Below are 144179 nucleotides of genomic sequence, written 5' to 3' on the forward strand. Positions count from 1 at the left end.
ATTTAGAATGCATCAGCTCGACTGGTTTTTAACCAACCTAAATTCACTCACACTACTCCGCTCCTCTGCTCCCTTCACTGGTTACCAGTGGCTGCCCCCATCCGCTTCAAAATATTAGTACTTGAGTACCATGCTGTGAACGGATCAGGTCCAGTCTACATACAGGACATGGTTAAACATTACACCCCAGCAGGTTCACTCTGCTCTGCTTCGGCCAATCCGGCTTGTTGTCGCCTCACTGCGAGCTAAACACTCATCAAAATCACGACTGTTTGCTGCTCTGGCTCCTAAATGGTGGAATGAGCTCCCCATCGACATCCGGACAACAGAAAGTTTACACATCTTCCGCCGCAAACTAAAAACACATCTCTTCTGACCATGCCTTGAATAAAAAAAATAACAATTTAGTAGCACTTAAATGGCACTTACTTATTGCACTTTGTAGTTTTGCTTTATTTTTGAAGAAATTGTACTTTCATTTATTTTTAATGAGTTTTTCAATTATTTATTTTTTAGTTATTTAAGAGAACCGGATTTGGAGCGGGCCTGCGCTGTACAACTTCAGCCCTCAGTTGCAACACAAACTCTAGGGCTGCACTGTCAGACAACAAGTCTTAACTCAAAGAAAAGAAAGGGTTCATGTGTGGATAAAGCAAAGATCTGCTGTTAGCATAACATTTCTTTTGTCATTAGGAATGCAACCAAAGCAAAGCTGTGGGTTTATAGACGTGTATGTGTGCTTGTGTCACTTGATTCCTGACAGGCACATTAATCACTGACAGATCAATGTGGAAAGGTTTGCATTCAGCGCCTGCTGGGAACATTCCTCAGTCAAAGTGTTGGAGTGACAGGCTGTGAATCAGGGTTTGTTTGTCAGATCAGTGGCAGCTTTAGCGGCTGTTGACGGCGGCTCATGTCATAAACATGTGAAAGTTGGGGGGGGAGTTGACTGTTAATGTTGCTGCTGCAATGGCACCCAGGCTGGTAAGCCCTGCTCTATGGGCTAAGATGAATAACATAAATACGCACGCATGGAGAGAGGCGGTGGACTAGTGGCAGAAACTTGGACTATGGGCAGAAAAGGTCTCTGGTTCGACTCCACAGAGAAACAACAAAAAGCCGAACTTTGATTGATCTGTCCAAAAATTTCTCCCTACCCTGTCTAGTGCCCCTGAGCAAGGCACCTTACTCCCCGAACACCAGATGGGTTAAAAGCAGAGGTTGAATTTCCCCTTGCATGAGTGTGCCTGTGCATGTGTGTGGGATAAATAATTGTATCTTAATCTTAATCATCTAGCTGAATGCTGCAGCCTTTCAACTACATCGCTCTGCGAAGAAGGGCCTCGAAGGGGCAATGGGATTTATACCATATGATGTCAAATGATTGGCTAATCTAAATAAACTGCAGATTGTGTCTCTAATCTTGATGGTTGCAAATGTTAATGCATTATTTTAATTGTCTGTAAAATTATAAATTAATTTTTCAATCCATATCAGTTTAAGGTTGTGTCTATAGTGCTAAAAGATGGTGCGATGACTTGTAAAAGAGATCTTTGAACCATGAAGTCATTTTCTGACTTAATAGTCACTTCTTCATTTAGTACTGTAGATTGTGTCTATTATTTGTTGTGATATCTTGGAAAATGTGTTTTGTTGACCTTTGAACTTTGATAAATCCACTTGAAAATCACCTGGAGGTAATATTCTCACCAAGTTGGTAGAGAATATGTCCCTGCATTGTTAAGTTATTGTGTTCACATACACACACAGGTGAAATATTAATATCAACAGAATTTCATGATATTTCATATGAAGGGGACTGCACTGGATACAAGATGATCATCTTTTTTGGACCCTGCATTTCAGTGATTTGGTTGAAGTTTGTCATGGTGTGGTGAGAAGGTTGACCCAAATGCATGAGTGAGGCAGATCCCAGCAGAATTTGTTTTAAATTATTGAAAACATTTAAACAAAATGAGGGGCAGACACTGCACAAACAGGCAAACATGCAAAAATCAAACAGTTCAGGGAAAACCAAAACAGGATCAGGCAGAGACAATGAAGCCACTGACGACTTGTCAACAACTGAACCGAGGAGTTGACTGAAATACAAACTTAACCAAATACAAACAGCTGACACAGGAAAAGCAGGTGAAACACATCAAGGGGGGGAAAACAATCAAAACTGGAGGGAAACACACAAAGGTAGGAAGTAAAGGTAACTTAAACACATGAGGAAGAACAGCACTGCAAAATAAAAAAAAAACAATGAGTTATATTGAACATGATTGACACAGTATCAAAATTCACAAAAATATTAAAAACAGCATTCTACAGTTAACATGATAAATGTTTCATATAAGACAGCTGCTGTCAAACAGTAAACCTGTATTTGTGTTAAATTTCTTAACACAAACCTGGTTAACTGATCTGTATTTTTTATCCACCATGTCTGATAACCAAAACAAAAAGTGATGTGAATTAGATAAACTATATCTATTAAAACACAGCAAAGCATCTTTGGAATGAACGTTATTAGTAATTAAATCACAATGCTATTTCTTCCTCGTTCAGCAGTCTGACAACCGAAACAGACAGAAATTCAAATGAGAACAACTTTATTGTGAATTCTCTTCAGACATGCTCTTGATGACCATAGAAGCCACGAGGCATGGAGGGATTAAAAGACTGATGGTTGTTAGAGAACTTAAAGCTAGGAAGTCTTTATGCAAATGAATGACAAACATGACTGAGTTTGTGCACCACATAAAGGTACCGAAACAGAATTTAAATGGTATCTCTCCACACTGTTCTGCATTTTGATTAATTTTGTCCCGGATAGAGATTTTGGCACACATCCCACATTGTTCAGTGGGGTCAGTTGAGATATTCTCCACTAAATGAAGCACATACAAATCTTCCCCAGGACCTAGACTAATTAGCAATGTGATGTTGAGTAGCCATCATAAATAAGAGTACTCGCATAAAGCACGTTAGGGAATGCTGTACTACTAGTATTTATGTTTGTAGTAACTGTGCTAGTTCAAGTACAACTTTGGCATTTATTTAATCCCATAAACAATCTAATGACCTTGGCACTACAGTTCTAGCTGGACAAAAATATTTTTTTCCTCCTCTGTAATAAATGTTATGGTGTGAAAATAAAGTTTTGCAGCTAAGCATATGTAGTTCAACCAAGTCTCGACCTGTACTTTAGTATTGCAAAATAAAAGTAAACAATGAGGTTTTTCAACAACTTTTATTAAAACCACACAAACAAATTACATTGTCAATGCTAAAAAGAAAAGAGAATTTATTCGCAATGCTTCCACATACAAGGACTCAGTTCTTTCAGTTTATTGTAGTTAATTTTCTGACTACAACAAGCGGTCCTGCCAGGGCACTCTTCCTACAGGAGAGTTGAAGAATGCTCAGAGCTTCTCTTCTGACATTGTACACACCTCTGTTTCCAGTCGTGTTACTTCCGTAGCGTGAGGGAAAGCGGGTATATTGAAAGAGTTCCCACAACGCCACCTGGGGAGTTTCACCTCCAGGAAATATTAATATATGTTAAGTACAACAGCACAGGTTCTTGAAATCAAAGGGGCAAGAAACGTGTTTAAACTAATAGAAACATAATTTTAATATAAATCAGATACATATAACCAAAAAACACAATGAACACACAAAACACGAGTCAACTATTGAATTAAAATAGTTGACGACGGGACAGGACTGGGACTTACCACTGCGACGAGAACCAAAGAAAAGGGGAAGGGATTAATAAACAAACTACCCGTGACACTGCAAACCAAACAAAACGGGTCGTGAAGAACCCACAGCACCAGGCCAGAATAAAAAGATTAAAACAGGTCAAGATTAAAAACAAGTTAAAAAATCAACAAAATAAACCACACATAAATGGGGTTAAATGTTACTTTAAAAATTCGGGCGTCCCCCGACGTGATTTCTAAAAATGATCAAGTCCTTAAGCTGAACCAGGCAGTCTTTATGTCACTCAGTGCCTTTCTCAGTCGCTCCAGACACTGGAAAGTTTTAATGTAGTGCAGTCTATATAATAAGGCCAAACCAGAGTTTCGAGCAAGACCAGAACAGCAGGTTCGTCCGAGGCACGGTGGCCAACAACGGCTGACGAGGAGCAGGGCCTCTATGAAGGTAGATAAACAAATTTAGTAATAATTAAATATTAATTTATAGTAACGGTTTATTGTTTGTCAGGAGACGTCATTACAGAATAACTCTTTTATTAAATCTTACAGATAATAACTTGAATGTAGCTCAAATAGAACTTCAAGTTATAAATTAAATTGTTCATTGTTAAATAAATAACTTGGTATGGCTCCTTAATGTTATAAAACTGTAATTAGACCTTGATACCGCTAGCATCACCTGGCTTGAGATCCGATATCTGTGAACGCAACATGATTTACATTGTTTTCATCGCCATCAAATAAATGATTCACATGTGGAAGAATCCAAATTCATGTTTCTTTCTCATCCAGGGGTTTCCTTTAATTTTTTATTTCCTCTGTGATGTTATAGATAGAAGAAAGTATAGCATTGTTTCCCTCAGTCAAACCCTATTCTTTCACCATCAGTTCATCCACAACCTGCCAAGAAGATGTCACATCAATGTACATCCCAGAGCCCTCCTCCCTCCTCCTTCCATTTACCCACCTGCCCCAGTGTCCTCCAGGGACCTCACCTATCAGCATTAGATTCTATCCAAACCCATAGATGTCCCTAGATGGTGATGTCAATGCATAGTGGTTCTACCCAATGCAGTCAGGCACTGTGATATCTGTCTCCAGCCACTCCCAACTCCTCCTCCCCGTCCTCCTCCCCCACGCTGCCACTCTTCACACTTTCATCCCTCCCAGGGGGGCATCAATAATGCAATGTGGAGATCCTTGAGCAGCATATGCACACAGCCAAAGCAAGAAAACGCATAAACAAGGTCCAAATACAGTCTTGAAAATACATGCACACATATAGAAGGTTCTGTTCGCTTGGTGTCCCCTGTGTGATTCATAGAAGGGCACTATAAGGGGCTCCCCTCCAGTGGAGGCTATTATCATGCAGGCAGGCACATCTGCAGACATCAATAAGTAAGGCAGGGGGCCGAGGGGTTCCCAGGGTCAACCCTGTAGGGTGCCCTAGTGTCAGCAGGATCCCCTTTAGACTGTCACAGCCTTTCACAAGGGGCTTCAACAACAAACAGCGCCTCCTCCTTGTTGTTCCGCCGCCCTTGTCAGTCAGACTGTTGGCAGTTGTGGAAAAGAGCAAGGGGCCTCTGTAGGACATGTGTATTAACAAGAGCGAGGCCAAAGAGCAGCAAGACATATGCACATAAGCTAAGTCCAAGAACATAGTGAGGACCAATCTGTTTCCTGCCATATGACCAAACCTCACCTTAGAGAAAAGCTGAATGCCACATGTTTCATTGATCTTCAAGGTGGGAAACAGATTGAGAGAAGTATAACTTGTTCCTAAATTGTAAAAATAGGATGCAACTATCAGCAGTCCATAATGTTAAAGCTTGACTTTGAAACCAGCATTGGCCTGGCAGCAATGATGTGCTGAGAATGGAAGGATTGAACATCCACAACTCTGATTTAAACATACCATATTTGAATATTTTATAAGAGCATTTGAGGTTTTCATTGGTGAGATTATCAATAAGAAGGCCACAATAGAACTCCCCCACTGATTCTGTTTTCAGGCTTAATAAAGTTTCCGCAGGTCCATTCTTTGAATTGGCTTCAATTGGATCATTTTATGATGTGAGTATTGATTGTGAAGTGGTGAATTATGGGTAAATGACATACACGCTGCTCTTTATTGGGAGAGAATCAAGCTGGTCCCTATCTTCTTTTGTCACTTTTTGCGCATGTGCACACACAAACAAGAGCAAATCCCTCCAAGTATTTGAGGGAATATTGTCCTGAAGTGTAAGCCATTACTCCCATTTGTACAATTCATCACGTCCTGTCCTCCTTTATAAGAGGAGGATTTTCTTCCCACCCTTTGAGTGTGGCAGTTTGGACCAGCTATAAACACTTGCGCCTTGAGATGTGTTTGGGGACAAACATCAAACTAGTTTGTTCCAAGCAGCTCCTCCGTGTTCTGTCTTTGGTTCTCACCCCTTGTGTGCACTCCACTGAATTGTCCTTGAGCAAATCCCTGAATCCCTTTCCAGCTTCAGAGCTGATGACCTCTAACCTCCCTGTAGAGGAATCAAACCCCATCACAATTATATATGCACATACCTGCTAAAGATCTAACTCATATCATATTATTCATTTTCATATATAAATAATATTCAATGGTTATTAAGAAGCAAAATACCAACTGCACGTCCATTAAGAAGTTTGGAGTCAAAGGGAGTCCATTGAAAAGCAGGAAGCAACTTCCCTGAATGACTAAGTGAGAGCTGTACTTCAGTTAAACTGCTGTAGTCTGCACATCATTTGTACTGTAAGTGAACCATGCGTTCACGCCTTCTTCCGCTCCTGTGTGAAGCAGAGAGTAAAAAACGAGTGTTGCGGAAAGACGAGAAGAAAGAGAATGAGACGGCATGCAGGAAAATGAATGGGGGGGTTAGAAAGAAAGAGACTGTCAAAGTCAAACAAATTCAGAGGGATCAATGTGCAGACTTCGCCTGGCATATCCAAGGGAGCACCAGACTCAAAGCTCTTCAAGCCTGCAGTTCAAAGTGGTGACACGTCCATTAGAATTTATAATTCTGATCGCATCGACAGGCCTACGGCTACAGCGCAGGCAGAGGACGGGCTGAAAGGAATCTAGGCCAGTGCTCAGAGAGAGAGGGAAGGAGAGAGATTACTGTATACTGTTCCTTCTTTATTCCTTTATTATTTAAAAGTCTACATGCCTTATCAGTGAATCCTAAAAAGTTCATGCATACCCTGGAAATATTATTTTATTATTCCTTAACAGTTCATCAATAATTAATTCATTCACATCTTTTCCGATACAGCATAAGCCGGTCTATGACCAAATGGAGGCTTTCTTGCTGTAGAGTTATATTTAGACTTGTTTCCATTATATTCAACTGTTTTAATTTCAAAGCATCTTAAAACAAAACATGAACAGAGTTTTTCGTCTGGTGGAAACTTTGCTCTAATACTAATGATAACGAACAGTAGTATATTTATGAACCAAGTTATTCTCAGTGTTACAGTAGATGGTTAAACTTGCATCTCAATGTGGCAAATGAGCAATTCAGATGTATATCACAGATAAAGACAGGCAAGCCATGTAAAATCAAGGTTTATTGTGTAAATAATTCAAAGCATTGCTTGGGAACAAAATATAAGTAATGGTGCGTTCTCTCCAAACGCGATGCCAATTTGTCACGCCTCCAGATTACATACAAAATCAATGCAAAGACTTTGCAAAGATTTTCTTTTGGCTTTTCTGTGACCAACACTCAATCACTGAGCCCTAAATATAATCACCTGACATGAAAAGCTTAGATCATCTACAAACAACACACAACTTCAGCATCTCCATCACCAAGTTTCCAGCCTATAATTGAATTTGTTGCTTTGTGCCGACCTCCTCTACAAAAGCATCACCTCTCCGAAATGTATAAAGCTTGTAAGAACATTTGTGAAAAACCCAACAGACTGTAAAGGCGAATTTTCGGATTCTGTTGTCTCCTCCAGCAACTTGTTAGCAACTGCCTTAAAACATAAAAGAGAAGAGTAACAATTTGAACTCCTTTCCAGGTCTTAGGACCTGTCACAGGAAAATACAAAATTACCAGGTCTGAGACACGATAAGACCCACTGCCGCAAAATATCCTGCTCCCTCTGCAACAGCTGACCAGGCTGAAAATAGGGGAGTGAGAGGAAAGTGCAGGTCTATATGTTGAAGAGCGGTGAACAAATCTTTTCCCCAGCAGCCATTATGACTTGTCAGAGAAGGAAAAGGACAGGTGAGACACGTTTTCTATGGCTCAAGAGTCCCAGTGACACAATTCCTACCACCGAAAAAAAAATTCCATTTTGTGACTTTTGTTCTTTTTATTATCAAACTGTGTAGTAGTGGTGTATTCAGGTCCATAACAGTCAATTGGCTGTCCTGTGTGTTGTGTTGAATTCTAATGAAATTATTTTTAATACAGGGACACTGTCTGGTAGGGGATCCAGAGAAAAGGAACTGAAATTAAACCATTCTCACAACCAACAGCAAACTGTTTTTTTGCTTATTTAAATAGAAACCAAATTTCGATCGGTTGAACAGATTCAGCCAGGAATCTAGAGGATACCTGTCCTGATTTAGGGAAAAAAAATATCCAGAAGCAAATATTTCAATCTGCGGCTGAATGTGCCCCATCAGGCCTCTTATATCGGACATGGAAACCCCAAAACACCAACAAAACAAAACTTGTTTGTGTCTTAATATCAGGGTTCAGACTTCAAGACTGACTGACTGAATTAATAAACGTCATCCACACCCTCATGTCAGCGTTCAGATACATTAATAAGCTTTTAATGGTGGAGGAGAGACGGCGTGTCTGCTGGTGTGTGGATGGGTTGGTGGGGTTACTGAGGCGGGGGAGGGGGGTGGGGGGTGACCAGGAAATCTGTGGGATATAAAGCCTAATCTGCTTAGGCACTTCCCTGTCAGCCGAGCTGCAGACTGTGGCTGAGAGGAGTATTTGCTGGCTTAGTGCAGCTGTCAGGAGCTGCCTGCCACCAAATCAATACCGGTCTTTTTCTCCTCCACCTTCCTGCGTCTCTCTCATGCCTCCACCCCCTGCCGCCTCAGTCCCAGCCTCAGCTGTCAGCTTCTCCTGCCAGGGCGGAAATCAATGACTCCTGAAGCTGATTAGCTGGTTCAAGTACAGGTCGTTTCACACAGTTTTTTGCCAATGAACATACAGATAGTAACTGTTATGTAGCTGTTACCATGTAGATTACAAGAATGTGGTGGCAATTTGCTCGATAATAACACTTTACTCACCTTTACAATATAGAACTTTTTGTTTTCCACTGTTCACATCTTTGTGTATACAAATACAAATGTATTGATTGATAACATTGAAATACTTCAATACACCGAGTTCCACATTATTATGCAAATTGGATTTAAGGGTCAAAAACATTCATTTTTTAGTTTTTGAATTAAACTCATGGATTGTATTGTGTCTCAGGGCTATTTGGATGATTGAAATCAATCTCAGACACCTGTGATAATCAGTTTGCCAGGTGAGCCCAATCAAAGGAAAACTACTTAAGAAGGATGTTCCACATTATTAAGCAAGCTACATGTTTCAGGCAAAATAGGGAAGAAAAAGGATCTCTCCGCTGCTGAAAAGCAGCAAATAGTGCAATTCCTTGGTCAAGGTATCACAACATTGGATATTTCCAAAAGAATTGCGCGTGATCATCGGACGGTGAATAAATTTGTCACTGATTCACAGCACAAGAGGGTTCATTCAGACAAAGGCAAAATAAGGAAGATTTCTGCCAAACAAATGCGTAGGGTTAAGAGGGCAGCCACTAAAATGCCATTGAATAGCAGCAAACAGGTGTTTGAAGCCGCTGGTGCCTCTGGAGTCCGTTCCTCTAAACCAAGCTCACAAGCAAAAAAGGTTGCAGTGGGCTCAGGACTACATAAAGACTAAGTTCCAAACTGTTCTGTTTACGGATGAGTGCCGTGCCACCCTTGATGGTCCTGATGGATGGAGTAGAGGATGGTTGGTGAATGGCCACCATGTCCCAACAAGGCTGAGACATCAACAAGGAGGTGGCGGAGTCATGTTTTGGGCCAGAATCAATGGGGAGAGAGCTGGACGGCCCCTTCAGGGTCCCTGACGGTGTGAAAATGACCTCGGCAAAGTACGTAGAGTTTCTGACTGACCACTTTCTTCCGCGGTACAAAAAGAAGAACCATGCCTTCCAAAGCAAAATCATATTCATGCATGACAATGCACCATCTCATGCTGCAAAGAATACCTCTGGGGCATTGGCTGCTATGGGCATAAAAGGAGAGAAACTCATGGTGTGGCCCCCATCTTCCCCTGACCTTAACCCTATTGAGAACCTTTGGAGCATCATCAAGCAAAATATCTATGTGGGTGGAAGGCAGTTCACATCCAAGCAGGTGCTCTGGGAGGATATTATGGCATCTTGCAAGGACATTAAAGCAGAAACTATCAAAGAACTCACAAGTTCAATGGATGCAAGAATTGTGAAGGTGATATCAAAGAAGGGGTCCTATGTTGACATGTAACTTGACCTGTTAAGATGTTTTTGATTAAAACCTTTTTTTGATTTCAGTAAATATGACCTCTTAATGCTGCAAATTCAACAAATGACAATTTTTAGTTCTTGACAACCTATAAAATATCTTGAAACTCAGAAACTCAGAGACTCTGCATAATAATTTGGAACACTGCATTTTGAGTTTTTTATTTTTGAAAAAAATACTGTTATCATTGGGAGGTTTGTTCAATAAAATTTGAATTATACTCTAACAGTTGATGACTTGAAAAATATACTGACTGGCTGTGCATTACTATTTAGGAAAATCTGAGCAAAGTGTAATCTGCATAATAATGTGGAACGCAGTGTAATGAAAAATGCTGCTTCTGAGCTTTTTATTTTGAAGAGAAGCAACCACATTACACCAATCGTTGATGCTCCAGTCTATATACGTGACTAACCCCAATCAGTCTTAACACTGCCTCAGATCCTGGGGTACTAACCGGGTACTAAAGGTGACAGGGCCTTTGCTGTCCAGGCCCCACAACTTTGGAAGGTGTATCTTCTTTTAAATCTATCACATTTATGCTTATATAATATCCGGTGTAATCTTCCTAATACTGATGGGGGGGACCTTAAAGTCACAGAGAAACGTAAGATAACATTCTTTTAAATCTTCAGATTTTCAGTTGCATGTTGCATTTCCATGTGAAAAATTTAACCGAGGTCGGGGTTTAGAAATTACTGTGAAGCGATAAAATATAAAACACATACTGCTTGTTCAAAATAGAACATTTTGTTGAAAGATGACAATTTTGATAAGTTTTGCAGCTTCTGTATGTGAATTGAGACATGTCCCCACACACACCTGTGATGCTGAATCTCCGCACCAGCCACTGGTGAGTTAGACAATCACATTTGACAAAATATAATTATGTGACTCTCAGGGTGCAGCATCAGTCCCTGTTAAATAACCAGGTTTGCAGGGGGAAAAGAATAGAGGTAATTTTCTGTTGAATATTTAATTAGTAACATAAAATAAAACAGGATTCTACATTAGTAGACAAGACAGGAGATATTAGACGGCATCTGACTAAGCACACTCATCAGTTTATATAACATTGAGCTTTCATGCATTTTCGAAACTGATTTTTAGTAAATTAACTTTCTACAAACAAACTCACAAATTAGTCTGGGGGCTTCAGGGCACCTGAGGGTGAGACCCTGGATGTCAAGTCAGCCTTGTACTCTTATCTTACTTACTGCACCATCACTATAGTGTCAACAACTACTGAATTATATCAGCACAGTAACTTATATGCGGAAGCCTTTAACTCTATTATGTAAATAATTAACTGAATCTTATAATGGAGGTGGTGCAGCCTCTGTAAGTCCACTTAAGGCATATGGAGAGGGAAGGTTTTCGCTCATTATAAATTATCAATGAAGTGGCCATGGGACACACGATTTTCAGGCCAAAATAAATCCAACAGCCCCCCCAGGTGGCCACACTGGTGTATTTCAAGCTGTGCAATGGAATGTGACACATACACAGTGGAACATACGACATATGTATATTGAGTGTGTATTCATACAGGAGTGAGTACATTTATATGTGAAAATAATTTATGCACAGTGTGCAGATTTGATAGGTCTTCTTTTTTGTTTTACAAAGCCCAATATCAAAATCACAAGGGGTTTAACAACATGCACAGCAGCATTACCCTCTCCACTTCAATCAGACAGAAATGATCCCCTCAAAAACAAATGAAGATATAAATGGATATATTTTGTTTGTTTTTTAAATTTCAGCTGCAATACAGAGGTATTTAAGGACATTTACCATTAGCACCAGGAAGCCTAGAAACAAAAGGTTACAAAAATCCAGGCTAGAAGACACAAAGGTCCGAATTGGGTCCTTACATCTTGTTTTTCTTTTTTTACCAGAAAAAAGTTGATTGCTACCACTTTCCTCCCTGTACTTGATTACAGTGATCTCTTATATATGAATGCCCCAGCAAACTGTCTGCGTTCTCTTGACACTGTATATCATGGTGCCTTAAGGTTTGTCACTGGTTGTAAAGCCCTCACTCACCGCTGCATCTTATATGCTCGAGTTGAGTGGCCATCTCTGGCAGCACGCCGCCTATACATTGGCATTTTTTTATTTATAAAGCTATCTTGGGTCTGCTCCCCCACTACTTATGTAATTACATCTTTAAATCCCAGAGCAATTACTGCTTACGTTCAAATGAGTTTTATTTATTAATTATGCCCAAAGTTCACTCTGAATTTGGTAAGCACTGTTTTAAGTTCGCTGCACCTGCTGCTTGGAATGCACTGCAAAAAAACTCTAAAGTTAAAGGAGCTCATAAAATTTGAAACTTTGAAGACTCGTGTGACAGAAATTGGAGCGGCTTCATACCGCACTTGTTCTTGTTTTGGTGTGAATCCGGAGCTTAAGTCCTGTTGCCTTATCTTTTTTTTTTTTTAAATGTATTTTATCTGTGTTATGTGATTTCTGTGTGTCTTGTGACTGTTGACATTTTTTGTATGCTGCTGTCTTGGCCAGGCTTCCCTTGGAAAAGAGGTCATTGTATCTCAACGGGACCGACCTGGTTAAATAAAGGCAAATAAAATAAAATAAAATAAAATGATACAAAGGACAGCCTGGGACTGGGACCACAAACATAACAGCGAGATTCTTGGTATTGAAATTGCGACTTTTAAAGTTGATAGACCAGGTAAATACGTCAGAGCGCATGTTGCAGGCACAGACTGCTATGGTCTCAAAAACACAATCTGACATGTGTAACAAAGGAAAACAACAACCTATGACAAGAATCATGTCAAGGGTGATACCACTGCTACATGTAGGTCCATAGCCTAGTCTTTAAATGAAGATGTAAGAGGCATCTACACCCCCTAACTCTAGAAAATGAAGCCAATATATCTCAGATGGAAACAAATCTCTGCTGTCAATGATTACGTTTTACCTAATCTTACAGAACCAAATAGCTTTAACCGAAACAGTGTCATAGAATAACCTAAAATGGTAGAAACCATTGTTGAGAAAAATCAACATGGAGCAGGCATGGTTTATAACCTACACTGCAGCCAGCCACAAGGGGCTGATGGAGATACGTTGGCTTCACTTTTGGGGATCTGTCATTTCATCCATCATTATATTCAGTCTGTGGTTCACACACAAACTGGGTAGGGGTATCAGGAGTATCTGTGAACCAAAAAGGTTTCAAGGATCACAGGCTCTAATCAGGTAAATAATGAAAACAGAATGAAATCAATTCTTCAGATTCTTTGAGTGAGTTTGAGGTAAAACTCACGTTTTTTGTCAGTGTGGTCATTGGATAAAGGTTCAGTGTGTAGAATTTAGTGAAATCTAGTGGTTAAGTTGCATGTTGCAGTTGAACACGCCTTAACTCACCCTCACGGGCTTCAGATGTCATAGAAACTCAAAAGGCATCTTGTTGGCACAGTTTTGACTTCTGTAAAACAAAAAGGGCGACCTGCTCCCGATGTAATTATAAAGTATTTAAAATAAAGAACCCATTCTAGGGTGAAAACAAGTGAAAACATCACAAGGATTATTTAGTATTAATTTTCACTTAAATCTTACACACTGGACCTTTTACGTGAGGAAGGGAAACATGGCAAACAACATTTCATATAATCCAATGATGCTATAGAATTTATCTGAGGATTTTTGATTGTCTCACACTGAGAATTTCCCCGTAGATACCATATATTAAGTACCCTTGCAGACTCATGTTCATTTTGGCTTTCGTTTTGGCTTCTTTTGTCATCTCAGACTGGCTTTGTGTGAGTTTGATAATTTTGTAGATTCTTGACTTGCAAAAGCAAAACAAGACGCCAGGGGAATAAATAGTCTTTGGTTAATGTTTTTGTATTTCAAAGTGCTTTTCTAGTCTTGATGACCACTCAAAGCTCTTTACAGTACAGTTTTACATTCACACACACGTTCATACAGTGCATCTATAAGCAGCACTTTGTTGTTCTATGAGGGCTAATTCAGGGTTCAACATCTTGCCCAAGGACACTTCGGCATGCAGATGGAGAAGACTTGGGATCGAACTGCCGACCATCAGGTTGGAAGAAGACCGCTCTACCCACAGCCACAGCCGCCCTGACAGTAACAGTTGCTGATAATTCTGTGTGGGTTCAACGAGCAAACCTTTCACCTTTCATGAAATCTGAGGTTTTGTTCAACATTTTTTGGGAAATATACCTCATAGCTTGCATATCAGATATGATGCTGTCTTGTTGTCTTTCATATTGTTGTCTCTAAAGTTTAACTAAAAAGAAAAGGAAACCAAAGATTTTTGGGGATTTATTTGTAACACAGAAGCAAATACAAACAGTAAAAGACTCAATCTCAAGAAGATATGTATGTTTATTAGTCAGTGAGAAGTCGACACCTAACAAGAAGTCTGTTGACTAATATGTAGTATTGTTAGTGACCACCTAGGAAACATTTCAACAGAGCCTTTCCAAAAAAAGTACAAAACAAACTGAATGGCAGCGCGACATGAAGCGGTCACTACAGAAAGTCTGCCGCTACCTTATCAAAAGCTAACGTGTACACTTTTCCTTTAAGCTTTGCTTTTGTCAGGGATGTCTTGCTCTGTGCTCGCTTCACGGCTGCCAAACCTCTGGTTCAGCTCTGCTGTCAGCTCCGAGCAACATGATTTCTGTGAAAGAAAAGGCGAAAAAGTAAGCAATACAATTAGTCCATGGTGTGATCACGCTGTAGGATACCCTTCCCTACCTTGCCATTCTTAGCTTGGTTGCGGGCCCTCGATAAGAGTTCCAGCAGGGCCAGCAATAGCCCCACACCCAGTCCCAGGCCCAGGAGGAGGAAGACGCCTCTCAAATCATGGGGCTGCAGGGCCTCTGAGGCGTGGGCCCTGTCGGCCCCCAAGCAGCTGCTGGCCCACCACTTTTGCTGCAAGAACGTTAATGTGCCAGACTCGCTGAGCATGAGGATAGCCACAGTTAGGTTTTTGACAAGTGAGGAACCTGGGGGAGTAAAGAGAGATGATGTGGTAAAAAGTTAAGCAGTTGAACAAACTCCCTCCAGAACCATTTACCTGCTGCTCCAACAGCCTCCACTCTTTAGGTTTTTCACCCAATGCTAAACCAGCTGCAGGGATTTGCATTCAGCTAAAAGAGCATTAGTGCCGTCCAACACAGATGCTGGCGAATAAGGTCAGGCTCACAGTCTGGATTGTTGTTAGTTTTGTTAAATTAACTAGGTAACAAAACTTGATTTTCATTGGAGAGGGTATTTAACACTATTAACACAGCCAGTAATTTTCAGGCTTTATTGCACTGACTTTTGTCTCTCAGGCAACTTACAAGCTTCTCCTGTTCCTGGTCCTTGCATCTGGATGCAGTCTGTGAGGAAAACCTAAATAAATCCCAACTCTGGATTGTAGGTAAATTATCTTTAGCTTTTCTATGTTTTTAAAGAAACCAATAACATGTAGGCAAGATTTTCTTCAGGGCTATTCCTCTCTTTTGGTCTTTTTAGTCTTACTGTGATGAAGGTACAAAAGAGGGAAACTGTTACTCTCCTGGAAGGCTGGTGGTGGTTAAGAATAATACTTAAAAAAAAGAGCTTGAGAAAGAAGTTTAAAGCAGTTTTTAACAATCTATAGAAACTGCCTGAAGCAGCCATGCCCCCTGGTTCAAGTAAAGAGTTTTGATGGAGGTGGTGCAGAGACCATTCGGATTCTGACGAGTGCTTAATTTGAAGCATATAGAAACATCTGCCGAAAATTCAACATGTACAACTGATCTATTTGACCATGGAGCAAAAGGCCGGAAGCAACACATGAGGTGAATCAATTAAATTCACCTCACCCTCATCCATAGAATCTGCAATGGAAATGAAACCCAAAGCACATAACACTTTCAGTGAGGTGACACACATCTTACCAAATAAAAGAAAACATCCTTATACGGCCAAAGGACTCACCCAGTGGTGCTGCGATGGCATAGCCTCTCATACCGATGACCTCCTGTGATCGGACCAAGTTACAGTAACGAGCCACTGCCAAGTCCAAGGACACTGCTTCACCAATGAAAGCAAAGTTTCCCTCCTGGGCACGGCGGAGACCTTCCTCCATGTTGGACACGAAGCTCTTCTTACGCTCCATGTTATGGTAGATACGCTCGAGCAGAGGATTCTTGGAATTCTGGGAACGAAAACAATGAAAGATCAAACATAATAATCCTGTTGTGCTCCTCAATTATTCTGAGTGCACAAGATTTCAAAAGCACACGTTATTGGCTGGACTTACAATGGTGCAGCAGGTTCACCATTAGTCTGTTGAGTGTTGAAGATGTGTCATTGGCTCTCAAAATAATTTGTCTATTTTCAGAAACCTTTTGTCAATCAATCAATCAAATTTATTTTGTATAGCCCATATTGACAAATCACAGATTGTCTTGTAACTCACTTTTAGTACCATAATTACATCTATAAATATCACTCTGATCATTTCATTATAACAACCAGTCGGAGAGAGCTAGAATATGATTGTTACAATGGTTCCTGGTCTCTCTCTTTTCTCCCCTCTTTTCAAACCACTTCCTCTCTCCCCCCTTTTTCATTGCTCACCCCAACTAGTTGCCCACATCGAGTCTGGCTCTAGGGGTTTCTCCTTTTTTCTCTCCACGGTCGTCAGTGTTTGTTTATTGTGGGAACTGTTTGGTTTCTCTTTTATTCTTAAGGTCTCGACCTTTATATGTAAAGTCCCTTGAAATAATCGATGTTATGATTTGGCACTGTACAAATTTTATTGAATTGAATTGAATTTTTAAAAAGCAGAAAAATCAATCATCCCCTTAGATTCACAAACGTTGAATATGAAAAAGTCCCACCTCCCTCTGCATCTACCCCAAAAGAGGTTGTGTGCTGTATCTTCTGATATTCTGTATATACTAATTAAGGTAAGGTGGTTCCACAGCGGTTTTAAACTTTTTTTTGCACATTGACCAGACACAGTCCAGCCAAATACTAGGTTTAGACGTGGTCCATTTATCAAACTATCTCAGAGCAGCTGGAATGACTCTGATCATTTGGAAAGTTAAGAGTAACTGAATTTACCTTAAAGAAAAACATGGTGGATCCAGATTCAACTGTGCCATATTCGATCATATCCTGGTTGGCGAGGTCTTTAAAGGTGCAGATGGAGCCGTGTTTGCTGTTGGAGTGCAACGTGGAGCTGAAGTTGCCAAAATAGCAGGCCAGCAGCACTAGAGCAAATAGCCACCAGATGGCGCTGACAAAACGTCCAGAGAGGCCTTTAGGGTGAGGACCGGCACCTGAGAGGACACAGGAAGTGGTCTGTGAGAAGAGCCCACTCTGCTAAAGGAATAGTTTGAACTATCCCTTTAAAGCCAAAATATAATATTCATGCTCCGTTCTAAACAATCAAGACAGACATGGTTACATCATGATAACACCTCCCTGAATGATGTATAATGTCAACAGGATACGGTATTGTATTATTTCAAGATGGCTCTGACTCACTTCATGATATAGTACTCAGCTCAGCTCATACAGAATACAAAAAAAATACTGGATCAAAGGCAGTGAGACATTATGATTCATCTTTATCAAAGCAACACAGCACTGTATATTTTCAGCACTGGATCCAATTATGTTGCATCTTCTTTGATAATGTTGTCAAAAAGGTATTTTCTTTAAGATTGCAGCTCTGATATCAAAATGTATGCAGTTTTATTAATATATATATAGTATGTACATTAAGGTGAAATTACTTTCTGTTCTGTACCTCACACAAATAATGAGTTTTTAACAATCTCATCACCACCATTGTAACACTCTATTCAACAATATGTTAGCAGAGCAGTGTGTGTATTCTGACGGGTCAGACTGATGCAGCCAACAGTGGGTTTCTGAGGCTGTGGATGTGTTGAGCTGGCTGCTGGGTTACCTTGTAAGGTGAGAGCTCCTGTGATGTACCAGAAGCTGTGCAGCAAAGTGAAGTCGTGCTGCTCTGTGTCCGGCTCGGCCCATTCACTGGGACTGATCCTGCACAATGATAGAAGACATCATAACCAGCACCGTTAAAGCAGCAGTTTACTGAAATATAACTTTATGTGCGAAGAGGGTGGCAATTAAGGAGCTTTTACCAAAGCCAAGAAATCATATACATTTGTTATCTAGCCATGATAACAGACAAGACACAAGAAGACAACACATGACTCGACATGAAAGGACACATCAAGACAAGACAACACATGGCAAGAGAAGACAACACATGAGGACATGTCAAGATTTGACAACACGTGACATGAGAAGATAATAAATGAGGACAAGACAACAAATGACATGAGAAGACAAGACATGAGGAAACGTCATGAAACACAACTTTACATGACAAGACACGACAACACGCGACATCAGAAGATAAAAGATGAGAACACGTCAAGACACGACAACATGCAAAATGAGAAGACAAGACATGAGGACACGTCATGAAAACAACTTTACATGACAAGACATGACAACATGCTACATGAGAAGATAAGAGATGAGGACACATCAAGACACGACAACATGCTACATGAGAAGATAAGAAATGAGGACACGTCAAGACACGACAAACAGGAGGCCTTGAACAGGAGCCATGTGTCCTGGTTTCTACAGCATTTGGAGACATTATATCAGTCAACGGTTTCTGTGTTGACCTTCTGAAACGTACCTGCCAACCAGGAATATGCAGAGACCTGTTAGCAGGAAGGCAACGATGATGCCAATCCACATGTTGGTGGAGAAGGGCGCCAGCAGGCTGACGGTGCTCTCCTCAGAGGCCACGTCCTTACGCAGCATGAAGCCGATTCCTGTCTGCATGAAGGGGGTGGTCATATCCACATGTTGCTCTCTGACACCAGTGAGGGTCAGCGGGGCCACAGCCAGGTCAGCCTCCTGATGGTCCACGGAGGCACACACACATTCACATGTACAACAGTGTTCGTAACATGGTTACACAATACAGTCCCTGACAAAAGTCTTGTCGCTTGGGTACAAGTTGACCTTAAGTGCCCCTCAAATATATTTGTAATCAATTTTTTTTTACAAGAAATGGCTAATTTCAATCCCAACAACTTTTTAAATAATGTTTTGGTGCCAAACGAAACTGCTGAAAAGCATTCTAACGTTCACAGCTTGGTAAAGCCCACTGAGTCAGTTTTTGCAAAGACAAAAGTCTTGTCGCCTTGTCATATGATGCACCAAATCCTAGATTACAGCCTCACCTTTGATCAATAATTGATCAATCAATTAGTGGGTGTGTATAAAAAGAACCCCAGCACACCAGACCTTCACATCAACTGCAACTTGACCTCTGACAACATGCCTAAGATTCACCCTGACTCCAAAGCGTTGATTATCAAGAGGCTGAAGACCAGATCCACTGCTGAGGTGGCTGACACCTTCAATGTGTCTCAGCATCAAGTACAAAGAATAAGAACAAGATTTGAAGAGACTGGAGATGTTTTTGACAAGCCCAGGTCCGGCAGACCCCACAATACAACTGCTCGGGAGGACCGTTTGTTGGCTCGAAAATCCAAGGCCACCCCCTTTCCCACTGCAGCAGAGCTCCACCAGGCCTGGTCACCTCAAGTCCCTGTGTCAACCAGGACAGTTTGTAGAATTCTGTCTCGAAATGGCCTTCATGATCGAATCAGTGCCCAGAAACCAGTACTAAACAAAAGGCAATTAAAAAATCGTGTGGCCCACAGCCTGCTAAAAGGATGGACGCTGGAAGAAGGTGGATTACTCAGATGAATCTTCGGTTGAATTACATCACAGCAGCCGCAAATATTGCAGGAGACCTACTGGAGCCCGCATGGATCCGAGATTCACCAAGAAAACAGTTAAGTTTGGTGGCGGAAAAATCATGGTCTGGGCTTACATCCAGTATGGGGATGTGCAAGAGATTTTCAGGGTGGAAGGCAATATCAATAGCCTAAAATATCAAGAAGTATTAGCTACCTCTTACATTCCCAACCATTAAAGGGGTCAAATTTTGCAGCAGGCTGGTGCTCCATCGCATACTTCCATCTCTACATCACAGTTCCTCAAGGCAAAGAAGATCAAGGTGCTCCAGGACTGGCCGGCCCAGTCACCAGACATGAACATCATTGAGCATGTCTGGGGTAGAATGAAAGAGGAAGCATGGAAGACGAAACCAAAGAATCTTGATGAACTCTGGGAGGCGTGTAAGAAGGCTTTCTTGGCTATTCCTGATGACTTCATCAATAAATTGTCGAACCGCATGGATGCAGTCCTTCAAGCTCATGGAAGTCATACAAGATATTAAATATGGATCTCACAGCACCACTACTTAATTCACTGATGTTATGCAACATATTTTTGTATTTGAAGTACATTTTTTGTTCAATTTTCACATAGCTCTCTGTAGGCGACAAAACTTTTGTCTTGCCAAAATCTGACCTTTCTGTGTTCATTAAATGATCAATCTTTCTTCAGTGAAGCAAATTTATTTTAGTATATTAAACATAATTTGGGAGGGTTTTAGCTTTCATATGAGCCATTTCTAAAACCAATGGATAAATTAGAAGTCAGGTTGTTTCTACAAAATGGATAAGTGACAAGACTTTTGTCAGGGACTGTACTGTAGTGTTAAGCAGCAGATCCATTTCACTGTTGTTTTGATATAATTTATACATTATTTGTTATATAATAAAAACTAACCCACAAAGCAAGGAATTATTTGATTGTTAAACCTCAACTAATTATGTATTATCTTTATACAAAATACGTGAGACATGGCAATAGTGAGCAAAGATTTCATTATTTATAAAAGTATACAAAAATATTGGTTCATTGATAAATTTCATGTATTTACATATATGTTAATATAGTTATTTTACAAATAAATGTGTTATTGAATTTCCAACACTTCGGGTCGGAGCAGATCTTCGTTTTTACAGATCTCAGCTTTGTTGACATAAGGCGGGTTACATTTTGTAAAAAAAGGCTCAAACTGTACATATTATTACCTAAGTATATGACACAATTTGAACCCTAACATGCTGTACATGAACTGTGATATGACAGTTGCCTGGCCTCTGACTTACCCCTCTGACGATCTCACCGATCATGCCGTTCCAGTTGCCGCTGGCATCCATGGCTCCGTAGCGGTTATCCTTCACCAGGTGCACATTGTACTTGAGGCCCAGTGTCTTGGACAGTTCTGTGAGCAGGTCCATGCAGAAGCCCTCCAGCTCAGAGCCTCTGCTCATGGTGTAAGGGTCCTCCTGGACAAACAACGCAAACAGCCTCATTTTACTGGGTGTGATGGATCACTGACGGAAGACTGGTCATACAATGGCATCTCTGTGCAAAACTCAGATTAAAATAAGAAAATCTCAGGATGTGAACGATTATTTGAGGATTACTCTGCAGTCTTCAGAGGAACTCATGTGATGTGATACGATGTTGAGAAATTAAATTCTGCAACACAAAAGTCAGCAAGGACAAGAAACACAGGGAGGTAGACAACCACTTATAATCAAACCCAGTGTGTATTCACATGACCTGAATCACTTTATTAAGTTATCCAACTGAATGTAAATGGATTTGGTAAATGGATAGCGCTTTTCTAGTCTGATGACCACTCAAAGCGCTTTACAGTACAGTTTCACATTCACACACACATTCATACAGTGCATCTACTTGCAGCACTTTGTTATTCTATGGGGGGCCATTCAGGGTTCAGCATCTTGCCCAAGCACACTTCGGCCATAGATGGTTCAGACTGGGGATCGAACCGCCGGCCTTCAGGTTGGAGGACGACCACTCTACCCCTCAGCCACAGCCGCCCTGAATGTGGGCCCACCTAATGTTTTGATGATGATGTTACAGTATATGATGAAAGTAGGGTTTGAAAGTCAGACTGTAAATTTTAGCTGATGGGGATTCAAAAGTACATCCACTAGGGGGCAGATCAGGGCGCAATGTGATCATGGGGAGACCTGTACAACAAAGTGAGTTCAACATACCCAGGATATCTTTCCAAGATCCAGCTCATCTTAACCTAACAATCCCAATCAGGTTAAGCGGTCACATTAAGCTGGTTAACAACTCAGTAAGTCAATCCAGGTTTTCCTTATCAAGATCTGAGCGCATGCACATATGATAGGCCTGTTTTACTACATATCACCAATCATACACATGGAAAAGTCAACTGGCAGTAGAGCCTCATATTTCACAACGAGGAGAAAATGGTTTTATTACAATACAATAAACATATATGGACATATTTTCGAGCACCATGGCGATCTGTAGAACAAGTCATTCAGAGCCATGACTCAAATTTACTGACATATACATCAAACCAACCAAAACTAAGTATATATGAGACTTAAACTCTGAGGATTAATAGTGGAAAATCTGGATAAAAGTTGTAAAGTTTCTATTACTGATAAAAAAATGTAAAACAAAACAAAAGTAAGAGATTCTGGGTAGTAGATAAGAATGATTCTATTTACATCTGCACAGCCCCACTTTACTATTCTCATCCAGAGAGTACAAAAAAGAAACAATACCTTTATAGTGGTGATGGATAACTCTTTGGCATCTAAATGGAAACAAAAAAAAACAAGCAGCACAATAAATTGTGGCTTGTAATGAAGCAAGTCAACGTAATCAAGCATCAGCACAGAGATGAGAGGATTTAGTCTGAGCCACTTGTTTGGCTGATTAGTGGTTTGGTTCCATGCACACAGGCTTATAGGCAGAGCAGCTCCTGATTCTTAATGAGGCATATTGTTGCTTTGAGTCCCCTTCACGTGTTTTTCTCTGAGCCGCGGCAGTGAATAAGCCAGACAGCCACTGGAGGCCAATGGCAGGCTTTGTTGTCGGCTGTTTTTCAGGAGATCTGAGAAAATGCCTCTACACTGAGTGGACAGTTGCAAGGTACACCCGGGGTGTATCTGGGCCCCTGTGGGGGGGATCAAGGATGTTTTTCTTTGCTGTTGTTTTTTTACCGTCCACCCCCCCCAACCAGAGTCTCTGACTCTGCCCATGACACTCGGAGTTGTGTTCCTTGTGCGGTAACTGTGACCAATGGCATTCACAGCGTTCCTAACATGCCCTGCCAGGGTCCATCAGAGAAGGGAGGGGTGGGTGAGCGGAGGTGCCACGGGTGCTAGTTTTTCATTATTGCATATGATAACAAAAACAGGGTCCGGTTTGTTCACATAAAGCCAATGACACCCCGTCAGTCTCCCCTAGAGACGATGGCAGGACCTACGATCTGCGGAGATGCCTGTCAGTTCATCGCTTGCCTGCAGAGCCCCCCCCCCCATACAATTAATTGATTTATCACAGTGCTTTCTGGACCACAGCAAGGCAGTGGCCCCTCCACTGGTGAGAAATGGTGCTGCTGGCACAGCGGATGATGCCCCCTGTATGGTTTGATAGGACTCCAGCAGTGTAGAGGGGCAAGCGGGGGAAAGTGTCAAGTGTGAGGGATGATTTGGGAGCGTGACCCCGGTCTCGGTTGGCCAGAGCTCACAGAGCTGAGCATCAACTTTGCAGACAGAGGCTGGCTCTGCAGGAGGAGATGATTTCATTGGCAGAGTGAAACCTTAGTGGATGGAGCCACAAAGCACCCAGCTTTACAGAATGTTATGTTAAAAATGACAGAAACATAATTGAGTCAACACATTGAAAAAGATATGTGAAGAATAAATGTGCAGCTTCTGTCCACCCGGCCTCCTGAAATGCTCCGACAGAAAATACATAAGGAGCGCAACCAAATTACATTTTTCTCAGAATGTGCTGAGGATATATGCTGCTTATTCAAACATTTGTCAAGTATTTAGCAATTATGTTCATAATGAATGTATCACTAAAATGTTGAAAGAGAATAGGGTTAGGGTTAGGGTTATGTTGGTTCCCAAACCTGGGGAAAGGCCGTGCTCGGTTTTGATAGAGCAAAGGAAGTTCAGAGTGAATAAGACACAAACTGTTTGAATTTGAAAACTTCTTTCACATCTATCCAAAGATCCATCCTCCTTTCCATCTATCTTTATCCAACCTAAACCATTGTGACTCTGGATTTCAACTCTAATATAAAAGTCATGTGCCTTGAACCCTCGCATTGTCCACCGCTGCCATTCATGGAGTTTTTTTTTTGCATAGAAATGGAATTACATGGAGAGAGGGTTGTGACAGCTGCTGGGATGCAAAAGAAGTAAGATAAGTTTTTTTAAAGGTAAAAAAAAATCCACTCTGACAGTGAACAAGCCCAATGACTGAAACAACCTGCTTGGCACTACTATTAAATGCAACCCACAGGTATGTTGGCGTACCCGGCGTCATTGATATAGTAACAATGATAGAGCTGTGGTTACGTTTGTGGTAAAGTCACAGGTTTGGTTGGTTTAGGAAAAGAACTAGGTTTGGGTTCAAATTTAAAAAAAATGTAAGCATAGATGTCGTTTGTCTGTGGTAAAAATCATGAACTGGCAACTGAGGTTGTTGAACAACTTTGGATGGAAGAAACAATGGAAACTGGTTGTTCTCAGAAAAGGGACAGGTGATACATACATTCTTATCAATTATGATCATACGTAATCTAATTTATCATTTTCAGATCATGAAATTCATATTTTTATTATTTCGGATCTAGTTTCTCTCCATAAAGGTCCACTTTGCCTGGAGGGAACAAAGGCAACACAAAGCAAGGGTAGGTTTCCTTCATATTCCTTTTAGACCACTCCAAGGCAGCCAGTTCAAATAGGTTCACGGTCTTCTGAGCAATGCAGTGAACAATGAGGAAGAAAAGGTCATCATCAAGAGCATCATGCCCCAACCCCTCTGCAGATTTTCATCCCTCCCATCAAGTCGGGCAATGACTACTGAATGAGAACTGTGCTCTGCCTCAAAAACATTTATGTCCTGTGACCCTGCTCTAAACTAGCCAACACTACGCCCACTTACATATTCTACCATTACTGGCAATAACACCTCCATTTCAATTGTCATTGCCCTTAATCTTCACCAGACATTCTTATGCACAAATACTTTAAACATTGACACACCTTTTCTTTGTGTTAAAAACAGTTTATTCTAATCAATGTTGTAAATACTTTTATTTTGTTGATGTGTTCAGCTACGCGCTGCATCTATTTCAATTCTGTCCTGGGAGAGGGATCCCTGACATGTGGCTCTCTCTGAGTTACTACGTTCTTTTTCCCTGTTCGTTTTTTGGTAGGTTTTCGTTACTCTTGTTGAGGGTTAAGGACAGAGGATGTCACACTTAGTTAAGCCCTGTGAGACTAATTCTAACTTGTGAATATGGGCTATACAAAGACAGTTTGATGATTAATTGAACACTCCAACATGTTTTGCAGTGCAAGGTTGTGTGTTCGTCTCACCTGCAGTGACTGTCCCAGTACTGAGGGCTGCCACACAGAGAAGCAAAGCAGTATAGCCTTTCATTTTGCCACAACCTGAAAATTACACAAATTTTAATATTTCTTCAAACACAATTTACCCAAACCATAACATTTATAATGAGTAACGCTTGATATCAAATACATCTACCTAGAAATACCAATCGGATAATAGAAAAAGACTGTAGACATGTGTGTTACAAAACAAAAACTCCTTACCCCGTTATCTGCAGTGTTGAATAAAACCTTGACTTCAACGCAAGGGATGACAAGTGTTGGCAGGGTTGTGTTCTGCAGAATGTAGTGGGGGTTTATATGGGGGAGCAAAGGGAGGGAGGGAGGAGATATGAGCTCAGAGGGGGAATAGACGTGTGACTGCTGGACTGAGGTTTTGGCAGAATGAAAACTGAAAAAGGGAGGTAGATTGTGGGGCCGTGGTTCGCTGTAGAGAGGGGGGGATGGGGGGGGTTGCAACAACCTTACGGATGGACGGAGGTCCCAGAGAGTCAGAGGAAGGAGTTTAACTCCTGACCAACCTTGAGGGACTCTTCAACGTGAGCACAATGTCTGCTTTACTACAGTGCTGACAACACACAATAATGTGAAGTAGCCTTCACACATTTAGAGCTAAAGGTGCATGAATTAAGCCCCCACATTTAAAAATAACATTGATTCCATCAATATTTATATTTTAGTTTCCACAAAACCCCGTCCCGTTTCATAGCCTAAAAAACGACACAAACAAGTTTATCTGCAAAAAAACTTTCAAAAACACAATGATTTTATCTTGAAAGGAGGAACTGAATCACTCTCAGACAAAAACATTCTCTTCAAGTCTGAAGTGCTAGACAGAGCAAAGAAAAGCATCCTTGATCCCCCCCAAAGGGGCCCAGACACTCCCCGGGTGTACCTTGCAACTGTCCACTCAGTGTAGAGGCCTTTTCTCAGATCTACTGAAAAACAGCCGACAACAAGCCTGCAATTGTCCTCCAGTGGCTGTCTGGCTTATTCACTGCCACGGCTCAGAGAAAAACACGTGAAGGGGACTTAAAGCAGCAAAATGCCTCATTAAGAATCAGGAGCTGCTCTGCCTATAAGCCTGTGTGCATGGAACCAAACCACTAATCATTCATTTGAGAGGACAGGCTGTGCCAAATTGTGTAGATAAATACAGCTTTAAAAGGAACTCTGCGGTTTTCTTGGAATCCTAATGAAGCTGTCTTTTGTGTTTGTGTACTGGCTGAAGCAGAGTCTGTGGCGCTAAAATGAGCATGTCACACTTCATAAAAGTCTGACAGAGCTGAGGAAGAGGCCTGGCAGAGTCTGACAGCTCGCCAGAGGTGGCTGTCAGCTTTGGAAACCAGAATTGACAGTGGACAAACCTCTGAGTGAAAAATCTGTGTCCATGACTTGGGGTTTGGCTTTCAAGCCCAAAGCACTTTGAAGTTTAGGTAAATTTCAGCCAGTCGAAGTTGTCCACATTAGATTGTGTATTTCAATATTTGCCAGTATCCAAGAAGTTGTCAAAGTAAATGGATTATAACCCATTTTCTTTTGTGCCAGCAAAGGTAGAGAATAAATCCATTTCCTGCATACTGTCAGGGTCTAAATTAATTTTATTCCATCAACAGCGTCACATTTGTGGGTGAAAAAAAGTCTGGGTAATAGTTTTGTAGCCTTAAAAAATCTGAACTTGATGGCAAGCGAAAATAAAAAGTTGTTTTTCTCTCCTTTAATGACTGGTTGGGCTTGTAGTGTCTTGTGCAGCCTCAAGTCTTTGTTCTGGAACATTCTCCCTTCCTACAGGGGGTCTGGGGTCTCCGCCAGAGAGGTTGAGAGAGGTGAGGTCTGGTAAACACAGAACCAAGCGGAGTCCATAATTAGAGCAGCAAGCGGACCCTGCCAAAACCAAGGCCAAATGCTTTTACATGTCAGCTTGTATAGGCTCAGTTTAAATGCTCTGTTAATGACTTGTCTTTGTCCCTGAACAGAGGCAGCTGTTGATGGATAAAGTGTAAATAAAATAAATGAGCTGTGAAACTTTCAATAATATTCATTTGAGATTTATTTGGGTCTTAATTACACAATTGTTTGAATTAAATATTATCTCTAAGATTTTGCACAAAGAACTGTCATGGCAGTGCAAACAATACAGCAGGTTGAAAAATAAACATGCTTTTATACAGATCATTTCCATCTTGTTTTAGTGCTACAGACTGATGAGAACACAGGGTTTTGGACATGATACTCTTGTGACCACCATCATACCATCAAAACAAATGAGTTTGGAATATTACGTAATCTTTAAAAAAAATTGTAAAATAAAGCTCAGCCTTAGGTTAAACATTACAGTGCATATAAGACATGCAGTCAAATTAAAAAAGGGCTAAACTCTGTGTCTACCACTTCGTTAAAGTACAGGAGCTCAGTGCTGTGACATTTCACAGATCAGAAAAGTTAGCAAAATATTGGCAGCTGAGTCAAATAACAATGTAACTACTACACAAAGATACTAGAGACTACAAGACTTTCGTCCTGCATTGTAGGGATGATTCCTACAATTTTCAAAGAGACATGAGACAAGCCTCAGCTTTTAGCATCGAACTGTACATTATCTCTTAAATATGATACCATGCCATTATTTTCAAAATATTGCAAGTGGATGCATGGGCTGATAAACTGTTTGACATCAACTATTAATCTTCAGCTTGAAGTATATCATACCATTTGAGTAAATTAAAAAAAGTATTTAAAATGGTCTCCTCTGATTATGATCTGTTGGTGCTGGATGTATGTAATAAAAAAAAAAATCAAACATGAGAGTAGATCACAGTAAACATAAACAGACACAAAAACTTCTGGTAGTTTTTCACAAAATACATTCTGACAATTATCTAACATTTGGTGCAAACAGATGAGAGAGCTGCAGTAGTTGCTCTTAAATGAACCCCCCACTATCTTCAAGACAGTGATTCTTGTCTGCACAAGTAAAAAAAAAGACGCACAAAGTCAAGGCGAGGGATTGATGGGTCACTAATATAGGAGATTCCATTTTTCTGTGAGATGCTGAAATGATCTGCATTACCAGTTTTCTGCAAGACATGCTGCAATAAACGCAGCTTTCTCTAAAAAAAAAAGATATTAAAATGAGAAAAACTGGACTGTATTCCAAAAAAGTTTCGAACTCTGTGTCACACTCAGTTCCAAGTCAGCCAGTTCTTAGAGTTTGAGCATAAAAAAGACTTCACTGTTTTCAGGGTTTGGGGAGGACTCGGGCTGTCTTGGCGATCCTAGGGGGGTAAGTTGACTCAGCAGGTCCAGGCTGGTGCAGGGACTGCGGGCCACGCAACACGCCCCTTCGGGGTTTCCCCGTTCCTCAATGGGGCTAGCACTACTTCCACTGCCAATGTTACCAGCAAGACTAAAACTTGCACTTCTGCCCTGGACCAGGCCCTGGAGCCTCTGCCTTTCCATTGCCTTCTTGGCCCTGTTTGCAATGTACCGCACTCTGCTTTGGCTCCTCGAGGAGGTCCTTCGCACCAAGGTTTCATCCACAGTCTCCTCGTGTGACTCTCTAGGCCTGTTTTCTGAGACAAAGTCACTTGCAGTCAGTGGCTCCACATCCGTCAATTTCCGTAGTTGCTCTGTCAGGTTGTTGGATGGACGAGACTTCTGTGGGCTGCCCTTGCGCAGCTGTTCCCTAGTTGGCCTAACAATAAAGCTGCGGCTGATGCTGCGGTACTTGCTGTCAAAGTTACAGGAAATGTCATCAGAGGTCAGATCCCCAAGGCTTTTGGACATGGAAGTAGTATCTGTTGGGGTTGTGGTTGCAGAGGAAGACCTGTTGGCTGATGACTGCTTAAGCCCTTCCATGTAGAGCCGACTCCAGGTGTGCCTCCTTTGAGTCAGTCTGCTTGGTGAGTCCATACAAGCTTCCTGGGGGGGCTGCAGGGGTCGGGGATTAAGCTCATCTACGGAGCCGTGACTTTGCTGAAGATTTGGGATTGACTTGCTCTTGCTGACTGGCAGGGTATCATAGGAGAGTAATGCTGAATGACGGCAGTTGACCCAGGGAGGGCTGCAGGTGCTGCTGGTTGTGGGCAGGCTGATGAGTCTTTTCCTGGCCAGGTTAGGCAGGGACAGGTCAATGACTGTGTCGCTGGAAGAAATGCTAGAGGAGGAGGACATGCTGTCTCGGTGGCTGCTTGGTTCCAGCTTTCTCCAAAGGCGGTCATTCATGGTTGCATCAGTGCAGACCTCTGGTATGGCTGACTGGGGCTGTCCAGCTGCAGCGACATCCATCCGAACATGACTCTCGCTTTTTGTTCTTCTTACTGGTGGGTGTGATGGCAGACTATTAAAAAGGGCTCTCCTGGCCTGGGCTTTCTGAGGTGCTCGGACTGCAGGGGTTCCAGTGAACACTGATGCAGCAGGAGCCTGCACTCTGAGGTCAGACTTGAATTCTGCCATATCCTCTGTCTTCTCTGTCAGAGTTTCTTGGTTGAATGAATAAGTACTTCTGTTGGTCTGGTTGTCTTGACTGCACTGGGACAGGACAGTATTCTCAGCAGGCTTTGTCATGGAGAGGGACAGAGTTCTGGAAAGGGTAGGAAAAGTCACATTGTCTCTCATCTTGATGGGGCTGTCCATAAGCCCATTTGAAGCAACAGCCAATGGGGAGTCTGCATTTATTGCTGTGGATGCTGAGTGCAGTAGTCTAGATGAAGCACAATGTGATGCAAGCCTCTCTTTTGGAGAACGGATGGAATGTGGGTTCCTGGGGTCTTCAGAGCTCAGCAGAGGAAATGGAAGCGAGGGAGCTGGTCTCTGCACTGTAGAACAGACTGTGGAGAGAAAAACAAAAAATAACTCATTATCTTCGATCAATTGTGGCCTTTTGTCCGTAAAGTGAAACATTATGTGCCTGGACTTAGGAATTAACTAATCTGATGGTTTAGTATCAGCCCTAATACTGACCTTATTAAACTAATATCTGCAAAATGTGACCAATTCACTATTTTGTTTTGAGCAAAATTAAATGCTTAAAACCAATTTTGTGATGTAGCTATTTTTGATGCGCTTCACAATCTATGCATTTGGTGTGAACGTAGTGGAAGTCCTGTTACTGTGAAATCAGAGGTGTACACAGCGCCCCCTGGCACAGTTAACAAAGACCTAACTTGTAGGGGTTAATAACAGTCAACATTTTACAGGTTGCTATTTAATTAAAGAATAAACATTCACTTTGTTATACAAAAAGCAGGAGAAAATAAGTCAATGACAGGATAACCCCCCCCCCCCCAAAAAAAAGACAAACTGTGGATAAAATGTATATAATGGGAACACATATATACTTGGTCATATACAGTATATCACTGCATATTTTATTCGCAAGGAACATTTTATGGTATGATTAATTTGCATAATTGGTCAAAGGTAAAATATAAAGGTACACAATGAATCAAAGGTGTTGCAGGAGATTTTAGACTGAGACAGATCTGCTGCAAAAAAGTTTATAAATATACCTCATTCTTTTATTCAGCCATTAAACATCCGTGTGGTGCGTATGGGAAATGCAACTCTTCAGTTACCTTTGGCAAATGAGAATCAGTTCTTTAGAGATGGAGCTACTTCTCATTCCCAAACTTGACAAAGTAAACTTGAGACAAGGTCCAATTGTTTTCGTTTACCGAGGCTTTTACCTGCATCTCATGGCCAGTTGTGATCTGTACTGTCTGGGTGTGATATTTTGTGTGTAATTTGTTGTCAGGTCTTTATTATTGTGAATTTCTGAAAAGAATAGGTTAATTTATCACACACTTTAATTAGTGTATTATAATAACACATTCCTTTCTAGATCGACAACTACTCAGATTAAAGCTGAGACTTTTAAAATAGTGTCCATTATTACAATTCTAAACAAATGTTTTGAGCCTAATAAAAAAAAAGTAAAACTGTCAAAATACTTATTGACTGGATTGTAAGGCATACGTTGTAATCAATCAAATAAACTTCAAGACTGAATACATCAGGGGTCTCAAACTCGCGGCCCGCGGGCCAATTGCGGCCCGCGGGACGATATTTTGTGGCCCCCACCTTAATATGAAAGTTTAATGTTAGTGCGGCCCGCACAAACATTGTAGCAGCTCCGCTGTCAGCTGCTGTGTGGGACAATGTTATGATGTTCTGGTTTCCTACTGTGTGCCTGACCAGTGAACGCAGCATGCAAGTGAGTGACATGGGGGGCGGGGTCGTGTGTGTGTGTGTACGTGTGAGAGTGAGTGAGAGAGAGAGCCGGGAGAGAAAAGAGTGGCTTTGGATGTGCGGTGCAGGAGGGTGAAATTCATAGTTTTCTGCCCTCTTTCGCGCAGGTCATGATGTATCCAGTGCTTCATTTATAAATCACAAGGTGCCGGAACGCTAAGTACATATCACAGCGCAGGTACGACGAGCACAGGTCCCGGAACGCACATAAAACGCCGCTTAAAACAGCACACACATGCCACTTACAATGCAGTGGGACTTATTTAGGCTATACTGCAGTGACGGTATCAGTCTGCGCTGCGCTGCGCTGTGAGGTTTTGGGAGCTTCTTTACGCAGACAGATTATTCTAAACCGCAGCAGTTTATAACACGTCATTGAGCTAATATCTACATTTTACAGTCTGGGCTGTTTTACATTATTATTTACACCTGATATGTGTGGATGAATTTTAATGATTTAAATTCCCTCATCCTCTGGTGGTGACATTTACGCACCGAGCCACGGACTGTACATGACGATGTGCTAGTTATTTTGGTTCATCTTAGAAGTCTGCATTTGTTATTATTTTATGAAATTGTGATGCTGTTGTTAAGAAAGCTTTATATATAATTTATTAGATTATCTTGTTATTGCGTGGCCACAAATTAGTAATTCATCCACCGATGTCAACAGGGGCTCCGTAATTTTCTAGTGATTACATTATATTGTTATATTTTATTTTAATCATTTCTTAAAAAACTTTTTTTAATGTTCATATTTTTTTCGATACGAGAGGTACCGGATCTGCTCAAATAAGTCCCAGAACGCAGGCAAGCCAACACGCCGGCACAAAGTAAGCACAAAAATGTATAGAAAAATGTGAGGCTACAGGAGGAATTTGATCATAGATTTGCAGACTTCAAGACGCACAGAGCGACTTTTACAAAAATTTTGCGGATCCCTTCTCCTTTGATGTGCAAGATGCCCCTCCTGTGCTTCAAATGGAGATCATTGGCCTGCAGTGCAACTCTGACCTCAAAGCCAAGTTCAGGGAGGTGAGTGGAAAGGAAGACAAGCTTGGGCAATTTTTGTGAGAATTGAACCCCAGCTTCCTTGAGCTTTCCCGAATGTTCAAGCGGAGCACATATTTGTGTGAAAAGCTCTTCTCCACCTTGAACTTCAATAAGTCCAGGTACAGGTCCAGGCTTACTGATGATCATCTTCAAGCCATACTGAGGGTCTCAACTGCTTCCTCCCTCAAGCCAAATGTGGCTCAGCTATGTGAGAGGAAGCGCTGCCAGGTCTCTGGCAGCAAGAAGTAGGCAAGAGAAGCCATGTTTACAAGAACTGTTCGTGTTCTTCAATATTCTATTCATGTTCAGAAGAACCCATTGAAGTTAAATAACTGTTAGTAATGACATTAGAGAAGTTTGGATTTTTTTAGCAAATTTTTTTTTTTTGTGGAATACCTGATGCGGCCCAGCCTCACCCAGATACTGCCTCCAGCGGCCCCCAGGTAATTTGAGTTTGAGACCCCTGGAATACATTGAACACTGAAGAGTGATTCTGTGCAAACTTCAGTTGAATGAATGGCATTTTTCAGTGAGGGTCTCTGTCTTGACATGCACCTCTTTTTATTGATGTCAACAGAAAAAAAAAAACTAGCACAGGGCTCCAGACTAACTTTTTCCTTGGTTGCACTGGTGCGCCTGACTTTTTCATTCAGTTGCACCACCACATACACTCTGTCGTTGGCGTAGGTCGGGTTGACATTTAACCCGTTCTTTTTCATGAGGACTGCTCAAGCCATTCTTTTCGAAAGGCCTAGTTTTAAATGTTCCCGTTTTTAGTAGACTCTGAATCTTGAACTGGCTCTGTATCGGGTAAAGCCATTTCCACGGAAGATGGTAAATCATGATTAGGAGCAGAGGCAGGTGTAACAACTGGAATGACATCCGTCGACTAAAAGATAATCAATTGTTCTCTTGATTGTGAATATATACCCTCTTTTTTTTGAGTTTGTCCTCTCGTTTTGGGTTTTCTGTTTGCCTGCAAGGAATGTGCCCTTTAGTAAATGGCAATTTATGCTTGTACGTCTTTTGTAAAACGGATAGATAAGACCGCCCTATCCGTCGTGGAACGCCCTCTCCGCCTCGGAGAGCTTTTCGTACACGTCTGATTTTTCTAACTGTCCGTCTTTATGTCGGAGGGCCCACGGACAGCTCTTGGCTGTGATTGGTCCGCGAACGACATCATTTCCCTACGACGTCATTTCCCTACGACGTAATTTCCGGACCTCACACTTCCTGCCTTCTTCCCTGTGTCACATGAAACCCAAACACAACTAGGATTCTACGATTAATGTGACGTGTGTGTTAAGCCAGCGGAGTTGTCCGTCTGACGGTGGCTCGTTAGAGCACTGACGGCATGTGTGCACGGTCACATACGGTTATAACGAGCTTTCAAAACGGCACTAGCGGGCTAGCCACCATGCTAACTGCGGTGGTAACAGAGCAAAAACCCGCCATCACGACTTTAATTCCACTTCTATTATGACTCTGTTTCTATAATACCGTCAGGTTAGAAGCAAACACTGGATAGTAGTAGTTAGTGTCGGGAGTCCCTGCTGACTGTGTGTGGAAGCTGGGGGGGAGCTAGCTCCGTGTAGCTTCTAGCTACATGTAGCCTCAAGCAGATTCAAGCTGTGGAATCAGCAACAGAGTTCGGAAACAAGACCGGGGAACCGCTGCGCTAAGAAACGATTACATTAGCATTTTGACCCGCTGGGTGTCACTTTATTTAGTTCTGTTAGTTGCCATGGTTCAGTGTGTGGGTGGCAAGCCACAGAGATAAACAGACACACGTGGACTTCTTCTTCCCAAATGGGGTAGGCTTCTCTGAGCTCGTCTTCCGTTGCGCCACCTATGGGTTTGGCGGTGAATTTTTTTCGACGTACAGTGGTCGGAGAAGCAAAAATCAAAAAGACTCTTTGCCCCCTGTGGAGCCCTCTCCGAGAAACGGATACGTAGAAGCATACTGGAGCCTTAACACACATTGCGCATTAAGTGTGCGATGGCTGTCTGTGAGTGTGTACATAAAATGTCCCTCTATACGCTGAAAAATTAATCATTATTAATCAATCACTTTAATGATTGTCAAAGGCAAAGGTCCATAGACCCAGTTGTTTTTTATTAAAAATTATTTTGGGGAAAAGATACATTCCAGGCGCACTGGTGCAACCAATTAAAATATTTAGTCTAAAATAGTCGCACTCTGGAGCCCTGTTAGCATTGTGCTCCCATTACTACCCATTGATATCATTAACAGTTTTTGCATTGCAAAACTATGTGAAAATAAAGCAAAAAATGGATTACAAAACCTAACCAACCCCCAGAGGTGTGACGAAGCAGGCTGGTGGGGTAGGAAAGAGTGAATGGTGAAGTGAAGGTTGTATTTTAAGGCTACATGCATTCAGCAGTTTACCTGGCTCTGGTCATCCCCTCAATTCTGCACTAGGAACAGAGAGAGCGTGCAAAAGGGACAGAGGGGAAAAAGGAGTTTAGCAAAAGTGGAAAGAAGAGAGGGGGAAATGGAGGAAAGGAATCAGTTCACAGGACAGAGAAAGCATCTTAACAAGAGATATTAATGCAGATCAATCACTAAATAAACAAACAGCTTTTGTTTTACACTGGAAAGGAAGAAAGATGAGGTAAAGCTGTGGAGAGAAACCCATCACATGATTTGATAAAAAGTACAGCATCAGCCAGCGATGTGGGACTAACAATTGTAAGCACACATCTGCTGTATACGGAGGGCCATAAATCTGACTCCCTAAAAAGGAAAGGGCTTGTATAGAACAGCTGGTGTTGAGCAAGAACTGAACTCTCCTGAAATATATCATGTGACGGAGGACGAGGAGTTTTCAGCTGGACGCATTCCCGACATCAGTGCCTTGTGACTTCCAGAGCTAAAGCAGTTTTAGTAGGACAAACAATGTCCAAATGATGGTAGATTACTTCGTAGTAGAGTATTACTAATTTGTAATGGTGGATTAGACGTAGTATTAAAAACCTCTGTTACAGTAAAAAGATGATAAGGTCATCAGTAATAAACACAGTTTGATGCAGCAATAAATACTGAACTTTTTCTATTCAAAAAAAATCATTTTGCTTTTCTCCTCATTTCAAATAATTAAAGAAAAACACATTATTCAATTCATTTGTCACCCCGTACTCCTTGGTTAGTAATTAAATGCTATAAAAAATGGCTAGGACGTCATGACAGACGGGTGAGACTGACTTGCATGTATCAGCAGGAGCTTGATACTGGGGCTCCATTCTAAAATCACTACTGTGTAGACTCTGGCTCCGAATAACGTTCTCAACACAAGATGGCAGCACCTGTATCAGGGACATTTTGCCTTCATTTTTTGACAGTGGGAATATAGAGTAATTCGAATAAAGTTTCAGTTTTTGAAAATTGGATTTGCAAATAGTAAATTAGGTCAAATATGTTCAGATGAAACCCAATTATGGGTCTAACAAGCGAGGAAAAGATAGTGACAATGTTTTTTTTAGACTAGCGACCAGTCCAGGCTGTGTTCCGGCCTATAAGTGGTACATATATTTAACAGAGGATTTTTAAAAGATATTTCTCCCTTGCAATCACTGTGCATTGTTTACAGAGAACCATAGAGTAGCATGACTTGTTCATCTTAACAGACAACCGTCAACGTTCCATGTGGACCTCACACTTTTGTATAAACAAACACAAGCATAGGACTGGCCTGAATAAATGTGTTATTGTAAATCAAAACACCTTGTACAAAAATATCTGGAACACTGTTGCACCATTAGGAGTGGCAGCCAGCTGCAGCCTGGTGAACGGGACTAAAAGGGGGAGACGATGTGCTTGGAGCTTTCTGTATTTATGCTACTTTAGAGTACATGCATTAAAGTTAAAGTCACTAGATTGAACAGAACTACCTCCATTAATTTTAGGTTGTAACTTACCACTTTTCTCATCTGCCAAAAAGGTGAGTGGTATCAGGGAAAGTATTTTAAGGCAAAGAAAGGCAACAAAATGGGAGTTAATCAGCCAAAATGTAATTCAGTGAAAATAACCCAAAAATCTACTCTAAATTGGAAAAAATGTCTTCAAACTATCAGGAAAACATGGGATATCAAGGTGAGTCTTACCTACAGGTAAACAGCAGGGGTTTCTAACAGGTTTTTAACAACACAATATACCACATTTATGCTCTTGGTACGTATGGAACCTAACCAAAAGTCTACATTACACTGTAGAGTCTACAGTATGTAAGAGGTCCACTACAACCACTACACTGAAGCTACTGGGTTATTATCAAGACTGTCTCAGAGACATCTTACCAGCAAAGAACATGGGGGACTTATTGCGCAACTCTTCCATTTTCAGAGCAAAAAGGGCGTTCATCTCACGCTGCAGGGTGCCTACAGCCCTCTTGCGGCTGTCGAGGACCGAACATGGAGGAAGCATCGGAAGAGACTCAAAGCTGCTCACACTGTGCAAGCTGTCACAGCTGCTACTGTCACTGAGCAAAAGAGCTTCATTTGCAGGAAATGGGATGAGCATTGAGCGACAAACCGCACCATAGCTGGGGGGTGTTGCCTGCTGCCAACAGAGATTGGTCCTGCAGTCTGGTGTGAGGCTTTGAGCGGGTGTTACAGTGTTGGCAGGGTGTCTACGGGGAACACTGCAGGACCGGGTGTTCCTCTGTGATGAGTGAGGCTGAGGACGGATGTGCTGCGTACCCAGAGTCTGCCTGGCTTTGGACTTGGGAAAGGTGACAGGTTGGAGGAGAGCCTGGGGTAAGTATTGAAACTGGGGATCCATGCAGGACTTGAGTTCGGGGGAAGACTGCTGTAACTCTGGCTGGGCATCTAGAGGCTGGGGCTTGGCTACAGGCTCTGGCTTAACCTGTCTCTTGATTGACGAGGAGCCATTACTTCCCTCCTGTCTCTCCCCTGCAACCATTTTGGATTTGCATCTGGGCCTTTCCTCAACCTGACCCCTTCTTTCAGCCTCTGGACTCTCCTTTGAGCCAATCACACATGTGATGCAGTTGGATGACACTCCCACCCGGCCTGAGCTGTTAAGTGCAACACGCGCAAAAACCCCTGGTTTCATGTCCGGTGAGTGGTGAAAGCGCAGCCGACTGGCTCGCTTCGGAGGCTCACTCATGGGTCGTCGCTTAGCAAAAAGTGGGCTCTTACCTTTACCCTCCTCAGGGTGAAAAGCCCCATTGGTGTCAGGATGGTCCCTGGGCGCCTTGGTGGCTTGGTGGGATGCCAGTGAAACCCCAGTCGGGTGTTGTGGTGGCGTGGGCTGTTGAGAGGCGGCAGCCGAGGCCTTGTCCCGGTCCTCGGACTCTCGATCCTCACTAGCGCCCTCTGAGCTGTAGTCTTTGGTGTCGATGGTGATCTCTGGGTAGCCCTTCTTGATTTTGGGCTGGCCTTTGGTTGGTGCACTGGCAGTGCGGCGCAGGAGGTGGGCACCAAACGGGTGCTTACGGCTGTGCTGTGCAACAGCATGGCTGTCCAGGGAAGCTTGCTTTGGGTTTCTGTGAAACAGCCCTTTTATGCCGCTGACTGCTCTGGCCTGAAAAAAACACAATGAAATATTATTGTCATACAAACAAGAAAGCTTAAAGTAAATCACAGAGAGGTCGTGCGGGAAAACATTTGTTTTAATGCAAGTGGCACTAGTCCACGCTGCATTATTTCAAAAGCACATGGATAGTTGTACAGTGAGCATGCGTACAAAAGGAAATCAATATACTCTGTAATATAATTTGAATGATAACATATAGTTTTTAATATAATCATTCAGATGCAATCCATGCTGACTAGCTTTGAATTCTACTTAGATTCAAAGTGTTAGGCTGTTATACATTTTGAGCACCACACATCTGTATAAATATAATAACTAAATATTAGTAGACAAATACTTTATTGAAACTACCAGTCAAACACACAGTGCACCTCAAGCCATGTTTACCTCTACAACTAAATAGGGTGATGTGAAACTACTGTGTGCAGGGATTCAGTAGTGGGACCACAAAGACTCTGTGGATACATCTGAAAAATACAATACTGCAGTCATGTGTTAGCAGTTGGTACATAAACTGCCTTATTTTTCTATATAGTAATTAAACTATGCTAATAAACTGAACTAATTAAAAAACCTCAAGAAACTACCATAATTACAGACTAAACAAATTGTAGCTTTATATAGAAAATTCTCATTTGTAAGATTATTATATTTTGTATAATTAATCAAAAGAGGGAAGTCAAAATGATCAGAAGCAAAGCCTGCCCTCAAGCTATGTTTCTGTTTTCTTTACTTGAGATTAAACATAATATAAATTATAATTCTGCTCGACACTGGACAGCAGTCACAATGACGGGGAGTCAAATCCTACCTACATGAAAACATTTAAACAATGAAACTGATGACTGTTAAAATCACAGACAGACATGCCAAACTAAATGGAACAGTATAGGAACAAGACGCAGTTAATATGTTGTGTAACCTACAGTTGTTATCATTTGTCTTGTAAAAAAAGTTTGGACAACGTGTAAGAAGTAGATTCAAGTAGTCTGACCCCAGGTGAAAGGATTACTGAACATCTGACAACGGGAAGGCAACAAAAAAGACAAAAAGACGAGACAATATTGAAAAGAGCTTTTGGCTGAGTGAAAAACAGGAAATGTAGACTGAGCTGCAAATCATGCCAGAAGAGCCTTTGACTTTAATTTCTGCAAATAATAATATATAGTATACATATTATACAGTACTCCAAAATGATGTGGTTATTGTTATTATACCAATGTTCATCTAGTACTGAGAAAAGTCCAGAAATGCTTTACTTTCTCAAAATGTTAAAAGCTGGAAGCAGGGTGTCAACAGCCAGATTTTAGAGCAATCTCTCCAAACTTTGTGAAAATATTTGATTTGATTTTTATTTCATTACATGTTGGCCCAAGAGACTCAAGGACAACATCTAGTGCCAAACAGTTTAACATAAACTCACAGTCATCTTGGGGTTTCAGAGCCATTTCCAAGCAAATATCTATCATCAACCAATTGCATTTCCATCTACTGTATTTGTTGCCAGGCATTCTCTAAAGTTGCTTTCAGACATGTACCAAACTCAAGAGTTATAAAAAAAAATGTATACAATTACAAAAGAGAAGTGCCATCAAAGGCAGTGGAACCGTATACCCCTGCAGTGAACCACACTGAAAAACTCCTGAGTTAAGAGGAAAAAATGCTCTCTGCACAACACAGCACAGAGAAATCACTGCAGCCTGGCAGATTCCCTGACTTATATGTTTGGCCTCTCTATCCAGCCTTTTAACTGGGCAGCTTGATGACATTGGATCTACTTGAGGGTCAATGAAGATGCAGGCAGGTCAAGCCATCATAACTCATGTGAGACATGAGTTGGCCTCATATTAAAATTGGCTGATAAAAGGGGGTGTGAACGGGGGGTTGTCAGTAAGGTGGCTAGAGGGTGGAGTGCGGCTCATGCAAGATGCTGACTGGGTCTCACTACACCTGAGTTCTGAGCGGCAGCTTCAGGGCTCCTAAAAATGTCTTGCCTCTAAATGGTGCATTTGGAAAAAGAGGGGTCCACTGGAATCACAAACAGACACAGGAAGAGAGCGAAAATCAGAGATGGGGATGATGAAAGAAAGAAAATAATGGGTGGGGGGGATAAGAGAGAAATCACAACAGGAGGCTCATGGCAACAGCTGAGAAAGAGGAAGTTCAAAGCAAGGACAATGAACAACATAGATGTCATTTACATTTGTCTGGAGACACGGCTGAGTGAAGTGAGACTAGAGTGTTCACAGGAGATAGTGACACCTAAATTATTTATAACCTAAGAATAAAACTTTGAAAAAGAAATACAGGATATTATTCATGTAACCAGAAACTACCACAGCCCCACTTTTAATGTAGTGAAAGTAAATGGTTCAGCTGAAATTATGAATATTGTAGAATAAAGCTTTGGGCCTCCAGGTATTCTACCTGCATGAATATAATGACTGCAGAAGAATGCAGGCTGAAAATATCATATAATGTGAGGCAGTAAGGTCTCATAGTTGGTGGTACTTGAAGCTGTTGGATGGGATTTAGGTCATCCACAGCTGAGTGGGAAAAACGTTTTATGGAGCAGGCTTTGTGTATGGGGGCACTTTCATGTTCAACAGAAAATAGACAAAATATTGACACAAAGCTGACAAGAAACCATTGTCAAAATATCACTGTATGCTAGCTGTCTGAAGGAGTTCCTTTCCACTAGACGTAAAGAGCAAAGAAAACTGACCGAAACAATACACTTGAATAAGGGCAAAGGGGGGGCACATTTTTTGTGCAAACAAATCTGAAAAATATCATTATTTTCTATGTTATCACATCATGTATGACATCAGTGGTACTGGTTTTTTACAATGTGTGAAGCTTGACTATAACTTTTTTCTAAATAATGTTAATCTATTTTCAGCCGGCAATATGGTTTGACTTAAATTATATTGTTAATCTTAATAAATAAAATATTATATAATTTAAAAACTCTCTAAATATTATGAAAATACAAATCTGTTTAAACATATAGTAGCAATGTAAAAAAACTTAAAATATGACCAACATCGTTCTGAAGGTCAAACAATAGCACTGCAGCAACCAGTGAACAAGTCCAACACACACCATGCAACTGGTCTGCTGATCATTCTTGAACAATTCTGAATTATTACTAATAACATCATCCTTTTTCTAAGTGTGCCTTTGATTGAGGATCCCCCTTCAAAAATGTTGTGTTGTGAAGTTTAAATGTTATTGGCCGAAATATTATAAATTATATTATTATTATTATTATATTTAAACTCTTACAGAGGGAGTCTCACAAATTGGAGATGGAAACAGATATGTAAATGTAACATATTTTATTGTTTTCAGCTGGTTTTCATCGAAGTACTTACCTTACCAGTGATGTCATTCACAGCTATATGAACAAAGATTGACGCCTCCTCCATACCTTCCAAGTACACATGGCGATAACCTTCATACAGACACATCAGAGAAACAGGCACATTATCAGTCAGTTAAACACATGGCTTTCGATGAATGCGTGTTGTATCAATCACATATTTATGTGACACAAAGGTCAATCCACATGATCCTTTTTTTCTGTATATGTTCTACTTCTAGCCAATGATTTGAATCAAACTCCTTACTAGCATCATTGATCAGAAACATTTACTAGATTTTGAGACGCCATAACATAGTACAGTGAGGTACAGATCTTATCTAACAAAATCAATAACAGATACCCTCCACGCTTTATGGTATGGTGTCCCTCTAGAACCTATACTTGGCCCACTACCATTCTGTTTATATTTTCTGCTGAATGGTCAAATTTGGAGCTTCCAGCATTAAGGGGGCATAGGGCTGGGCAAAAAAAGGATAGAGATAATTATTGCGATATAACTTATATCGCAATAATCTACATGGTCACTTAAAGTTTTAAATACGACATGGTCGATATAACGTCAATAGAACTCTACCATCTATGTTTTAGCAGACAACACGAACAGCCAATGATAATGAGAATAGCGCTGCGCCGTACCAATCACGTGAATGGAATAGAGTTAGAGTTAGGTTTACACATATATTAATTAGGGCTGGGCAAGTTAACTCGTTTCTAACTCGAGTTAACTCAAGTGATGAGTTAACTCGATTAATTATTTTATCTCGCATTCACTCAGGTTTGATTATTTATTGTTTTATTGTGAAAGTCAGGCTTTTATTTTGTGAAAGTCTGTTGCTGACTGCTGCAGAACAGGAAAAAAGAAAATAATGCTGCAGAACAGGAAAAAGAAAATAATTGGCGGATAAACAATCGAGTTAACTCATCACTTGAGTTAACTCGATTAAAACGAGTTAACTTGCCCAGCCCTAATATTAATGTTTGGGCTCCTGCATTGAGGTTGACGACTCTGCGTCGGTGCAGGGACTGATCAAAATCGATTAATGTTTTCCGCTATGTTCATTGTTTTTGCGAGTTTCCACAGCTGAATAATTGTAACACTGCTGCTTCAGGACAAACGCTCATTAAAGGTCTGGTCGTCCTGTGTCTGTCGTCACTGTCGGAGTCTGTTTCTTTATCACTCCCTCTCTGACCTGCACTTATTTCACACTTTAACAATATACACCATCACAAGTTTTTTTATTAATATCGCGATATATATCGATATCAACTAATATGAACAAATTCATTGTGATAAAAATTTTTCCATATTGCCCAGCCCTCGTTCCACTTCTACGTAGATGACACTGAGCTGTCTGTTTCCAGTCATGCTAATAAGGTCTCCAACTACACCTGCTATTTAGTCTTGTCTTCTAGTTGTAAAAACATTTTGTAAGAAGAAATATATGCTATTAATGTATTTGATCAGTAAAGGATTTTGTGGCATCTCATCAGTGAGGCAGTTCTTGACAGTGATCCCAGTTTTTGGCTGTTCCCTTCACCAAGTCGTAGCTGGATACTCTAATGTAGTAGGAAATGCTACAAAAGAGTGCAGGGCAGATTTATAAAGTGTTTTACTTTTACTTTAATCTTTCTTTTTATGAATTAGAGACGTCCTGGGTTTTCTGGCCACAGTTTCCATTCCTTAGTATAGACTATTTGCAAAAATGTGTCCAATCAAATGCATGCATTAGTCCATATGAAACAGCTGCCTATGGTGCATTTAAGTTAATGTAATCTGTGCAATGATTATCAGTTGATTTGGCATGCAACATCCCTTGTATGGGTTAAATAATTGAAAGAGACAGGTTATTTTCAGTGGTTTTGTCAGGTGAATTTTCAAACCTTTGAGGTAGCCAGCTAGCCTCTAATCTTTAGGCTAAGCTAGCCTAACCACATTCATTCTCCCACAATGTACCTAATATAACTCTACCCATCTCATTCTCACAAAGAACCAGAATATATTCTGTTAATAAACTCTGCTACAGTGATTATTAACAAAATAGTATACCAAACAGCAATTGTCAGAATCAGTACAAAAGACCAGAGTAACACTGATCTTTTTAAATAAATATATTATTTTAAAATGTCATGATATGAGAGAGCAGCCACGTTCATGCCTGATTTTCACATCTTTACCATAACAGCTCATTTCTTTAATGAAATAGAATTTCCATGTAAACATGAGAAACAAAAACTAAATCTAAGCTTTTAGAGGTAAGCATAAATACATGATCTGCATAAGCAGTTCCATCTTAAATGAGGTGCAGCACCATGTCATACCTGGCATCATGCTGTTGAAGGCGATGGTGCGCTGGCCGATGAAGTCCTGGCCAATGGGGTCATGATCCCACACAAGGAAACGCACCAGGGCCAGCTCTGGCATGTTGATCGTAAACACCAGAGTCTCCTCCCACATCGGGTTGAACCCTGCATGAGACCGCCCCGAGAAAGCAAGGGTGCAGGAGGACGATGGAGGGGCGGAGGGGAATGGAAAGATAGAAGAAAAAAATGAGACAGGACATAGAAAGAGGGTGAGCAAATAAAAAAGAAGGGGGGAAAGTAATAGAGATGGAGAACAGAGAGAATGGATGGTTCAGGACAAAGTTAGAGAGCGAGCTCAGCACTCATCAATTATTCAGTGCGTGTTTGTGTGTGTGTGTGTGTGTGTGTGTGTGTTTGTGCTGACAGAGAGGTGCTGGCTGTGCATGTCTCCACTCTTGCTGAGCTAATCAATTATAGATCAGAAGAACGCATTCATACTGCTCAAACCGCACATACATTAACCCTTATCATATGACAAAGGTATACTACAACAAACCACAGATCCCCTCAAACAAACACCAGGACATCATGTGTGGCTCAGTTCACAAATCCCAGCAGTGAGAAGCACACAGAAGCTGGACAACCGAGCATCCACAGGAAACAGGGCAGTAGTTAATGACTTATCTTGAACTGTATCGGGGGGGGTTGATACAACTTATTCCTTCAATGTTTTGACAGACAACACAAACAGCCAATAATAATAAGAATAGCACTGCGCCGAACCAATCATGTGGCTGGAATAGAGTTACAGCCACTTCGGGTAAGGTTGACGCACACAGCACATGTGTTAATGTTTAGGCTCCTGCAGAAAGGTGGACGACTGCAGAGAATGAATAGAAACATGTTCCTCAACATAGATGAACCAGAAAATTCAACTGTTCATCTACTCACCATTATCATCCACCACTCTGGTCTGCTCCTTGCAGCAGTCAACTGGAAGGCCAATGATCTCCACCTCCACGAAGGGATCAATGATCTGACAGAAATACGCTTCACAGCATTAGGGTTGTACATTTCTGATGCTCCCTGAATACAACTTTTAATTTCTGGGTAAACTATCCCTTTAAGTATACTTAAAACGGGTAACCGCAATGTTTTGAGTTTTTCTGGCACTAATAAGGCCCCAGACCTGCTTTAAAGGTATTGATTTATTAGGTATCAGGAAAAATCCAAATAATACCTAACCCTATTTATCACAGGCAAGAATCCATCTTTCCAGTCTCACAGCTGTTTGCTTGTGGCCAAACCATGGAGGTTTGGACTAGTTATCATCCTATCAGTCAGGAACTTAAGGCAGAGACAGAAGCGATGGTTTTATTAACATCATTTTCAAGGATGTTAGCGTCGATGCTGCTGTAGCATCAGTTATATCAGAATTGGAGATTATTGCTCCATTGAAAGAAGAATAAAAAATGACACTGAACATTTTTCCCCTTACTGACTTTGACAGCCTTGGTATAAAGTGATAAACAGAAAGTTCATCCTATCGCCTGCCAGACGTTTTTTAAAAGTGTCTTTTGCCTAAGTTTCTAAAGAAACGTTCACAGATGGTTCCGTTTAACAAGCCATCTGGCTTGTCAATTTAGCTTTCCCTAGAGACAGTCCTCACCTCAGTTATCACCACACTCTTCTAACACTGTCTTGCTCACAACTGAGATTTAAAATAAGTCAGCGGTGGTGCACAAAGCTGTATGGGACATTGGTGGTGTTACTTTTTTAACCGCATGGATAAAACAAATGAAATTATTTAACAGCAAAAATCAATCCTATTGATTTAAGATTATTTAAAACAGGGAACATTTTACAGGCATATACTGAGTGAATTGTTTTAACAAACAAATAAAATTTTTGGGCATTTATATATTTTAGTGTATGTGTAATTCACTTAGAACAAAGGAGACTAGATGTGTACAAGTGTCCTACCTCTCCCCTGTCCCCTAACATAGAGTCTTTGGGTTTTGGCAGCTGTTGTCCGCTGATGATCTTCAACACCAGCTGTTTCTTCATCTGACCTGGCAGCGGGTCCTCCAGGTTGGGGTTAAAGGCACCTGCAGAGCGTAGAAAGAAGTACACAGGTTATTTGTAATGATTCACCAACTCAATTTAACAGGTCATTCTAAAATGTTGAAGTTTTATTTTAACATTTTGAATTAAAAAATCTTATCGAACAAGAAACAAGATTCACTTTAAATTTAAAATGTGGGATTTAAGAATGGCCTTTGAAACAAACTATAAAGCATAAAAAATATTTAAAAGCAATTCTTAATATAAACTACAGATTACATGTGCTGCAAATTACACAAGGCCCACAGCATGGTGTATGTATTCAGAATTACTCTTCTTATGATTCATTAGGACAACTCTGAGTGCTGTATGATCAAAATTACAAATGCACATGTCTCCTAATGCTCACATATGACCAAAATAAGCAGTGACAGTGCAAAAATGAAATTACTGAATGAAGAAACCCATGAGGTCTAGTTTTAATGTACTGACCTTCACACATGCAGACAGGCTTTAGGATGTAGCCACAGTTGCCGTTGCTATAGAACTTGGCTCTGTTGAGCTGCAGGACCCGGCCCTCTGACTGGTAGTTGAGTGCAACTGAAATCAAAGCAGTTCTCGTATTTATTGTTGGGTATTTAACTTCCATTTGCAGGCTAACAGTCATTTTCTGTTGATCAGCTGCAGTGTTGGTGACCCTTTTGCTCTTACCGAAGCAGCTGCCCAACAGAAAACGACTGTTAACCAAAGTCTTGACAAACAGCCTGAATATATAATGACAGCGGCAACAGCGTTTGAATCTTGAAAACACGGTGCGCATGGGGAGTCGGGTTAAGCTCATACCGAGCTGGCAGCCTGCGTTCCAGAAGGGCTGAGGGTTGAAGTTGGAGGAGTCCACACGATAAGAGGACGGGTAGATGCGGGAGAGCTGCCGCTGGTTGAAGTGGATGAAGGACGTAGCTTTCTGCTGCATCACCTGATGGGCTTTGGTCTCACTGAGCGACGACACCTGCCAGGTGCAGTTGGCTGCCAGGAACACAAAGGCATCTTAGGTTTCTGCATTGGGCTCATACATTTCCATTTAATTCAAACGTAGGATTCAATAAACAGGCATTTCAGATGAAGTTTGAAACCGCTGAATGTGTGAGTATCATCACAATGGACCCCATGAGCTCATTTATTTGAGTAAGTAAGTGAACAACTGTTCAGAGAGCTTCTCACCTTCTGCTTCAATGTCATAGAGACCAACCGACCTTGTGTATTTAACCAGATCAGACAGAGCTCTAGATAACTTCATTGTCTTCTTCTTTCTGTGAGAGAAACATAGAAATTATAACAGATTACAAAAGTGCACACACACACACGGCTAGTGGGCTAGTAGCGGTGAAGGCGGAGCTCATTATGGGATATGTAACGTTTCAGACATTTTCAGACAGCAGCGATATTGAAGCGGAGATTAATTGAAGAAAACATCAATTAAAATCACAATGACTGAGACGATTTGTTTAAGGAGGATGGGAAAGAAGAGGGAATCTCTACAAGTTTGCTGGCTTTATAGTTTTTTTTATGTTTCACAAAACTTAGGGAAAAAGTTAATTTAAAATGAAAGCAAATGTTTCACAAATTGTTTTTTGTAAATGTTGGCAATTCTGTCAGTTCTTCAGAAAACCATCCAGAGTCAGGTGTTTGTTTCCAAATGGTCCTGACTTATAAGAGTGTGTTTTTATTCCATGCCCTTGGTCTTAATGGGTTAACGGTTGATCTGCACTGCACTGTAAAAAGTTTGTCTGTGTGTGTATGTGTGTGTGCGTGTATAGCATACTTGCTGTGGTGCAGGGGGACACGGGAAACACTACTTGTGCTCTCTTGATCAGTATCTGTGTCTTCAAAGCTCGATGTCTTCTTCAGCTTGGTCGTTTTTTTCTGCAGAGACAAAAAGTGCTAAAATGAGGGACCAAAGAAAAATGTGGGTCCCATTTTCATGTGTATCAGGCTTTGATTACAAGTGAAAATTAAAGTTTAAAGCTGTCAATGTATAAAGGCGTATCCCATGTAGGAGCATACGCCTTAAGCAGCAGATTCCTAGTTTGGCTACATGCTGGCTGGACCATTCACTAGATATCATTTCAACGCTCTCTTACTCTGTTTCCTCTCTCTTTTTCACTGACTTACACCAAAGGCCACAAATATTTTTAAAAAGTCAATGTTTCCCTTCTGGAAAGATTCAAAAGGGAAACTAATAGGGTTGGGGTTAGGTGTATTGTATATCTCGGAAAACTAAAATTGAAGACCCAGATCTGATGGCAACCTGAGAAAAGCAATAAGAACACAGACAAAACTTAAGTCAAGTTAAAGCCTTTGATTCATCTTTTTAGTTTATACAGTTTTATATAATTTTTTGACAAAATACAAAAAGATGTGATTTTAGATGAATTTAACATTGTTTTCTGACCATATAACTGTGTCAGATAACAAGGAGACTCACTTATTTCCACCTCTACAGAGCAAGTCAATTAACTGGTTCTGAGAAACTGTCCAGGGGAAGTAACATGAATAAAATAAGTAGGACAATGGGGAAAGTCATAACTCTGTCTCAAACTGACAGCTGCTGAGTAATCTGGTCAAGTGCCACACAACAGAAGATCTGAAAAAGCTTCAGTGAGGGGATGCACTTTAAATACTCCACTTTTCAGTTATACTGAAATCTACTCAGTAGATGTCTCACTTGCCATGCTTAAATGTCTCAACTCTCTTGATATAAATACCAGGGTTTTGACATCGGAGTCATTTCTCTCCCTGCAAAACACTTTGACTCATCCTACACTCAGGGGCGCTGCCTCATTCCGCATCCAATAGTAACCGGTGCACAGGGACCTAGGATGCCTGATTCATGGGTTAAATCCACAGGTGTAGGTGAAGGTGGTGACATGAAGTCCTTGACAACAGAGAGCAGTCTGTCATCAGTTCTATTAGCTCCTCCAAACACCAATCGATATTCATGACAGTTCCCTCCAAAGCTTTGTGCTATTACCAGACACACGCAGATATTTGAAATAAAACACCTCATACATCCGATTCATGGGATCTTTAAAAGCAGCTTGGGAGGTTTTCTTGGTCACAAGTGATTTATTTAATTTCTTTGTAATATTGATGATTATATGAACTGAGATTATTACTGTTATTTAGTTTAACCTACCAATCTCTTTCCATTGTTCCATTTTAATATTACTTTCATGCAGGTTTTTAATTCAGTTTTATGGCTGAATGGCATGTTAACGCAACAACCCACTGCGTCATGTGATAACACATGATGAATAATCAAGATGTCTGCTCTTCTTTACCCAAATGAACGAGAAGCAGCTTATGATGGAACTATTTACTGTCTTCAGTTTCTTCACATCGTAGAAGATGTAGGATTGAGGAGATATACAGGGGGAGGATTATGCAGAAAACAGAGCAAAGCAGAGAGAGGAGAAGTAAAAAAGAGAAAAGCCAACCTTGCGTTTTGAAAAGCTCCCAATAAAGGAACGACTTGAATGCTTGTTGCTGCTGGGATTAGCCTCGTCTGCTGTGTCCGTCCCATCCTCACTTTTACCCTGACAGCAGAGGATAACCTTAGCATGATGTGTAAGGAAACATTTTTTAAAATAGTAACTGAAAATGGGAAAAAGGTATTTGTTTATCTTTAAGATTATGTCACATTTATCGCATGCATTCTGCTATACTAAGACTTGTTTGGGATGATTAAGTCTCCTGAATTCAAACTGGTTGCTCTGAGAAAGAAACCAGTCCAAGTGCTCTGGAACTCTTGTCTTTGACTCCCCACTTAATGTGAATTCAAAACTAGACAATAATCATCACAAACATGACAGCAACAAAAAAATTAACAAACACTGAAGCAACATTAGAAATGATTCTACTTGCATGTCAACGATTCTATTTGAGCATGAGTGTTTTTTCTAAAAGGTTGAGGACTTAAAATGATTAGAAAAATAACTAGGTGTAATAGTTATTGAAGGAAATACTCCACTGTCATTCTATTGATGCCCGTGCTCACATGTAGAATAACACCAGAATGTGGCACTGGACACTGCATTGACTGCTGGAGCTAAGCTAATATCTTTATCTGTGCAGTCTTCTTTGTATCTGTACTTATTTTTCAGCTGCTCACAAAACATAATATTAATTAAATTAACCTTGCAATCAAACAATAATAAATCTGTATTTCAACTCTATTTCCAAATTAAAGCTGTGAAAGTTGGATGGGGAGATACAGAACAAACAAGTCAGAACAAATCACTGGGCAGTGAAGCTTGATTTCATCTCTCTGAATACTGGAGAGGAGTTGGTTCCAAGTGTATGTGATAATACAATTCTAAAAGCTCTCTTTGTCAATTCATGCGCACATTTGAGATACCACTAAGTGTGCTGAGCTTAAATATCTGATCATGAGTGAAAACTAAAGTGGGTAAACAAGTCAAACTACTGCCAACTTCTTTTTCTCAGAAGAACAACAGGTCAGTGGGTCAGTAATACTGTAAAAGGATGTTTTCATGTTAAAACATGAAAACGTATCACATTATGTCCCCCCTATACCTACAGATCCATGGCTGAATGTATTCTCCAGTCCGCCCTGTACAGTAGATAAATGCATACTATACATGCTATATACTCTATAATTTCACACCATTTTGTGCTTTTTTACAGACAGAGCAGCTGTAGAACCTCAGCCATTCACAGCATCAGTTACAGTAAAGTCCTCAAACTACAATAAAGAACTTCATGCCATTTGCTACTGTTTACATTTCTTTCATCTGTTCCTACTGTAGAGTTTTTTTTGGAAAAGTCTCAGGTCTCACAAGGTTAAGAGATGAAAACATTGAGCAAGATCCTGAACTCAAGTTTACTGAGGTTCAAACAGGATACAGTACATTATGTTGAATAAACATCCCACTGCAATCAAGGAATGGCTGCTTCAGTCCTGTAGCCCATCCCACAATGTATATGTTACATGCCAGGCACTGAAGTGTCTCTTCCTCATTGAAACAAACTGCCTCATTAATTGTCTATAAATGCTGATATATAGACAATTAATGAGGCAGTTCAACCATATCACCTCTATTTAAAAAATCATTCAAATGTTGATGTTCTATGGATTATTCAGATTTTTACAGTCCGCACTGGGCAGTACAGAGGGTTCACTCTTACAAATAATTATATTTTATTTCTAATACATAATCGGTCACTAATTGTAATCAAGGTAAAAGTTTGAAATAATGATATACTGATTTGAAGTCATATCGCTCAATCCTAATACAAGCTGGTTAAAATAATAAATTGTAGTGGACACATGTGATGAGACAGAATTCCCCAAAGACTGTTACATTGGTTTACACTAATTGAATGCACAATGTGGTTTGCACAATGTGGTTTGCACACTGACACACCATTTAAGGAGCTGTGGGGTTACCAGGGTAGGAACACACCAAGAGGTGCACAAAACCAGAGATCTCCTGATTACTTCATCCCATCGACTCCTACATTGGTGACCCTGACGTGATTTTCTCTGGAGGTAATCAGAGACGGACATGGCGACAAACGCAGTCTCACTTAAGCTCCCAGAGTTTTGGGAATTGCAAGCATCGGATTGCTCAGACAGAGGCGCAGTTTGTGCTCAGAGACATTACAGTCTCATTCCTAATATTATCATTAGGAACATGACTTGGACTCAATTTTCCTTTTTAGAAAACTCAATTTTGTTACAATATCTTCCGCCATGTTAAGAATATGAAAGAGCCATATTCCTCGCTCTAGCATTCTCTGCACAGCTCTTCATATTTCACACATGGTTCAGGTGAGACATATTTTCACTACAATTTATTATTGCAAAGTATCACAATATGCTATATATTGTTACAAGAAAGGTTTCTTCTGAAAATATCTTGCTATTGAGCTAAATATAACAATAGATTTTTCCCGTTGTACTGGTTTAGTTTTTCTGGTGTGGCTGTAATATGCTTTCACAGAGGATAACCGACCCTGAATGTATGAATATTTAACTGTTTAAGCTTATCATACATTTCAGTGAAACTGCACCATACGAAAGTCTGCATTAGATATGAGCAGCTTTACTTTTCACTGTAACCATGTGTGACACTGACTGGCTGAGGGTTAAGTCTCAATCAGATCATCTGAGTTCTCCTGGTTTACTCTAATGCCTCCCAGGCAGCAATGGAGAACCCTGGAGGGGAGACTGGGAGGAAATGCATTTATATAACCGCCATTCACACACTGTCAGCAGTTCGGTGATCAGCGTCTATCCCAAGAACACTTCAAGATGATGAGAAGCCAATTTGAGCGTGGTGTGGTTGGTACCAAAACAAACCAGGGCCTGAGATGGATAACTGCTCTGTAATTGGATCATGGGCTCTGCAGCCGAATGCCTTGGACACTTGGGTGAAGAGAGGAGCAGAGCTGTCAAGTGATGACTACTGGAGTTGTTTACTTTTTACGGTAGAGAGAGAGAGAGAGAGTGAGTGTTACTAATCCATCAGTCACTGTCACAGCTCGCTCAGGGATTTGAACTGGCATCTGTCTGGTGCAGACCCTGTTTCTGTCAAACGGGGATTTCAGAAGAAAGTTTGTTTTAATGAGGAAGAGACGTTTGAGTGCCTTGCTCACTTTTGCCCCTGCAGCAGTCCAAACCTGAAATGTATTTAAAAATATAAAGTTGTTTTTGTGTGTTTGCAGTACCTTTGAATTAAAGCATGGTGTTTTTCCTCCAGCTACAATTCTATCAAATTCTGTTATTCCTCTTTTCCGTCTCAATGCTGTGTGCTTTTGACTTGAACTTGTGTTTACCTTGGAGCCAGTCTTCTCCGAGGGCTTCCCGGCTGGAGGGAGGGCTGCTATGGTGAAGCTGTCTGGGTCTTCTCTGTCTCGAATCTTTGACTCCTTCATCAGGTTGTCAAGCTTTTTCTTGGCCATGTTCTCCACCTGCTTTCTGTTGGCAGATGTCTGGGGGATGAACAGTTAAACAGAGACAGTTACACACATGATGTGGGAGGTTAACCTTGAACAGCTCCTATATACACAAACTGCTCCAAAAAGAAGGGAACACTCACAAATCGGATTTTGGTGAACAAATTATTTGGTTGAAAATCTTTACTGAGCTCCCACTAGAGGACGTCGGGCCCTCATACCACTTTCATGGAGTCTGTTCCAGATAGTTTGGTCAGGCACATGCACAACAGTAGTCTGCTGGAGGTCATTCTGTAGGGCTCTGGCAGTGCTCCTCCTGTCCCTTCTGTTCCTGTCCTTGGGACTTTGCGGGGAGACACAGCAAACCTTCTTCCTGTTTAACTGACTGGGTGTTATACTGTGACGATTTAGTGTTCCCTTCATTTTGACCAGTGTATATATATATATATATATATATATATATATATATATATATATATATATTATAAGCGTACAATGTTGATGAAAGTTATTAGTTTGCAAAAGCGGACATATTAAAATGACATCATGACATTAGCTGAGGTGAGGGAGGATGGAGGCATACTACAATGTTTATTGACAAAAAGTAGATAATCTAATAATCATTGATGTCATTATTAAGCCAATATGCCCAAAATTATTAGTTTCCTGAGAACAAGATTGTTTTTCTCAGATGTTAAATGAGTTTGCAATGGACCTTTTCCACCCCATTTCCTGATGTTTTGTAAGCTCAAAATGACCAAAAGACTGATGAACTGATGAATGCTGGATCCATGAAATTTTAACTTTGAATAATGACAGTGGATATGTCAGTGTGATAATGTTCCAAAAGTATTCAAAGTAAGGAATGCAAAGGTAAATGTGCAAAACCCTCAGTCACACTGGAAATTAAGCAGAACTACTGGCAGTGCAGCTGTAGAACCTCAGCTAGTCCACCTTGGTAGTAACAATAAAGAACCTCATGCCACTTGTGATTGTTTATAATTGTTTTCCCACTGTAGAGGATTTTTGAAAAAGTCTCTGGTCCCACGAGTCAAAGAGAGAGAACACATTGAGCAAGATCCTGAAGTCAAGCTCACTGAGGTTGAAACCTTATACAGTACATTATATTGAATAAACATCCCACACCATTCAAGGAATGTCTGCTTCAGTCCTGTAACTCATCCCACATGTGAGAGTATGATGTATATGTACGGTATCCTAACAATATATATATATATGTTTGAATTAATAAGGCAGTTTACCCACATCACCTCTAATTAAAAAATCATTAAAATGAAAACTGTTCGCAGTGTGTTCTGCGGATTATTCAGAGGAAATACTCGTCCTGAGGTGGAAGAAGACCAAAACACAAATGATTACCATGGTGCAGTCCACTAGAGATAGAAGAGGAAAACATGTCATATGTTTTTTATAATCTAGGTAAACTAGCCCTTTGAGTCCACTGGTTTAACCAGAGCTCTTACTGTAAAGTTATGTTCTTTTACATCATGCAGAATATAAAAAGAATGTACATTTCATAAGGAGCAAAGATGAAGCAATACAACCCCAGAGGGGTTGATGAATGGAACCTTCAGAAATGTAAGCATTTCCAGATGTTACAGCATGACATCCTTTATGTTATCCTTTATGCACATGCTCAACTCAGCCACATGGTGGCAGAGTGAATCCAAAAACCTCCCTGATCTTGCATCAGACCACAGGCAGCATTACTAGCTCCACAGAGGGATTGTGTGTTTTGAGTGGTGTCCAATCAGTGCTGTCCATATATGATGAATGTAATTTGGGGTATATTCTGTATCTTTTACATAAACCTTTTTCAAACTTTGCTGAATTTGGTTAAACTATAATAATAAAATGATATTTTTGTAACTTTTTTTTAACATACTTACTTTTCTCTTTTAAATAAAAACCTATAATTGAAAAATACTGTAATGGTACTGTGCAAATGTTTTTGGCACTGAACCTTAAGAGAGAATGCTTTTAAAATGAGTACGATGATGGGTTTCTATCAATGCAAAGAAAAAAACAACAACACTATTTTCCTATAAAGCAGCAGCAGCGGTTCTCCTCAGTTCACCTGCACAGTGCTTAAGGTTATTGTCAAGTTGTTTGTTCAGAGCATCTTGGAGACGTTTCCACAGTTGTTCAGTTCTCAGTGTTTCTGTGTCTTCATGTGATCACACACTGACTCCATGATGCTGAGATCAGGTCTCTGTAGGGACCAGGCCATCTGCTGCATGACTCCTTGTTCTTCATCTCTATGAGGATAATTAACTGAGCCAAGAAGATTGTTTTAATTGCTATTTAACTTAACAATTATGCAAATAAAAGGAGTTGTTGAAAATTGGTGGAAGGGTGTGGTATATGCCATGAAAGTTGTGAATGTTGGTGTCTATCTGGACAAAGGGACAGATGCAGTATTTTCACTTTCTTTAACATTAATTGATATTTTCATAAATTATCCGAAGAATAATGTATCTTACTTGAAAAAATCTGCCATATTTAGGGGACACCTATATGAGTGTGTGCAATTTGGGAACTTGATTTCGATTGAAGGTGACTTTTAGGCTTGGGCAGAGGTATGCAATATATTATGTGCCAGATTATGCATCTCTGCCAAGGAGGTTATGTTATTGACTGCATTTGTTTATTAGTTTTAAATAGTCCAATTAAAATTTGGTGCAGACGTGGGAAGGAAGTGGATCCAGGATTTGCTTCTCCGCTTTCTTTGTGAGAACAGGATATATATACATTGCACAGTACTGTTATCACAGCCATTGAATACAATTTTTTTCGAAGATTTTATTAAAGTTTGAACTTAAATATTATTTTCCATTACATTTATTGAGTAAAGTAAGTAGAATATTTACCCAGGCCGCAAACATTTGAAATAAACAAATAATGTTGTGTTTTGAAATAACCAAGTCCTAGTAGCCCTGATTCATCCGCCCTTCAGCGAATATTAGCATATCGATGATTATTTTCAGAACTATCTGTTCTCACAAATCTGAGACTGTTCCAATTCTTAAAAAAAATGTCCAAGCATTGCTTCAGATAAAGACTCCTTCCACAACACATGTGGATATACCTAGTTAAACATTCACAGAAAGGATGAATAAGAAAATATGGCACATGACCTGTTGAGATTTCTGAGGTGGTTGAGAATGAGCTTTTATACAGTACCTTCCACTTTGAAAGAAGCAAGCAATAGTTGAAGAGAAGAAAAAGAAGAAGAGACAAACAGGGAAAGAGAAGAGCAGGAAATGAGAACAATAGCCACACAGAGAGAAAGACAGGAGCAAACAGCACAGATACAGGAGATCAACAAAAGGAACAAGGACCATGTAGGAGAGGAGAGCACTCCATTACCACTGCTTAAAGTTTTAACATGAACCATCAAGTACAAACAAAATAGACGCAAATATAACATTCCATCTGCTGAAAACAAGTAAACAAGCCAACAAGTAACTGTTACAAAGAAGAATTAAATGTGGTGCATGGAGGAAAACAAAGAGGGAACATACATCTCCGTTCATCAGCTTGCAGTCGTCCTCCATCTCATCAGCACTGTCCTCGTCTGACACGTCTCCTTCCTCTGCGTTCTCATCAATGTTGGGAGGCAGTTTCTTCCCCTGGAGGAGCAAAGAACAAGTCAGAACTTCACACTATAATTACAAACAGCACCATTCATTTAATCATTGTATCCAACGAGGGACCGTCCTCCCAGTCCGCCCTCCTTGGCAATGTGTAATCAAGGCTAAGTGTGCTCCAAAAACATGAGCTGGGATTTGAACTTTGCCCACAAAGGAGCAACTGTTATTAAGTGCCTGAAACTAAAAAATAAATTTGTGCATCTTTTGTTTTTAGTATTGATGTTCTACTATTAACTAGCCAGGGCAAATCAATGTGTCTAATGTATAAAATACTACAAATGACCATTAAAGTTGATAAATTGTTTTTGATAAGTGAGCTATGTTATTACTATGAATGACATGTAATTTGTTGTTAGTATATTGTCAAGCATTCTTTATCAAATTATCTCATTTATTTATCAGGGAATTGTTTCCAACATAGTCAGCGTTCATGTTGTATCTGCCTAGCTCTCTTTACTTGGTCAATTGTCTTGAACATCAGTTTAGTTTAACATGTTTAACATAAGTCTCAGAGGATTTAGTGTCTGATAAAGCTGTGGGTCAACAACGTCCATTCAGAGTATATTTGGACTTGCTATTATTGTCATTGACAGGCCTCAAGGGGGGAGATTTGCAGAAGAGATTCGACATTGAAGGATGTACGGGTTCAAAAGGTATAGGTATCTCTCTAATTCACTCTTACTGCCTGCTCCATGGATTTTTCATTAAAGAGTGAGGTCTTTGTCCGGTGGTTTCGCAATCATTCTCCATCCCAGTGTCATGGATGCTGAGGCCTGCAGCAGCACTATGTGGGTGATAAGAGTCCAATCCACAGTGAGTGCTGCTGAGCTGCAGGCTGGGAAAGCCAAAGTGCTACATATCAGTGGTCCTCACAGTGCTCGTACACTGGTGCCATCACTAACACTCTGCCGAGTGCACCCAGATAGTAATGCGGCTGTAACAGCTGGCAGAGCAGCACTTAGTGTGCCAGGTATTGGCTAAGTGCCTCATCTTTAGTGAAAGCATCTGGTGTCAATACAGCCTCATTAACCTGAGTACTGTTCCCTCCCTTGCTAACAGAACATGCTCCCCTGCTTCTGTTGGTTAAAGCCAGGTGTGAAGACAACTGTGCTGCAACACTTTATACACATTGCAGTTACCACATTATGCCTTGCTCTTTATCACAACTATAACTGCACTGAGACCAAAGGAAGTTTAGGTTTTTAGCAGTGATCACAGTGAGATTACAAATGACAGATACAGCTGTTGTCAAGGTTTTTAAGGAAAGAGCTTTTTGCTGAGGTAAATATAGCTTGAACAAACTACACCAGTCGCTCTGAGTAGATCACACACATCGACTGTGACATATAGGTTAGCTCTGCATCTTTAGGAGCAAGAATTCAGGGCAGCTTAACAAGGGAGATGTTTGTTCACCAGTCAGATTTGTCCAGGCCCTCACTGGTAATTGAGGAGATAAATCTTTTCAGAGACTCCCACAACACACTCACACAAATAATGTACATTCAACAACCGAATAAAACATTGAACACACAGACTCACAGTACAAGTGCAATCTTAATAACTGTGCAATATTTCACAAGTATTCCATCTTTGACTGTTTTCTGTATTTATTTGTTCTTATGAACTGAGTATTCTGAGTTCATTATTGTGTACTCCGTTATTTCTCATTATTTGTTCAATCTTTATAACTTAACTACCCTTTACTGAATGCTGCTTACCAGAAAACGTTTTTCACACAGTTGTGCTGATATGATCGGTGTAACAGTAAACATCTTGAGCTTGAGTGGTCAGTGTGTTTTAAAATTTAAAATTTAAAATTTTAAAATTGTTATTTTAAACATTCAACAAGATAACAAGATGCTTAATAATGCAGACTAAACTGAAATAAAAAAACACCAGAAAATCTAAATCAAAGATTGGGCACGAGTTGGATAATGAGTAACAATGGCACTAAAAAAGATGTAACTAAAATTCACTTCTTTTAATGCTGCACCTCAAACTAAATTCTATTGTCCTCTGCTGTCTGCTGTCCAATGCAATGAACAATCTTTGTGGCTAGATGTGACCCAATTTTCTGGTGCTGGATTCATCCCAGGAGCCTATATATATGTTTGGTCAGCGTGAGACAGTGTCTGAAAGTGGATGTTTTAATCCAAAACTTAAAGACTTTTTATTTTAACCCCGGTCAGTCCCACGACTGCCAGGAATTGGCTGTGGCAGAAAAGCATCAAGTAATGAGATGTTGATTTCCTGTTGTAAAACCTGGAGAGACGTGAGTGAATGCCACATCCAACAAATCATTTAACGTAGAAATATGTCATCCTCTTTCCGAATTTGCAGCTTCACCCAGCTGGGAAAATAAGACCCAGAACTGTTCCCGACCTGCAGCCATCTCTGGTCAGTGTTTTTTATAACATCAGACCAGTGTATCCAGATAATGGGCCTGCAGTCAGCTCTTACTACACACAAATAGTCCATAAATATCTCATGCTTTTTATTCAATCTTTCAATCAACATATTTTTTCCTGCTCTTCTCCTGCACATGTCATATTCAAATACTCTAATCACATCTCCTCAATCTGTCGAATAGCTCCTGCCTTTGATGTAATTTCTTTGAGCCTCAAACTCACGGTAATGAAACTGTGAGTTGAGATAATCGCCTGAGGACAGACCTCTCTCAGTCTGTTCTCCTGAACACTTCACGCTGCACCCACACTTTGACGATACCTTAACGAGGATCTTGCCCTTGAGGGTTTCTGGTGACGGCAGTTGTCCAGACTCATCTGCTTTGATGTTGGCCAGGTCCAGTTTGTCCCCCAGGATCTCAACAAGGTACTGGGCCATCTTCTTTTGCTGAGGGACACTGCAGTGGTTCTCGATGGACAGGATGACTGGGTAACTGAGGGATAATCACACACAACAGACTGGAGTTACAGGGATGAAAGGTCGAGGAGGACACACAGTTTCTTTTCTCCATGAATATCTTCAGACGCTTCTCACAGCAGAGGTGAAAGTGTAAGAAGTCATGACTTAAGATTCAGTGTCAGCTCTTTTCTTCACTAGAACAGACAGCATACACTGTTCAGTCCAGTAACGGCATCACACCTAAAGCACCAACACAGGATAACAACTAAAATCAACATTTTTCAAGATAGCCACAAATAAAAATGTCTCGTCTTAAATGTTGTAATTTGGCAGTTTGTCTTTTTGCTATTAACTGTGCATGTTTACCTTTAAAACTTTGTTGTGTCTGAAGTCATTTCATTTCTGGTGACAGAATTGTTTGGATTTGTTAATGAGCTGATTGGATCTTTATTAACCAGTAGCTTATATTTTATCTAACAACTTAACAGCTGACTGAGTAGGAGTCCGAGACTCATCTCAACGTGAGCAGCTACTTTAAGGAATACAATTATTTGTGAATTATTCTCAGGTCCCTGACTCCTCTTAATTTTGACAACGCTTAAGCAGTGGCTCTAAATCAAATCAATATTTAGGCAGCACTTTAATTCAAAGCTGCAATACAATTATTAGTATAATGTAAATTAAATAAATACTAAGAAGATACATGAGGAAATGATAACTAAATTTTTTTTAAATTAAATTAAATAATAACAAATCAATCAAATAAAGAATTATATAGATTCAGTGAATCTTAAGCTAAATATGTTAAGTTAGAGCCTATTCTAAAATGTACTATAAAAGGTTTAAAATATTGGATGAGACTGTTGCACTAAATGTGTATTTCATTGTCCTCCGCCTGGGAGGAGCTGGGTGATCCACAGGGAGGTGACATGAAATTCATGTCCGACAAGTGTGCAGGTGCTCGTCTCCTGATGGATTTGTACACCAATACAAGCATATATTTAGAAACTGACAGGCAGCTACTGGGTGGGGCTTTAAAACAAAATGAAATCTAACTAAAATAGGACTCAGAGGGATGGAAATATTGGTCCGTTGCTCAGACATCCATCAATTCGGAGTGGAAATATCCCAACACCTATCTGATGAATTGCCATAAAATTTTATGTGCAGACATTTATGTTTCCTACAGGATGAATTACATTTGGTAGAAATATCCATTCCCCCCAGAGGATCTCATTCCAATGCTTCTCAGCTGGACTTTGCCAAGTGGAGTGCTAATTAGTAATCATTTTATCTGCTAAGAATACGAATGTTAATATGCCAGCAATGCTTATTAGTGTAAGCTTTTCATATTTAAGCAGTTAGCTCAGACACAGTCTCACAGACTTTATGGCATACAACAGCGGTGACTGGTGGAAAATCCAATGATATTTTTAAAATGTTTATTTTACACTTACACGTATTATCACTAATACTGACGATGTTTAAATTGAAAAATATACGCTTTTTGTCAGTTTGAGTTGTGATGTGCTGCTCTGCTCTTATTTCACAACCACAACTCACATTTATCTCATGCCGGTCATTAAAAAAACAAACTACACCGTCTGATATATTATTATTATTATTATGTCTTTATCCTCACAATAAGTCTGATATTACTGACAGGAATAATAAGGAGTATAATTGCCAGAGAAGGGAGGCTGACACATACTGCCCTCTCTCTCCTCATCTATCTGCCATTTTTCTTCCTGTCAATGCCGCAAACGAAAAAGCATGATGGTAGATATTGCTGAGTTAATGACCATTGTTTTTACACTACTTTTCATGATGTACCCATGATACAATGAGTTCATGGGTAGGGTATAAAAAATAAGTCATAAGATGTTTCACTACATTCGGCATTTGGTGTTGAGAAATGTAACATTAATTAGTAACCCAAGAAACTTAAAGAAACTTTGCATTGAATTTAAAAAAACAACAAAGATAAAACATATCATCATTTTACACTGGGAGAGAAAAAGTTCCAGGGGTAGGGGGCAGTTATAGAGAAGGGTCTGACTTGGACTTTTATCCCGCCCTCAAGCCTCAAGGATGTGTTACATTAACACATTTTATATTATATTATATTATATTATATTATATTATATTATATTATATTATATTATATTATATTATATTATATTATATTATATTATATTATATTATATTATATTATATTATATTACATTACATTACATTACATTGCATATTACAAATTGACATTGCTCTCCTGTTTTGCATTTTACTTTTTATATCTTTTATATCTTTTTATTTTATATATTGTTTTTTTCTTATGTGTGTAGTATTTATTGTGTTTTTATGTTCATTGTATGCACCAACAACCAGAGCAAATTCCATGTAGGTGTAAACCTACTTGGCAATAAATACAGTCTGATTCTGATACTTACCTCATTTATTTGTATTACTTTTAGGACATGTTCAGCATGAACACAACAACTTTCCCTGGTATATTTAAGGCACACTTATATCCTAACAGGTCACATGCCAGTGGGATTTCAATTAACCTTTTCTAAAGGTTTTTCCTGTGGTTCAGCTCCACTGAATAAAATAAACAACAACCTACAAACTTACGTGTCTGCAAATGTCTGCTGCTCTAAAAGAGGACTCCTCAGAGCCAACTGTTTTTATGATTTTTATCAACACTTGTAAAAAGACTGATGAACATGAATGTCGTTCCATCTGTGGATACAAATAAATATTCCACAGCATCTGTGGTGCAGCATGTAAAACAAGCTTTTAAATTCAGCTACATTCAGAAGCAGACTCCTCATCCCAACATATTGACTGTGTTGATTCCCATTGAAGCCTTTCATCCCAATTTTGTCCCCGTCAGCCGTCTACAGAGCCTGATTGTATTCAGCGTCCTGGAAAATCTGATAACTCTTTGATGTTGAACGCAGCCTTTCACCCTGCTCCTTCCCAGTCAATTATCTCTGGAATATGGTGACCATGATTGTGTTTTCTAAATCACACACTGAAGGTGAACATGCACACAACGCAAGTGTTTCTCCTTCATTTTACTTGAAGAGATGGGATCTAAAAATAGCGACTAACTCTCCATCCTCTAATGTGATGTGTGTCGATGGGGTTGTCACCCTCTGATGCTGTGAGGAGGAAGGTGTCTGTGTGTCAGCTCTCTTTTCTTTATGTGCTGCACAGGTTGCTTTATATACCTGTGTATTGTCTGTAGATACAAATTAAAGGAAATTAAAGGTTCTATGCAGGACAAGGACTCACTGAATGGTGACGTGAATCACATGCTGTTGCCTTCACAGTCACCAGATCTCAACTCAACTTATCATCGATGAGAAACTGTTGGCTGACGTGTTACAGATTGTTCGCACATACAGAGGGAGTTGGAACAGCCTTAGGCAGCTATTAAGTTTGAATGGGACTTAGATCTGTGGCCCTGCAATGCCCCTGAGCCACAGAGATTTATAAAGAAGCTCAGCTGAATTACAGTGGAGAGTTAAGGTCAACTTAAATGTCCTATTATGCAATGTAAGCGCCAACCAAGGGATTAATTGGCTGTATTTTGGTAGACATCGTGGAAGACATGCACAATGTGGTTTCCTTTCACATTTTACAAGAGGAGGGACCTCTTCAGTACTATTGTACTAGAAAACAAATTGTGCAACTTGAGAATATAAATATAAAAGAACACATTAATCAAAACATCTTGTTGCAGCTATAATATCAACTCTTTGTTTTTTCTCCTTATGCACATATTCTACATTCTAGCCTATGCTTAAATGATATAAATCACATCAACATTTTACTCAAACAAAGTTGCAAAATCCATCCCATCTAGAAATTGTATTCAAACCTCTCTTTCTCTAATTGTCTCCATGTTTTACATCCAATAGCCCGGGTAATGCAACGCTACCACATGTACTGCAGTATACATGTCCATATGCTGCTGGAGCTATTTGCACACATACACATGCTTTATGCTTTGACAGCTACCATTATAGCATGACAATGATACATGGGAGTAATCCATGGAAGCAGGTGATTCATAGAATTAAACATATGAAAGGAAAACTTAGAACATATTAAAAGGGAAAATGTGTGTGTGTGTGTGAGTAAACATACTCATTCTTGACGAAGGCGTACTTGTTGATGGTCTCAATGACATCTTTGAAGAGAATCTTTGAAGTGAGGGTGTAGCCGTGATGGACGATGGGCTCACCATCTTGACCGTCCCAGCAGTCCACTGTATACACAGGAGGAAAAGACAACATGATCAGAATGCTGTCTAAACTTAAAAATATTGATAAAGCCAAATCTCACTTGTAGACCCAAACCAGGAACTAAAGCATCATAGCAGGTGCTGTGTGTGTTGTATCCAAAGATCATTTTCCTCTTTGTCATAGAACTACTTTATGCTACACAAAAGGCATAACACTATAGTTGATAGTTGATTGGTATCTGACTTCATCAGATCTGCTTTTCCACAAAAACAGCTTTTGATATTTGCACTAATTACCAGACACAGTATGTCCACTTTGGCTCTGTAGTTTGTGCTTTGTTCACAATGAGAACTAAACATGCAGCTTTAACAAATCTCTCAGCAGCTGACCTTCATTCAAGCCTACATGCAATATATGTTGCGTTGAGCTCAGCGCACATAGATTTCTGCTGGCCTCAGTCCTAGGGCAGAGACCGCAGTGGAGTGGGTGGTGACCTTTTTACAGAAGATAATTCCAGACATCCCCCAACATGTTTTCCTCTATTCTTAACTCACCCCAACATTTATTATATTACATTGTGTGGCACGCAAAGACATGTCTAAACATATTTATTTAAATGATTTTATGTTTTTTTTTCAAAGCTCCACTATTTTCACATTTTAAACATAAATGCAAGACAATGAAGATAGATACAAAAGCAAAAGAGTGTAGCTATTTCCTCCTGCTGGACGAAGAATTTGCAATACACACTAACACGGTAAATGAATACTGTTGGAACATAGAGCCTGGGACCATTCAGTCACTGGTGGTGTCATGTCATGGGCTACACCTTTGATGTAGCAGGTGTCATGGAGAAAAAGAAACGTTGTGGTGACTAAGAATCTGGTTAAAGAGACAAGTTGTGTGTGTGTTTGTGTGTTGTTCCACAGTATTCTGTGACACCCTCAGATTCTGTGACATGAAGTCCGAGAACATGTTGCCTCAAGATAACATTCGGACAATCACTCCAAACAGAATTTTTAAAGATCAGGCAGAATACTGCACGTCACATGAACAAGTGAGCTACACACATATGATCATATATCACCTTTATTCCATTATTAAACTGAGCCTATACACTGGAAGTGTATGCACCTTGTGTGTATATGTTTCATATGTCTAAGCTGACCTTCTACACAGCGACAGCCCGCCTGCAGCACCCAGGCGTACATGTCCACCCGAGACTGTGACATCAGCTGGTCACCCATCAGATATGTGTTGTGTGAGGAGGCGATGAAGTAGTTGCACAACGGCTGGTTCATGTCCTGGTTCAGATTGTAGTGTTCTGGGTTGAAGATGTCCCCTGCTGGGCTGCGTGTGTAATTTGTGAAACCTGAAAGAAAGATCAAACAGACAGCTCTTTACAGCAGGTGCACGGTTGATCCCATGTGTGAATCCAGTGTAAAAATGGAATAAGACTATTTAAACCCAGCAATGATTCTATGTTCACTTTCATGAAAGACTCAAACTGCAACATTTCAGCCACATTTGTTGATTTATTGAAATGTAACTGTCAAGGTAAGACCTTATTCAGTTTATACTTTAGGTGGTGCTGTTATTATTGCTATTTTAAAATATATTTATTATATATAATATAATATATTTTTTAGAGCTGTCACATTTTTCATGTAAAGATTAGGATCTCAATCATGACCCTTGCATAATTAAAGCTTTAATTTAATATAGTCTTAGAACAAACAATGTCTGAAAAGGTAACATTACTTAACTTTAAATATTTGGATTCAGTTCGCAATAAAGGTTGACAATTACATTTTCTATTTGTGTCAACAGCAGGGAGGCAGTGTCTCAATTTCATTGCAGCACAGGAGTGAGGGAAAATAAGTTTCACTATAGAAGCAGTAGAGAGATATTGTCAATACTTCATACCACCTTAATTTTAATTACACTGTAAATTTACATCATTATGGAATGCATACTAAAGCTTTTTTTGATTGTTACCCACACACAAACAGTACTAATTCTACTCCATTAGTACTACTTCTCTAAACATTACAGATTGTACTATTTTCAATGACACTCAAAGAAGTAAGCAGCCATGATCATGATCATGCTATTATTGTGAGTGCCTCTCAACAAAAGCATCTACCCTTATGAATGAATTGCAATTAAATTGTCTGTGAAAATTATCAGATTTTTTAAAGCAGAACTGATGAGTCAAGTTGTTGCTGACTGACAGCTGGCAACAACCTATTGGACTGGCTACACTTTCAACACAAACACACACACTAACACTGTAATTCTGTACTAATAGGAAACTCTTTGTGGCACGACATATAAGAGCATTTATGTAGAGAGACAGAATTAAACATTTCTCCAGAAATTTGAACAATGTTCAATTAGATGCAAACACAAGAGAACTGGATGACGACTTGAAATCAAAGTGGACTTACCATCAATTCCCAAAACGGCTTCTTTCTGGTTTTCAGAACAGGGTTCAAATTTGTTGACAATTTCCAGACAGTGGTCCTTGGTCGCCTTGGTCATCTACAAAGTATGGAAATGTGTGTCAAGCAACAATATTTAGCATGTACTAACAACAGAATAATACCCAGCATCAGGAGGGATTTCTGAAGACTGAACTCCATACATGACATTTCTTTTCCATCCTGACAGCAGAATCCAGCTGTGTGTCTGGTGGCTGCCCTTGTAAGACTTCTGATTGGTCAATCACATTCCCGTTAATGTAAATTATTGAAATGGGGTGTAACATACCACAGCAGGGACTCCTTTGCACAGTGTATGTGTGACACTTTAAAGTGTGAGAGAACGAGGCTTTAGCTCGATGAAATGGTGGGACATCATTTCCTCAGGGCTATTTCCATAATAGAAAAAGGGTTTCTCCTCCCCACTTCTGCAGCTCTAAGCAGAGTGAGTGCCCAGCACTGTGTTAAATTGGGTACACTTGAGAATGCTGTGGAGAGCAAATACTCAGCAGTGGTAAGCCCATAAGCATTGTTGCTGTGTGCTGCACACGCACGCACGCACAAACACACACTAATATTCATTCTTTCTTCGACTCTGCCTAACTTTAAATGCCAATGCTTACCTCTCAGTCAACTTGGCTAATACTTTGAACAAACACTTAATCATCTAGGAGTGACAACAAAGCAGGAGATTCTCTCTTGACATCTTCGTCCCTAACTTTCACACTTTTCCATCCTGAGATATTTGTACTCTTATGGCCGATTAATAGTACTGCGACTGCAACTGTGGCTGACCACGCAGTTGCATCGACGGACTTGTTTCGGTTTATGGTTCCCCAAGGGTTGCGCGTGTTAATTCCCTGCCGGAACACTAGACGTCTTCTTCTTCGTCTACTGTTTATTTACATCGCCACTGCGGCTCCTCAGAGCCTTTTTCTGGTGGACAAATCCGCCAGTCAGTGACGGGTTATACAAGTGGTCATACTTTCGGATCTCTTCTGCTAAGTGCTCTTCTATTTGGTCTATATTCGTTCTTCTAAATCTTACGTGATTTCTGCCGGTATTATGGGGCATGAAACCGGAAACTAGACTCTGGACGGGAGGTAGTAAGCAGACCAATCACAGCCTTGCGGGCTGCGTGAGGCTCGCATCGCTTTGTCGTATAGTTAGAAAAATTGGTGGACGCACGCAAGCCGCAAGAGGGGGCACGCAAGCACGCAAAGGGGCACGTTGCGTGTCTTGTGTGCTTCATAAAATCTGACTGTAAATCGGCCTTTCGTTTTTTTTCCATTGTTGGATCTGTCGCTTGGTAGAAACGTGATCGACATTAGGGTTCTCACATTCAGCCCCTCATTGCAGGGGGTTCTGCAGAGCTCATTACATGTCTAAAAGTAGCTTTGGTTTTGCATGATGGCAGGCTATTTGCTCATTTGCCTAATGTACAGCTGAGGATGATGCTTATGTCATTAGTTTTTTCTTTATTATGTCATAAACCAAATAAAGTAGAACATGAATGTCTAAAGAGCAATCAGCATGGGATGACCCTGCTGTTGCACTAGTTGTTTCACCATGTCAGCCATCAGAGCAAAATCGTGTCCACTTACAAACCCCACAATCATTTTTGACAGGCCTTTAACAGGCTTGAGGGTGTATTACCAAAGTTGCTGTCTTGACTTAATACCAGCTTTTATTTCACAATTTCGTACTTGTGTGTAAGCCTAATTAAATCGAACACAAGTGAAATCAGATATTTTAAAGGATTTGTCAAATAAATCAAATTTACAGGTTTTATTGTGGATATAGTCGATTTTCCCTAATAATGAAAGAGAGTAATGTATAATGGATCTTATCATGTGGACGTTGCAATACTGTCATTAGTCGATGGAAAAGTGTTGGCCAATTAACTTCATTGTTTGCTCTGCACCACTGAAACCAGACCTTCAGCTTTGGGAACACAGTTTACTTTGGGCTGTGTGCGAACAGACGCTGGCTGTTGTTTGCTGAGAAATACAGTAAGATATGTAGTTGATAACAACAGTCAAACAAACACCTGGTCTTATTTTTCTAATTTGTGTACAAAGAAACAGCTGCCAACAGTTTGTAGCAACACGTCTTGGCATCATGTTAAAGAACACGCTTTACAATACCAGGAGGAATAAAGCTGTCTCATTCACAGCACCAGAACTAAACACTGGATATAACAACAAAAATATGAAATATTGGTATCAGCACATTCAAATACCCTGGTGGAGACATAATTGGCCACAGGAGCACAAACGTTTTTATAAAAAAATATATATATAATAATATGAGCTGTTTTGATCGTTAGCTGATTTTTCTTTTCCAGGCAATGGTATAATGTATATCAATGAGATGTTCTTCATCCAAAAACCCTTTACCACTGCATCTTAGGTACTAAAGTAAACACTCCCGTAGGGTGCTCAATGTCAGTATTGTTTATTGCAGCACTTCAGGGGCCCAATCTGAACTCGGTTAATCTTTTGTCCTCTCCTATCTCAGGTTCACTATTCAGAAAGCCCCTTTTTAGGACCTTGTACAGTATACATCCACAACTGAAAGATCTATTTGATAAATCTGGACAACAACCGGAATATCAACATTTGGGTTGATAATAATGTCAGATAGACAAATATATCTCACAGATATATTTTGAAGCAATTTCTTCACGAATAATAGTGTCTCAATCAACCCAGTGCCTTTGGTTGTAGCATATTGCCAGATACAGTCTATGAGTTATCTGGTCTTTGGGAGGTTATGATGGCACCAAAACTCTCAACCTAGTTGTAAGTCAAAGCACAGTTCCAACATAACATAACTGAAACCAGACACTGCTTTGACATCCTGTTTGTATATGGATTAAACACACTTGATAAAAACCTATCCCTTCCATGTGGGGTATAGTGTATGCTGACATTGTTCTCATCTTAGGGACCCCTACAGATTAAAATCAGACTGATGGCATGCTCTATTACCATTGTCTCTACATACAAGGTCACAATTCAGCACACAACCAACTACAGATTTTACAGGCCCACTCGTCCGCTGATCCAAATTAAGTGTAGGTTGGAAAAATGATGCAGTAGAAATGCACATTAACAACAATACATTCCCATTATGTCCCATCCCACTACCTCATCCTGTGTACCAGTGGATACTGCTTCCATTGATGCGTGATCCAGCCTAGGCTACATCACTTCAGGGCCGGAACAACACACCTACCTACCTCTCAAACTAAACAGCCAGTTGTCGAGTTGCATTGTGGGTAATGTAGGTTAAAGGTTTTGACAAGGAATACAAACAAAGATAACGGTGGTGCATCGATTTTGATTCACTGTTGAAGGAGCACAATGTTAAATCAGTGGAGTCACTTCTACCAGTCTGACAAGACACTGAATAAGAGAAATGCTCACACACTATACCTTTTGCTCAGTCTCCAGGTAGCGGGCCAGGTCATCGGTGTTGAGGTGGTCTTTGTGATTGCTGTAGGTGAGCAGGAGGAGGTACAGGTCCCTGCGGGTTGACATCATCTTGTAGAAGGAGCAGAACTCCTCAAAGCCAAGTGTCCCCTGGTTGTCATCTGTGTCAGCCTCCTACACACCAGGTACAAGAGACAAATTTAGTTTGGTTCATTTTCTGAGCAGAGCTATAAAATAAAATTCCCAGATTCTTCACAGACTTTCAACACAAACACAAACTAAAACATGAATTGCAGTTGATTCAGGGTGGACTGTTTTATGGGGAGATACATTCTGTTATACTGTATCCATTTAAAAATGATGTGTAAAAATTAGGACTTGATAATAGAAAACATGGGATAACGTCACTGGCTACGGACGCAGACACCACGGGCAGCTCCACAGCCGGGAGATGGCACACAGGCAGGCTACAGCACCACCAAGGCCAGGACAGACACCAGGGAGCCATGCACAGCTCCACTAAATCCACTTATAGTGTTAATGTAGGATATTTTCATACATGTTTGGACCATGAAAAGTTATTTTTTACAGTATTTAGCAGCTTTGTCAGTAATTTACATCCTCTCTTGTGTCTATCATTAGCGCTGCACAAACCGTGTCAAAACAAACCGAGCGCACCACCATCTCCTCCAGCTCCATGCATATACTAAGTTTACCAGGCTGTACCCGATCACACAGTGTGTGTGAGGCTCATTTCTTATTAACATCTAACGAATTCCTTTAATCACAAATTATGATATTTTTACAACATTGTCATTGAAAACAGTAGTTTGAGATTAGATTTTAACCATGATCTTTACATTGGTGTGGTTTTAGACGGGTAATGAGCTTAAAACACACACGGGTTGCTACACTCTGGTTGTGTACTGGAACAAGGTTAACTAGACCACTGCAGTATGTCACACCATGACCTGTGTAATCCTTGCCTCGGTTGAATGAGGCCGTCTCTGAGCAGCTCCATATGCCAAGCAGCACCTGAGGCAGCCACTCACTGTAGGGGGATGACCTCTGTGATAGTCAGATCTTGGCCTCTTTATTCTTTAAATGTGGATTTCTGTACAGATAATTTGAGCATGGTTTTACTTTAAGAAAGATCGTCAAATGAAAATGTCTTGATTGCAGTTTAATTTTGTTTCACCATGCTTTTGGAAGGAGATGCATCTCTGAGTTCTCTGATAAATTTAGTGTTGTATAAGATCCCTAGCTTGTAGAGTTACCTACCTTCCCAATAACAAATCATTTCATTATTTTGGCTTTTAAAGCAAAGGCTTTGCCCATAAAGTAAATCACCAGGAATTAAATGGAATCTATGTACAAGGGACAACTTTGGGGCCGTGGCCTGCCATGATGGGAAAACAATGGTAATTTAAGTAAACACTGTATTGAATTTGGCATGGTTTAAATTCTATTGAATGTGGAACAGTCACATCTGGTTGACACTTACTGAGGTGAATATAAGTACAAATACTAATTCACTGAAATTGATTTGTACATCTCTAGAAAATAATTCACAGGTTTACAGCTTTAAAGAGTCTCAAGAGAGCTTCTCTGGTCTTCTTGCTGTAGATTTTCCCACTGCAAATTGCAGACCTGCTACTTTTTTTGAACACATCATCAATGGTTTCCACAGAGAAGACACTCTGCAGTCAAGATCACAGACCACACTAAAGCCATTGATCTCATCTGCTAACCTGCAGACTTGGTGGTAAAAGTACTTTAGCCTCCAAACTTTCACCACCACGGTCAATTGAAAGAGTTCCTAGTGAGTCAGACACACAAGGAAAACAATTCACATGACAAGACTCAACAGTTGGTTTTGCGTAGATGTCACTTAGTTACCACTGACGTTGTGACAATTAAACACAGGCACAGATGAATGAAGAGACTATTACTCGTAAGACAAGAGTTATTAAACAGTTCTGCTCTAAGCAGCCTGCACTGTGGCAAGGCTGCACTGGCACAGATACATTTTTGGGGTTATATTTATATAGGGCGTAAAAATCACAATGACAAGATGAAAACATTTAAAAACACAGCACCAGTTCACTAGCATCATCATTCATTCTTTAGGTGAAAGTATTCTTTTCCAAAGCAAGCTTTTATTCAGGACACATCATTGCCCCAGGAGGAAAACATACCAGCAGAGCTGGAGGGCTGTGTTTTGTTTTTTGGAAAAGAACAAAAAACAAAAACATATCAAATTCTATTTATTCCTATTCATTATGAATGAATCTAGGAACTTATGTTGTTAGTAAGCATGTACTCTGCGTTTTTCACTCAACAGCTTTGGATTCATTAATCTAAAAGCATGGCAGTTTCTGCTTTCTTCAAAGGTTTTTGTCCATGTCTATATATGCAAGTATCCACACTGAACAAAGCCTCTGCTGGAGAAATTGGATTCAGTCAATAGAAACTTTGGGGTGCTTTTATTTTTAAACAGGTAGGCTACAGGAAGTATTGAAAACATTAATGCTACTTACATATTGGAAAAATAAACAGGGAAATTGCACCAAAAGATAATTTTCTCTGTCTATTGTGCTGTGAACCACATGGGCGTGAAAAAAAATCGGCAAAACCTGCTGCTGAATTGCAATACTTGTTTTAACCGCAATACTATTTTCAAATAAATTCTTTATTAACTGAATTAACAGGCTTCTCAGCTGATTATGTACCCGTACCAACAGCCATTTTGATAAATTTCACTCTGACAGCCTTAGTTGATGTAACCAATGAAATGTCCTTGTCAAAGATAAAAGCTTCATACTCGTTCTGCTAGACATCAGTGAAACCCTTGACACAGTAGCTCCATCATGTTAAGCATAGTTCACACAAAACGACTTTTGAATCTGATCAGACACTGTGGCGCATCAGTGGGTCTTTCTTATTTAGTCTTTGAAGAGTTCACACATGGCATGAACTTGAATTGTGTATTGTGAATCAGGCTTTATAGTACCTTAAAATTTGGTTTGTGTATAAATTGTCCGGTCTTGAGTTTACACTCATCTCTGTCTAACAAAACTCTCTCTGTAACTTCTGGAACCCCCAGTCTTCAGTTTGACATTTCACTTATGGAGCTCATCTGTGCCGCTGTGGCTGAGGGGTAGAGTGGTCGTCCTCCAACCTGAAGGTTGGCAGTTCGATCCCCAGACTTCTCCATCTGAATGCCGAAGTGTTCTTAGGCAAGATGCTGAACCCCAAATTGCCCATCATAGAACAACACAGTGCTGCTCATATGCGCTATATGCATATGTGTGTGAATGGGTTAATGTAAACTGTACTGTACTGTAAAGAGCTTTGAGTGGTCATCAAGACTAGAAAAGCAGCGCTATATAAATTCAAAACCATCTAGCATCAATCTTAGGACCATTACCATTTTCCTATTATATTGTGTGCTTTGGTAAGATTGTTATTAACTTAACATAAATGTACCATTGTTCTGCTAAGAACACATGTCCCTTTAAAGTGCACACATTTTAGCAGCCTAGCCCAACTTATCAAATACCTCGCTGATTTTAATTGATGGACTTCTCAAAAATCTTCTCAAACTTAATGATGGCAATACATAATGGTCCTGTCTACACACCAAATAGATATTCTGCAGTCTGGTCATCATAAAAAAAAACAAAATATAGTCTTCATGGATTTTTGATTTTCAAATGATAGTTTGATAGTCGGTAAGAAAATATTAAATCGTAGGTCTTCCTTTAAGTTACCAGTAAACCTGAGACAATGACACAAATTCTGTTGAATCTGCAAACTTTTGGTCAGTCATTCTTATTGAATAAAATTTTGTGATATTTGCTTGGTATCTCTTCAGTGTCTATTAGCTGCATTCCTGCACAGCCAAAATCAATAATGGGAAATAAAGACAACAAAGACACTAGACCAGCAAATCCTCAACAGGGGATGCTCATGAATAAGACAGTGGCTCAGATTAGTAACGGGCTTCAACACTGATTTAAATATTTATGTTAGCTACCACTGATGTTGGTAAAGTTGTGGGAAATGTCATTAGGTCTTTATTATATCATTAAATTGTCGTAAGGCCTCTGGTATTTTAAGGATTTGACACCATTACAAGTACATCAGCATTCTGATGGTACTGTGTAAGTTTGGCTTTAGAGAAGTGATGATGGCTGTATAGACTCTGGTTTAGATGTGCATAACATTTTTTTATTCACCTTGGGATAAATGTGTGAGACAACATGCTAACTGGAGGTCTACTTGCCAACTTTGAGATTGCTAATGATCTTCAATGGTAATGATCACAAGCTATGTAATTATGTGCCTTATATTTTGGTAGAGGAAGAAATCAAGGACAAATAAAATCAAGATTAAAACTGATCAACTAGATGAAAGTCTTTATTTTCTTCTAATTCTGTTAAACCAAATCTGAGTTGCATTATCTACTGAATAACTCTGCTGTTTATTACTTCACTATTTGGCTGAAAACTCCACTTTGCTTAATTGTTGAATAGTTCTGAAATAACTACAACTTAGTCTTTCTTTCTAGCTAACCCCAAAGCACCGAGGCTGTAGTGTGTCCACTTGGCTTCCCATCAAAAGTAAATGCCTGGAGAAGTTGCTCTCTGACTGCCCAGACACTCAGTGAAAGGCAGCGGAAAATAAGCTCTAAAGGAGCTTGTTTTAATGTCGAAAATGTAGACATGGGTTTTATGTAGATGGAAAGCAAAGTATTTTCAGGTATACTCAACCCATCAGTCACTCAGTGTTAAAAATGCAGAAGGGTTATAGGTAAATCACAAACCTCAAAATCCTGTGATGCTTAGTCCAGATTAGAGAATGTTAGTATTTTTCTAACATTCCTTTCCTTTACAAAATTTCCTATACTATAGAGTGTGAACCGGAACAACTGAAAATTTGACCAGAAAGCAAAAGATGAAAGATGCAAAGATTCTTTTTCATGCAGAAATTACATCCCAAGCCAATGCAAAGAAACAAATACACATCCACCATTTGAAGTGTAAAGAGAAGAACACTAAAGAACCTGTTGAACTCGACTTCACATTAAGCTACATTAGCAAAAAATGACCAAAGAATAGGAAAGTGATGAGGATGTGTGTGTGTATATTTATAAATTCAGTTTCAGTCTCCCCCACAAGCAGTCAACCCAGTATTTTTGTATTGAACTAGATATAGGCATAGGCACATCCTTCGGAGATGGTTTTCAACAGGAATACTTTTTAGGCTTGTGAATAATGTACTTTTTACAAAATTCTACAGTGCAAGTGCTGCTTCCTGTCCCTAAACAATTGATTGGATGTTTTCCAGTCAGGAATTCAACCACACCACATCTTCAATGACATGCACTAACTTCAAATTGTCTTGTTATTCAAAATGATAATAAATGTGTGCTTTGTTATGGGTTGTTGAGTATCAATGTCTAATGCTTTTATTTAGATTTTCACTGAACTGATCTGCAAACCACTAATCTTCCATTGAGCAATCCATCTCTGCTGCCTTTCAGCTAGTTCATTCCATTTAATATGCAAAGAAACTTACTATACAACACACAGCAATACCTGCAGTACATGAATTGCATTATTAATTTACAGGGACATTAGGGCGGAAAAATAATGCAATAAATATTGAAAGGGTTATTATCTGTTCAGTTTCCAGTTTGTGTTTTGTTTGTGTTTATTTTGAATTATTTGTCTTTTTGTCAGTCAATTATCTTTCTTCCTATCTCATCTGTTTATGATTTATGTCACTTGACTGCTGTGAAGCTGTAATTTCCCTTTTGGATTAAACTACTCCATCTTTCTCTCTATGTTATACTATGATGATCTCATCATTTGTGTTTTGCTCATTTATAGGTGTTTGCTCATTATTTTTTGTCTCATGTGGAAAACGGTTTAAATCTTGTAGCTGCATTGCATTGAGTGTTGCTAGTTATGAAAACATTTGTATCTGGCCAGGTATAGCTACAGATCTGTAATTATCACTGATTTGATTAATCTTGAACTATGGAGGGTGTCATAAAAATAAAATCTACAGAGTAGTTAAAAAACAGCAGCATTGAACAGACTTATCCTGCTGAAAGAACACATTTTTCGTACATAGTCTTTCACAGTAATTGTACATAATGTCTCTATACTAACTGTATCCTTACAAAAAACAGTAACTAGTTTACATTCTAATACAGCAACAATGCAATACATGCTTAATTTTGTTGACTGTTGTGGTGTGATTTATAGATTACTATTGTCTTTTTTCATACAGAAAACTGTTACTATTATTTGCATCTGACAAAATATTTGAAATTCACGATTAATATTGAGTAGTAATTCATCCTAATTAATATGCAGACACAGGCATGGACAGCAGTGCCATTCAATTATTAACACCACCAGTAAAGACTCATCAGTTAACTTCTTCAGACAGGTAAAGAGGTCAGGTCCACAGGTCTGTCCTCTTCACTAAGTAGGTTAAGCCAAGAAACTAGCAGAGAGCTTGTCCAATCCCCCCACCCCCCCCCCCCCCCCCCACCCCAACACACACACACACACACACACACGATCAGTCCCTGGTTTTCACCAGAGGCCATCTGTGACCCAGCAGCACCATATGGGTGACCGTCAACAGACCACTGGACTTAGTGTTATCAAACAGGCTAGCTACTTCATGCACATAGGACTAGAACAACACGTCAAGTTGGCAGAGTGATAATCCCTGTGGTGTGTTACAGAGTTAGTGGCTGTGCTGTGTGTTAGCTAACATCTGTAGCAATCACAATCAATCAGTGTCTTGACTGTTCATTCACAGGAACTACTGCAGTCTCAACTGATAAGCCTTATAAGCCAATTTACTCACTTAATGATCTGGACAACACTGTACTCGGGAAAATACCGGCTGTAGTTTTATTTTTTAAAAGTAGTACTTTGATCATGAATTAGCAATGAAGGTTTAAGCCAGCCTTCGGCCCTGCTTAGTGAGTAGTGAGGTGACTTAAGCTGTAAATTTCTCAGAAAATCTGATTGACCAATCGTGGTCACTAAAATCAAATATGTATAATCTACATGTTCTAAACAAGAGCCCAAGGGAAGTTCCAGTTTTCCACAGATCGTTCATGCAAAAACTGTTTTCCTCCCCAAAAACAGAGCTTTTCCAAAATGTCCTTTTACTACAGAGTGTGAACCAGAACTGAAAATTTGACCAGAAAGCAAAATATGTAAGATGCAAAGCTTTTTTCAAGCAGAAATAACATCCAAAGCCAATGCAAAGAAACAAATACACGTCCACCATTTGAAGTGTAAAGAGAAGAACACTACAGAACATGTTGGACTTGACTTCACATTAAACTACATTAGCAAAAAATAACCAAAGAATAGGAAAGTCTCCCTCACAAGCCCAACATAGTTCAGTTCAAGCCCCAAAAGAAACAGGGATCTCCAGGGAAACTACACAGATAATAAACAATTCATCTGTTGATTTCCTCCTGACACCGACTTCAGAGATGAGGCGTCTGCTCCCGGGAGGCGACAACACGCAGACTTTACAACGCAAATAGTTTTTTTTGAAAGGTAAAACAGACGATCCTCTCCGACCTTCACACTCTGAAGCTACTCGTCACTTCTGATTACGCTGGGCTGTGATTGGATTGGAGTGTGATTGGACACATATGCACACATGCAACAGGCTGCACCTGCTGCTGTGGCAGCTTGTGGGATTGGGCAGGGAGACGTGTCACGTTTTTTGTCTTAGTGTATCATTAATCGAAACTGCGGAAGTTTGGACAGCGATTTCAGTTTAAGAATTATTGCAGCCCTACCTGAGTGATATTGTGTTTGTGCTTGATGTTTCTGTACCTTAAACATCTGTTTGACCTTCTGTCTGGGGAGGTTGACGTTGAGTTTGTGCAGGAGTTGCAGGACCTCGCTGATGCTTAAGCTGCCGTCGCCATTCTTATCAGCCTCAGTGAAGGTCTGCTTCAGCCATGTGATGCCATGGTGGGTTAAGGAGAGTTGACAAAAAGATTCAGGACATTTTCTCTTGGATTTTTTTCCCTCAGAGCACATGAGTGGCAATGTAAAGAATATTATTACTATTCTACTCATCATGCGTTGGACTTTATCTCAATTTGCTAAACCCTCCAATGGTAATAACAATTTTCCTTATTATTCAATGGATAAAGTTGGACTCTTTAATCACCCGGCCATTAATTAGGCAACCTGCTCCCTGTGTAAATAAGTAAACGAAGGATATTGGTCACGAGTGCGCTGTCTCTTGGCCAGGCTGTCCTCATCACTGATGCCTGCCATCAGATATTTCAGGCCTGTGATCCAGGTTCTCGCCTCCTCTCCAGTGCCAGACACCAGGTCCAGAGATTCCACATGTTCTCCGTAGTACAGGCTGAAGCAGCAGTTGGGGTCGAAGGTGCCCTCTGCGTAGCGCTGGAAGATCTCGGACTGTTTACCCTCACAAACCTCACGAACGGAGTCGATGGAGACTATTGGAGCAAATAGAAAATCAACAAGTCAGTGCTGATATAATACATTTGCTTAAGTACAATTACGGTTAGGGTTGGGCACTAAAGTAAAAGTCAGAAGGGGCTGAATACAAGAATAAATGCATGCAGCCATAAAGAAAGATTTCACTCATTTAAGAAAGGCATCGATCATTAAGTTGTGATTAGTGTGAATAATGTGGAGAAGTCTATAAACAAATCAACAATTAAACTGTAGCGGGTGCAGAGAGAGAGTGTGAAGAGTGAGCGAGTCAGGATGAAGTACATAAATGAAAATATACAATATCATATAATATATGACGAGTGCCAGTTCGTAGGTAAATTCATACAGTTGAAGGAATTATCTGATGCCAACCATTATATTTGCAAATAAAATCTAAATGTTGCCCATCCCCCCCAAAAAAGAAAACAGGTGAAGAAAGTGGACTCAGCCAATCCCTGATAGATGACATTTTCATCAATTCTCCCAATCCTAATTTGAATGTATATACTTTGAGTATTTGAATGGTATACTTCTTTTTACTTCACTTTATTCCAGAGGAAATATTGTACTTTTTAAAGCATTACATTTACCTGACAGTTGCAATCACTAGTTACTTTTCAGTCAAATTATATTTGATTTAATTTAATCAATCTTCTAAAAATATAATTTCAAGAATTTTAGCAATATCTTTAAATTGTGATACTTTTACTTGAATAAACCTTCTTGTCGAGTGTAAAAGAATAGAGCAAAACTGAGTTTATTAAACCCAACTCAATCCTTCAGCCTGATTTGGTATTCCCCTGGTTATTAACGTTTCTTATGCATTAGTGATCAATTGATGTGAATAGTTTAATTAGGAAATTCTTGTGTCTGATTTAAGGCTTCTTGTTACAGAGGATAAAATGTACTCAACTCAATGAGCAGTGCCCAGAGAACTATGTTTATCAAGATACAGCATTTATGAGATGGTAATCACATTTTACTGGAAGAAACTGCCTTGAGTCATTCATTACATTTCCCCAATGACATCAATGCCATGGAAAGTTGTTCTTGCTAGTTGGACATTATTGTCACTATCAATATCCACAAAAGATGTCCATTACACATGACCTGCTCTGTCTCCCTCTGTGCTCTAGTCATGTAATACTACATGGATGAAACATTATTTACATACACAATGAACACACACACAAGCACACACACAAGCACACACACACACACACACACACACACACACACACACACACACACACACACACACACACACACACACACACACACACACACACACACACACACACACACACACACACACACACACACACACACACACACACACACACACACACACACACACACACACACACACACACACACACACACACCCCTCAGGCTCTAGGGTGTAGAACATGTGGTATTGTGGCAGTTACATGTACTGCATATAAACTACTGGATGTCAAGGATGGGTTTAGCATGACAGTGGATGTGCTGGTGCCGTGTTGTGTGTGTTCCCATGTGGCTGCCAGTGATCTCCACAATCCCTGCAGCTGGAGATGCTACATGGGTACATGTGCTTTCCCGGGTTGCAGCACTTCTATAAATCATGCAAGAGTGTACACCAGGTATCTGCTACATAAGATAATCCACTACTACTACTGTCTGGAATATTTGATAAACTGCTGGCAGTAGAGCCTGAGGCGGATGTGGTCAGTTTGTTTGTCCGCAGAGAATGATGCTGTTGGGGCTTTTGCTGACCTTCCGACATTTTGTGTTCATCATGATCGCATACTCATTCACGATTGACAGCTAGTACCCATTAGAGACATGGCTGTCCATAAACCTGACATTGACATTTTGTATAAACATGTAAAATTTACTAACCTACCCTTGATCATTAACTCTTTTTGTTTGGTTTTATGGGCATTTAAATTGTATTTCCTCTTCTTGCAGGTGAAGTGCCTTAATTAGAAGCCTACCCATTTTTAACAGCCTCAACCTTTGGCTGGTATTGTTTTCATTTTGTGAATCAGTGTACATCTCATCACGATATGGTCCTTGGGACAACTACCATAAGAGCAACTACCACAGAGGCAGCCTTACTGCATTTGTAAATGATAGTTTTTTGGTTGATTTTCTTATTAGTGATGTAGGGACGTTAAAGTAACATTAAGAAGTAACATAAGTTCAGATAAGACAGGAAAGGAAAACTGGTAAAACATATCAATCACAAATCAGACTTCATGATTGAAAATCGTAATGTTTTATCAAAAATGATATAATGTATAATGTAATACTAGATCTAATTATTTACTTGAATATCAGAATATGCTCCATATCTAGATTTATGTGGCCCTGTGACCGGACTGTTCACCTGTCCATAGCCATGGACTGTTTGTTTACATCAGTCATATTGGCATTGTGCAGTTGTTGCCTATTTTTTGTTCAAGAAGGTTCAATGTCATTCCTGGTAAACAAGGCCTGCTGTATTTCTGTCTGTCAGTCTGCCTTGGTGGCTGCACTCTGATAAGCCTGTTGATACTGGTAACATAGAATACTAAAATGCAAAGGACTATCCTCCCAGTGAAGGCTACAGTGGCCGATCTGTTGTATCCTGATCCAGTGACTATAACCTGTCAAAGTATCACATGAAAGATCGAGGGACACACATAGGTGGGGTGTGACCAATATCTGGGACCATACGTTTGCCGAAAGGAAGTTAAGGCTCCAATATCTAGGAGAAGGCAGTGTATTCAAATATGGCATATTCGGTATATTGATGTGCGAGGATTAAGAGAAAAGATGGTCTCCGTTGTGACTTGTGAAAGCAGCTTACTGTGTACTGTCTTCACATAAATTTGATGGTATTTCTCAAAAGTAATCAGAATCAGGATTTTCATCGATCATTTTTGTCCCAGTTTTACTCATTCAACTGTGAAAGATTTAGCATAAAGGATAAATGCCATGATTTAGTTGCTAATGTCTTTATTATAAAGCCTTTGCTGTACTGAAGTCGGGTGTTATTTATGCTGTGTGGCAGCAAGTTGGGGGAAACCAATTTATTTGAGTATATGTTCAAAGTATAGTATAGTGTCCAAAAAAATGTGATCATGAATATGAGCTTATAAAAGAGATGGGGTAGAATAGGGTAAAGAGCTCAGGCATTTGGAGGGAGCTCTGAGTCACTGCCCCTTCGAGTCAAAAGAAGCCAGTCAATGTGATTTAGACATGTGATCAGAATTATTCATCTGCACCTTTCATTTGGGGATATCTGAGCATTTCCTACTGGCAAGAGACCCCAGGGAATACTCAGAACTTGCTGGCGAAACAAAATATCTGATCTGGGAGGAGCTGGAAAATGTTGCTGGGGGAGGTGCATCTGGACTACCTTGTTTAACCTGCTGCACCACGGTTTGAAGCAGAATAGGTAGCAGAAGATGTACGGGTCAATGGACTGAAGTTATAATCTGCCAGTGAAGTATGTGTATCATTTTTTATTTAGCGGCATGTGTGCAGAAGACACTGTTTGGGCGGTTAAATCTGATGAATAATTAAGACGACTTAAGGAGCTTATTAAATCCAGGGCTACAGAGGAGAGAGAGGAACAGGAAACTGAGCCCCTAAGCCCCCATGAGAGAACCAACTGTCCTGAGAGCTGCTGCTTATAAGTCCATTAGACTTATTTTATTCTCAACCCCTGCAGGTACCAGTTTTGTTTGCGCAGATACTGTGCACTTTAAATAAATATCCAATTCTAAATAAAATAACATGTGAAGGTACTGGTGAATAATAGTGATGAATGCATGCCCTGAATATAGTTATTAACAATATGGGATAATCCTGATGATCTTTACTTTAAATCCAGGCTATGCATATTTTCCCGTGTGACTCTTCTCTGGCTTCCTCCCACAGCTCAAAGACATGCGCCTTAGGTTTACTGGTTACTCTTAAATACCCATAGTTACGAATGGGGGCATGGATGGTTATTTGTCTCTATTTCTTGGCTCTGTGATGGCTGTATGTGCATTTATTGCTGAATTTCACTGTGGCCATTAGTAATTATTACAGGAAAACAGCCACTTCAATCTAATTTCTCAAGATCCTGTGAAGCTAGAAACTCAAAGGAAATCACCTCAAGTTGACTAGACAGAGAGCTATTGTTCTAGCAGGCTCTAGCAGGGTTATTAAGGAAACATCCAAAAGAGAATGAGCACAAGTTGGTGTAAAAACTATTTAAGCAATTCATCTGGTCTCATATTCCAGCAGCAATGTAGAGTGTATATCTAAAACTCTGAATATTTTAAAACTAGATACCAACTGATTTGATATATATCTTAATATATTATCTATATTTATATTTGTTTAACCAATTCATATAATTTGATTTATTTCATTATGGGTAAGTGTGCAGTAGAACAGATGGTGTACCAGGTATAATACTTTTATCTTATTTTGATGTACACCCTAGCCAAAATAATACATTTATAATGTTAAGATATTTGAAAGTAAAGAACAAGTAGCTAATATTACTAGTCTAGTGGGTCCAAAAAATAAATGCACTTAATTCTGTATCTGTTTACAAAAACAGATGTGGCTCTTGTTTTTCTGTATTATCAACTGTGACAAGGAGCCCCTCAGAAGGATGACATATGGAGATTCAGAGTGCAAATATGCTGGTGGGATGCCTGGTAACATTCAATCAGCCCTCGTCTGTCAAATAATATGTGGCATGGATGCTTTCCATGAGTTGGAATTTTGAGCACATTGGACCTCAGGAGCCAAACAGATTTGAAATGCTTCTCCCCATAGACGGAGAGAAGAGGACACTCACTCTTGGCCTTTTCATTCTTGCGCGACGGTCTCCAGCGGATACAGGACTTGTGTTCGTCCAGATAGAAGAACCGCACCAGTCCCTTGGAGCCACCACGGAGCTTCACCATCTGGGTTCCCATCTGCATGGAGCTCATACATTTCTCCACTGGAGGCAAGAAGACAAGGCAGACAGAAAAAAAGAATGGAAGGTTGTCAAAAGGATGCTGAAATTATACACTGCAACTGACGGAAAGTGAATGACAGACAGGTAGAAATCTGTATACACTACATAATGTCCATCTTTTCTTTCCAGAGATTGTTTGTGTGTGCATGCGTTAACATACACGTACATTCTTGTACTTCTAGTTCAGTGAGGACACTCATTGGCATTCTGGATTTGTCAGCCCCTTACCCTAACCATCATCACAACTAAATGCCTAGCCCTTAGCATAACCTAAACCTAATTCTGACCCTAACCTTAAAACCAAAACAAGTCTTAACACTCAAACAAGCCTTTGAAAAAATGATGACTGGCCAAAATGTTCTCACTTTCCCAAAATGTCCATACTTAATAAGGTCTATGCTTAAAATGGTCCTCACAAATATATCAGTTCAACTACACACACACACACAACAGACAAACACATTGGATATGCTTGTCAGTACGGACAGGGCTTTGCTTTGCTTCAAGAAAAAGACAGATTAAGAGACGGCAGCGAGAAGCAATTTCCCCATGAAAAAAACTTTTAACAAGATCTCTCCTTTACACTATATTTTGAACAACAACCCCCCCACACCCCTCCCCCCCAAAAAAAAGCCAGAACCTCACATTTAAACCTCCTTTTAAATGTGATCATATTTAGGCCTAAACTTAACAAGAGTAGTTCCACACCATCCAGTAAATCCCAAATGGTGACACTGAAAATACAGACAAGTCTATGACCTTGCTAATATTTTGGTAGGGATTTAGTAATTTCCTCTACAGGAAGGAGGCTAATGGTGTGCTAATCTGGCCTGGTCTGGCTGGTATAGACAGCCACATGCCCCTAGGATGCAGTCACACCCCATGTGGTCATACTATCAATTATCACTTCCTATTAAACACCCACAACATGCAGGAAATTAGGACCTCAGCACACACACACATTTCTTAATAAGGTTAGCACATCACTGACACAAATTGACATTCACCATGCCTGCTGCGAGTCATTTAAAAAGATTCAAAGACAAGTCTCTTACGAGGTCAATCAGTAAAAAAAGGGTTGAAGCTGCATTTCTGATCAGCAAGTAAACACATTGAATTACTAATGGTGGCCATGTAGCAATGGCAAACATTCTCATATAGCCACTTTGATCTAAAAACTTGAATTAATAAATATTAACCCTACCCTCACAAAGCTCTGTAGGATGGAAGCCAAACATGTTTTAAAAAATTGCTGAGCCCCTGACTGGTACTAGATTTACAGAGTGGTGTAAGGAACCAATGTGATACAAAATGTTATCATTATAATTATAATTTATTTCTTCTTTATACAAATGTGTGGTCAGTTAGTAAAACAGATTTTGAACAAGAAAGCAACACTTTTAACTTGGACCACATTTTGACCTGAATGCAACATTAACTTCATCCAAAACCTCCTGGTGAGCAATGCAAACCAGCAGTGAGCATTGATTTGACGGGGCTGTGGTCTCACTGCAAAGCGCCCACCCCCAGGGCATTGTTAATGCAGTTCAGTCTTGTTCGCCAAACCTCTGCTATTGGATTCCTGCATAGGACTATATGAGCAAAGTGCACAGCTCCACACCACCTCTGCCAGGGCAGTGTTGTCAACAATACACACCAGCAGCTCCTCTAGCCTTTTAAAGGTAAGCATTGTTGTCTGTGGGATCTGTAAAGCGTTAAAAAGGCACAATAATTGGGTTTGTTCAGAGCAATTCTCAGAGAGAATTGAAATGATCTCCAGAGCAAATAATTTCAATTAAATGTGCTTTACATTATGAATTACACAGGTTGATTAAGTAAGGTTGATTACTCCAGTCCAATTACTCCTGGACTGAATCAAGCAGATACCGGTGCCTGAGCTCTGTACTGCAGTAGTTGCCCTTCTTACAGGCAACATAAACATCTCTGCAGGTGCCTAGGTCACATTAAACTTCACTGTGGAGGCAACATCCTCTCTACATGGATCTGGCGGCACATAAGGTGAGCTTAGTTAGCTAGTTTCTAGTTCAAACTCAAGCCGACAAGACAACCAAATACCTAAAGCTAAACAGCCGGAAGTGTGGCAATATTTCACTCAAAGTGATTCAGATACTAGGACATGCAGAAAATATTTGAAAACAATTCTATGTTAAGGAAGGAACACGCAAAATTGAATAAAGCACCTAGGTTTATTTTTGTCTGAACTGTCCATGAAAATAAAAACTGACCCCAACTATAACCTGACAAGCATTTTTGTGTCTAAACCCGACCTGATCCCGATGCAGTTAATGAAAGCTGTATTGAATTTGTGGTGCCCTGCCCCTGGGTGAGATGGTTATTGCTTGTTTTCCCAAATTACAGATATGTGTAGTATATAAAAAACTAAATTATCAGCCCAGCCAATGTGACCGACACAACCCCAATGTCATTTCAAAATTGTGTTTAAACCCGAGCTGACCTTTCGGGTTTCGTATCAACAATTGATGATGAGTGTGGAGCTTGAGTATTTTTGCTGTTTTATGCCTTATGACTTAAAATTAAACATTTAACCGTAAGTATAATTAATAAATGTATTTAACATAATTTTAACATCAAATTTGCTTAAATGTTGTGCTTTTTAAGAAAAAAGTATCATCAAGGCACAGGTACTATTTAAAAGTATCAATTTACCACTGGTATCTGAAAAACAAAAAACAATAACCCACCCTACAAAGAAGACATACAGTAATATAACTATTATAACTTCTAGAAAATTGATGGAAAACAAAAAAGTAATTAATTCTAGACAAGTTAAAGACGCAAAGGTAAGTTAAACGATCCTGTTTATGTCTGTAGGCCTTGAAATTCCTTGTAATTCATTAAAGATCGAACAGTACAAGAAACTACTGTATGAGAAATGTGGAACCTTAATCTTTTACCACCAATTGCCTCACCTGGAGGACGTATCACTGCATATTAAACTTTCACTAACTGCTAGTAATGTGGTGTATCATTAATATGAGCAGGCAATATGACATTTTTATGATACAGACGATGCAGGGCATATCATATTACTAATAGTTATAAATAGACTCATTAGCCCCTGGAAAATGTCTCCAATGTTAACTAGATTTCCAAAGTCACTACAGGGATCTAAAAAATATTTTATAATATCTTTATTTCAAGACATTATATAAAGACACTTTATACTCATCGAATTTTGTGTTCTTCACTCACAGCTTACAGAACTGTCTCAACAATGAAACACACAAACTATGAGGGAGGGAAATGTGTGTTATCAAGATGGCAATATATCTATGTAGGTATCAGCCGGAAGCTCTGTTTGATAAATTGTGATAATGCTATAATTCAAGCTGAACGTTGGAACAATAGCCCTAAAATATCAGAGGTACTGTGATAGTTAAAAGGTCATTGTGCAGATAGAACAGTGATCATAGTGAGCCTGCACACCTCATCAAAAGCTGGAGATCAGTCTTATTTCAATTTAATGTTGGAGAATAAAGAAACGTATTGTCAATATATTCAATTGACCCTTACTGATTTTAAAGCTTTGATTCTGGGCCATAAATGCAACATGGCTGCAGAGCAGCTATGTATTGATTTCAAGTGAGAGGTTATTTCTATCGCTGCTGGCTGATTGCAGCGCCTGATGCCACTGGCTGTTATAGAGCTTGCACTCCTTCAGTCAGAGAGGGGGCAGTAATCCATGAAATGAGCTGCTGTCAAAGTTTGGCTGGAATGAGAGCATGCAGGCTCTGTAGGCCTCTCAGGTCAGGATGGCACCCGGCTGAAAACCATCTCCTGTCAGTGATCTAAGTGGCTCATCCTCCTCCTCCTGTCAAAGATGAGCTGCACACACTAACAGCCATCACAGTCTTCTGGCCAATATTTCCATCTGCTACTATCGCTGCCTACAAAACTCAGCCCCACCGTCAACCCACCATGTGTTTCCTTTTAATGTCAGTAAAGCAAAGTGATGGATTATCCGATTGTCTAAACTAAATGGAGTGAGGAGTGTTGTCACATTGCATGAGCAAATTTGATTTCACCGGTGCAGTGAGTGGTTAAATCTCATTAAATTGAATCCAAAGTGAATCGTTTCAACATGGAAGACACTCTTGTAGTTGCCTTGAACACAATGAACTCATGGATGAAAACGCACAGAAGGAGGCCATGCTTTGCTCACACTTCCCTGGCAGCCTGCTAAGAAGAGAATGTGTTTGCCCATCTGATGTAGCTGGCTGTGCGTGGGAAACCCATCGGGAAGTCAAGTAAATCTTTGAAATATCTCCCTACTGTACTTTACTGATGTTTTTTAGCAAGGTAGCATGTTTTGTGTGCTTTACCCCAGGGTGAGTAAATGTCTGGGGATGCTGTGGGTTTCAAAACTTTGGAAACCTACAGCTCCAGGAGGTGGTACACTTTCCCTCTGAGTCCTGTGGAAACAATACGAAGTTTCACAGAACCTGAAATAACAGCTACCTATGCCCGCAGTTTGTTCTGAGTTTTGTCCAAGAAGTCTAATCACCGGGACAGTGTGTGTTCCAGTTATATGCAATCAAAGTCAGGGGGACTGCAGAAACAACAAGGGCTGGACAATACAAGGATAAAGATAATTATCGTGAAATAACTTTTCCTCAAAAGAAATATAAGACAGTCAATACATCGATAGAACTCATTCCATTTATGTTTTGTAAGAAAGCACGAACAACCAATTATAATGAGAATAGCACCGCAGTGTGAAGAATTTAGTGACATCTTGTGGTGAAGTTGTATCTTGCAGCTGAATTCCCCTCACCTCACCCTCCCCTTCCAAACATGAAAGAGAACCTGTGGTAGCCTTCAGTTTTCATAAAAAGTTTGTCTAGTTTGGGCTATTTACATGGCAGCCTTCTAGAGAGGACCCGCTCTCGATGTAAATATAAAGTATTAAAATATAAAGGGCACATTCTGTGGTAAACAACAATTCGTACAATTTAGATGAAACACTAGTGAGAACAATGGCTAGGATTATGTTATATTATTATATTATATAAAATTTCTGCGAATAGATCCCTTTAACCTAAATCTTGCACACTGGACCGTTAAAAGGACAAACTCTGATGATAGCTTTCACTGTATCAAGGTGGCCCCACCTGGCTCCCTGAGCAGTGGATTGTTCCAGTCACTTCAACACTGATGTCCTGACTGTGCGAGTCACGTCTTGTGCTGTGTAGCAGTTTTAAACGTGTGTCTCATAAAGTCTGGAGCGAATCAAACAAACACAGAGTAAAAGTCAGTCCTGTACATGTCCTAATAACTTGTGATCAGTGTTGGCTTTTAATTGTTAAAGTGTGAAGTGAGCGCAGGTCAGAGAGGGAGTGAGGAGGAACAGATTCAGCGGCGGGACAAAGCTACAACAATGAACGTGGTGGAAAACCTGAATCGATTATGTTCTGCATCGCAGCACTGTCGCTAATGTCAGTATCGCGATTCATCTAAGAATCAAGAAATTTCACCACCTCTATTCCCAACATGAGATGTCAAGTGATGTGCATAGACAGGACATCAGGAGTCAAGATCCGACATCATCGATTAATAACCTTATATATGTAATTATCAGTTCATGTGTGAAGAGTGACAGATGTGCACACGCACGCACTGTGTGATGAAATTAGTTAATGTATGGGATTCACTTGTGCCTTCCTTGATACAACCAACTGTCAGGAAGCTGCACTTTTAAAACAACACACTAGTCAGTGTCAACATACTAAACAACAATATAGTGGTAACCAATAGTGTAGGAAGGAAATAGAAATAGAATAAAACAGAAAATGCTGCAGAGACACAGTACACAGGGACAAAGAGTTGTAGAGTTTGACAGGATCCTTACAGACCGTGTTTGAGAGAACAAAAATAGAGCAGCATAAACATCTTGTAGAGATATGGAGAGAGAGAGAGAGAGAAAAAAGTGGAACACCAGACACACAAAAAAACGAACACTATACTAGTCGGGGCCTGGGCCTGTTGCCATGGTTACAACATCAGATCTAAAGTCTGTTGATGTGGAGACGTTGCATTTTGGAGGAACACTGGATGTTCAAATGGCTGAAAACAAGCTGAGATTCTATCTGCACGCTTGATTAATGGGAGCACACAACACCCTTTATCAGGGCGACAACAACTAAGCTAATCTTAGTCCTGTTTTCTCCAGCTGAACATGTTGCAGTCCACACATGACGCCTCGGGCGAAAAAAATCCACTGCACAGTTGGAAAGTTTTAAATTACGACTTAATACATTAAAATGTGAATGCTAGAAACTATTAAATTAAATGGTTCGTATACAATATTGTGTCAACACTCTCCGTTAGAGTTAGCTTATAAAGGCAACACTATCATCAGATAACAATGCTGATTAAACCCCAGTCAACATTTCATCACAATTTTGAAATTGTGACTTTCTCCAAAATCTGCTCATGGGAACTACACAACAGTACATTTTAAGGGAAGAGAATTAGAAATAAAAAAAAACTATGGTTAAGAAATTGAAAACACTTTCAATGTACAGATACAAGTATTTTATAATCTTCTCCAGAAAAATGTCTTCGAACACTGTTGAATATGAAAAGGTCACGATAACGATAAACAGCTCAGTCCGCATTTTGTCTCTTTCAGGTTATGATGAGTTTCTAACTAACATAGTACTGAAGAACACGGCTGCTGTGTAATGGGACGACCTACATCAACACGTGTATTTTACAGAGGTAAGCGTTCCTGCTGGGGGCCACAGCTGCTCAAGCTAGTTAACTGGGTTAAAGCAGGACGCAGACAACAGATGACACACGAGTTAGCTGTTCTCCACCACATTAAGGCTGATGAGACCAGGTTAGAGGAGTGGGTGTCACCTCATCCACATGACAGAGTGGCCTGGGTGGCTGCTGCCAATGTTTCAATATGGGGCAAGTAGGTGGAGTTAGTTACTGTCATCCGTCAGGGCACCAGGTTAAGCCCTTAGGGATTGTCTGGTGGCCATATGTTGTGCATGAATGCGTGCGTGACAGTGAAGAGGAAACCCTGATGAGAACTGACAGGAGGTTAAACACAAACAGCCTATTTGACTGAAGGATGACACAATAATAACCCTCTGAGATGCTGCTAAGACAAAAAATGAACTATGTTTCCCATTAATTACCTGAGTTTAACAATCACAGTTTCTGATTGACATGAAAATGTCTTTGCACTTCTCAAAGTTTCCCATATATAGATTTTTTGAATATGAACCTCGACCAACACACAATGATTTAGTTTTTAAAATATCAAATACACACACACTCACACATCTACCTGTTCACTGATAACTCACCAAGTTTCATGTCTACTATTTAAAAAGAAATTCCACCATATATTCTATATGGTTCAGGCAATAGTAAAGATGTGTTCAGAGCAAACAAAGCTAATATTAAAATGTGCTCTGAGCAGCAAGATTTTGAACTTGTTTTAGTAAAGAAGGAGCGGAGATCAATCAGACTAATGTTTCACACACATACACTAGTCCGAAATGCACACATTACTGTCTGGCTAAAGCCATACACATGTATGTTTGGTAAATTAGCCATCACATGAACAGATAACATCAAAATATCAAGATTCTATTAATTATATTTATCAGTTACATACAAGTATACAAATATAAAAATATACTTATGAAGGTATACTTATATGTAACTGATACATCTAAGTATACTAATATACAGTTATATAAAATCAGTTACACACATCTGAGATTTCACTGTCAGAAATTGATGATTGATCAAATCAAAACATCAAGGAAGAAGAGTTGGTTTGTCATTAAGTCCAAGCTGCCTTTATAATTGACCTGATGAATAAATGGTAAATTTATGTATTTATATAGAGCTTTTCTAGTCTTGATGAAGACTCAAAGCTACAGTACAGATTTGCATTCACCCATTCACTCACATTCATACAGTGCATCTATTAGCTGCACATTCTTATAACAGGAACAAACATCACTCATTCACTCAAAATGTCCCTGTTGAACAAATTAAAACTGTATGAACTCATCATTAGGGCGGCTGTGGCTGAGGGGTAGAGTGGTCGTCCTACAACCTGAAGGTCGGCGGTTCGATCCCCAGTCTGAACCATCTGCATGCCGAAGTGTCCTTGGGCAAGATGCTGAACCCTCAATAGCCCCCCATAGAATAACAAAGTGCTGCAAGTAGATGCACTGTATGAATGTGTGTGTGAATGGGTGAATGTGAAACTGTACTGTAAAGCGCTTTGAGTGGTCTTCATCAGACTAGAAAAGCGCTATATAAATACAAATCCATTTACCATTTACCCCATACCCTAAGCCAATCAGGTGAACCCTCTGTCCTCCCATCATTTTGAACTATACCCCAAACTTTGATGAAACCTTTCTTAAGAGCCAAACTCATCACACGACTGACCAGTTAGTCAAATCCAGACCACACAATAGAGAAAATCTAAATCCTCTTCATGGTGCGTAGTTTTAATGAAAGGTTTTTAAGTTAACGATCCAACCAGTCTCACTCTGTGTATCTGTCTTAGCTTACCCATGTAGCCAAGCCTCCACTTAGAGAAGGCCACAAGGCTGGTGCCTACCCAGAAGAACTCCTCCACCACATTGGACAGAGAGGCCTGCTGCAGGCTCTTCAGCTCGTCCTGGTCCTCCTCTGAGCAGAAAGCCCCTTTAGCCTGAGGTCCCGGTTTGTCTCCTGTGGCTGCCGTGCCAGTGGAACACATCAGGGCTGACGACACAGGGCCAATGGAGAAAAGGCTGTTCTTCTTGGATGTGCTCATTTGGAATAACGTGATAATAAGTTGCTGCTTAAAAGTTGAGGGGATGTCCCCAAAGATATTTTATTAGAGAGCAAATGTTGGTGCTGATTGATTAGCTCCAGTGGATTAAATTAAAAAAAAACCTCTATCTGATGAGGCTCTGTATCATTTACTACTCCACCAGTTTAAAAACTCACAGTATGACTTGTCGGTATTTTCCTACCCAGAGTCAAAGCAGAATCCGAAGAGAAAAGACGAGAGAAGAAAAATCCCTCCGTCTCTGAATGGGATCAACAGTTGGTCAATAATCTTGTGATGTTATTGCCCAAGCAATCCTGCTTATTGCACTGCCGTCTTTTCAATATTCTTCGATCTCAAAAGTCAAAAAGTCCCAGCAGTATGTCTCCAAAGCTACAATTTGCTTCATGCTGCGCCATCATTTCTTCATTTCTTCCCTCAGCAAGCATCTATCAGTAGTGCTGAAAACGGCTGTTTCCTTGTGAAAGAGAGATTGCGGCTGCATTGATAGAAAGCACAAAAGACATGCAAGCAAGCGACACAAACAGTAACATGTGTTGGGCGGGGAGCAATCCTAAATCCCTAGGAAGCAGTAATCCTGGTCTAGGAGATTTGCTAAATGTGTGGAGTGAAATGCAGTGACCCGCAGGAAAAGCCAGAGAGGAAGGACGATAGGAAACCACAGACCTTTACTAAAGAGGGAGCTTGGTTTATGCTCCTCGACCAATTAAAGAGTCAGTTTAATGTCAGAAAGTGTTTCCTGGATAGACGAAGCTCGGATGTTTCCCACACCTGTCTGCAGACATCACACAAACCCAGCCACGCTTTACCTGAAACAAGCCTTCTATAAATTACCCCACTCTCACTCTGCCTTACTGAGGCTCTGCATCAGATCACACTGAAAACTACATGTCCTTTCACATTTCATGTAAATCATTTAATTATGCAAAACTGAGCAATTTCAAGTGTTCTTATTAAATTACCTTTGGCTTGAAGTAATACGAGGCCAGTTTTAGGAACCATTCAAAACGTTCAGCCCATTTGCTCTGGCTGCTGTGACTCCATATTAACACTACCTTCAACACAATGTGAAACTGTGGACTGAACTAGGTCATGTTTCAGACTGACTTTTGACAGTGGGATGCAGCAGTGCGAGCACACTGAGTGGTGTCCAATTGGGTCTCCGATCTCTCTCCAGCCACACTACTTGACAAACAGGTGCCGGGTAATGAATATGGAAGCGTCTGACAACACTGCGAAAAGAAGGACAGGCTGTTGTGCACTTGAGATGTTTTGGAACGGAGCACTCCATTGGTTTTTAAGACATTCGTCTAATTCTGACTGTTAAAATAGTGTAAGTGGAATTTTTTATCTTGCACTCTGGTTCCCAAACAAAAGAAACTTCAATTCAGCACCGTCAAATTAACTTAAAAGATGAAGGGTCGGTGTGACTGTCTGTCACAAACCAACCTGCCTGACCGGAGACTTCAGCCGGAGAGACATGCACCACTGAAGCAGAGAAGATAGCCAAAGGTTAGCGAGCAAGTCACGGAAATGCTAGACACTTTCTTTATTCTTGAAGTATGACGTTATCTTTTCAAAAAAATACTACTTAGATGTCTTAGCCCAAGTATGTCACCAGCTAATTCAAAAGTAATCAGATAGTCTCAGAGAGAACACTGCAATCCTTTAGTATAAGGATGTAACGTTTGTGAAACCAAAGCTGAAACCTTTCAAAACAGAACCAACCTGTCGCTCTCATTGATAATATGGCAAAACTCATTTCCCATTGGACAACTGAAACTTTAACACAATCACAAAATTATTTGTCATGCCATTACATTTTTTTAAATTCAAGTCAAGATAAGATAAAAAAGTATATAAATGTCTTCTTTTTGATTCCATAGTTTTAAATTACACATCTCCTGCCAGTTTGAAAATCAAAATGAATGAAAGAAAAATTTATTCACATTCAATTTCATTACCCCAAAGTCCAATGGTCAGTGAAGTTTTCACTGAAATACCAGTATTCCATTGCCAAAGATCATTAAACATTTTTTGTAAATGTTGATGGCATCTGGCCTCCATAAACCACAGGTTGCACTTTATGATGTTCAAGCAGATCCAGAAACAGGACAACATTCATGCTTGACTCCGCCACATGAACAATCTTTTAACTCCAACTTCTTAGATCATTACAAGCAGAACTGTGCTCAGCCCACTGTTGAGGCCAAAAGCATTTCTACTTAGTATTATCCCACTGTTATCTAGAATTAAATAGAGAGCATGTCTGCCAACTGCCTAACCGAAATTAAATCCTCCATACACAAACATTTCCTCAAACTCAACTGTGAAATATGAGCAGTATCATCTTTGGTCCTAAATCCGCCATCAACTTCTACCTCACCATTAAAAACTCCACTCTGTTTCCCTCCCATCACATGCACATATTTGGAGTCTAATTTGACAACCACCTCACCTTCAAACACTTTGTCAATCAGATACCACAACTGCCATTTTTCCCCGGAAAAAAAGAATGTAGCTTGTCTCGCTCAATCACTCTTTTTCTCTGCCGCTGAAACCCTGATCCAAGCCTACGTAACATCCATCATCTCCCATGACCACATCACCCCTGTCCTCCCTCTGGAACTCTCCCCCTGTACACACCAGAAACTGCACAGACCAGAATCACCCTTCCAGGACATCTATAGAAACCATGAAAGGCATTTATTAGCTGAGCTTTCCAGCAAAGCTGCAATAAAATGGATTTCAGTCATATTGTGACTATTAGTGACAATGAACCTGGGGATTGAAATAAATGAATTTAGTTAAAAATTGTTTACCATTGTCAGGTGAGGGAATACGTGAATTAAATGATTTTGAACGAAACAGGTTGTCGAAGGTCCTGGGAAGATACACAGGCACTTTAACCTATATTATTATTCATTTTTTTCTCTATTTGATTTTACTGCTTTGTCCTTTTGTTCAGGTATTGCATTGTTTTAGGGTTAATTAGATCATATGTACCTGTAAAACACAATAAGAACAATCAAGATATCTTTGAATGTCTCTCAATAAAAACCTGTAAATGTCAAACAACTGGTATAAATGTTAAAGAGGTTTATAAGCAGCAGAGGACAGAACGTGTGGAGTGAGCTGATGTTTGGTCACTGGAGTAAAACCAGTGGGATGAGACTCACCGTGGCCTCGGGGCCGGCCCTTCTCCAAACTGCTGCCGGCCAAACATTTACAGAAGCCGTTGACTGACTGTAAGCTCGCTTTGCTGTGTCGCTTGCGCACCTTGGACCAGGTGGCGTAAATATAAGCTGTGGACGGCTTGTCATTGAGATACCAGAGGTGAGCGGTGTCCAGGAAACTCACGGTGTGTGGCATAACAACTCACACAAGAGCAGACTCATGGAAACGGAGCCGCGGGTTCCTTCACTAACACCCGCACGTCGGGAAACACGCACATCACATCACGGGAGGACATTACGGCTCATTACTCAGGGAGCTCCCGCACGTGCACACAGCTGTGGCACATTCGGGCGCATGTTGGAAAATGGGAAATGTGGGGATCAGCCCTTAGGGTTCGGCAAAACTGACAAGTAAATAGTTTAATACTTCTCATTTGAACAAAGCTTATAGACCAATTATTTTGTATTCCTGAACTAAAGCCACCCGGAGAGAAGACCTTAGCGGCGCTTCTAAGGCAAAGACTAATGAGATATGTTGTCCCAGGGCCAGTGTCAAGGTTCTATTGATCCGACTTCATGAGGACCTAATCCTCCCACTCCCAGAAACCTAATTGATGAACATATTCATTATTGAAATATTTTATTGTGGGTATTTCCTCACATTTTAATACACTTTGTTTTTAACTATGTGTATCAACATGATTTTGGGAGTAGGTGGCCCAACAACTGTCAACAACAATAAACAGTGACATCTTTGAAATGCTCATACTGTAGCCTATTGTTTGTTTAATGTGGTTAAGTTTTGAGTTAGTTTGTTTTCCCTTGCGTGAACACAACCCTGCTTGAACCTGTATAAGATAAGTGTATATAATATAATAACACTTTTAAAGATGCTGTTTGGTCTCAATTAAATAAATCAATTCTAAGTTGCAGAACAAAGTGGAACCTATACCAATTAGGTAAGTCGCTAGAGGAAAGTAGGCCAAAGGTCAGGTTGCTCGTTTTACTGGTAGAAACTTGGCCTTACATTGTGTTGTCTGTTTGTGACAGTAATACATGCCTCAGGAGTCAGGAAAGCTCTGAGAGGTCACAAGCACTTAAATTGGTCACCCAGTGACAACGCTCCCTGGGGGATTGTGTGAGCACATTGTCATTTAATTACTACTCCCTTACAGAAAGAAAGTCATCATACATGTATGAGCCTCTGCTACACATGTGCACTGTCCATGGTGCTGAAAAGCTCCAGCCACACCAGACTGTTGTTTATGCAAGAATCTGCTCTTAAAGATGTTCTCAGACCTTGAAATCATTGTAAGCCACATGGACATTATTGAGGTCAGCGAATGATGCTGGCTTATTAGAGCTGAGGTAAATCATAGTGTCCATTGTAATTCTGTTGTCAAACTAAGAAATTTAGTTTTGTGGACTTAATTTAGTTTGTAAGTACTACAGCATATGTTGGGGAAAAGAGTTTCCATAAGAAGCTTTTTGAAAACTAATGCATGCCCCTAAGTGCAATCTTACCATTGTTATATCTCCCACTCCTAATACCTGCTACAGGTTACATTCTCTAGACTACATTAGCTAATACTAGCATATCATAACGCAATCCCTGACCTGTCTGTTGACAGGCAAGTTGCACTGGGTGTCAGAAAGTGCCTGACTCTTGCTAACAAAGTTGCTAGTTAAAGACCATAAAACACTTGATACAGACCTAAATAAATATTGTAAAATGGAAAAAGGCAAAGGAACAAGACTGTGTATGTAATTATTTTAAGAGTGAAGGAACTAGGTATCCCATAAACCACTGCAAATTATCCCCTTTCAATGAATACCAGTGTGCTTCTTCTTGAATTTAACCTTGTTGACAATATAGTATTGCAATATGTTGTACTAAGGTATGTATATAGTTTTCAGCCTAGTGAAGTATACTGAACAATCTGATCGTAGAAGTTATGAATTTCGCGGTTGTGGTAAAACGTTTCTGGTAACAGCGAGCTTTAGCAAGGTAAAGCCAACAGGTCTGCAGTAATTTTGATTATTTACTTGTGTAATTATCCAATAAGAGGAAGTTGGGAGCTCATTTGTGTCTATGTCAGCTGCCATGCAGTCAGTCAAATGACACTCAGGTGGAGGTGTGCCTGCAAAGGGAAAGCTTGAATGCACTATGTATGTTTGTGAAAAAAAGTTGCTTAAATCGTCTAATAGTCAGTAACTCTAGTGATCAATGCACTAAACTGACCCCCTCCTGCACATAAACACAGAAATAATCCAGTCGTGATTTTGTGTAAAAATGTTGTATGATATCTTGTTGAAAAAAAAGTGTGCTTTCTGATATTTTTTTAAGTTGTGGGGTCACTTCCAGAATGTGTTTGGTTGCTACTTTCTAAAATAAACATTTAACAGCAAAAGAAAAAAAAGAACAGCAAGTGAAGATTGTTACTTTTTGTTACTAAAATAGTGCATTTAACTGAAATAAGCATGCAGGGCTTCAAACTAGACAGATTAATGGGCAACAAGAGGATAAAATATATAATGATGAGAGCAAATGTTTTTTTTCTCCTGCAAAGGACAGACCTGCTGCATTCATGGACCCACTTCTAGGACAAAAAAATACAGGTATATCCACTTAATGATGCCTCATTGTGTATCCCTGCACTCAACTGATTTGTTATGTCATTTGGTCTGATTTTTGGATTCTAACGGCTACATAACTAATGAAATCCCACATGGTAGAATAAATAATGGAATGATATAATGGGGGACCATTTGCAGGGGGTATAAAACCCTGCCTTTGATTCCAAAGTGATACAGCACAGAGAGAAATCCACTTCTTTTTGACAGTTGCTGTGAGGGATTACTCCAGAAAGCACTGTCCTGGAATATAATAAAAATAATAATGAGGGTAGAACCAGGCAAGAGCTTCACTGCAAACTGGGATTCCAATCCAAGGTGAAAGCCTGCCCAGAGACCTATAGTACCAATAGTCTGATGAAATTTAGTCTTAAAAGACGAATTCCCGAAGCAAAGAGAGAAAGATGGAAAGATAAGCTTTGTGTGTGTGTGTGTGTGTGTGTGTGTGTGTGTGTGTGTGTGTGTGTGTGTGTGTGTGTGTGTGTGTGTGTGTGTGTGTGTGTGTGTGCGTGTGCGTGTGCATGTGTGTGTGTGAGAGAGAGAGAGGGAGGAAGAATCAACTCCCCTCTCGGTGGCTAAAAATAACAGGAACAGGATATTACATGAACCTCTACATGGGCACAGGACATATTAGGGCCAGAGCAGCGCTGTCTGTGGAGTTTATAATGCTCTTTTGCACTCAGCATTATGACTATCGTTGCATGAAAGGGTTCAGCAGACACAATGTGGATCTGTTTCAAAGTGCATGCCCCCTGTTCCCGTTCACCCTTTGATATTTTGATTTTATAATGGGATGCCACGTACATTCAACACAACATTGTGGTATACATTTTGTTGTGTACTCCTTGATGTTGTAAAAGTGACAAATGTTTAAAATTGGTCCCTGTACGTTTAAAAATAAATGTGCACTGTCCTCCCTGCCAGCAGCCCCAAGAGGCTTCAGCACTTATTACACCCCTTAATATGAAAGTGATGACAGCATAAGGCAGTGAGAGAGAATACGGTTGAGAGAAAGATCAAACTCATTCATTTCATACGAACTTGGCCAGTCACTTTTACAAGGAAGGACAGCCAACTGAACCCAAATACCCACATATTCCTTACAAACACTTGATGAATCCTCATAATGTATTATCAATACTGCTACAATGTTTGAATTAATTCTTACTGTAGCCCGCACAGTATTAAATAAACGTTACAGGTTTCCGAATACTGAAATCTATTTCAAAAGGTGAAGGAATGAGTGGATGCAAATTCACAAACTGAAGCGTTTCATTTTTTATAGGAATGCATTGAACTCCAAGACCTACAGAGATTCTCCTGAGGAGCTGTATGAGTGAATGCAAATATCCGAGTGAGAGCCTCTAGAGTTTCTACAGACTTTCTCAAGCCAGTCCCCTAGAAACAATTCTGCAGATTGCCTGAAGGACCCTATGTCACCACAGCAGGAGATCCCCTCTGTGAAAGGTAAACTCTGCTGGAAGTCATGTCTCAATTCTAGAGAAATCCTCTGGTCTTGTCTGAAAAGAGTAATACTTGCAAATGCTGAATGTAATTTTAGGACTGTTTGGGCTAATAAAAGTTACAAGTGGGAAGGTGAAGCTTTAATCATCCATTCTGAATGGTTTAGGCAGAAGGAAACCACTATTATCCAATGAGAAGAAATTGGAAGAAGGTTATTCATCCCTTCATCAGAATTCCACACAACCCTAACTCTAACTTTTAGGAATTCTGAGCAGAACTTATTGACACAATGCAGGCTGCGTCTTGTTTTCATTTGTTTTTGAGAAATTCAAACCTTAGGCAATGGGTTTAATGGATGCATCATTCCATTATAGAGATCAATTTTCACGTCCATCATTTCATACACACACATCTCTGAGTGACATATGAAATATTTATTAAAAATATACACACTCCAGAATACCTCACTCTCTTCAACATTGTGAGTGTGTGTGTGTGTGTGTGTGTGAGAGAGTGTGTCTCCACCCACATTCCCTCAGTGTGGTATAGGATGTGTTCCGCGAGCAAACATGTTATATACAAAAAGCAGAGGGGACACTTGGGCTGTTGCCCACACTTGATCAAGAAAAGAAATAGAATCTCAGACCTGCCTCTTCTATTATTGCTCGTCCTCTCTGCCAGATTAAAAAAAAAGAACATATTAACCATCTACTAATAGAAGGAGTGGGAACTTGCATGTCCACGCAAACACCACAAAACGGTGAAGCATGTTTCTTTTATCACTTGCAAGATTAAAATAGCTCCAACAATAAGCTGGTTTTAAAAATAGAATTTTCCTATCTGAAGATATGCATTTATTTCACACATATAACAGCATTTTAAAATATTTCATCATTTCTATAAACAAAAGAAAATTAATCGTATTTGTATCCATATACAGTATGTCTGATTTAAAACATTATGCAGTACTTCATTTTGTATGCCATATCCAAGATGTGTATCCCATACTGTATAAGACCATTATTTAATATATTAATTCATATATCTTGTGTATTTTCTATGAAAAATTGGAGGATAATCAACAAGAAAATTCTGGATGGACGATCGTTAAAAGCACACAAAATGACTTAATGTGTTTGTCTGGACAGAGAGGAGCCATTTGTTTCTGTTGATTGACTTGATTAGGTTCAGTTGGATGAAAGTGCAGGACCCTGGTGCGGAGCTACAAAACCATCTGAGGTTGCCAGATGGCACAGTGGCACAGGGGAAGCCGACGCCTGCTGCTAAACTCTGCAGGGGCACGACAACCATCGCAGCATGTGTGTGATGGTGTGTTAGTGTGTGTGTTACTAAGGAGTCAATACACAGGATTAACTGCAGCAAAATCCCCTTGATAACTTCTTATGTGCATGCAAACACACAACCTGCACACGCTCACACATGCACGGACTTTGCTTTGAAATCCTGCGTAATTCTAGAAAATGCACACACACACACACACACACACACACACACACACACATAAGCAGCTATGAACATCTTATTAACACAGATTAACATAATTCACAATACAAATAATACACTTAATTCTTTCTTACTCATGGATCAGATGGGGAAATAATTAAACATGAGCAAAATTTTATAATATCTATTTTTTAATACCAATTACACATATCGGTAATATTAATGATTGCTATTATTTTAAACGAATATCAGTTTATCCTGGAAGCAAGCTTATGTTGAGGTTTGGAACATATATTCCAACATTTTTGGTTTTGGCAATGTGACAAAAAAAATATGATCTGAGCTCACAAACCCTCTGGCAGAGCTTGAGTTAGAACGCTTGGTGTGTATGTGAACACGACATTCACACACACTTTAGGCCATTACACAAAGATGCTGAGAGGGTGGGACGTGATGAACACATTTCTCTATTATAATGGCAAAGGGACCTCAATGACTGGTGATGAATGTACTTGGTGGAATGGTGCATTGACATCTTATCACTCTCTTATCACTCTTATCCCTTCACAATTGTTCAATTAGCTCCTTTATTACCATGAACCAACTGCCACTTGATAAAAACCTGCATTATTTTAACATTTTACTTACAATTTGCTTTCGTAGATGTTGATTGAGTCCTAAATACTGTACCAGCTTAGACCTCTGGTGAAGGGATATATGCCAATGAATATTTTTTAACATGTCAATTTAGTAGTCTAGATGATAACAAGCACATAGATGCAGTCCCAAACTAATCTTTACTGCTTCCAGCTGCTCAAATGTACCTATTTTCTACTTTTATCTGTATTATATTATTTTATAATCAATATCTCCAGTGCAGATTAGTTGTTGGACAATTATGTTATCCTGCTTTCTGATATTTCTACAAACGTTCTTAAGATTAAACACTAAATTAAACTAACCAAGGGATCAATTACTGTTATCCCAGATGCAACCTACTCCAAATAAATAATTTACCTCAAATATGTTACTGTGTGAGTCAGGAGCCAAGAAGAGCTAACATCTAATCAAAGCATTGTGTCTGTACAGGTGAAAGGTGAAGCGAGGGAGTACAAGCAGAGCGAGCAGCATCCAGTAGGTGCTGAACCTAAGAGCAGCAGGGTTATCAAAGAGGCGAGGATTTAAAAGATTTATCAGAGATTCCTCTGGGGAGGGATTGTGTAGAGCCACAGATCACTTTCTCAGGAGAGGATTGCAGACAGAGCTGAGGAAGGAGGAGCGAGAGGGAAGAGACGGCGGCACAAATCAGTCCCACAGATTCTCCTTTGAAGTCTGTCTGTTACCATCGACTGTCTTTACTCCCTCTGACTTTTATTTTTAGAGCCTCCCTTCCTGCCTGACACCTGCAGAAGCTGTCAGCATTGCATTCAAATCAACTCAGAGAGATAAAATGATAAAGCACAAGTCTCACTCGTTACAGTAGCAAATTAAACAGTGTCTGTGGTCTAAAAACACTGAAAAAATCATTAAGATGCTCTCACAGCATTTCAACACTCCATTCAGCTTTTTAATTCAAACAAAAACCACCGCAAACGCCCAGAGGCGGCTCAGACCTTCTGCTGACTGTCTCATTACTATCATTACAATGACGCACCAAAGAGAAACACACTAAATAACACTTGCATTCATTTTTGTTGCTTCACTAATGCGGTCCCTGCTGCAGTGTGCAACACAGCAGTGGGATTTTTGATGCTCGCAAATTTCACACAACCCGTTGTGACTCCATATTGAAGTCATGGAGTTGGCATTATTGTGCAATGCCATGAACCTACAGGAGACTCTGAGCTATTGAGGCTTTAGCTGTCTGTATCCATGAAAGCCAGCAGACTATATTACTCAATATTTATATTTTATACAACAGGGTCCTCAATTCTGAGACTACTCTACAATTCCGCAAAACTAAACCAGTGTATTGTAACAGCCCTGCTGTAAATCCTCCTTCATGAAGGTTATAATGTTTTATTGTAATCTCAGTTATTGTATTTGAAGTGTTAAATCTGTATGATTATAAACTGTTTGATCATGTTGGAGGATGAGGTGTGTGCTGCTGTTGAGCTGTATATCATTATACAAAGAGTCGTGCATGTAACTAACCTTCAATAATATGGGGGGTGAAGGAAATATAGAAACACATGGACACCAAATAGCTTTAGTTTTGTGTTAAGATTGGCTTGGATGTTTGCTATGTGTGTATTGTTGAGCCTTGTTTTTAATAATGTACTGATAATGTTTTCTTTTCTGTCAAAATTGTGTGTCACTTTGGGACAAAAAATAAAGTTAATCTATCAGTCCATCTAGTATTATTCTAAATTATGATACCAGGATTTTCATTTTGGAGATCGGTTCCAAATATTGGTTATCACTCCCCTGATATATATCATAATCTTTATGTGCACAAATGTCAATAAAGATGTCATCTAAGATCCAAACACATCATCAGATCCAAATCCCTTTACAAATGACTGAATGTCTAAGGCCTGATTATTCAATTTTAGAGTCCATATTTTTGCCATGAATGCACAATCACATTGTGCAACAATAGGATCTGAGTAGACAAGTCGAAGTGAATGGTCACCCAATGGTGCTCAAACATGTGCTGCAAAAATAAAAGAAGCAGCAACATCTATGATCTATCATTTTCTTACTAATTTTTAGAGATCCAAAGTAATGTATGGATAATTAGATCTACTGATGTCTAGCGAGCCGAGGCAATCATCTTTAATACCTTCTGTTTCTAAACCCAGCTTTATATTTTATATCAATCCGGTTTTAGCCAAAAATTTTAATGTATTTATTGAATACTGATAGGTCACAGGGCAAGTAAATTTAACACTTTAAAGCGAAAATATAATTTTTTGCTTCTCACAACAACCCACACACAAACAGCAGCCGTGGTGCAGTGCAGTGCTGAGAGATGAGCTGGTTTAACTGGCTCCATCAGCACCTGACTCACAATGAGCTGGGAACTGTGGAAACACAATCAGGGCCAGAGATGAGGCCAAATGGACGGCTGAGTTTGGAAGCTGTCATTATTTACTGAGATGCAGCTCATCCAGACTAAATACACTTTGGCCGGAGAGCAATCATACAACAAACTCTTGTCTTATTGTTCTGCAAAGAGAGTAAAACAATCTTCTGAGGCATATTGGCTTGTGTTTTCTACTGGAGCAACATTTATCACTGTCACACAATAAAACCCATCCAAGCAGTGAGGAGTAGTTGCTCTGTCAGAGAGTAACAGAAAGACAAAACATGCTCAACAGCTGACAAGACCCCTGATGTCTCCAAGCAGGTCACAGCAGAAACTAGTGGTGGGGGGTCTGTGTTGTGTTCCCATAACATGAATAACAGCTCCATCAGGGTGTCATCATTTTTACTTCAAGCAAAGATTAAAGGTCAGTGTGTAGAATGTAATAACATCTAGTGGTGAAGGTGAATGCTGCAGCTGAATACCCATCACCTCACCCTTCCCTTCCAAACATGAAAGAGAACCTGTGGTAGCCTTCAGTCGTCATGACGACTCAAAAGATATTTAGTTTGTCCAGACTGGGCTTCTGTAAAAATCATGGCAGCCTACGTAAAGAGGACCCACTCCTGATGTAAATATCTAGCATTTGAATATAAAGGTCCTATTCTGGTGTAAAGGAAAACATTTTTTGTATAACTTGGATGAAACACAATAGTGAAAACATCAATGGGATTATTTTTTACACATAAATATATAAACCATGGCATGGTGAATGAGGCGCTGGACCCAAAAAAGTACTTGATGTTGGTTGTGTGTCAGTATTTGGGCTCTGAACAGTCAGATATTTCTCAGTCCAAAGTTACATGTTAACTAGGAAGGGTTAGCACTGCCGGAGGTGTTACGACCAAAAGGTTTAAACACCTAAACCCTTACACAATGTCCATGTGATATCCTTTTCCTTCACAGTGTGGTTGGGTTCAATTTGAACCCAGCCCAAGAATCATACCACAAAAAGTGTCGATATCAAATTTTGAACCACAGATCTCCTTAGTACGTATTCATCCAAGCAGCCGATCAAACATTAACAAATGGCTGATTAATTATTAGAGAGCAACGAGATTGTGTTTTTTAAGATTTATATCACTTGTTTTTACGAGAAGATACATCTACCATCACAAAATATCACGTTCTACTTATTAAATCTCAGAAATGAAAAACATAAAAGCCATAATGATTGTTATTATTACAACAAAAAATATAAAGATGATTTTTAAAACTGCAAGGTTTAATATGTAACCTTACGATTAAGACCATTACAATTATCAAATACTGTCCTCAATGCTAAAAAGATCTCATATCCATACAACCATCCGTCTGTCTGTGTAATGCATATTTCATATTGTCTAATCAGCTTCACATTTGGCATGGCCTTTGTAAATTGTCTCACTGGTTGGCTCAATAGGTTTGGTGTGATTCTGACGGAAAATTCAATATATATAAAGATTGAATAAACAGGCGACTAATGCTCTGTAGAGGTTAGTGGGAGCTGGGCAGTATGCCTTGAGTCTACGGACCGAGAGTGGGCACCGTACTAGTACTATCCAAATAAAACCACAAGCTATGAAATTTAATTTAATTCCATTCCATTCCATTCCATTCCATTCCATTCAATTGAATTAAATTCCATTCCATTCCATTCAATTGAATTCAATTCCATTATATTATATTATATTATATTATATTGCACCCAAAAACTATGTAAGGTTAAAACATTATCCTCTGAAGTAGAATGTTTCAGTCAAATTCACTCATCTATATCTCACTATGTCTATGTTTGGGGCATCACAAAAGCAGCAATGCATGCGACGATCTTTCAGTTTCTACGATGGAATATTGTGTTTTAAACCACGCAAATACACAAGTCCAGGGGTTGCTTTGAGTCAGTTAAGCAGTTTTGGATGGAAAGACAACCAAACATAAAAACCCAACACTTTTAGGTCTAATCAACCACTCAAAGAAATTTAAACTAGATATGATTGACCCACCTACACACACTTTCTTATACATACACCGATAGTTCAGCCATCAGGGACAAATTTGGGTTCAGTATCTTGCCCAAGGAAACTGTCAAATCGGTCCTAAAGGATCCAGAGATGCATCCACCGACCTTGCAATTAGTATATGACCTTGCTCTCCCTCCTGAGCCATAGTTGCCCCCTGGGGACCAGACTGTATTTGGCATTCTGTTCAACTAGTAAGAGACTGCCATAAAGAACTGCAGAGTTGTTATATGCATCAGTCACTTTTAGTTTAGATTGTATATAATGCACACTTATAAACCATGACGTTTATTTCAGCATGAACTAAACAAGGTTCAGCTCAGTGTTAATTAACAGTACATACACTCCAATAAAATAGCTGTATGGAAAGTGAAGAAGAGCCTATTAGAGAGACAGAAGCTGCAGAGCGGTGTCGTCTGGCAGGACACTGTGATGTGTCAGAAGCTGGGAACAGTCGGTCATCTGTGAGAAGTGTCCCTGTGGTGATAGTTTCCATGCACTCACAGGGCTAATGACGTGGCTTGGCTATTTCAATTCACCATTGCATGAATCAACTTGCAGTTCTTCACCAGTAAGCATCGCTTTAAGCTGCCTTAAGACACTGGAGGCAGTTTCCCTACTGGCAAAATAAATGTTTTGACATTAGCTTCCACGAGGGACCTCATGATACTTGAAAGTATCTCTAGTTGACAGCTGTCTCTGTACAATGGGATGTCCTGGCTTCCTGTATCATGGTTGTTGTTAGGATCTGCCACTAGTGCACAACTGCATGTACATGTATTTACTCTTGAGCTGAACAAAGAAAATCCATGAGATGGTTGAAGAGCACTTCAAGCAGTGATTAAATCCTGCTGTAGCCCGATTTTCTCACAGCCACTAATACACACTCACTCACTATACACAGTGTGTGTGTGTGTTTGTGTGTGTGTGTGTGTGTGTGTACACGCTCTAATGCTCTCCCTCTTCTTGTACAAGCACCCATTTCAAATAATTTCAGACACCCTCTAAACACAAGACTGTATTTCCCCCCCACAACGCTATCGACCATGAAGAAGCCCTGATTCCCCTTGTGTTTAAGCGGTGCTCCAGATAAAGAGAGTGTGGGCAGCACCAAGCCTCCTTATCAGCTAGATAAGGTGCTCTCAAGAATTCCCCATATGATCAGTGTAACGCTCATTAAATCTATTAGCATAACAACCAACAGCCAGTGGTTACAACTCCCCCAAAATAGCAATGGCACAGCCTGATCCAAGCTGTTAGGCAGCGGTTCATCACAGCTTTGACACCGCAAAACCTGTTTTCTCTATGAGTGGGAAATTATTTTGTAGCTGTTTGCAGATGTAAGCTGCAGCACATAACAATTAAACATAAGGAAAATTATTGTGATAATGTGCCGAGCTGAAGGGTGCACAGCCTCGAGAAAGGCTTCATTCCAAAATACATTATCCATGCGCTGCCAGAGTGAACTCTCTAATCATTCCTTTGCATGCCTGCTGGGGGACTGAGCAGCGTTTACAGGCCTCCTGCAGCGGAGCAAATGTACAGTCGAGCAAAGCTACAGGGTTAAGTAGAAGTGATGAAAGCCTGTGAAGTTGGAATGTTTTATTTGAAATAACTCCTGTAGGATTGTGCCTTGATTTGTGTTACCAGAAGCACTTGATGTTGCTTGTCTTGAGTGGTGATGTTTTTTTGTGGCTGAGTTATGTGGAGAAAGTGCTAATGCGTGCATTAGTTGGATGTGCCCACATCTCACAGAAAAAAAATAATTATTATGATTTATGAATACATTTCAACATACAAAAGCATTTTTCTGCTTTGACAGCTCCTTCACAAGCTGTTACAAATTACTGTCACAAGAAGATTCACAGGAGGACCTCCCAAACTGACCCTTTTGTGGTTTAAGTTTATCTGACAATCACGGGGGTGTTCTGAGGCCAGTCAGCACTGATTGTGTGCCCGAAAAATCCTGAAGTGTGATGGGTGTACAAAATAAACGGGAAGCCTCAGCAACCAGATGTGGCATAATTATATAACTAATTATCTAACTAAAAACAACAATACATTTTCCAATTCACCTCCAGCTCGCACTGCAAAATGTATACGCACATCTCATTCCAACTTCTCAGCCAAGAGGACACCAATAATTATATTTCTCTTTTTTTGTTTTTCACTGCAAAATAGAACACAAGCAAGCTGACAAGCTAACAAGCTCCCTCGTGTTCGTTTTTCTTCTGAAGTCACGTTGAATCATGCGTGTTTTCCACACTCTAGCCCAGAAGGTGGTGGTAATGCAGCTAAAAGTTATTCACCAACCACTATAAAAACATTTAAGAATCATGCAAGTTTCTGTGAGATCTAAAGTCTCTGGCATCGCCACCGTAAAATAAATAAATTGGCTAAATGTCATTATGTCTGACGGTGGTCCGACAATCAGTTAAGAGTTGAAACAACTGTATTGTGCACCAGGCCTCAGAAACCAACGCCCTGACATATTCTCTCTCACACTAATACAATGGCTTTGGAATATAATGTGTCTATTTAATTTTTTCCAATCTAAACAGCGGTGGACTAGTGGCAGAAACTTGGGTCGCTGGTTCGTCTCTGGTTCGACTCCACGGAGAAGCAACAAAAAGACGAACCTGGATTGATCTGTCCAAAAATCCAAGAGGATTCTCCCTACCCTGTCTAGTGCCCCTGAGCAAGGCACCTTACTCCCCCAACATCTGCTCCCCTGTGTGTCTGGCACCAGATGGGTTAAAAGCAGAGGTTAAATTTCCCCTTGCATGAGTGTGTCTGTGCATATGTGTGGGATAATAAAATGTATCTTAATCTTAATCTTAATAAACTGTAAACTGAAAAATCCTGCATGCTCAAAAGAAGTACAAAGTACATGTTGAGGCTGTGCAGTATGTTTTTAACTGGTTCGATTTTGAGTAATAGTTGTACACAACGGTTTCTACAGAAGTGCAAAGTAACACACAGGAAAGGAATGAAAGTGGCTGTGGAACCCATCCTCCAGTTTCTCTGTCTTTATGAGGGACGACAGGATCCAGGTTAATCCTGCCATTTCTCTTTCCCCCGCTCAACTTTCTGTAAGTATGAAGCATGAAATTCACTTGTGAATGTATTTGCTGGCTGTTAACTTGAATTCATTTTTTAAGTGATGCATTTCACATCTACACAGACAAAGAGAGTCAAACCAGCCGGTTCTCAAACATTCGAATAAAGACTTAACTAGTACCTGAGCAAAGTCTGTTTGTCATCCTATAATCCTCCCAATATTGACACTGTTCCGACGACTTCACGGCAGCTCCTTTTAAATCCTGAGCTTTCTTCGATTTAACTCAAAGTCGATCCTTTTCTGAGTCAACATCTGTGGCCAAAGACAGAAGAGAAGCCAGGGCTGCAGACGCTGTCCCAGTGTTTATCCGGACAGACAGAAAGGGACAGTTTTAATAATAGCTCTTTGCTGTTGCTTGGTTATAATCCCTTTCAATGAGGCCACGCACAAGGCCACAAAAGACATCTCATATTCTGCTGGGGCATTCTTCTCACACAGCTGCTAATGAAACACCGGAGTGTGCAGAGGCTTACGGAACTATTCCACCCTGGAGTCAACTCAGCCTTGCCTGCTCACTGAGGTGAGACCCATCTGCTGCCACATGGATTAATTTTCCTCCTCATTCTATCGCCAGCAGTCCCTGAATGCATCCTCAACTGTGATATTTAATACATGTTTCCCTAATGGATTTGGGTGATGATGCTGGAAACAGAGACAGGGACACTGTGTACTCTTGCACATGTCACCTGTGGGTGTTTTCCATGGTGTTGCCCATGAAGTTGGAAGTTGTGGGTGCGAACACATGACACATGACACATAGCAGGACATTGCAAGTAGGAGGTGGATGTTCGTTCATCAACATCACTCTGTTTCCTACAGTCACAATGATGAGAGAAATTAAAACAATTGGGGTGTGGAAATTGAGAAAAAGCACATCACAACTTCCATCTAGTCTGGAACACGAGTCGTGCTCCGTTTATTTAGCATCAGTTAGCATCAAATCAAAACAAACAAGATGGCGTTAAATACCCCAGCATGCCCCGGGGTCCCGGACGTCATTACGTTCCCGTCGCGCCGGGCCCCTGACGTCATCACGCCACCCGGCATGCACCGGGGTCGACGTCATCACCCACACAGGAGCCTGACGCCGAACGCAATGATGCGAACACATACTGAGCGCGGAGGTTGAATTATGTAAGTCCCCCACTCACTACACACGTCCCCCCAGAATTCAACATAGCAGACAAAAAATATCACCAAACAGGTGGTTGTATTAACCGGCCAAAATGACTGCGTTTTACAGGGGGTGGAGGAGACACTACCGTGGCAGGTATCCCGCCCTGACAGGAGTGTGGGGCATAGAGTGTGGGAGGTTTGATAAGGGGAACAGGGGGTGGATGCATAACTGGAGGCCGCCCGCGTCGTGGGGGCTGGGCTACTTCAACGGGCTTAGCCACGTCCAGATGAGCTGGTTTGAGGCGGTCAATGGAGAGTCGCTCCGGTTTGCCTCCCATGTCCACCACAAAATGTTTGTCCCCCTTCTCCAACACGCGAAATGGGCCCTCGTAGGGCGGCCTTAGTGGTCCCCTATGAGCGTCGTGGCGAACAAAAACGTATTCAGCCTTCTGAAGCCCAGCGGGGATGTGCGACTGAGGGAGGCCGTGCCAGGAAGTAGGGACAGGTGCGAAAAGCCTCGCGTTGTCCAGTAGCGCGGCCCGCTGGGGAGCCGCAGACCAAGGAACGTTGGAGGTAGGAACAAAATCCCCTGGAACCCGCAGAGGCTGGCCATAGACAAGCTCCGCGGATGAGGATTGCAGGTCTTCCTTTGGTGCAGTTCTGATGCCCAGCATCACCCGCGGGAGCTTGTCGACCCAGTTGCAGTCTTTGAGACCAGCCCGAAGTGAAGCCTTCATTGACCTATGAAACCGCTCACAGAGTCCGTTAGCCTGCGGGTGATATGCAGTCGTGCGGTGGAGTTTCACTCCGAGGCTCTGGGCCACCGTGTTCCACAGCTCAGACGTGAACTGCGCACCCCGGTCAGAGGATATGTCCGAAGGGGTGCCGAAGTGGGCAACCCAGGTGCCGATAAATGCCCGTGTCATCTCCACGGATGTCAGTGATGTCAGTGGCACAGCCTCAGGCCAACGGGTGGTCCTGTCAACAATGGTGAACAGGTAGGTGAAACCATGAGAGGAGGGCAGCGGGCCAACCAGATCCACGTTGACATGATCAAACCGCCTCTCTGGCACCGGAAACAACTCTAACGGGGCTTTAGTGTGTCGGTGCACTTTGGCCCGTTGGCAGTCCAGACAAGTGGCAGCCCAGTCTCTAACGTCCTTTTTGAGGCCGTGCCAAAAAAACTTCGCCGCCACCAGTCTCTGCGACGCTTTTGTCCCAGGATGGGAGAGGCCATGGATGGCATCAAAAACGCGGCGTCTCCATCCCGTGGGCACGATCGGCCGAGGCCTGCCTGTGGAGACGTCACACAGGAGCGTGGTGTCAGCCTCCCCAAACACGACTTCCTCTATCCTCAAACCTGTAGTCGAGGTCCTCAGGATGTGTAAGTCTGGGTCTGTGGTCTGGTCTGCTGCCATGCGGCCGTTATCCAGGCCAAGATGGACTGTTCCTGCCACAGCCCGTGACAGGCAGTCCGCCACCTGGTTGTCCTTACCGGCCACGTGCTGTAAATCCGTGGTGAACTCGGAGATGTAGGACAGGTGACGTTGCTGGCGGGCGGACCACGGCTCAGCCACCTTGGCCATGGCGAAAACCAGCGGCTTGTGGTCAACGAAAGCGGTGAAGTGTCGACCTTCCAGCAGGAAACGGAAGTGTCTGATGGCGAGGTAGAGACCCAACAGCTCCCGATCGAACGTGCTGTATTTCCGCTCGTTGGTGCGCAGTTGTCGAATGAAGAAAGCAAGCGGCTGCCAGGCCCCGCCTACCCACTGCTCGTAGACAGCCCCGACAGCGTAATCCGAGGCGTCTGAGGTGATGGCGATGGAGGCTGTGGCGGAAGGATGTGCCAGCATAGCGGCGTGCGCAAGGGCTGCCTTAGTGTCAGCAAAAGCCTTATCCCTGCCCTCAGTCCAGTCCACAGCGTGCATGGGCTTGCCTTTCAAGGCCTCGTGCAAGGGCTGCATGAGCTGAGCGGCTCGAGGGATGAACCGATGATAAAAGTTCACCATGCCGAGGAATTCCTGCAGGGCTTTCACGGTGAGCGGGCGTGGAAAACGTGTGACCGCCTCCACCTTTGATGGGAGAGGGACTGCGCCGTCCTTAGTGACTCTGTGTCCCAGGAAATCAATGGTGGAGCGACCAAACTGGCACTTAGCAGGGTTAACAATCAGGCCATGTTGGTTGAGCCGCTCAAAAAGCATTCAGAGGTGCGACCGGTGCTGAGATTCGGACGTGCTTGCCACCAGAATGTCGTCCAAATACACAAAAAGAAAAGGCAGGTCACGTAAAACAGAGTCCATGAGGCGTTGAAAAGCTTGGGCTGCGTTTTTAAGTCCAAACGGCATCCTTAGGAACTCAAAAAGCCCGAACGGCGTAATCACCGCTGTTTTTGGAATGTCCAGTGAGTGCATAGGCACCTGATGATAGCCCCGGACGAGGTCTACCTTAGAAAAAATCCCCATCCCGGCCAGGTGTGCTGAAAAATCCTGTATGTGCGGGACTGGGTATCGGTCAGGTGTTGTTGCCTCATTAAGCCGCCTGTAGTCGCCACATGGGCGCCAGCCACCACCAGGCTTGGGGACGATGTGAAGGGGTGACGCCCACGGGCTGTCGGATCGGCGGACTATTCCCAGGCGTTCCATGTTGGAAAACTCGGCCTTAGCCACGGCAAGCTTGGTCGGGTCGAGGCGGCGAGCACGGGCGTAGACGGGTGGACCAGTAGTGGCGATGTGGTGCTCCACACCATGCTTCACGGCAGACGCGGAGAAAGTGGGCTGCGTGAGTGATGGAAAACTAGCCAGTAAACGGTGGAAGTCATCCGGTGTGGACAGCATGCTAGACAGTCCCATGGAGCCTGCCCCGCCGAATGTGCACGTATAAGAACAGAACGTGACGGCGTCGATCAAACGGCGGTTCTTTACATCCACCAACAGTCCATGCGCACACAAAAAATCAGCGCCAAGGAGGGGAATGGCGACATTTGCCGTGACAAAATCCCAGCCAAACCGATGCCCCCCGAAACACAACTCAACGTACCTCAGTCCATACGTGCGGATGGGGGTCCCATTAGCTGCTTCCATAGGGGGCCCGTGGCTGTCGGTCACCATATCCAAACGGGATGCAGGCAGGACGCTCCTCTGTGCTCCCGTGTCGCACAGGAAACGTCGTCCGGAGATGTTGTCCCGGATAAACAGCAGCCTGCCGACGTTGCCGACACTCATGGCCACTTCTGAGCGCCGGCCCTGGCGTTTCCCGACCCGCCGAACCTGCAGGGTGGCCGACATCTATAAGCCTTCGGTCCAAACTTCTCGTGGTAGAAGCACAAGCCTGAAGAAGACTGCTGGGGTCCTGAAGGTTGCTGCCGACCTGAAGACTGCTGGGGGCCTGAAGGTAGCTGCCGACCTGAAGGCTGCTGCCGACGAGAAGAGGTTGCTGCGATGAGTGTGGAATCCTCCATTGTCACTGGATCGCCCGTGCTGTGCCAGAAACGCGGCCATTACATAGCGCTCTTGACTCGCCACAAAAAAATTTATCAGCCTCTTCAGCCAGTTGTCTACAGTCTGTGATTGTGGTGTTGGCCAACGCAGCTCTGACTTGGGAAGGCAGCTGACGCAGGAAAAGCTGGGTGAAAAGAAAATGGGGGCTGTGCTCCCCCAGGAGATCCAGCATAAGGTCCATGAGCTCAGATGGTTTGCTATCACCCAGTCCTTGGAGGGAGAAAAGCCTGCTGGCTCTCTCTCTCGTCTGACAGTTCAAAAGTCTTTAACAGGTGAGCTTTGAGTGCCTCATACTTGTCCGTAGCTGGAGGGTGTTTCAGCAGACTCACCACCCGGGATGCTGTTGAACTTCCAAGAGCTGACACAACGTAGTAGAAACGTGTCGTGTCAGCTGTTATGTCCCGCAGGGCAAACTGCGCCTCCGTCTGGGCAAACCATGCTGAAGCTGATGCTTCCCAGAATTCGGGGAGTTTGAGGGCCACAGCGTGCACAGCCATGGTCAGGTCCCGTTTGTGAAAAACGTCAATCAAACGAACGTCAGGGTCACCAGTGTGGAAATTGAGAAAAAGCACATCACAACTTCCATCTAGTCTGGAACACGAGTCGTGCTCCGTTTATTTAGCATCAGTTAGCATCAAATCAAAACAAACAAGATGGCGTTAAATACCCCAGCATGCCCCGGGGTCCCGGACGTCATTACGTTCCCGTCGCGCCGGGCCCCTGACGTCATCACGCCACCCGGCATGCACCGGGGTCGACGTCATCACCCACGCAGGAGCCTGACGCCGAACGCATTAAGTAAACAATGATGCGAACACATACTGAGCGCGGAGGTTGAATTATGTAAGTCCCCCACTCACTACAGGGGGTACATTTAATTCTTGAACTTCTAGTCACAGGAACCTTTTTCAAGGTTCTTTCAAAAATGTTTCCACTGTGGACTAGAGACCAGGGGAGATGAGGCAAATCAGTCCGTTGTGGTATGAAAAACAAGCGACGACAACAAGCTGTTCCTAGTTCTGTACCAAAATATACCCACAGCAAAAAATGCTAGACTCTCAGGCTCTCTGTTCCCCCAGATGTCAGTTTCGCAAATGTGCAAGGCAGAGTTAAGTTGAACTTAATAAAAAAAGACTTGACTATTTTAAATATTATGTCTGTCCTGTTGTTTGGAACAATGTCCAGCCATGAGCAATACATGGGATGTTTACAGCATATATGTTCGTGGGCGGCTGTGGAGCTGGTAGAGCGGCCGTCCTCTAACCAGAAGATCGGCCGTTCGATTCCACTCTTTTTGGATCTGGTTTGAGATTAACTGGACTCTCGGTGAAAGAGCAACACATTTGTGGGAACCAAGTTTGGAAACAATGTTTCACTTCCACTGTTAGAAAGGACTTCACAAATTTGTGCAGCTGCCGGATGAGTGAAATGAGTGGATGATTAAATCCAAGATTTATCCATTGTAGCTATTCCCAAGTGTAAACCTTGTGATTTTATAGGATCAATACTGTTTATTATCACCTGAGTGATATAATCACGGTATTGGCCATAATTCCTATTTTTAGCATAATTTCTTTATTCATAGCATCGCACGCTTTTTCTGTACCTTCTGCAAAGTTAAATAATGGCTGATGGCTAACTTCATATCTGTCTGGCTGCTACTGGCTCCTAATCCACTAACCCTAATATAACTGTGTTCATATAATGTCATAATCTAAAAATAAGAGTGATCCTTTAATGAACCAATGACCTTTTCTCTGCTGATATGACTTCTGATAACTGATCATTGTGTCTGGCCTGTGAGGAGATCTGCTGTCTGTAACACATTAGTACAATATTATGGCAAGCAATGTTGCATCCAACTGCACAAGTACATATTTTGTTCTTCGGTTTATTTTGGACAATGGAAGACACCAATATTGATTTAGAGTATTTGACAAAAATTCAAATCAAAACATTCACTTTTCAACATGACCAGTCCCTTAATTTTAATATGTGACAGCGAGGAATACAAGATGTACCAGTGAACGACAAGTTTGTCAATAAAATGCTCCATTGCCTCTCTTACGAAGCTGCCTGCTGGCCCTTCTGCCTTCTGACCCAAGATCTAATGTGACATTTTCACAATGGCAATTTTCAGCAGACAAACACACACACACACACACACACACACACACACACACACACACACACACACACACACACACACACACACAAGCAAAAAATCATGCGTGATTGCACATAGATACAGGTCAAATTACAATTCAACCAATAGGGAAATTTTAACGTCAGTGTCTGTTGCTGACGACTGAGACTTTGTGCCACAATTCATAATCTTTATCATTTTATGTGCAACATGAAAACATACATATTGGTGAATATTTTGTCAGTATTGTAGTCAAAGTACTGGGTAATAACATGGTGGAAAACAGTAGTTGGAAACAAAACTGAAGGCTGGGAAATAGTGGTGTTCATAAGAGTGCTAGCTATACTTTAACTGTCAATAATAGCTTAGCAGTCTTCTCTACAACAACTGCTGTATATCTCGACTGCAGTTTCTGTCAGATGAGCATCACGTATTATGTTGTGCAAAAACAGTAACCAGAAAAACAAGGAATTTGTATTTATTACCTATAAAGTACAGTAAATGCACTGTAGTCAATGCAAAACATATCAACTGTATAGCCTATGCACTGCACTCACACATAACCTGTTAAGATGTTTGGCATGTTGCTGCAAGTTCACCTTAAATGAACTACTGTTATAAAAAGGTTTCTTTCAGTCTTGTCAATATTTGTGTTGTTGGTGTAGCAAACAGCAGAATCACCTTGGGGTAGTTGGTGGTACAGTTCACATCTCTCCACTGAATTTGTTACTACTATTGTAAATAATAGTTCTGCAAAACATCAGCGTTGTTAACAACTTCTAAACTTCATTTATACTTCTCAGAGATATACACTGTCAACTCAGGATCTACAAAGTTCACTAAAATGTCCAGTTTAGTGTGTATCAGGTTTCTATAAATCAACACAAATCAGTATGAACATTTACATATGCATGCATGTGTAGGTGACAGACAGCACAGATAATAACCACTATTCATCTGGGATCACAAAAGATGCCTGCATATATGATGAGCTCCCCCAGTGTTTCTCTCAGAGGAGATAACACAGTGAAATATGCATTCAGAACAAACATTATTATTACATTTCATTTAATAATCGCCAGCTTATGTGAACTATTTTGTTCTTTAGGCAGAACAGTGTTTCTGCCCTTACTCTTCAGGCCAGATGAAGACACTGATACACAGTGTTCCTTTCAGTAGTTTGTACTTTGCATCTAGAAGGGCTTCTAAACGTTAGTGACCTAAAATCATGGTCTCATCTGCTCAGAGACAGACAACGTGCTATTGCTCTTGAAAAGCATAAATTCGTGGAAATGCTTTGATGATTGGGACCATTTGTACTCTCTCTTTCTGCTGCAGAGAAAGAATGATATGCCAGCAGAGACAGTTCAATGACAACCACAGTCTCGTTGTATCTATAATGGTGCGTTCTGACAAACGTGACGCACATCTTTGGCCAAATAAGATTGAAAACAGAGTCAATGCAGAGACGTGAATAGATGCAAATCTCTCGCCCCTCGGAGACCACAATTGGTATGACCACAAATTTGCATCATTCACATATATTGGTCAAGCTCAAATATTTCACAGTGTGCTGAAAACAGTCTTTTAGACACAGCTCCTGGAAAAGAAAATTCCCTGAGCTGTGTACTCCTCCTGATGGTCTTGTAGACACACACACACACACACACACACACACACACACACACACACACACACACACACACACACATATTGCACTGCCTTCCTTCAGTGTTTCCATAGCAGGTAGAATGCAGTAACTGTAATTACTTCGGCCAGTAGTCCTCCTCTCCTATGAACACAAATGATGCTTGAGTAACTTCATTATAATTTGGTGTGATGTGAACGCAACATTAGCATTGTTTCTTGTTGAACTACAGTAAAAACGGTGCTATAGGTCAAAATGACTGTACTAAAGAGCTCATGAAGCCATAACTGTTGACGCATCGATCCACTCGGCTAACATATTTTTGCAATAAATATGACTAGTGAATAAATGGACCCAACTCAGTTGAAAACTGAATCTGAATATATCTCTCTATTTGGTTTGCAGCAATTAACAGTCAGAAGGAGAGTGATGCTCTGCAATGTCAACTGTTTCAATCCTAAAGAAACTTTCACTTGTACATGTACTATATATGTTTTTATCAACGTATGAACAATCATTCAATATGCTATATACCAGAGGAATCAATCCATCAACGTCAAACTCAAATATTGAAACATCACTCAGAATATTGTCCAGGCAGTTCCCAGTGATTTTAGTTGACACTAGTTCCTCACCCCTACAAACCTCCCTACCTCATGTATTTTAAAAATCAAATGGTAGCATATTTCCAAGATAGAGACAGTTAATTCAATTTCTGCCCTTGTGCCTATTTGTCAAAATACCTCTGATATGTCCAGAAAAAGGTTGTAATCATCCCAGTCAAAAAGCTTCATCTTTCAAACCTGAGGTTTATAAAAGAGACTGGAGAATTTAATTCATGGCAGCAGGGAAGCCCCTTACTGCCAGACATGAAAGCACGCTCATCAAACAGCAGCATCCTCCCATGTGGTCTGAAAGTACAATATAACGCTTAACATCTTCTCCATGATATGTAACACAGTCTGCATGACATTCTCTGCTGTGCAGCTTCAGCAATAAATGTAACAGTAATGACAATCAGACCATATGGCTGATCAATGGTCATAAAACCGATCAATATTCCTGCAGGCGAGCTGCTCAATGGCCTGTGAATGGGATTCTCATGAAATTAGGCAGGGGAGGTTCACGAGCACTCGAACCAACTCTAATAGTACTAGCTCCTCTACTCCACTAATATTATATTAGCAACAATATAACCACCATTTAAAGTTTAAGTATGTCAATATTACATTTGTCTTATTGTCAGCAAATCCAATGAAAGACCCAAACCAACAGTGAAAGTATTATTATCATCAAGAACCTGATGTGTCCTGTTCCTCTGAGAGCTCTACAGACACTGTGAAAAACTCACTGGGTGACATTTTCCTTCTTTACCATGAACACACATACACACACTGTAGTTTATTTCTGCCCTACACACACACACACACATATACACACACACACACACACACACACACACACACACACACACACACACACACATACACACACCCTCCTGCTGCCATAAATATAGCATCAAATGTGAATTACACTACCACTGTGACAGAGCAGCTGTTGTGTTGTGCAATAAGTGAAATGCACAAGTGCACAAACTTTAGTCTTTTGCATCTTGTCCGGTACGTGCATGCATCATTTATTGTGTGAGCTCCAACAGCAACAATGCAACCATAATATTAAGTAGGGCAATGAAGAAAGTCCTATCATGCATTAAAAAGACATATGTTAACTTTGAAAAGTTGAGAGTAACCATAAAAAAGCTCCCTTCAGAGCACATGTTGGGGTTTTCCCAGAGAAAGAAAGTGTTAATCAGTTCTTTAATTTGTAATTAATTCCATTTGACATATAAGTAGGGAGCCAGGTCAGTCTGGGTCCAGAATCAAATTTGTTAAGGTGAGCTCAGCGAGAAGCTGGCAAGGCTACAAGCCGACACACTCAAGCATGGAGCAGCATCAGAGCTGCTCTGTGTGGCTTTGTGAAAGTCTGATAGTAGTTGCTCTCGGCACTGCGTCTCTGGCTGCTCTGCTCCTCTGGGCCGAGGTGATCCAACACTAATGACTCGCTCTATGGTTACTGGGACTTGGGGGAATGCTGGCAGGGTTGGGAGGGGGGGGAGGAGCGGTTGCAGCCCTGATGGGGGAGCTGTCACAGATAGATGACTTCATTTTGCCCGCTTTTCCTTTCATTTCCCCTCCATTCGGATTCAATCTATGAAACTGAAGCTGATGAACCCACATTGGGATTTTGGCAATCGTACTTTATCAGGAGCTTGTTTGCATGGTGCCTCCCTGCCTACCTTTACTACAGGTTGGGCTGGTGCTGTCTTTGAAAGTGCTTAGTAATTACCAACTTGTGACCAATGAAAGACAAATAAACACAAAGGGACGTTTCATGTCAAACAGACCCATGTAGTCCGGCGCTCCCTTCACATTTCAGCAGAAGCATCCTTTTAAAGATTTATCTCCCAGCACCATAAAGAGCAGTAAATATTGATAGCAGCATGGGCAGGGAGGGAGGGACCCGAGGAGGCAGCGGTGCAGGCCTGACACAAACTGAGATCAAGTATACAGAGGCACAAGACAGAGCTGACAGGCTGAATTAGTTTACACAAGAGATGTGGAAAAGGATGAGTTGGGAGGGTGAAGCAGGTAGGAGCAACACTCCCGTCACTCCTCCTCTTTCACCAGCACGAGGAGCTCCTCATCCTGAGCTGGCCTACTTCTCAAAGCCGCATGCAAGTGAAGTGTGAATTCTGGACTGCTTGGTTATCTTACCTTGCTCTGGACTCAGGCTGCGGATATTGCTGGAAATGTCCATGGGTGTAATCCCAAAAGAGACAGAGCTCCACGTGCTGCTAAAACAGGGGTGGAGGTGCTGGGTTTACCCTAACTACCATCTGGAAGGCAATCTGCTGTCACAAGCACGCCTCGCCCCGTGGGTGTCATCATCCGGAGTGTGACAGAAAATGCTTTGGAAGAACTTAGCTATCCTCTACTATTTTTATTCTACCTTTGTTGCACTGTGTTCCCTCGCTTCTCGCTTTGTGTCCTCCTGAAGACCATCCTCTGTCTCTATGTGCTCATGTGTCGGGTAGCTGCAAAGACAATAGTGTGGTCTTGCACACTTCTTCTTCTTCTTCTGGCTTTACTGTACAGACTGGAGGGAGGGGGGGGGTGTAGCCTGGAGAGCACTGGGAGCGCGCTACTTGCAGTCAACCACTCACGGTTCTTGTAGGAGAGGGGGAAGCGCTCAGCTCAACGCGATCACCTGGGAGAACGAGTGCTATTAGATGGAGGAGGGAGGGAGAAGTGGGAGAGAAGAAAGATAAAGGAGGGAGGGAAACTGAAAGTGAGGAGGAGCAGGAAGAGAAAGCAGAGAGAGAACCAAAATGCATCTGCTGAGATAAAGGGGAGGAGTGTGAAGAGACAGAGGGAAGAGAGGGATGTGAGAGGCGCGAAGGAGGCAAGGTGGCTGTGATTTGCAAGAGCCGCAGCGTGTGGCACGCATGTTTTATTCAACGTGGAGCATCTGAGGGAGAGGAGCAGCCAGGCGAGGATGGGTGAGCAGACGGCCAAGAGAGGGAGAGACAGACAGAAAGAAGGGAAGAAAGGGGGGTGAAAATGAACTTCTCTCCACTTCTTTGATTTGGGTCTGACACAAGCGGGGAGAGCAAGCAGCCCCCGACAAACTTCTGGCCTGTATCGGAATGTGGAGTGGATCGTGGATCACAATTTTATTATTTATTAATTTAAAAAGCAATCTGTTGGAAAAGCTATTGTCTTAGCATAAAGACAGACAAAAAGTTGAGGTCTCCAAAAGATTCCTTCAGATTCATAATTTTGATTTTGGCAAATATTTGATTAATCATCCTAATGTAGCATGTAAGGCTGCCCTAAAGAACATATAAAATGTCTGAGACAATTATATTATATTATGATATATTATTATACAGCGTTAAAATATGGATAAGAGGGAATAAACTCTTCCAGTTCTTCTACAGGGACCATTCTTGCCTCTTTCAAGTCTTCAAACTTTATGTACATGAAACAAGAAAGCATTGGAGAACTTCATTAATTTGACTGGGACCTTATGAACATGAAAAAATTTTGTTTAGTTTTTTCCAATCAAATAACATTAAATTAAAAGACAGCTTTAATCTCGACTTCTATGTAGAGCACTACATATCGAGTTCATCGGCAAAAGAAATAAAAAAGCTTTCGGACTCTACTCTGCCCACTTTCCCTGCGCTGGTAATTATGTCATTGTTTAAGGATTACAATGTACAACAAAAACAAAAAATCCCATATTATCCTATAATCAATTTTTTATGTTTTTTTACACTTATTATTAATACTTTTACGTAAAAAGAACACGTTGAATGACAATTATTTAAATGTAAAAATAAACTTGTTTCAGTTTGTGCTGTGAGGTGTTGCATTGTTCTCATTTACATGTGTACAGGTCAGGCTGTTGCTGCTGCCCTCGCTCCTCTTGTCTCTCCACCGTGAGCGTAATGCATGACTGCTCTGTTGTTGACCGTTGGTTGTACACCACTTTTCACGATGCATTGTGGGAGACAATGAGTGCACTATTGTTATTGGTGAATGATTTGAAACTCAGCCTTGGTGTCAATCTACATGTTGACCCACACTGGCTCCACCATAAGTTGGGTGGCACCAGTAGGTGAAATGTATGACAGGGCTCATGAATGCCAACGCTTGTGTACGATTGCACCTTGTAATCTTTGCAGGGGTTGCTGGAGACTGACTGAAGCTATTTTAGGTTCTGGTACATCATCATCAAATACGGAACACAATTTATAATATTTCCAGCAACTTTCAGCTATTGCATGAATAATACACGTTGCGAGTTGTCTCACCTCATGCATGTTTCATGAGGCAGGCACGACAAAACCTCCGCTCTTTTGTACATGGATTTTCAAAGGCCCTGTACGGTGCTCTGCTCTCAGCCTGCACAAAATCATAATCCAGCACCAGGAGAGCTTCACCCACACCTGCGCCTAAACCAAAGGTCGAGCTTCATTTGTCTGCCGGTGTCTTCTTTGTACATTAGCGTGCAACACCTCCTGCTGCTTGAATGAGCTTTGGGCATGCTACAGTAGCTGTCCACTGAGTCACAGTATAGTATAGCGGGAGAACCTGTCTCGCATGGCCGGGGCTTTAGGCCGTCTCTGACACAGCGAGAAGTTAGCTAAGAGCATGCATCCACAAGGAATTGTGTAATGGTCGCTTTAGTGTGTGTGCATGCATTTGGGTTGAGTGGGGGCTGGGCAGTAGGGCCCTGAGGGATATTAAAGGGCTCTATAGTAGTCAGGGGGGTTGGGGCTTTTTCCCTATACCTTTTATTATCATACACTCTCAGTAGAACAGACAGATTACGTAAAAATGTGTTCATTGCTGATGAATAACAACAAGTACACGTTATATCAGTGTGATTGTACGTACATGTGCTGATGAAACTGTGAAATCATCTGATACTTGAAATCAGATCAAGATATGAGAACTAAGCATTTCACTTTTACAGCTTGACCTCAACCAAGATGTTTCTCTCAGATTTTCTCAGTTTTTTCAGTCCCCAACACTTTAAATAAAAACATCACAAATTTGTTTTCACACCTGATTTTAAAAAGAGTCAGCGATGTATGACAACAAACATAACAATTTATTTGATTTTTTGGTATAAAAAATTTCTTTTGGACTAAAAGTAAAGCTGAAGGTTAGGAAATTGCTGTAAAACTAAAGAGAAACATAGTCTCAGCTCTTGGACAGTTTGAATCTCCACCTGCTAACTAAGCGGTAGATGGAAGCAGCGCTGTCACAATGTTTCACATCAGAGTTGCATATAAGAGAAGACTGTTACACTTTCTATCAGTACAAAAAACTCATTGATCATTAAACGTTCAAAATTCATACAAAATCATTTTGAACCAATGTGTGACACAGTAGAGCACAATCTCCCCGGGCTGCCAACTAATCCCCCCCATTCCATTAGGGGGTATATATCGCAGTGATGTGAAGCAAATGCAGAGATTGGTTGGTGCTGTGCAGCCTGGCAGTGTCTTTACCTTAAATATCTGGATAAAGTTATTGGTTAAATACTCTATTTACATTCTAGAACCAGATGTTTCAAAACATCCATAACTGTAGGATGTAGTTATAACGACTTGTCAGAGAAACAAAATATGAATCAAAAGATAATACAAACAAAACATAATTCAGTTGCATTTCCCCCTAAATATATGTTGTGATGTGGATTAATCTGTATTGAAGACGAAAGGTAAAATGTAATTGGTGCTGCATTCTTGGATAAATGAGTGTGTGTGTGATTGATAGGCAGGTTTAAGCATGCACATGCTCATCTCCACTAATCATCTGTGCAGTATAAGAACCATGGTCTACACTCCACTTGTCACCAGATTCACAGTCCTACGTATTATGCTGTATTTACCTTCCTGCCTGTTTCCTGTCTGGTAATCCGGCACACTTTAGCTGTTCAAAGATCGTATTCCAGGTTCCCGTCAGTCTTTGGCCGATCGCTCACTTTGAGTCCACAGGGCTTCACCACGGTTCTGAGTCGCTGTTTTTTATTAGCAAAATTTGATCCAAACTGTATTTTTACTTTGAGCTCTTGTCTGAGTTTTTGCGCTTGGTCCAGTTTCTGTTCCAATCCATAACAACGTTTATATCGGTATGGAGCGTCTTCACATATCACATTGTCACAACAGCTGGTGATGCACATTTACATATCTGTACAGTCTGTATATTGTCTACACGTACTGCAGGACCATCAACTACTCACACTCACATTCACACTGATGGTCAATTTACATTTTCCAATAGACTTAACTGCAATCTGCATGTCTTTGGACTGCGGGAGGAAGCTGGAGTACCTGGAGAACACCCACGCAGACGTGGAGGGAACATGCAACCATGGAACATGTAACCTTCTTGCTGTGAGCTTACAATGCTAACCACCGTGCCGCCCGACATGTAGGCATGCTCTTCACAAATGAGATATTGATGATGGGGTAATGTTTCTGACAGTAACATTGTGTACAAATGTGAGGTATAAATTATAATGTTATTTTTACAACATCCTTTCAGTTTGTGGTAAATTCCAGCAGCAGGACGCCACTGTTACCAATCGAAGGCTATAGGAATGTGCAGAAAAAAGAAAGTTTAGATTCAATCAATGAGTGAGCTTCATAGTGACACTTTGTGTTACTTCTAGGTCACCAGGTGCCACCATATCCATTATCCTGCAGCACAGCAGGTTATCTATTGCAGCTCTTGTAAAAGCAGAGGATTGGTAAAGTCAACAACAATGATCAATAGCCTACAGGCCGTGGGAGAACCCAAAGGGCCAACACTGAACGACACAGTCTCCAAAATGAAACCAAGCACAATATTGATTGATTGACTCTCAAGTAAAATTACGTTTCAGTGAAGGGAAGAAAAAAAAAAAAATCTGAAAAGGCCTAAGCTTCATGTAACTGCGAATGCATGTATTATTTTAATATTTTGGCAATGCTGATAACATTTCACTGAAATGTCATCGTCAATACATCTGAGTCTGAGTCTTTACTATATTTTGCATTGAAAACACGTTTTGGATGGTGACCCAGCTCAGTGGACTGATCATGACTGTTTCACATGCTATGGCTTTGTCATGTTTAGCAGGCGGCTGCTGCCGTGTTAGAAATGTGGACAGAGGAGAAAGTGGAAGTTAATAACCTCAGCTGGATGAATGCAGGGGTCAGCTGTGCCCTCCATGGATTTCTTATTAAATGTGTGTGTGTGTGTGTGTGTGTGTGTGTGTGTGTGTGTGTGTGTGTGTGTGTGTGTGTGTGTGTGTGTGTGTGTGTGTGTGTGTGTGTGTGTGTGTGTGTGTGTGTGTGTGTGTGTGTGTGTGTGTGTGTGTGCCGGTGTGTGTGTGTATTCGTACAGGTGACCTGAAGCAAATGGAAAAAGGTAAAAATGCATTTTCCAGGCAGTGGTCACAAGGTTCACATACGAATGATTTCACTGAGGAAATAATGTCAGGGGAATGGATTTTTCTGTGTTAAAGATATAAATATTGACAATGAGACAATCATCGGATACAGCAGGAAGCAACTGAGGTGCTATGTATCATGTGGTATCATGTTGGCAGGAACTCTGATACAAGAACCCTGTCCCAGAACAATTCAAGAAATAATTTAGTATTATTCGGCTTAATGATTCAGAAGCTTGGCCACCATTGTGTCTGGTGGATAGACTTAATATTGCTCATAATATATTAAGTATATTCTCATTCTTTAGTTAAGTTAAGTGATCAACACTGTCTATAATAATTCTCTAATATAATTTAATTCATATACTCAAACAAATAATTATGGCTTAAACTGTGACTTTATTTATTTGAAACACATATTAAATGAATTAAATGCAGTTAAATATACAAATATTCAACTTGATAGAAAACACTTCATATAATGTGACCCTTTGCATTGGCCTTTTATCATAAAATTAAATGGCAATTTAATATGTAATTGCAATACACTGAGTTAATAACAATTTTGGGAGTAAATTGAGGGACAGTTAGTGGACGACCCATTCTCTTGAGCCACAGCTGTTCCTAACAGACTTCATGGACACATTACAGATTTCATAAAACCTCCAAATAAAGCAGTTAATGGTGTCCTCTTTATTAGAAGAGAACCCTGAAGAGAAGACTGCAGCGGCTGGATGGATACATTTGGATGAGGGGCGGAGCTCTATATGATGAGTCATAAGGCACTATCAATGATCCAAGCAGGTGGGTTACACAAAGGCCAAAATAAGGTTCCCTACAAATTCGGGTGTGAGTGTGTCTGTTGAGCTTGCTGATACACAAAGTCTTCGTATCGCGCCAATGGCCTCTCCTCTGTCTGTGAGTGTAGCTGTGTCGCAATTTGGGGCATGCATCCTTAGAGGCTGCATTTGAAGTCTGATTGCGTCACGGCGGTGCAACGTATGAGGGGCCGTGAGGGACATTATTCAGAATACCCTCTCACACACACAACTGAAAAGCTCTCACACACACAACTGAAATGCTCTCATACACACTACTGAAAAACTATACGCTCACACACACAACTGAAATGCTCTCACACACACTACTGAAAAACTATACGCTCTCACACACACTACTGAAATGCTCTCACACACACTACTGAAAAACTATACCCTCTCACACACGCTACTGAAATGCTCTCACACAAACAACTGAAAAACGCCGCTCTCACACACACACTACTGAAAAGCTCTCACACACACTACTGAAAAGCTCTCACACACACTACTGAAATGCTCTCACACACACTACTGAAATGCTCTCACACACACTACTGAAAAGCTCTCACACACACTACTGAAATGCTCTCACACACACTGCTGAAAAGCTCTCACACAGACTACTGAAATGCTCTCACACACACTACTGAAATGCTCTCACACACACTACTGAAAAGCTCTCACACACACTACTGAAAAGCTCTCACACACACTACTGAAATGCACTCACACACACTGCTGAAAAGCTCTCACACAGACTACTGAAATGATCTTACACACTACTGAAAATCTCCCACACATACTAGTGAAATGTGCTCATATACACAACTGAAATGCTCTTGCATAGTATTGTGGAATATAACGGTTCAGTGGTGAATACAATTAAATGCATTACAATTAAAAAGGAAGGCCTTCCTTTCAACTGAAGGAAACAGGAAGTCCACACCAGGAAGTGCATGTGCTTTTACTGGATTTGAAGTAGTACTTCAACCACAATGCATGTTCACCTGATCCTCCTTGTTTTTCTCGTCCAAACTTTATTTTTTGAGGTGAGAGGCAATGAAGAGGATATTGTAAGTTTTTTAACTAGTGCTCTGCAATGCATTGACTTATTGCAAAGGGAGGAATCCAACAATTTCGGTCAAGAGAGACTTTATAGAGAGCTTGATGATCATACACGAACTCTATCTGCATTTCTTGCTGTGTCCAGATATAATCATGATGATAGTGATGTGAGTAATCTACTAGGATCATTGTATAGATGCTTTCGCAACTTGCTTTATGAACATGAGGCCAGACAGGGAACAGTTGAGGCCTCAGACAGAGTCCTGATTGCCTCCGCTGAGGCCAATATATTGTTGAGTAATGCCGTTGCTTCTGCTAAATTGGTTGAGGGCTGTTGAGCACATGGTTGAGATTCCATCCTTGATCACCTTCCTTTTTAACTGAAACACCTTCCGTTTCAACTGAAACACCTTCCTTTTTAACTGAAACACCTTCCGTTTCAACTGAAACACCTTCCGTTTCAACTGAAATTTTCATATGTCTGTATGAGAGCTTTTCATATGTGCGTGTGAGAGCTTTTAATAAGTGTGTGTTAGAGCATTTCAGTTGTGTGTGTGAGGGTATAGTTTTTCAGTAGTGTGTGTGAGAGCATTTCAGTTGTGTGTGTGAGCCTATAGTTTTTCAGTAGTGTGTGTGAGAGCATTTCAGTTGTGTGTGTGAGAGGGTATTCTGAATAATGTCCCTCACGGCCCCTCATACTGGTTTGTGTTATATTGTCTCTGGATATCATTCCTCACCTGCCTCTCCGCTCTCATCCCGTTCACCTACAAACTGTTAGATCTGTTTCTCGTTCTAATATTCTGTAAATATTCTGTAAATCTCTGTTTAACTTTCACTCTGCCTTCATCACTGAGTTTAGTGTTTGGGTCCAATTCTTTTGCTAAACTTGGCACATAGACCAAAATGAAGGGAGGTGTCCCATTACTCCTACCTTAACATCCAGTTTAAAATCCTGTTCTTTTTTTCCTTGAAAAAACATGTTCATGGGTTTATTGAACACACCCATCAAGTATTAAGTGAACCCTTGGATTTAATGGCTGGTCGAATCTCCTTTTGGGAGGTTCCGTGTGTGTGTGTGTTTTCTATATAATAATAATAATATTTATAATCACACAAATAGGAATAATTACTACAATCATATATTGTTATAATGACAGGAATGCGACCACTATGATCATAAATATGTTAATTACAACAATAAACCTATTTATAAATCAATGATAATAATGATAATCCTCTTCTGTCAAAGTGTTCACTGTGGAGTCATCAGTCAATCCTCACACAACAGTTCATGGTACAAATCAAACACTTAATTCGCAGCATTTCAGTCTTTATGTCACCAAGCCTTTAGCACTGGGACACACAAATTGTAGACGGTATGTATTCAAATGCATGTTTTGTGTTTCTACACACAGAACAGCTGATGGATGTCCTTGCATATGACTGAATGAATGGACAATGTACCTGCATGACCTTTCACTGATTTTTCCACAGACCAGGAATATGTGTGAGCTCTAATTTTTCTATACTCTTGTTTATTACTGATCAGTTATTTGTAAGATCGTTGTTTATGTAATGTATTATTCATACACGTCGAAAATTCTTCTTTGAAAACACTATAGGATATAGTATAATCTATTAGTAGTGCTGCTCTTCATATATGCCTCCCATCATGTGTGCATGTGAGCGTACAGTACACTCATGTGAGTGTCCTGGAAAATCAGTCACCAGTCTTGATAGAATACGACCTCCGGGCTTTGGAGAACTAACCATTCCGCCCTCTTTAAATGCCTGAGCGCTGGTGTGTGTATGTGTTGCCCACTGAGGCCAAATAACTAGTTGATAAGCAAAACTGTCAAATTAATTTCATGCGTGCTGTGCTAGAAAGTTGACACCTGCATTTTCTTTTTCTAATGTGTTTGGACAGCAACTTAAACGTATTGTGCCCCTAACGACGGTCCATGTGTAAAGCACATGTGAGCTGCCCACATTAGCTTGGATAGTTATTTATGAATCTGTAGACTGCTGTTCTCATTAGGTTAGTGTTTGTGCAAGAGACAGCTGTGGTGACTGGCAGCTGGGAGAGCAGATGCCTTGTTATGCATTCAGTATTATTTTGTTTTATTATGAGTTAATTCACTTGTTTTTATGCTGCCGTTACCTAATAAGAGTTTAATGTGATGTGACACAGTAAAACAACCTCCAATTTTGAACTGTCACCTCCTCTAAAATGACAGGTCAGTTTCTAAAAAGTGGCAGTCTTAAGTGCAAAGTGCAACACATCACTCAGAATATGGCCCTGGAGATGATGTTTTCAAACAGGGAACTGGGCAGTGAAAGCAAATGAATGACAGTTCATATTTAGTCTGGAGTGTTTTAAGTGAGTTGGCTGTTATTCAGCCAGATGCCCACATGCAGTTGTGGGCTAAAGTTTGGGCATTCCTTGGGAAAATTGCATATTTTGTGGACTTTTGAAGAGAAAAGAAGTAAAACTCCAACCCCTGCAGTCATCATTCAAAATAAATCTTTAGATGTTAATGCACTGAGCAATTTTTATTTCATGAATTTTCATGAAGAACAAACCCGACTGGCACCCTGCAGGACTAGGAGAATGGGAAGCTCTATATCCAGGTCTTTTGCTCGATATTTTCTTATTTCCCTTTATTTTTATCAACAAAATATAGTCTCATATTTATCATCTGTGTCTTCATGAGTACAGCAACATTCACGGCAGCATCTATCTGAACTATTTCCAGACCTACTACACAGAGACACCCAGTCAATCACATTCAAACACAGTCTCACCTTAGTTTTCATGCGTAACATGTCTTTGGACATGGAGATAAACCCTCAGTAATTCTGGGTGATCAGATTTGATCGGGGCCTGGGGAGCATGGCTGGGATTACAGAGATCAGCTTCACAGCCCATGCTCAGCGGTTGCCTGCGGCCCCAACTGCTTTTCACATAACGAATGCACAGACTGTTTCACCTGCTCGGTGTCGAGGAAGTAGAATTAAATGTGTCCAAACAGTGTAAATTGGTGTAGTGATAGAGGGGCAGTAATTTACAACTGTATGCATCCTGTGCCGAATGAACGCCAGCACTTTGACAAATTACTCCATCTGTAAATAACTAGTCTTATGAGGATAACACTCCAACATCACAATGCTTTGCAAATAAAGCAGCTGTGATTGGCCATTCTGAGAGCACCCATTATCTTGTTTTACCCTCAGCAGAGAGGCCTCTCATTATTTCCCTCCTTGTGAAAAAGCAGTGTTAGCTACTTCCTGACTCACAACAGCTAATTGGACTGGATGGAGCTTGAGTAACATCACTCATTAGTCTGTGTCAGCTGACTAGATAGGTCAAATCCACAGGGTGGATGTGTTCTATTAATCAATGTAGATAGTTTTTATGGGTCGTGAAGACAGACTCTAATCAGATATAGAGGGGAAACTGAAGACCTGGGAGGGCTCTGGTATATGATGTCATGTGAAAGTGGTGACAACATGTATACATTTACCACAAATCTACATCATCATGATGATTAATCATGTGTAATGATTTTCTTTTAGTATGAGTTCACACTAAGAAGGTGTAGCAAGTTGACCCCTGATGAGTCCTTCCACTAAACTGAGATAGCTTAGTTATAACTAATTATATTTTCAATGCATCCACATTCATTGAGGAATACCCTATGTAACTGAATACATTACTAAAAATACCAAAATACTTCCTAGACTGGTTATTAAACCCATACATCTGTATGTTATTTTAAAAAATCAGTAAATATCCCTTCAAATTAAATTATTTATATTAATGCTCACTTTATTCAGTTGCCATATGTATTAAATGCACCCTGCTGGTATTACCACTATATTGCAACCCTTTGCTCAGTCCTGAACTATGATCATTTTGATCTCTCATCATGCTCTGGGCCTAATCATAGAAACAACTAAATAGCCCTACTTCTCTGACCCATTTTTTCTCAGAGTGACCTGTTTAACCAGCCATTCTTTATGCCACAGCTCTTCATGCAATAAGACTTGCTGCATGTTATACACCTTCTCTATGGACCGTTTGCCTCCATAAATCCGCACCAATCACTAATATTTGCACTGCAGATGAAAGCAATGTCTCATCGAGAGAATGAAGTTCTACTGAATGTTTCAGCTCCTTGTAGCTCCTTGTTTTAATTTATCAGCCTGGAAACTTTTCTCTTAAGATCTGTAATTAGTATAGTTCCTTAATGAAATGTACATTGGGAGTTATAGATATATTTTTCCTTATGTTTGTATGTCAACAGTAGTGTTTGGAACTATGGCTCTTTGATAGGAGTTGTATTAACATTCTTTAAGGGAACAGGGGACAGGGGTCACTCAGTTAATCAGCTAAATAACAACGTGTAATGATTATATAATAGATTTGAATCAGATATCCCAACAATACAATTTCCCAACAATATAATTTCTTCTTGTATGTGTGGTTTAGCAACACTAAACTACTGATGAATTAACCTTACCTTGATTTTACCTTCTATGTGAAATGTGTTCAAATAATGTTGCCCAGCCTTGAATCTTATTCATGCATATGTCTGTCTATCTGCGGGTGGGGCAAAGCCAAATACACACACACAATCACACACAATCACACAATCACACACAGACACACACACATGCACACACGCACGCACGCACACACACACACACACACACACACACACACACACACACACACACACACACACACAAACACACACACACACACACAAACACACACACACACACACACACACACACATATCATACAAGAGCAGGAACCTTGAGCTTCAGCAGTCTTCAAACGGAATTAAGGAGACTAACGTCTCTATAACTAGTTATCATGCATACTCTGCCATTTAGACAGTTATTGGTTATTTAAAACTTTCCTTACAGCAGGCAACCACACAACACAGGCACAAGGAATGTTTAATTTCTCAAACTCAAGTTCACAAATAAAAGACTGCCTTGGGTTAAAAGTTATCACAACCATTTTCTTATTATGTTAAATGGCTTCATATATACATTAAACAATCCTGACAATGGGACAGTATTAAAGGACAATTGCTTACTCTGTAAAATGAAGTGCATGAAAGATGAGAAGTTCCCCCTCCCCCTTGTCCTTCTCAAAGGGGTGAATGTTCTCGGACAAGTATGACGACAAGTATAACTTGGCGTCTTTTGTTCACATCAAAGAGCCATTGAAAAGAACAGAATCGTTTTCGAACGTCTCAACACTAGTCTACAGTGGAGGGAGACAGGAACTGGCATCTTTTCACCAGGGAGCAACAGAGACTCAGACCAGAGGTTTATTTGTTTATCACTCAAACTAGAATTATCTATGCTGCTGTTGTTCTCTGTTAATGTAGTTTCATCTGCAATCAGTTTGCTGTTATGGAAGCTAGCCATTAGCCTCCTGCTTGAGGCTTATGTGTTGCTAACAACATTCTAACTTAATTTATTGTCGACCAAACTGTCGCTAATTTTCTTGCCATTGTGGATACAGTGAATGGTTACTGGATTAATTACTGTGGCCTGGTTAACACAGATTATGTTTCCACTTTGCTGTGTTAACAGATGAACACCCTTACTGCCCACTCCTCCGACCGTCTTCTCCGATGGAAGGTCTTACAGGTCACATCAAGTTTTACTGACACTTTTTGAATACTGTGAGCATTCCAACAAGTTTTCACCTTCTGGTGTCTTGGACCGGTAAGACAACATCCTCTCTCAAACAGGGCCATTTCAAGTTTTAAAACTTTCACCAACCAAAATTATTGAACACATGTATCACACAAACCTCTCTAATGGGATGGCTGAACATGATGATGCTACTCACACCTGGTTTAAGCCAAACAACTTGCTCAAACCAATCTTCACCAGAGAGCCATGCATGACTTTTAAAGCCACAGTGGTTTAGGAGGCAGGTCGTACACAAACCAAAGGATAGATGGTTTGATACCCTGCTCTATTAGGAATGCCGAAGTGTCCTTAGGCGAGACACTGAACCCCAAGAATGCTCCTGATGGCTGTGCCTGCACTGTGTGAATGCTACGTGATAGAGAAAGTGCTCCACATAGATGCACTGTAAGAATGAGTTTGTAAATGGCTGAATGGAAAAACTGCAATATAAAGTGCTTTGAAAGGTCATTGAGACTAAAAACAGTGCTATATACATACATACAATTTCTGTATTGTTTATACAGAACGAAACAGGCTGGCATATGGCCTTGTTCCAGCTCTCTACTTCCACTGCTGGTTTAATCGCAGCTTTTAAACCGCCTGAGAACCGTTATAAAGGTGCTGGAGACTCCAGTATTTAGCTCAGCTATGTGAACGCCAGTCAGCAGTTAAATGTAGACCTAAGTGTCATCAGCACTGGGCTTTACAGAGGAGAGATAGCAGCTCTCTGAAGTCATTAACCTCACATGGCTTGCACACCCACTCACAGACTCCAGCCTTTGCCGTGTAATTATAACATTAGTCTGAACAGCAGAGACTTCTAACATCCAGGCATTTGCTCTCTGTACACTCGGCCTGACATAATAGCAATTCACATTCAAGGTTGTATGTGCAGGGAGAAAAAAAGAAGAACTACAATTTCTTTGATGGTCTATGTAAGATTAACTGACTTTATTTCTAGAATCATCCATCAACCTGATACAGACTAACTTGTACTTCTCATGTTAAAATCCTGCATCAGAGTTCACAGGGCATTATCACAACCTTTTCTGGTGGACTTCTAATGTGAAGTTTCAGAGACGATTCCTCAAGAGTGGAAGAAACATAGCAAATTTTATTGGCTGGAAATAAATATTGAATGAAACCAGCTTTCCACTGCCTCTCACTGGTAACGCTCTTTATGTAAGTAAGTAAGTAATGTGAACATAAAGCAATATGAACATAAACTGTTCTGTGGCACAGCCCGGTTTCTGTCATGCACACAAGTTCTCTGCCACATTAAATCATTGTTCACTCCAGTTGAAAACAGAATACTTCTTCTTGATTGAACATCATTTGGTAAAAACAAGAGTGACCAGCTGCTTTAAAGGTTGAGTGTGTAGAATGTAGTGACATCTGGTGGTGAAGTTGCATATTGCAGCTGAATACCTCTCAACTCAACCTCCACTTTCAAACATAAAGGAGAAACTGTGGTAGCCTCCAGTTGTCCAGTTTTGAAAATATTCAAAATATGTTTAGTTTGTCCAGACTAGGCTACTGTAAAAGAACATGGCGGCCTCTGTAGATAGGACCAACTCCTGTTGTTAATATAGGTATTGAAATATAAAGGGCCCATTCTAGTGTAAAGAAAACAACAATTTTGTTTAATTTAGATGAAACACACAAGTGAAAACTGCACTAGGATTTATTTTATATTAAATTTCTGCCAAAAGATCTCTTTCATCTAAATCTTACTCACTGGAACTTTAAGGAATCAATGAGCCTTTTATGACCTCCACCAAAAAGGTCATGTATGATATATATAATGTATTTAGCCATTAAAAGGGGGACGACTGGATGAAGTAACTACAGATGTTGCATCGGACCAGTTAGGCACCATTCTGTGTGTCCACACCCCCATCCAGAGGAGCACACAGCTGGGAAAATTTCACCGTCTTCTTCAGGAGCTGTGTCTGATATCTTTTCCAGTGCAAGCTGAGGCTTACCAGTGGGCAGTCTAATGACCTTCTAACTCAGGTCGGTGTGAGTAACGTTCACCGCATTGCATCATGTACACTCTATTGCGTCATGCCATGTGTGCCATGTGCGTCGCGCAGTGCAAGAGATGCAGGGTATTTTTCTATTCATATCTTTCATGTTTATTTGGTTTGAATGCATTATAAGACTATATCTATTTTTCACAGATGAGAAACTACCAACAACTTTTTAACCAACTGTGTGTGTGTGTGTGTGTGTGTGTGTGTGTGTGTGTGTGTGTGTGTGTGTGTGTGTGTATGTGTATGTGTGGGCAGCAGTTGTTCTGTTGAGATTGATCACCGTCATTAGAATGATGTCATGATGCTCATTAGCAGCTCAATTTGCTTTCTCAGCTCAGTCAATGGGAACAGATTAGCAGCCGATTCCAGCGCAGGTATCAGCTGCGTCCCACTAATTATTAACTTCAGTAGACAGTGTGAAAGTGTGTGTGTGTGTGTGTGTGTGTGTGTGTGTGTGTGTGTGTGTGTGTGTGTGTGTGTGTGTGTGCTTGTGTGTGTGTGTGTGTGTGTGTGTCTGTGTGTGTCTGTGTGTGTCTGTGTGTGCGTGTGTGTGCCTGTGTGTGATGAGAGGTGGGAACAAAGACATTTACAGCAAGTAGTGTTTGTGCAGTGCATCCTAAAAATTCAATCAGAGGGATGGAGGGAGATAAATTTAACCTGTGGGATGGTGTGGAGCTCAAATATAACAGCATGGTTATCATGGCAGTAATGTTGTTTCAGGTACATGATGTTATGTATAAACATAGTACCAGCAGCACCTCCTCAGCTAATGTAAGGCTAATGAGCTCTTTTAATCATGAATCTCATACTCTTGCTGTATGATGTGGCACTTCTGGCCTTCTTGTGGACCAGACAAAATGGACGTGAGACAAAAGTTGCCCACTTGTAAAATAGCAAATAGGGCCCACTTTTGGCAAACATGCAGTGCTCTAGGTAAGCTGTAATCAAGTGGCCCAAGTGGTAAATTGCGGATATGTTCCAAACAGCACAAAACTAATCCAGAGACATTTGTCGTCTGTGGTTGACATGTGATATTGCTATGGCTTACTTATGGCCCAGCAAAAAGAAGCGGACTGCCCAAGTGCCATCATCCCTGGGTGTTGGATGTAAGCCAACTCTGAGTTTATTTTTAATACCCTGACCACAATGCAAGTCAACCACTAAGCAGTCCAGGTGTATTATGCTCTTAGCAGCAAATATGTGAGGTAGAATATGTGCATCTAAGAAGCCAAGGATACAAGCTTGGTTCCTTCCTATATTTACTCTAACTGTAATTCTCTGTCAACAAATTATTTACATTTATTGTTTTGTGCTTGATCCTTACCCCAATGCAGGCTGCTGGTTTAGAATACCTTGACCTTATCTACTCTAATTCAAGCACCTTCAGATTAATGCAGGGACAAGAAATGATTTGACAAGGTCAGCCATTTTCATTTTATAACGTGACGATCTCTGTTTCACTCTCCACCAAGCACTCTTCACAGCACAGGCCTGTACAAACTGTCCCCACTGCTGAATGCTAACGGTACACAGGGAGCTACAAATCACATAAAGCTGAGAGAAATATTCAGTTTACATTATCTTCAAGGACTCCCACCTTAGATTCTAATCCGTCCTCCAAGCCTAGCCAATGTTGATACTTGCTTTGTAAAGGGTATCAAGGCATGAAGTCATCTGACATAGTCTGAAGGAATGAACATTTGTGTACTGTGTGTGTCTATGTGAATGTCATACCATATACTGTGGTGTGTGGTGAGTGCACGAGCCTGACTGATTTTAATGCATTCTGTCTATATGACTTCATTCTGGGGGATTAAAGCAATATGTGACAAACATGGAAGACAGCAATTAAACACAAACACACCACACACACACACACACACACACACACACACACACACACACACACACACACACACACACACAAACACACACACACACATTTGTATCTCCAGGGGACATTTCATTGATTTATATTGATTTTCTGTAGACATACTCTATCCTTAACCAGTTACTTTAGGCATAACCCTTACCTAACCTAAACATAACCTTAGAGATCCAGTGTGTGCGATTTAAGTGAGAGGGATCTGTTGGCAGAAATTAAATATAAAACAATCCTTTTGATCTTTTCACTAGTCTTAATCATCTGAATTTGTACGACCACTCTTACTTTCCCTGCATCTTCATCCCCATCTGTCTTTCTCTCCCATGGGTGAAAACTCAATCGGACAAAGTTCACTCAAGGGTTGGAGATGAACAATGTATTAGGTACAGAGAGAGCAGTGAAGAACGCTGACCTCCTCACCCCAATATTCTGCCTCCATTACTTTTGTGGCATAGTAACCCTCAGCTGATACCTGCCCTTTCTCTACATGGCCACCACTCAGGGCCACCCGACCTGTCTGAGTGGAGGAGAGAAGGACATAGAAACACTTCAGTGGCAGACCACTCTTGATTTAAAGGTGAACCAGTGGATTAACGGACTATATAAAAGTGTCGCTCATTGTATTGGGGCCATTAGATTACAGTGAATATTGCAGTTACATTTATTGTGTTGCTGTTCGATGTGTTAGGATCTAAACCATTTCAATCTATAAAAAGTGTTGATAAGTCAGATGTATGGAAGCCCTGAGAGGCTCCGTTTTTTTCGGTGTGTTGTGATGTCAGACATGATGCAAAAGACAAACAAAACACAAAACCTATTTTCTCTACAAACGGAAAGGATCAGTTTTTTTAACCTACCTGTACTAAAGAAAACCTGCATATGCCTGCAAATTTTTCTGTGAAAGATGTATAAACCACTGCATACTTGCAACTTTCTGCAGATCACTGCTGTTAAGTCTTACATTAGGCCACTGACTCAGTGGGGAATCATACAGATCCAGGAGGACCAGCAGAGCAGCTCTCCACTGGTCAAACAACAGGTATTAAGTGCTGTTTTAGAAATACACCAAGAGCTTTTATTATTATTCCATTATTATTTTGGACTGCTTGTTTCTCAACCCAGTCCCTTTGTGAAAAGTTTCAAAAGATTGTCCAAGACGCTGATGTGAGAAGACAGCAGGGTTCACAGCGAGGGAGAGGGTGAGTTGATGACGTTTCTACAACAGACGCATAATGAAAAAGGCTAAAATAATACAAATATCTCAGGACAAAAAAGCAGGGCCACACACATAGAAGACACACATAGTACCCACTAAGTTCTGTCTCCATAGGTTGAAACCCCCTGTCTTATGCAGTGGCCAGTAGCTGCTGTATGTTGCTTCACGTGCACTGCAATAGACCCAACAATAACACAACTGGCATGGTGTGAAGAAAGTGAAAGAATCAAAATCAGTCAATCTGTGAACAGCAACTGTTGCCTATTGACTGCAGACCAGTCCGAGAGGATCAAACACTGCAAACACCAGAACCCTGGCACTAAGGCCCCAATCAGACCTGGTGTTAACGTCCGTCCTGAGAGATCTGATCACAAGGGCTCAGCTAAATTTGTCTGTTCAGTCTGAGCATTAAAATGTGTCCTGATCCTGAATGTAATCACTTGTGATTAGATCTCACATCCCCGCTCGAAATGCAAGTGTTTGTTAGATTTTACAGATATGCCCACTATTACTGTGTTTGAATGTGTTTGTTGGTGTGTGAGTCTGTGTGATGTTGATGTTGATTCCAGGGTTGAGCACGGTCAAAGATCACCTCGCATAGAAAATGTAAGAGCAGACATTTTGCAGGTGGAAAAGTTCTTTGCTTGACATTGATATTTGCATAAAAATGACTCCTGTTTTAAATGATAATTGCATAGGCTTAAATATCAACATTGCAAGTTTCTGAATGGTTTCATTTATGTAATTTACAGGACACTGCAACTGATTTATGTTCGTGTCTGAACCTTGAAAAACTTTCGGCTACTTTAGGACTTTTGGAAAGTTCGGAAATAATTAGGAGGTATAATGGAAAGATGCACTCTCTTCTGCAGTAAACATCAAAGAGGGTGTCAGACATTTTTGAATTCTTTTTCATCCCATAATCGCCTCCTTTTCTTCTTTTCTGCCAGTGGACCAAATGTTCTTGTTGTTGTGAAGTAAACAGATGATTGATTTACATAATGCAGCAGCAGGATGAATGTGAGTTAGAAGATGTTTGCAGTTAAAATTAACAACCGGATGAAGACATTTTGTGTTATTAGAATAGTTTCTGTAATGTTATGAAACATTACTTCCATGAAGAGCAGCACTGTATGATTTACTCTACATTACCTTTTGCATGAAAAGATCAAACAGTTTTTATCACTGTAGCTGAGACAATTCAGGTGGATAGTCGGGGTCCCCAGTTGTTGAATCCTACATTTAGATCCAGTTCAACATTTTCCTTGGAAAATGGACATACAATTAACAAATCAGATTCATGCCTTCCATGAAACCAACTTGAAATCGAATGTCCTTCAGGGTGTATAATCATCATAACATCATGCAGTTGAATAGGATGAAGTCTATAAATAACCTATCCCAAATCTGTATTTCTTTGGACTGTGGGAGGAAGCTGGAGTACCTGGAGAAAACCCAGGTTAACGTGGGGTGAACATGCAAACTCTACAATGAAAGACCCCAGTTGAAACAGGGTTCAAACTGGGAACCTTCTTGCTGTCATTCAACAATGCTAACCTCCACACAAGATTGTTCAGTGTCAGTTTGTCAAGACCTGTCACAAGGAAGATTTAACAGCTATGACACACACAACATTTAAAAAACACTGAAGGGAACCAAAAGAAATGGCCTGTGATAAAATAACAGACTTAACAAATACAGAGGGCACCTCTCCATCTTAATGTGTGGGAATCACTGAGTTTGATATGAGAAATTACTGTCTTTACAAGTCATTCCTGAAACTACCAAAGGTGAGGATTTATTTGCGTAAATTTCTTAGATTAAAACCAAACCATCATCAGTACCATCTGACATCAGATGCCTTGCCAAAGAAAAGTATTTCCAACCATCATAGTGTGATATTATGTGTGTAAATGGTTTGTAGTGCTTTTCTAGTCTTGATGACCACTCAAAGTGGTCTACATTACATTTTGCCATTCACCCATTTACACACACATTCATACAGTGCATCTATTAGCAGCACTTTGTTTTTCTATGAGGGGAAATTAGAGGTTCAGCATCCTTCCCAAGCACACGTTGGCATGCAGATGGGCAAGACTGTGATCGAACTGCCAACCTTCTGTTTGGAGGACGGCCACTCTAACCCCTGCTCTGTGTTATTCAGTGGCTGAGGCCTGAAGCTGAGGTGGTTTCTAATTTTTGCATTCCACAGGGTAACAGATAATATCCACAAACAACAAGAGCCGTCAGTGGATGTTGTGTTTGTTGCTGTGTTGACACTTCAAATATCCTGTGGGCAAAGGACACCAATCTACCGTAACTTCTTATTTGTCCTGGGCTTTGAAGTGATTAAACAAATCTCTACTGGCTCAAAGGTAATTTGCTCCACTCTCCATTCATTGAATTCACAGCTGGGTGTAATACACTGAGTAGCTGAATAAAGGAAGTCTAATTTTAATTTCCATTACCAAATGTATCCTGTGAACCACTTCTCTCCCACAGGCTTCAACCCTGCTTTTAAAATGACAAGGTAGATCCTGTGTACTGGAATATGGTATTTTAACTAATGACTCCTCACACACAGTGAGGGGGCCACCGACACTGACAATACATTTTATGCACAAGCCAGACCACATTTACATCAGTCATTGCATTCCCCTGTTACTGCAGTCACAAAGGGGCTCCATTAGTTGGCCCTCTGCTGCACTGTGCATAAACTGATAGAACCATCAAAAGCTCCAGTGCGGGCCACATAACTCAGCAGTTCAAAGGACTTAATATCACACTTTTGTACAGGTTCATCTTCTGGCCCATGTACGCATACTTCGGTATCCAACTGACCAAACTGCTGAGTTCCACACTTGGAATGCTTATGATGGGGCAGACATGAAATATATGTGGAATCTATACCAAAAGTAACATTTCTTAATGTTGAAATTGAAGTGTCAGGTCAATTTATACTTGGGTCTTCTTCTAGTTCTGGTGATTATTTCTGTCTTGTATCATAAATAAAGTGTTGACATCTGTGAACACAGAGTCTCTCAAAAGTTACATTTATACTCTACTAATTTGTTGTGGGTTAAAAGTACTTTCTTATGTTTCCCTGTACCTTAAACTAGTGTTTTTAATTGCTTTAACAGAACTGCAGTCATAAGGGTATGGCAGGTATTGTTTGAAAGTATGTTGTCAACAATTCTGTAAATAAAGAGAATGTTACCTTATTGTGACTCTGTCGGGATGGTTCTTTATTTTGTTGATAAAATATGTAATCATGGCAATAATAAGATACTGCCACAATGTTGCTGTTTGCTGTTGAAGATTAGTGGCATCTTAATGGGGTGTGTCTACACAGAATAGGTTCTAGTACAGTACTGAGTAAATGGTTTGAGCAAAACTTAAAAACAATGCACAACCCTTTTGGTTATGGGCATTAACAGAGCAATAAAAACAAAGTGTGCCTCAGGGCGCTTGTACTGCGTGAGTGATGCATAAACCGTTATGTGGCCCACGCAGAGAGCTGTGTTGCTTACAACAGAACGGTAGACAGGTTGCTAAGGAAAAATTCAAAGGGGCAAAAAAGCAAGTCAAACAATAAGAAGAGTTTTAAGGTGTCAGTTTTTTATCCAGATTTTCTGAACCAAAGCAAACTGAAAATTAGCACCCCAGAAATGTCAATTACAATCTTTGTGCAGAACTTTAGGTACATTAAGTACAGTGCGTAGGAGCTGAAGTGGGAGGGATGCTAGCTGAGGTGGATCTCTGCTGCATTCTCAGCCCTGATAACTTGATAACAGATTTGATATGAACCTTGGAAACTATTAACACCAAATCTGTGACAAATGTTTCCATGGTTCTGGTCTGGAGTGATGTCCTCATGTAAGAGCTGATTCTTTACAGACAGTAAGGACTTTATAGAGGTTAAACCTCAGACTAATTCAAAGCCTTGACTACTTTGTCTGTGATTGTTTGGTATGTGTTGGAGGATATTTACTCTTTCAGCTCTCCCTCTGAGGCATTCGATTTTAAATACCTTGAGCCTTTCATTCTGTTTCAAAAGATTCCCCTTACCTTGAGGACAGGCAGGGGGGGTGGACACAATAACGGGAACAGTAAATACTATGAAGAGAACAGATACAGCACAGCACAATCCAAAGCCTCACAAATAACCATAGCAGTACTGAACCAAGAGAGGATATGATGCAGTACTGACAACAAATAAATGCTATAAGCTTCATTAATGTAGGGTTAAGGGCAATACTGTTGTATCGTGTGTTATATTATACAGGGTGATTTTTATGTTTACAGTATTTAAAGATGCACTAATCATATTTTTTAAATGTTGGCAGCTTTTAGCTATGCTGCTATAGGCCTAGAATTGTCAGAGGACACATGAAACATGCAGTTTCTAGCAGCAGCTAGTGAACCTATGTTAGTTTCCCATGTTATTCCCTTTAGCACAGCATGGGCTATTGGCATGGCACCTTAGCATGATAGCAGATTATGCCATGTGTGCAGAGTTGGAAATTTGTTGTTGTTGTTATGACAATAGTGCCAGCACCAAATGTGAGGCACGCCCACGTCATGCCTTAAAGAACCACGTATTTGTGAGTGCACAATTAGTGAACATAGTGGTGCATTTAGCAGAGACACCTATTCATCAAAGGAGTAGGAAGTGACCAAAAACAGAGCTTGCAGATCGTGAAAATTGAGCTTACATTTATAATTCACATTACATTTCATAAACAAATGAATGCTTTCCTGGATATGTAAAACAACTATGGATGATAAGTTTTGGTTGGATTATCACAAAGAGCAAAATTGGTTAGGATTTAAATGTGTGATCTAATGATTTTGAACTGCTAATCAGAGTTTAGCTCCACGTGTAAATTTCAGTTGTCATTTTCAATTGGAATTAAAGCAGAGGCTCCTATGCTTATCATTAATGATAGCACAACGCCTTTGTCAACATTAAAAGCCTGCTGAAATGGAATTGATTACTGTCGACGCTGAGAAGTCTCGCTCCGTTTCGATTTTGGCTGCCTTTGTAGTTTCCCTGCATACTGTGACATTGACAAACGCATCATTCTTCCTTTGCACTCTATAGATTCAGGCCCTGCAGTTCAATCCTCGTGTGAATAACAGGGAATTACCTGAAAGATGTTGTCATTCAGTAACTCCTGGTCACAGGACCATGCACTGATGAAGTGGAATGACAGTCTTGAGTAAATGTTGGCTCATCAATCCGCTGGTGGAGGAGAATATATTCGCTGTCTGGAATAATTTACAAAACTCCATACTGCTAAACACCATGTCCATCCATCACAGCCCATATCTCACAGACCAGTGACGTGACTGCATCCTAACCATACGCATTTTGAATTTTTCTGTTGTAGCTCAGGGCAGCACTTAAATTGACAAATTGTTTACAGATGATACGCATTTCCTTTATATTCTAATGTGAACTAAGTGATTAAACCTTTGAAAGACAATGACTCCCTAAAGGTCAGTGCACAGTTTTGAAGTCTTTTACTGTTGACAAACAGTTTTTCAGTTGCTGAGAGAACTCAATGCATGCAAATAGATTAA

General features: G+C 40.6%; 2 protein-coding genes across 2 annotated transcripts; both read right to left on the bottom strand.

Annotated features, from left to right (window-relative positions):
- Nucleotides 1–14887: 14887 nt before the first annotated feature.
- si:ch211-251b21.1 (uncharacterized protein LOC571720 homolog) lies at nt 14888–25806 on the bottom strand. Its single transcript, XM_061075486.1, has 9 exons — nt 25743–25806; nt 22905–22936; nt 21435–21614; nt 19034–19257; nt 18263–18360; nt 17410–17627; nt 16276–16495; nt 15064–15314; nt 14888–14986 (listed from the first exon to the last, which is right to left on the bottom strand). Exons 1-9 carry the CDS (start codon nt 25804–25806, stop codon nt 14888–14890), a joined length of 1386 nt encoding a protein of 461 aa, XP_060931469.1.
- A 3173-nt stretch (nt 25807–28979) lies between these two features.
- plch2a (phospholipase C, eta 2a) lies at nt 28980–95854 on the bottom strand. Its single transcript, XM_061075134.1, has 24 exons — nt 95658–95854; nt 92218–92441; nt 83461–83607; nt 78388–78631; nt 77991–78120; nt 70105–70275; nt 66632–66725; nt 65350–65553; nt 64084–64204; nt 59791–59962; nt 56935–57042; nt 56594–56599; nt 53270–53425; nt 49906–50004; nt 48231–48331; nt 47630–47718; nt 47252–47434; nt 46901–47008; nt 46328–46452; nt 45296–45380; nt 44363–44509; nt 42033–42112; nt 38259–38643; nt 28980–30604 (listed from the first exon to the last, which is right to left on the bottom strand). The coding sequence occupies exons 1-24, from the start codon at nt 95852–95854 to the stop codon at nt 28980–28982; spliced, it is 5001 nt and encodes a 1666-aa protein (XP_060931117.1).
- Nucleotides 95855–144179: the final 48325 nt, after the last annotated feature.

The sequence above is a fragment of the Limanda limanda genome, chromosome 7, assembly GCF_963576545.1.
Source record: "Limanda limanda chromosome 7, fLimLim1.1, whole genome shotgun sequence".
In the NCBI taxonomy this organism is placed as follows: Eukaryota; Metazoa; Chordata; class Actinopteri; order Pleuronectiformes; family Pleuronectidae; genus Limanda; species Limanda limanda.

Excerpts from the sequence above, each read along its gene's own strand:
- si:ch211-251b21.1 (XM_061075486.1), bottom strand. The coding sequence starts at position 25,806 with ATGAAAGGCTATACTGCTTTGCTTCTCTGTGTGGCAGCCCTCAGTACT. Across the intron at positions 21,615-22,904 it reads TATCCATCACCACTATAAAG|GAGGACCCTTACACCATGAG; the intron begins GTATTGTTTCTT and ends TTGTTTGTCCAG. Across the intron at positions 18,361-19,033 it reads TGCATATTCCTGGTTGGCAG|GATCAGTCCCAGTGAATGGG; the intron begins GTACGTTTCAGA and ends ATCATTGTGCAG.
- plch2a (XM_061075134.1), bottom strand. The coding sequence starts at position 95,854 with ATGCCACACACCGTGAGTTTCCTGGACACCGCTCACCTCTGGTATCTC. Across the intron at positions 59,963-64,083 it reads TACGCCTTCGTCAAGAATGA|TTACCCAGTCATCCTGTCCA; the intron begins GTATGTTTACTC and ends ATTATCCCTCAG. Across the intron at positions 50,005-53,269 it reads CGGAGAAGACTGGCTCCAAG|GGTAAAAGTGAGGATGGGAC; the intron begins GTAAACACAAGT and ends CTCTGCTGTCAG.